This window comes from Tetrao urogallus, assembly GCF_951394365.1.
Source record: "Tetrao urogallus genome assembly, chromosome: 2".
Taxonomy (NCBI): domain Eukaryota; kingdom Metazoa; phylum Chordata; class Aves; order Galliformes; family Phasianidae; genus Tetrao; species Tetrao urogallus.
Window position 1 is genome coordinate 106277185 of NC_136814.1, and position 141553 is coordinate 106418737.

A 141553-nucleotide genomic window follows, 5' to 3' on the forward strand; every position below is an offset into this window, starting at 1 on the left:
CTGTTGTTGCAGGGTTGTCTTCACCCAAGAGGGACATGTTGTTCTGTAAAGGAGGGTCCTGCCACTTTGGAAGGTGTCCCAGCCATCTAATCAAAGTTGGAAGATGCTTTGGGTTCCGTTCCTGCTGCAAATGGTGAGTTTGGCATTCACTGATGTTCATCCATCACATGAGTAGACAAATACATCTTGCCCAAGATGCTGCTGAATGTTGTCTGGATTTATGAAAGAAGCAATATATTATGAGGGCAGCCTGGTGTAAGCTGCTAGCAGAGCTTTACAGTTGTCTTTCTGCTGAGATGTGCACCATGATGTGTCCAGACACAAAGGGTAAAGTATGGCCATAGTCGCCAGCTATGCACAGTCCCAGCTCTTTGACCCCTTACAGCTCCTCTGCCAAAGCAAAATATCAGGGTTTCACCTTTTCAGAACTGGGCTGTTATGGTGCATGGGGAACGATAGCGTTGCACTGTGGGATGAACACAGATCCGAGTGCAGTCGAGCGTGGGCAAGAAGTGAAGCTTCTTCAAAAGAAAATCTAATATTGTTGGGATTGAATGCACTCAGCCCAAGACCAGGGGATACCAATTCAGTTCCCTGCTTTTCCTAAAGCAATAGCAGAGCACTCCTCCCAGTCAGATGGGACTGCACAAGGCCGTCCCAGTCCGGCTTGCACGTGACATGAGATATTTTGGAATGTTTAGAACAAGAAGAAGACATGCATGGATTGACAGTGAGTAGGGAAGGAATGTAAATACAAAAATAATCTGATCGTTTTTTTTCTCTTTGTGCAGGCCATGGGATGCATAAAAACTTCATGAGTCCATTCAAGAGCTTTGGAAATTTCTTCCAGGAACTTGCTTTGAATCCCCTTCATGCTACAGCAGAACCTCAGCATCAAGAAAACCCCTCGCATGTTTAATGCAATATGTTTTGTGTTATGGAGTAAATACAAATATCTTCTGCACTGCCTTTCTTACTCTTGAATAAATTGTCGTTGCATAGCATCTATACTGGTGTCAGTTGTGTATTAGGGTATTAGGAAACATTTCTTCTCCTAAAGAGCAGTGATGCAGTGGCACAGCTGCCCAGGTTGGTGGTGGGGTCACCGTCCTTGGAGGGGTTCAATGTGGAGATGTGGCACTGAGGGACGTGGTCGGTGGGCACGGTGGGGTTGGGCTGGGGTTGACCTGGGTGATCCCAGAGGTCTTTTCCAACCTGAATGATTCTATGATTATTTTCATGGATTGAGGGTAACAGCTCTGTCTGGGTAGAAAATCACAGCATTTGTTTATCCTAAGTCTGTTTGTTTGCACAAACAAGCTTATCCTCAGGTGTCCCATCCAACTTCCAGTCTTCTGTGACATGATTTCTTGTACAGTGATAAAATAATCCTTTTTTTCCCCTCATTATTTCTCACAGGGATCCTGGTGGCAGCTCTGAGGCTGTCCAGTGTTAGAGCAGTAATTGGTACAGCTTGGACCTGCTGGAAATAGGGGTGATCAAGGCTAAGGAGCAGCCTGAAGATGGAGCTGCCATCCCATGTGGAGGGGAACCACAGGGAAGTTGGGGCAGGTGTGGTGGCAAGGACTGTCGTGCCAAATTGAGGCAACACGGAATTTAATATAGCCCTTAAATAGGATAAAAGTTGACCTTCACTTAGACCTCCTTCCCTTCTTAAACATCCCTAGAGCTTTCCCATAAGGACTGGTGTCCCAGGAGATGGGATTTCTTTGACTCCAGCAGGGACACTCAGCTGGAAGCCAATGCAGGCATGAGCACCAGGGCTGTGGGAAGGGCTACACACCCAGCTGGGAAGTCAAAGGAGGGGAAGTCAGAGAAAGAGGACCAACAGTGGCTTATTTAATAGGATATTCAATAACAAACTGCTGAGATACTTGCACTAATAGATGTACACACATGCATTTAATTATACAGAGCTGAGGGCTGCATTTGCTGAAAGGTTGAAGTCATTGCCTGATGGTGGAGAATCCCAGCATGCAATCCCAATTAGTCTAGACAGGCAAAGAGGTAAAGACATCCTGCTTTAATTCCTGCTGGACTGCATGTGTCCAGGTCAAGGTACATGGGTCTCATTGGAGATCTCACCTTTAAAAGGAGCTGGAAAGGCAAACTGGTGGAACTATTCCTTTCCAAGAACTACGCAGGTCTCCTTGTGGGATAAGGTCCCTCCATCAGGGCTGGGAAAAGGGTGGGTGCTGTGGAACTGGCTGTTTACAAGGGTGGTTAGTGACAGGACAAGGGGGAATGGTTTTAAACTGAGACAGAGGAGATTTAGGTTAGATCTTAGGAGGAAGTTTTTCCCCCAGAGGGTGGTGAGGCACTGGAACAGGTTGCCCAAGGAGGCTGTGGATGCCCCATCCCTGCAGGCATTCAAGGCCAGGCTGGATGTGGCTCTGGGCAGCCTGGGCTGCTGGTTGGTGACCTGCACACAGCAGGGGGTTGGAACTGATGATCATTGTGGTCCTTTTCAACCCAGGCCATTCTGTTATTATGTGACTGTCAGCTGATGAGGGAGGTGGAAGACTCATCACACTGTGTGGTGGTACCTCCAGGATGGATCAGACGGGCAGCACTGGCCTTGCTGCACCAGTGCTGATGCGGAAGAGCATCCCTGGGCACCCACTGGCATAAGGACAACACTCACACTTCCCAACAGCTGCAATGCCAAACTGCACGCCTTTATTCAGAAGGGAAAAGCAGCACCTGGGCAAATAACTGCAGGCCCACGCTGGGATGTCTTCAGCTTCCAGTGCCACGGTCACACCATGAGAGACAGCAGAGGTGGGAAGGGGAGAGGTCAGTGGGGGATGTTGCCAGAAGTGAGAAGCGAGAGCGATGTCCTGCTTGGGAAGTTCGGCTCTTCAGCCCAATATACTGCGGAAAGAAAATATGCTGTGAAATCATCTCTTCCTATTCTCCTTCTTTTTCTGTCTCTCAGTGTGTATCCCTTCTCCTGGGTAACAAGGACACATTGACACTAATCACAGTGCAGGTAATAACCATCCTCCATAGCAGACAGCTTGGTTTCCAAGGTTTTGGAGACATCAGGGAACGGGTTCTGAGCCTCACACTATCCAGGGGAGAGCCTTCACTCTGCACCAACCTGCAGAAGCATTTATGAAACCAGCAGGCCAGGCAGCCCTGCTTATCTGAGGGCAACGGGGAGGCCCATGTCTGATCTGGGGTTCCCCCAGCGCCATTAATGGACAGGTCCTAAACTTCTCCTTTCCTCCCCAACACCCTGCCCTGGATCACACATAGCTCGGAGCCAGTAGCTAGGCTCAAGTACAACAACAGCTATTTCTGCCATCACAGTAGCAGGTACAATTTCATCCCTAATCCCAAAGCTTACCTTTTGCAGCAAGGATGAAATCTTGAACATTTCCCATTGAAGAGTGAGAGGGTAGGGCACTTCAGAAATGCGCAGAAGCCATTCCGACGTAAACATTCCTTTCTTCCTAGAGCCCGGGAGGATCCTGTGCAGAGCAAGAGAAAATGAGTGAGAGATACCAGTACAAACTGTGTGTGCTTCTAGAATCTCTGGCCCATGGATCTCAGTCTAACATGTGCACAAAGCACCAAACCCAAAAGCCCAGCCGCTCATCCAAACCACAGAATGGTTGGGTTGGGAGGGACCTCAAGGATCATGAAGCTCCAACCCCCCACCACAGGCAGGGCCACCAACCTCCACATTTCACAGCAGCCCAGGCTGCCCAGGGCCCCATCCAACCTGGCCTTGAACACCTCCAGGGATGGACGGGGCATCACAGCCTCTCTGGGCAGCTGTTCCAGCACATCACCTCTCTCATAGGAAAGAACTTTCCCTAACATCCAACCTAAATCTTCCCTCCCTCCTGAACCAACTGATCAGAGACCTCCTAATGGTTACCCAGCCCTGACAAGTCACTTCCTGGGATATGGAGAACCCCACATCTCACCTGCAGCACCCTGGGCCAGGAGGAGGATGAAGGGGAGGAGCAGGTACACGATCCGCATGGTTTACGCCTGTCCCAGGTTTTCACAGGGCTACAAAGGGGAGAAACAAAAGCAACACAAGATACACTTTCTAGCACAGACAACATGTCAGAAGTACCACTGGTGTATTTGCTTTCTCTCTTCTGTCTCTACTTAAACAAACGTCAGAGCAGTTTACACATCAGGAGGTGCTTGTGACAAAGCAATTCCAACAATTACATGAGGGTCAATCCAGGCTCTGAAAGTCAAGGAAATGCTTGTACCTGGAGATGCCACACTACATGTATTGTTAGTTGGTGCAGTGCATCAATGCAAAGCTGGCCACCCAAACCACTCCACCCAAGCACTTCTGTTTCCCCAGGCTCACCAAAGGCATCCTGGCACATCATCCACTCATGGTCTCTCCCAGCAATAACAGAACTCCCCAGCTCTGCTCTCACTGCCACAGCCCCATGCAGCCCTGCCCCAGGATGAGCAAAAGGACGGGGAGGTCTTGGTGGCCAGAAGCAGCAACACAATTCTACCTTGTATTAACTGAAGCCTGAAAGGATGGAAAATCTATTCTGCTGCCTGAAAGGAGGGAACAATCCTTGTTCCCCCAGAACAGGAGATCTTAGGTTGGAACAGGTTACCCAAGGAGGCTGTGGATGCCCCATCCCTGCAGGCATTCAAGGCCAGGCTGGATGTGGCTCTGGGCAGCCTGGTCTGCTGGCTGGTGACCCTGCACATAGCAGGAGATTGAAACTAGATGATCATTGTGGTCCTTTTCAACCCAGGCCAATCTATCATTCTGTGATTCTATGATTAGGTGTCTCCTCAAGCACTGAGGTATCTTTCAGTCTCTCCTACAAATAGGAAACACTATCTCTGGTTTCCACATGTTCTGGGCTCCAACACTCCTATTAATGTTTTCCCCTCCTTCTCAGCCTCCTCTAGCTCTTGTTTCTATTCACAGACACATCCAATAGTTAGCAATGCGAATGGCTGCAGGATGATGGGTTTGCACAGGAAGACTGAATGGGCAGCTTTCCTGGAACAAAGCACCAAGTTACTCACCCAAAGATGGTTTCTCAGAGTACAGCAAAGCAATAAGAACCCCACCAACAACAGTGTGCATCCAGGTGGGTGAGGATCAGGGAACACTGTATTGCCCCACTTCCCATAGTTTTATACTGTGTGGGACATGGGCTTATTCTGGCAGCCACCTCTCCCCTTGGCCAATCAGAAAGTGACCCATGTGCATAGGGATGGAGCAGCTGCTCCTCATTGCTGCTGGCTGTGGTGGGAGAGGCTGAGGTGCTCGCTGATGCTGTTGCAACAGTCACAGTTACCCTCACGCAACGCATCTTGGCTCACAGCAGGCACACGAGCTGTGGTAACATGCTGGAAATTTAGGGGGATGTGCAATGTGTTTGGTTGGTGCAGACAGCAAACAGCAGCTTGGTCCCAAAATAGAGAGGATCTTTGTTTGCCTCCTCCTATCTGATTAAGCAGTCAGTTTAGATGTGATGTGCAATAACATGCAGGATATTGAAAACCCTCTCAACTTGAGACATTGCAAGAACCTGGGACAAGATAGTCACGTGGCTGCCATGCCAAAGGTGAGAAGCACTACAGTTTCAGTCTGGTCAAACAGAGATAGTAACACCAGGATATGTGTTAAGGTCAGAAAATCATCCAACCCAACCCATCTGCATCCTCTCCCAGTCCGTTCAAGTCACAGTGGTAAAGACAACAGTAAAAGCACATAGAGGGAGAGTGTCAGATCCTCTACAGGCACTTGGTCTGGAGCCTTTTCCAATGCAACAAGAAATAATGAGAAAGGGAAGCAGCTGGATATGCTTAATATTGGAAGGAACCTCTGGAGGCTAGCTCGTCTCAAATTGCTCAAGCAGAGACACCCAGAGCAGGTGCTCAGCACCACATCCAGGTGACCTTTGGGGCTCCCCAGTGTGCAGCCCCCACTGCTCTCTGTGCCAGGGCTCGGGCACCCACTCAGCAGAGCAGTGCTGCTGATGGCAGCTCCAGGGCTCCAGGCTGTGCCCTGTGCCCCCAGGCTCCATGGAGCAGAGCTCCATCCCCTTGCATCTCCTGCAAGCCTTTATGACTGCAGAACTGGACCTGGCACTGCAGGTACTGAGCCAAGGGGAAAGGCCACTTCCCTTGATGTGCAGGCAACACCTTCTCAAATGTGGTCCAGGATACCATTGATCTTAACAGCAGAGGTATATTTCTAGGGATGGAAACTAAACCTGGTCAATCACACTAACTTCTGAGAGAAGGTGAGAATGTGAGATTTTGGTTCCAGTAGTGCTGGGAGACTTTCACCTGGGAGGCAATTGCCATGAACAGACATTCCAGTCACACGAATCAGTGGGCTAATGAGTTGCAGGTGGCACTTCTGGAGAGGGTGGTGAACCTCGCAGCTGATAAGATGTGAACCTGGGAGGTAGGGACTTCAGAGCTGTGTAAGTTTATGGAGGATGTGTAGGGGAAGGGGAAACGGGAGAAATGAATGGGAACAACCAGCCCCTGTCACCTGGCTGATGCACTCTTTCATGTGGCTATTTCTGCTTTCAGCCTTCTTGCTTAGAGTGGCTAGGTCAGGCAAATACCAAGAGAAGGAGTTTTCACCACATCAGTGGAGATAACCATTATTTTGTTCCTATTTTTCAGAGTGCATACACACATGGGCAAGCAAACATGCAATCTGATCCTCCTGTTGGAGCACTGTCCTGGTCCACTTGGGCACAAGAATCACCTCCATGGCACACATGAGGACTTCTTTCCCACTGAGTAGAAGAAGGGTATCTCCTTGGCATCCATGGACTTGTAGACTGAGCACTCATACAAAAGAACTGCTACCCACTCCAAAAAGAGACTAATATGGAGTTATACCACCCAGCAGAGCCACCTGCATGCAGCCAGTGCCTGTGGCTGCCAGGGATGAGGGACACCCGTGCCTGAGAGGACCAGCACAGGGTTCCTGTTTGCCATCCCCAGTGAGGAGCATCATTCTGAACCTTCACCTGCAGCAAACCTTAAGGCCACACAGGGACTGCAAGCTCTGGCTTCCCCATGGTGCTAATGGGGAAGAGCTTCTGGCACAGGGACGCACACACACTCCTCATCAGCTGCAATGCCAAACTGCACGCCTTTATTCAGCAGGGAAAAGCAGCCATTGGGCAAACAATAGCAGGTCCAGGGTGGGATGTCTTCAGCTTCCACTGCCACAGTCACATCATGGAAGACTGCAGAGGTGGGAAGGGGAGAGGTCCACAGGGGATGTTTCCAGGGTGATGTCCTCACAAAATTCAGGGCATCAACCCCATATGCTGTACAGAGAAAACAGACAAGCATGTCACCTGCTTGCAATTCACTTCTCCCCGCTCTCTCACCTCCTCTCCAAGGAGGAACAAGCCTCGGGACCTGAGAGAATCATAGAATCACAGGTTGAAAAGGACCACAACGCTCATCCAGTTCCAACCCCCTGCTGTGTGCAGGTCACCAACCAGCAGCCCAGGCTGCCCAGAGCCACATCCAGTCTGGCCTTGAATGCCTGCAGGGATGGGGCATCCACAGCCTCCTTGGGCAACCTGTTCCAGTGCCTCACCACCCTCTGGGGGAAAAACTTCCTCCTCAGATCCAACCTAAACCTCCCCTGTCAATGCTCAAAGGGTAACTCCAGCCCTTACTGTTCACAGCTTATTGGAACTCATGCTCCAATTAGTGGTTGCTAGCCCTGAGTCCAGGTCTTTGCAGAAGAACAAGAACACGACAACAAGATGTTGTCAAGAACACGACAACAGCTCTGACCATCTCCAATCCTGGGAGATCCCCCTGCAAATGTTAAGGGGCCTCTAAGGAGAATGGAGGGCTGCTGGTTCCTTCAGCCTCACACAGGGCTCTTCCAAAGCCACAAGGGCTTTTCCCTTCCTGGGCTTCTTGTGGAGCATTTATCATAGAAACATTTGGGTTGGAAAAGACCTCTAAGATCATCTAGTCCAACCATATGCCAGATATTGCCTGCTAGACATTGGTGAGAGAGAGATGTATGACAGCAATTTCAATAGGCAAAGGAGGGATCCCTTTCCTCAGCCAGGAATCCAGGTCTTACCTTCCACAGCAGGGAATAAACGTCGCACATTTTGCAATAGCTATGTGTGGGAAGCTGCAGCTCCCAACACGACAGAATCCTCCTCTTATTCTGCACTGGATGGGAGTTCCTGGTAGATGGAAAGTCACACAGGGAGAAGATGTTGTGAAGGTGGGTGGAAGTGACCGATATTTGTGTCTTTCAAAGCAAGGTGTCTCACCTAGAAGGATTCTTCCACACCAGTGGGGGAACCTAAGAGAGCAGATGGGAAAGACCAGCCAGAGTTCCAAGGAGAGGTGTGCAGGCTCCCCACCTGTTTGTCCAACTCACCTTCTTGTCCACCTCTTCCTGTACCAGCAGAGCCTTCAAGTGGGACACTCCTCATATACCTGTCATTACTGCACCCAGAGTTCAAGGGACCTCTGATGGAAACCCAACCCTCAAAGAGGTCATGGCTTAGGGCAAGGACTCTTTGGGACACTCAGCTGTGACCCGCTAGTCAAAATGGGACAGCTTTGCACCCACTGAGTCAAAAGCCACCAAGGGCTCTATCCCATCCCTGCACAGGTCCCACTGAAGGATGAGGGAATGGCCTTAAGTTATCCCAGGAGAGGCTCAGGTCAGATATTAGGAAGAATTTCTTCTCTGAAAGAATGGTAATGCATTACAGCAGGCTGCCCAAGGAAGTGGTGGTCACCATCCTTGGAGGTGTTTTATGATAGGACAGATGTAGTACCTAGGGACGTGGCTTAGTGGGTGATATTGGTAGTAGGGAGATGGTTAGACTATATGATCTTTGAGGTTTTTTCCAACCTTAATACCCTATAATGTTATAATAACCTTAACCTATAATGTTATGCTGCTGTCCAAACCCCAGCCTTGCCAATGGGAGCTCATTCAGACTGCAGCTGGACACAGGATTGCAACCTGCAGCCAAAACTCCTCCTGACAGACACCAGGCCAGGCTTCTATTTATGGGCAGTTTCTGCACCTCTTGGAAAGGTCACTCACAGAATTATTTCACTGCCTCCCAATCTCTGCAATGTTCCAACAAAGGCAATTTCTTCCCAGAACAAGGGAAGACTCTACTGATACGGGCTCACACCTCACCCCATCTTCCCCTCTCACCTGCAGCACTCTGGAGGAACAAGAGGAAGAAGGGGAACAGCAGGTACAGGATCTTCATGCCTGGAGCAGGTCTTCACGAGGCCGCAGAGTGGATGAGCAAAGGCAACAAGGACATGGCAGAACAGAGACAGCTTAGAAGCCTGGGCATAGTGACATGCTTTTGTGCACTACCATGCAGATATTGGGAACATTTCAAGTGGTCTCCATCCCTTTGAAAACCGCTACTCAAGGTGATGTTTGCCCATTACCAGTATCAAAGGTCTTTGATAGACTTTCCCCTAAGAACTGACTGCAGACCTCAAGTCCACCTCTTGCCATTTCAATCAAAGCAACTTCCAGTCAAACTTAGAAATACATAGATAAAAAACTGCCACTGAAAGTTGTGGAGCTGATAAAGCTTTATTCCCCCCATCCTTCATGCGTCCAACGCTTTTCTACTGGAAAAAAAATATACACTCCAATTTCTCCAATCCAGGAGTCACAGAAAGTACTAAATTTCTATGACCTCACAACTGGCTGTCCCCACAGTTGATCACAATTAAGGGATGAAATAAAACAGAATTTCAAGCACAGAAGAGGATATCTGAACATCAGGAGATGCTCACGCCAACACTCAGTGCAAAGCTCATCATCAAACTAGAGACAAGGAAGGATCCAGGCTTTGAGGGTCAGGGAAATGCTTGCACCTGGAGCTGCCACACTGTATGAAGGTTTAATTAGCACCGCCTTCCACCACAGGCAGTTCAAAGCTGGCTGCTGAAACCATCCTGCCCAATCATTCTAGCTTGCCCAGGCTTCAGGAAGGGCCTTCCAGCTCAGCTTGGGACATTACTTTTATTAGGAAAATACATTTATTATATTTATTAGGGAAAACATATTTACTTAAGAGTTAGTCAAGTACATAAACAGGTTTCTCAGAGAGGTGGTTGATGCCTCACGCCCATCAGTGTTCAAGAGGCATTTGGATAATACACTCAGCAATGTGCTTTAGCTTTTTGTTAGCCCCAAAGTGGTCAGGCAGTTCAGCTAGATGGTCTTTGAAGGTCCCATCCAACTGAAATATTCTATTCCATTCCACTCTACTTTACCATACCCTACCCTACTTTACTCTATTCTCTACCCTCAACTCAAGGTTTTTACCAAATTAGCCAGCAACAAGAGAACTCCCCAGCTCCACTTTCACTGACAGTGTCCTAGCAAGAGCAAGAGGTCAGGGAAGATATTAAAATCTGCCTTTCAGAGGAGTCAAGGATGATGGGACTCAAGCAGAGAGGCAACCCTGCAAGTACCTACCTGATAAACGCCTTGGTGTATGAACACGAAGACACCTAACAGGAATCCCTTGTGTACAGCAAACCCCACAGTCAGGGAGCACAGCTTTGCCCTAAATAGAGCATTTTTATACCATTGCTGGGGGGAGGGACTTGTGCTTATCCCTGCTGATACCTCTTGACCAATCAGAAAGTCACCCTTCTGCATGAGGGTGCTGGCGTTGCTCCTTATCCCTCTCAGCTGCTGAGGTGCCTGTTGGGGTTGTTGCAAGCTTCACTGTTATCCTCATGCAAGAGCGCAGCTTGTGACACCCAGCTGCTCCGAAATCACACAGGCTGCAATGGTTTGCCATGAACTGCCCGGGATGAGCAGAGAGTGGCTGGTGTAGATGCACTGGGTGTTTTATCCTGAAGAGATGAGGGGATACATAGGAGACCAGGGGTCTCGTGCCATGTATACCAGACAGACCCACAGCAGGGTTCTTCCTGGAGCAAAAATCTGTAAAAGGAGAACTGGGCGTCCCATGTTGGTTTCTGTGGCTGTAGGGACTCCTTGATTATTCCTTCTCATGCAGATTTGGTACCAGGCTCAGCATAATCAAGGGTCTCCCCAGCTTGCTGATGATAATGGGGAGAGGGCTCCCAGCACATGCTGCAGGAAGGTCATGGTGTCAGGGTTGATCCCTGTTCCAAGGAGCTGCTTTAAGCTGGGTCTCGTGCTCAATCTCCACCCAAACTTCAGCCTGGCCTTGCTGATCTGGACTTGGATCTCCAACACCCAGCAGGCATCCCGATTTTGCCTTGGATCATTGCCATGGAGATGCCCAATGCTCCAGGCTGGAAATGTCCCCAGCCCCACCCTGGTCTGCTCTGCTCCCCTCCCTGGAGCACTGCAAGGATTCCTGTCCTGCCAGCTTCCACTGGAAAAGTTCTGTGTCTTGTGTAATAGCTCCACAGGGACTCCTGATTCAGCTTAGGATCAGGTGAACAACTTCAGGCACAGACTGAACTCAGAGACTTGACAGCAACCCCCCACCCCTGACACAGGGTATGGTGTTGCCCTTTCTGCCAGGGGAAGCTGGAGTCAAGGTCCTTGCAGATCCCCCTGCCTCATGGGGCTAGTGCTGGGGCCTGGGGACAACTTGAAGGGAGGGAAGGTGAGGGTGGTGTGTGTACGTGTGTCTGTGGGTCTACATATGTCTAGAATTCACCATCTTCTCATTGGCTTGGGCAAGGAAGGAGATGATGTTCTCCACTGATCTCGAGCAGGAAGAGAAGACCCCAATAGTGTCATCCACCAGATTCAACCTCCCACCTTTACTAAGGTCCACTGTGAAACAGTCACAAGGAAGAGGGGCAGATCCCTATCTGTCCATTTTTCTCACTTTTGCTTTCTTGGGCTACAGACTCCCTGGAGGTGACCAGTTCTAACAAAGTGGTGTTGAATCCCAAGGGAAGGAATGAAACAGAGAAAAGAGACACACCCCCACACACCATTCCTTAGGACAGACAAATGTCTCCATAGTGTTAATGCAAGCTGCCACCTTGTATTGGGGACAGAGGGGATCTCACAGGGCTGAGGTCTGGTTGTCCAGGGTCACCACTGCTCCCAGTGGTGACTGTTGCCTCTGGTGCACTGCAAAGTTACGTGGTGACTTCGATGCTCTGCATGGAGATCAACGTGAGGGGACATCAGAGGCCATCAGGAATACCATCGGCTGTGGGAGGGAAGGTGTAGCAGTGCTCATCTCAACTCTATGAGGCCAGAACCCTCAGTTAAAATGCCCACCCCCCTTTGGGTCTGTTTCTGAACTGAGGTCCTGGGGCTGGTGGAAGCCTGAGAAGAGGCTCCACGCTCTCTACAGGTGGTGGCTGGTCTGCCAGCAGTAGTGCTAGAGGACACCAGACTGCTGCAGCCCCAGCAGCATCTCCCAGTTTGATTAATACAGCAGCAGACACCCAGGGATGCCCCCATGCCATTGGGCTGTGCATTATTCCCTTTCTCCAAGGAGCTCACCTCCAACCCCAACAGGAAGCAGCCATCCCACACCAGGCAGCACTGAGCCTACCTCCGACAGCAGAAAACTTGCTCGGAGCAGAGGCCAATGCGGCCGATCCCTGGAGGACAAGACCTGTGGGAGCAGAAGCCCCCACGGCGCTCGCAGTCCTGGGGTGATCCTTGAGCAAGGGACAGCCCTGCAGAGAGCAGAAAGAGAACACCTCAGCACAGTTCTGCCCAGATGTGAGCACAGCCTTCTGCCCCTGTACAGCCAACATTGGTGCACCTTGACTGTCTCACCGCTGAACACAAGTGCAAAGCTCTCCCCACATCCCTGGGCTGCCTATTTTTCCCTTTTTCTACCAGCCAAGGCAAATTTTCCCATGGAAATTCACTGGGTACCACAGTAACCCAAGGAGGCTGTGGATGCCCCATCCCTGCAGGCGTTCAAGGCCAGGCTGGATGTGGCTCTGGACAGCCTGGTCTGCTGGTTGGTGACTCTGCACACAGCAGGGGGGTTTGAAACTAAATGATCATTGTGGTCCTTTTCAACCCAGGCCATTCTGTGATTCTATGATCTATCATCATCAAAATCTCTGTTATCCCCTACAGAATATCAGCAAAGGGAGAAATCACCACTTTCCCACAATGTATGTATATCTCACCTGGTTCTCCCTGGAGCACCAGGAGGAGGACAGCAAAGAGGAGAGGCAGGATCTGCATGGCTGGGAGATGCAGGGGGGTCACAGCTGTGTGGAGAAGAAGAAGCAGGGCAGGTTCCTTTCTTGCTGGCAGCAGCACTTCGATCCCAGCTCTCGTCCTCCTGCCACGCAGTCAGTATTCCTGACACCACCGGTTGATCCCAAAGCACCTTTTCCTGTTTGTTCCCCCGTCAGAGATGACACAGAGCCGCTTTCCCATGAGGCCTTCAGCCCCGGGTCTTGTGTCATCCTGCCTTGCAAAAGAGAAACACAGCTCTGTGGTTTGCTGGACGCTTCTTGGGACACACTTCATCCCCATCCGTTAGCCTTGGCACGCAACCCGCTCTCCCAACACAAAGGAGCTCTGTGTTCCCCCCCTCCATCGAAGCGTGCTCTCTATGCTTCACTTGAGAGCTGCTGGGAGACGCAGCACAGGATGACATCTCCATTCAGCCCCGTGAATGACAAGCTTTCATCACCATTTTGCATAAGAATTCGCTGTATGTCAGCCGTTGCTGGTTTGCAAAATGCTGATAGTATCCTTTTTTAACCAAGATCCAGGCTCATCAAATCCGTGTGTATAATGGATGTTTATGCATATATGTAAGGACGTGCTCAGTCATAATGTACGTTCACTGGGTAGCTGCAGAAATAAACCTTACAGCCCAGCGGGGAGGAGGGGGGAAGATCCCAGCCTCTGTTGCAATGTAAGCCAGCTCTACAAGCTGTTCTCCAGCTATAAATGTGGCTATTTGTACTGGAGAGAGAAAAGTCTGATGCTACAGCATTCACCATATTGCTGCCTACAGACGTTGGGATGGCTCCAGAGCTGTACCTGAAATACCCAGGGCTGAATCTTCTCTGCAAAGCCCTCGGTCTTTGTGCAAAACATCTTGTGCCATTCCAGTTTGTGAAAGAAGCACTCGTCGTGCCGTGGGTTGTGCAAAACATCTTAGGACATAAACTGCAAATTGCTGCTTTGGTTCCACTTGACAGCTTCCTGAGGACTCTATCCGGGGGAATCCCTGCGAGGTGGCCGTTGGCCCAGTTTCCTGCCCTTTACACACTGTGGTTTCCATGCTGGCACTCTGAGTCATTTGCAGAAATATCCCTTTGCAGAGAAGCCCAGTGCTCTGTGACAAATATCAGGCTCTGGGCTTCAGGTCAGCCCTTTGCTTGTAGACCTCTGAGTTGTTTCCCTTAAAAGTCAATCATCATTGCTCCCACCTTTGCCAAGCATACATGAGCAATGAGCTTCACACAGGTGATGGGAGGGATGGGGTGAGTTCCCACTGAACCACAAAGACACGTGTTCCCCTTACCACCAAATATGTGCCCTCAGAGCAGACAGCACAGCCTGACCATGTCCTTTATTAACCCCTTGTGTCATAGGAAAGGCTAGTTTCATCCAGAGAGATGTATCAAAAAGGACTTTGATCTCAGTTATGCCCCTGGGGCATGCCATGCCATGCCATGCCATGCCATGCCATGCCATTCTATTCTATTCTATTCTATTCTATTCTATTCTATTCTATTCTATTCTATTCTATTCTATTCTATTCTATTCTATTCTATTCTATTCTATTCTATTCTATTCTATTCTATTCTATTCTATTCTATTCTATTCTATTCCACTCCACTCCACTCCACTCCACTCCACTCCACTCCACTCCACCCTACTCGTCTAATCTACTCTTCTCTACTCTATTGGAACAGGCTGCCCAAGGAGGTGGAGGAGTCACTGTCCCTGGAGGTGTTCAGGAGCCCTGAAGGATGTCAGTGGGCATGGTGGGAGTGGGCTGGGGTTGGGGATTTCAGTGGTCCTTTTCAATGTTACAGATTCTGCCATTCTGTGATTCTACTCTATTCTACTCTATTCAGGATGCTCCTGACCATGGAAGATCAACTGTGGAGAAAGAGGAGGTGACAGAGCAGCCTGCAGCTTTGGAGTTTTCCACTAGGTTCAGGTTGGGGTAGGAGAAACCTTTTTGCAAGAGGAGAGAATGAAATAACAGAGGCATTGGCCTTTCATTCGCTTTGTCTAATTGCCATGTTGTGAGCCTAATTACAACTGCCTGAGTGGCTACTGCAGCTGATGTGAATGTTGTGGATTTACTGCAAATTTATATTGCCCCAAATAATCAAGAGCAAAACCAGGCTTTGTATCTTAAAATGAGGTTGCCTGCCCCTTTTGTTCTTCTTACATCCCATAGTGACTGCTTTTCCAGATCTGAAATCTCTGGACCTCATATGTTCAGAACAGATGTTTTACAAAGAGATACACTGGAAAATACTTTCATACTCCCTATGGGAGTGATGACTGGGTCAGGACAATGGCTCCTAACAGGTCTGGGTGAAGAACATGCTGGTACCCACTCAACCAGCAGCACGAAAGGGCATTTTGGCAAGCTAAACCTACCTGAATCATACTAAACATACCTGAATCTGATTTCAGAATTCTTATCTTGTTCAAGCTTCTGAGGATTAATGCTATTTCTAATGAAATTAGTAACAAAAACACACATGGCTGCCACACAATCTCCCCAGAAATCACTTTTATTAAAAGAATGGCTGATGTTTGTTAAAAGAATGACCGGTGCAATGGTTCCCTGAATCCAACAACGCTAGAAGAGATCATTCCCAGACTTCTGGAGATCCTGTGCAATTACTCACACTATAACCTATGCAGAGGAAACAACAGTACCGAGTTTTCACACGTAAGTTGAAGGGGAAAATCCCACCATATAGAACTTGAATCTTGGAAGTCAGTTTAGCTACAGTCAAGTCTTAATCTTACCATCTACAGCAAGAATACCCAGAATGGCACGGCCCCAGGTAAGCATTCCCATCAGGGCATTTCCCAGGGAAGCAGAAGGTCCCACGATATCCACATCGGAGATCGTGTCTTGGAGGACGGGGAAAGCCTGAACAATTAAAAAAAAGAAAAGGGAGACTATTCATGGGATCACAGAATAATTCAGGTTGGAAAAGACCTCCAAGATCACCCGCTCCAACCCCAGCCCATCCCCACCATTCCCACTCTGTCCCTCAGTGCCACATCCCCTGGTTCTTCAGCACATCTATGGATGGTGACCCCACCATCTCCCTGGGCAGCTGTGCCACTGCATCATCACTCTTTCTGAGAATTTTTTTTCCTAATATCCAACCTGGACCACTCCTGGTGCAACTTGAGGCAGCGCAGAAGCTATCAGTGTGATCTTCACCCTCCCCAACCCAAGTGCAAAGTCCTGAAGCAAAGCACATTTGGAGAGCGTGGGACCCCATTTCTTTTTTTCTGTGTGACTTAAGAATGTTTTATTAGGGATCACCTGTTGTAGTTGTTGTAGGGTGAGCTAGTGACAGCAAAATTTCTTTAAGCACAAAATTTGATCCACCTCCCAAAGGGGACAGAAAACCTTTATGAGACACCAATATCATACGGCTTGTATACAGCCTCACATTTTCATTTATTCCTTACCCACAGCTTGGTGAACTGCCACGAAGAGGAGCACAGTGAAAAAGCAAAGGATTTTCATGGCAGAACGCAGGCTGGGAAATCCTGTCACTGCAAAGAAATGACATTGAGATGTTAATAAGTGGTGTCCCACAAACACGGTGGGCTGAGGAGTGAAGGACAGAAATTATCATTGAGAATCAGATAGAATACTCTTTATAATCATGTGCTTTGCCTTAAAGGTTCCCTGGATGACATGTAGAAGCTTCTGTGCAGAACAATACAATTTTATATCCACCTTTTAATTACTGTGTTAATTAAGTACGTTTATCCTAAGTTGCTTGATACATTGCAGTACACTGCAATAAATTCAATTTGCCTTGTGGAAGTTAATTCAGACACCAAAACACGACAGTTGTTATTATATTCATGCAAGGCAGAACTAAGCACCTTTCCAAACCACTCCAAAGCAAGAGGAGAGAAGGAATCATTAAGATTGGAAAGACTATGAAGGTCATCTAGTCCAACCATCAACCCATGCCCAACCCATCAACCTGTGACCACTTTTTTGTTCACTTCCAGAACTATTTCCTCTTACATCTCCTTCTGCAGCCAACAAAAATTCTTCTTTCTAATCAATATTTGCCTAAACTAATGCTTGATGGACTGAGCTGCTGAGTGGTTAAGGTTATGACAGAGTAAAGCAGCTATCCATGGAAGGTCTGAAATCTCCAGCCATTTTCAGAAGGACAGAGCTGTAGAAGAGAGGCTGAATAATGAGAAGATTTGGGTCATTACCACGAACGAGGAGGCTCTGGGTCGGAGTAGTCCTGCAGGTCAGCGTCAGCCACCCAAATGCATTAAGATGGAGGAGCAGAGCGTGGCTCTATGTGGTTTCTGGAGGCTGGGAAGGATGTTTGCTCTTCTTCTTCTTCTTCTTCTTCCAATCAGGAGATGTCTGCAGTTCTGGGGACAGTTGAGGCGACGTTCAACAGATCTCCTCTGTCAGCATCCTCCTGTAAGGTATTGCTTCCAAAATATTGCAGCATCACCTCAAGAAATGCACTGAGCTGCCTGCAAAATGACCTTGGGACCTCTGTTTGTGCAACATTAGACCACAGCGACTTGCTCAAGGTTTCTGTCACGGCAACTGCTCGGTTCAGGTGGGCTTTGTGGTTAGCGGGAGCGGTGCTAGTTGTTATTGCTCAATTTAATTGCTTGTTTAACACAGAAGAATGTGCTGCATCTCTGCTAGGGAGCTAACTTGCACCAGGTTTATCTCCAGGCCAAAAGGCAGAGTCTGGCCACGTCCGTGCTATTCACCTCAGCCTCCACCGTGGTGTGGCTTTGCCTCGAGTACCTGTTGGAGATGGTCTGAAAAGAGGTAATTAGGATGTTGTTGGTATTTAAGGAGAAACTCCTGTCAGGATTTGTTTGGTCAATGAAATAACTGCCCAGCTCATTGGTCATATTCATGACTGAGTTTTGGGTGGGATGCTGGGCAGCTTGGTGTGGTGGGGGGCAGCCCTGCTCGTGGCAGGAGGCTGGGAACTGGATGGTCTTTAAGGTCCCGTCCAACATGAGCCGTTCTGTGACTGCTTTCATCAAAACACAAAGCACGTTGCTGCAGAAGGCAAAATTAACTCTTAGAGCTGGAAATCATAGAATCACCAAGGTTGGAAGAGACCTCCAAGATCATCCAGTCCAACCGTCCACCTCCCACCAGTATTTCCCCACAACTTTGCAAAGAGGAAGTACTGTCTCCATCGATTTTCATTGTTTTTCTTTACAAAGGTAAGAAATAGGTCACTGTAAAATGAAATACAGTAATCCAGTCCCTGCCTCCATGCACGGGTTAAGATTTCCCATTGTGCCCCTCAGGTAGAACTGCCAATTACGATCGTGTTGTCTGTGAATGTGACAGCAGCTTTCTGAGCCACAGCTTCACCACCCGTGCCAGCGGTTTTATTATCATAGAATGGAGTGAGTTGGAAGGGACAATTGAAGGCCATCTAGTTCCAACTCCCTGCAGTGAACAGGGACACCCACAGCTCCATGGGTGCCCAGAGCCTGGCCTCAAGCATTGCATTGCCAGGGACAGAAGCACCTGCCCCTGAACATCCTCCTACACCTTCCCCATCGCAACCCCCCTCACACTTTCCATGTGCTTAGAGAAATTCCTGCTTTTTCTCCAGGGATGAGTTACAAGAGGATCTTCACCCTCCTTTTCAGGCCTCTTTCACTCCTATTTGAAGCAGACCTGCCACGTTCTATGGGAGTTACTGTTTTCTGTCAGCCCTTTGCTTACTGCTGAGCACTTCCCTATGTGAGCCCCAACTCGGCTGCCTTTCATGCCCTGCGGGGATTTTTCTTAGACCTCTTTGTTTTCTTTTGGAGTCAAAGCAAATATTTTACCGAGTTCTCCAGCACAGCCTTCTTTTAGCAGCTTCCAGGCTGCCTGCAGGCTTCTTGCTCCTCTTGGCTGCTTCTTTTGATGCTTTTTTGCACTCATTTTTGCTTCTTTTTGAGACTGGATATTCACACATTAAATATATATGATCTCATTGTGCAGTCAAAGTTAATTGTACTGTTGTTATTGCTACAGAGAGGCTCTCTGACAAACAGCTTCTGTCTCTGTTTTTTAGCACCTTTGCACCACTCACTCCCAAATCCAGAAGAAACTTTCCCTGGAGGTGCCAGGATGTTTTTTTCCCTGAATCAGCCTTTTGTATCAAAAATACAATCTCTACACCCTCCCACTATCCTGGCCCACCCCTCACAACTGCTCCGAGCATCATGCAGCAGGGGTGACCCATCCTTTGGGTCCATCAAGGAGGGACTGTTGCTCCAGCCTCCCACTCAGGTGCTAGCAAATGTTTGGGTGTGTAGCAACACACTGGAGTGGCTTGGCAGCTGAGGGCCAGCTGGGTCCATGTGACATCCCATCTGTAGGCTCTCTTTTCCTCTGCCACCTCCTGCCCTATGTGGAGGACAGTGCTAATGGGGACACGTGGTCGTGCAGTTGGCTGTGACGCTCGCTATCGTTCTCATGATACCTCCATGCCCCGCATCTTGCCAAGCCTTAGCTTAAAGTTTTCAAATGATGAAGGTGTTTCCAGTTCAGCACAGCCCAAATCTTACAGGATCCATCTTTCCAATTGAGGGAATCCACCTGAGTTTAGTGAAAAAAGAGATTGCTCCATACCTGCCCCATTGTAGCCACAACGTAGAGACATTTCTGGGTTGTGGTGGCCAGCAGCAGTTGTACCACACAGAGGGATCTGCTGTCCCCACCTGTTGGTCATATTTAAGAAAGATATTGCACGCTCTTTTCTTAAGAGTACCTGCACTTACTCTGGAAAGGGATAAACAGAATCAAACATCAGAGCAGAAGACTCAAGATCTTTCTTCTCCTCCTGGCTGGAGACCAGGAGGCAATGACCTTTCTGACATCTCCCCAGTTCATCCCCCACGTTCTTCATCTGTTCATGACAAGCTGAGATTCTTGCACTGCCTTTAATGCCCTTGATTTCCTAATTGCAATTGTTATACAACCACTGTGGAGTCTCATTCACAGCTATTCCAGCAAACCAGCCGTGTGACAGTCACCGCACCTTTTTGGCATCCCACCAAATTCCTGCTTTTTTGGCTATAATTATTTCTTCTTCCTGAACAAAAGGAGTTAACCTTAATCCTGGGTGGAAGAGCGTGGCATAATGAGAATAGCAGGAGCTTTGTGTTTGTTTAGCTGCCTCCTACAGGCCATGCAAGGCCCAGTTCACAAGCACGAAGGACTTTCCAATCCCTAGATGGAAGGAGTGATTGAGGTTCAAATAGCACCTTTGGGCTCGGAGAACCTGATTATTACTAATGACTGTTTCTTTGGTCATGGCAATGTGCTGTACAATAACACCAAGTGCAGTGCATGTTTATTCCAGATCGAATAAATCTGAAATGCAGAGTTGACCAAACCCTGTCCTGATGCAGGCCTGTATAAGGCATGACCTAGAAAACCTTTCCCAAGTTCTGTAGGTGCTCATGAGCTGGATGTGGCTGGATGACACAGAATCATGGGATCACAGAATGGTTTGGGTTGGAAGAGACCTCAAAAGCTATCTAATTCCAGCCTCCATGCTGTGGGCAGGGTTAAGAGTGCATCCCAATACTTCAACCCAACATCACATACCAGTAGTGATCCCAACCCCACATCATTCCATCAGAAGAGAGGTGGCCAGCAGGGACAGAGAAGTTGTGGATGCCCTGTCCATCTCTGGAGGTGTTCAAGGCCAGGTTGGATGGGGCTCTGGGCAGCCTGGGCTGCTGTGAAATGTGGAGGTGCATGTGGCCCTGCCTGTAGTGGGGGGTTGGAGCTTCGTGATCCTTGATGCCCCTTCCAACCCAAGCCATTCTATGGTTCTGTGATTCTATGATCACTCCTAACAGCTCCACAGCCACCATGGGCAGGGCTGTAAAGAACATATGGCCATCGACCTCAGAAATCAGAGGGATCAAAACACACATCACCAATTAATGGTTTAAAAAGCTTAGCATTATTACCCATGCTTTATTAGATATTTACACAAATAATTTGCAAAGTAGGCTCTTTGAAAACATGTTACAGAAGAGAAAAAGGGCACAAACTGCTTCTACTTTGTAAGTTCACAAACCACTTCTACTTTGTAAGTTCAGAGCCTGCAGGAGAGCAGAAGACTTCAGTGTCCAGCTGGGTCACAAAAGAGGGCAGGTGGGAGTTGGCCATGATGAAAGCCTTCAGATGAGACACTTAAAAGGAGATGTGAGGAAATTTAGGGTCTAAAGAAAAGAAGAGAGATCCTACAGTGAAGAAAGGAAGGTGAGGGTGATATCTCGCATTCACACATCTGTTCAGAAAATACTGCATTTACAGACTAACAGATTAACAGACATGAGCCTCCTAAATATGATGTGGCCTTTGGGGCTTTGTGGGCGGCTGTCACAGGAAAGTTGAGTGTGAGAGAGAGGTCTGCATCGCATGGGACACATGGCACTGCCCTTGACACAAGTAGGAAATTCCCACCAAGAAACATCTTTGGAAAAGAGGGGAGTTGTCCCATTTCAGGCTCACAGCTCACCCTGCCTTGGTGGCGGTGGAGGGGCAGCATCCAGGGGATGAGGAGCACAGCGAGTCCCCAGATATGGATCCACGGATAAAGAGTGAGGCTTCCTGCCAAAGTGCCTTTCCCAGCTCCAGGATAGCAACACAACAAACAACAGCATGGCCACGTAGGGAAGGATGATGTTACACTACTGCTGTCACTGCTAGTGACACTACCAAGGCTACCAGCTCGACACAGACCATGGAATGTCACCAAAAGGGTCTGCAGCACTTTGCCAGTCCATTGTAGCAGGTACCAGTGGATCTCTTGAAGAAAGGACACAGCAAGAATGAACACTTGCCCTTCATCTTCCGACACGTGACCGTGTCCGACTCTGCAATGGAGGAAAAGAACCTGTGAGACTCTTCCATTGGACTTCCAAGCGTGAAGAAATCTGGTCCCCATGCTAGCAGCTCAGCCTGCAGGTAGCACAGGTCGGTTCAGCAAGAGGAATGTGAACCCACTGTTGAGTTTTGCTGCAGTGTCTGAAAGAATCCATGCAGGCTGTGAGGTTCTCCCCCCTAGCCCTGAAAGTGCCAACTGCAGTTTGCCTATTCAGCACTCGTCTACCAGACCCAGCACCAAGCATCACATCGATGCGTCACGAGTTCATTCCTCACTTACAGAACATAAAAAACTTCCCAAACATAAAAAAATGACCTTTGATTATATTTACACTTACCTGGAGCAGCCTGGGGTACTGCCAGCAGAACAAGAAGCAGGAGGAATATGCCCGTGGCTTTGGCTGACATTGCCATGTCACACTGAAGCTGCTGAGACCAAGAGGAAGGAATGAACCTCTCTTTATAAAGCTTTGTTGAATGTGATCACCAGGGATGTAGCAATCTTACAAATAACAGGTTTGAAGGATGTGTGTGGTAACCTCTAATTACAATTCCTGTGTGGATGCATAGCACAACATGCTCCACCCCAATAAGCCTGCAAAAATGGGGCAGACATCCCATGCCACTCCATCCCACGTTACGCCACCCCATGCCAGCCCATGCCATGCTATGTGCAGAGGTGATTTCACCACTGTCTGTACTTAGTTTCATTGGAGATGTGAGTGGCTTTTTAGCATAACAAAAGGAAATAAAGGCTGTAGGCCATACACCACTTTTTTTTTTTTCATTCAGGGGATGCTTAAATGCAAGTCCTGCAGGATGCAAAGTCCTTCCATGGTTGGAAAAATCAATGCCAGAGACAGAAACCCTGGTTGCACTCCTTCTAAAATCAGAGAGTAGCTTGGCTCACCAGCCAGCAGAACATCCCTGAGCACACAGGTTTAGGTCACTGTTCATATGCAAGTATCAAGAGGGAAGCGTGGGGCATGGAGAGACAGACATTACACACTGGGTATCTATAGAGAACTCTGGAAACAGAGTTGGTGACAGACTGCTGCTTAAACCAGCAGAGTCCAGGCTTAGTTCCAAGGGTTGCCAAGGAACTTGCTGAAGTTTAAAAAAAAAAAACAGCAGAAAAATGAGTGAAAGCCCCCAAACATGCTCATATGGGATGGGATGGGATGGGATGGGATGGGATGGGATGGGATGGGATGGGATGGGATGGGATGGGATGGGATGGGATGGGATGGGGTGGGGTGGGATGGGATGGGATGGGGTGGGATCGGGTGGGATGGGATGGGATGGGGTGGGATGGGGTGGGATGGAATGGGGTGGGATGGAATGGGGTGGGATGGGGTGGAATGGGATGGGATGGGGTGGAATGGGATGGGATGGGGTGGGATGGGGTGGGATGGAATGGGATGGGGTGGGATGGAATGGAATGGGATGGGATGGGATGGGGTGGGATGGGGTGGGATGGGGTGGGATGGGGTGGGATGGAATGGGATGGAATGGAATGGGATGGGGTGGGATGGAATGGGATGGGGTGGGATGGAATGGAATGGGGTGGGATGGGGTGGGATGGGATGGGATGGGATGGGATGGGACGGCAAGGGATAAGATGGGATGTCCTGACATGGGATGACATGACATGGGATGAGATGGAATGGATGGGATAGGATAGCATGGCATGGCATGGCATGGCACAGAACGGGATGCCATGGGATGTCATGGGATGGGATAACTCCTGACGGCCCAGTGGATCCGCGGAGCTTCGGGAGCATCCTGCATGATTTTCCAAAACCACTCACAAATGTGTGGCCGCTATTTGGACTTCAGGAGGTGCTGAATGAATTCTTCACCTCGGTCTTCACTGGTGGCCAGGATTCTAGTCTTTTTCACGTCCCTGAGCCCTGCATCCCCAAACCTCTATGTGGGGACCAAGGAGGTAAATCCCTCCCCACTGTAAGGGCAGAGCAAGTCCGACAGTGCCTCCTTAGACTGAATGAATATAAGTCTATGGGGCCGGATGGCGTGCATCCCAGGGTCCTGAAGGAGCTGGCTGAGGTGGTTGCCGAGCCGCTCTCCATCATATTTGAGAAGTCGTGGCTGTCAGGTGAGGTCCCGGACGACTGGAGGAAGGGTCACGTCACTCCCATATACAAGAAGGGGAGCAGGGAGGACCCGGGGAACTACAGGCCGGTGAGTCTCACCTCCGTGCCTGGGAAAATCATGGAACAGATCCTCCTGGACAACATGCTCGATCACATAAAGAATGAGCATGTGATCCGAGACAGCCAGCACGGCTTCACCAAAGGAAGGTCATGCCTAACTAATCTTGTGGCCTTCTATGATGGAGTGACGGCATTGGTGGACGAAGGGAAGGCGACCGATGTCATTTTCCTGGACCTGAGCAAGGCCTTTGACATGGTCCCCCACCACATCCTCATCTCCAAATTGGAGGGAAGTGGATTTGATGGGTGGACGACCCGATGGATAAGCAATTGGTTGAAAGGCCGCAGACAGAGGGTGATGGTCAATGGCTCTATGTCCAGGTGGAGGCCGGTAACAAGTGGTGTCCCCCAAGGGTCTGTCTTGGGACCGGTGCTCTTTAACATCTTTATCAATGACATCGATGAGGGAATTGAGTGCACCCTCAGCAAGTTTGCTGACGACACCAAGCTGAGTGGTGCGGTTGATACGGTGGAAGGAAGGGATGCCATTCAGAGGGACCTCGACAGGCTGGAAAGCTGGGCTCGGGTGAACCTAATGAGGTTCAACACGGCAAAGTGCAAGGTTTTGCATTTGGGCCGGAAGAACCCCAGGCACCCGTACAAGCTGGGAGGAGTGGTCCTTGAGAGCAGCTCGGCAGAGAAGGACCTGGGGGTCCTGATGGACGAGAGACTCAACATGAGCCAGCAGTGCGCTCTGGCAGCTCGAAAGGCAAATGGGATCCTGGGCTCCATCAGGAGAGGGGTGGTCAGCAGGGACAGGGAAGTGATTGTCCCTCTCTACTCGGCTCTTGTGAGGCCCCATCTGGAGTACTGTGTCCAGGTGTGGAGCCCTCAGTACAAGAAAGACATGGAGATTTTGGAAAGGGTCCAGAGGAGGGCGACTAAGATGATCAGGGGGCTAGAGCACCTCCCCTATGAGGACAGGCTGAGGGACTTGGGCTTGTTCAGCCTGGAGAAGAGAAGGCTGCGGGGCGACCTCATTGCAGCCTATCAATACCTGAAGGGAACCTACACCCAGGAGGGGAGTAAACTCTTCATAAGGGCTGACAATAGCAGGACTAGGGGAAATGGATCCAAGTTGAAGGAGGGAAGATTTAGGTTGGATGTTAGGGGGAAGTTCTTTACGAGGAGAGTGGTTAGGCCCTGGAACGGGCTGCCCAGGGAGGTTGTGGATGCCCCGTCCCTGGACGTGTTCAAGGCCAGGTTGGACGGGGTCCTGGGCAACCTGATCTAAATGTGTATGTTTGGTGGCCCTGCTAGGCAGGGGGGTTGGAACTACATGATCCTTGAGGTCCCTTCCAACCCGGGTGATTCTGTGATTCTGTGATTCTGTGATCTCTTCCGACGGAGGGGAGGAAAAATAACGCGACTAATCTGCGGCAGCACCGCACTCCGTGCCCCGGCTGCCACCTAGTGCTCAGTGCCGCGGGGACAACAGGGGACATCGGGATGCGCCAACCATCCCCACGGTCCACGCGGGGCCCCAAAAAGCCTGCGAAAAGCAAGCAGCGTGACGTAACGACCCCGCGGCGGGGCGGGGGGAGGCACATGTGGGGAGGCGCTCCCGTGTTTCCTCCTCCTCTTCCTCCTCCTCTTCCTCCTCCTCCTCCTGCTGCGCGCAGGATGCGCGGGTTTTGCCCGGCGCTCTGCTTGGCGCTGCTGGCGGCGGAACGCGGAGCGCGTGAGTGAGCGCGCAGCGTGCGCGGGAATTGCGCGGGGAGAAAGGAGAGAGCGCTGTGCCTCCGTGCTCGCATCACCCCTAGCCTGGACCCCTCCGCTTGCCCCTCCTTTACTCCCTAAACGAGGCGTTTCTGGATCCGCGCAGCCTCTAGCTATGTTCTCCTTTATAAAACGAAAAAGAGAAAACTCTGAAAATGTTGAATTTTTTTCTTAAATTTGAAGCTGGGCACGCTTTATCTGAACCCGCCTTTAGCTGTGTCCCTGGGTAGTGACGGCTGTGCTGCTGCTGACAAGCCCTGAGGAGCTGGCAGCCCAAGATAAGAGTGGGACACGGGCTGTGAACTTTTGGGGAAGTAGTGGGTTGTATCTTTTAGGTGTGTGTGGCATCCCCAACACTGCCTCCCTCTTATTTTCCAGGGCTCTGCACCATCATCCATTACCTTTCCCATGGGCATCTGGGCTGGTTTTGTGGGACCATCACCTGCCTGGTACCTGGCTACGTGGCACAACTCCTCAGCATCCTCTGGTTGAAGGCAGATGGACACCCTCCAGGCTGCAGTGTCCTGGTCCTCCACATCCTACAGTTTGGCCTCTGGAAGCGGTGAGAGATTTACCCCACAGTCCATCCAGCCTCCCTAACCCTGCCCAAAATGGTGTGGACATCCCATCCCATGTCATCCCAAACCATGCCATTCCATGTAATCCCATCCTATGTCATCCCAACAAATGCATTGCCACCCGGTCCCATTCCGTGTCATGACATCCCATCCCATGCTATCCCAACCCATGCCTTGCCATCTTGTTCAATCCCATGCCATGCAATCTCATCCCATTCTGTCCCTTCCCATCCTATGCCATTCTATCCCATGCCATCTCGTGCCATCCCATCCTATCCCATCTCATGCCATGCCATGCCATTCCATCTCATTCCATGCCATCTCATCTCATCCTATGCCACCCCATCTCATCCCAACTTCCCACTTCATCCCATCTCATCATGCCATGCCATGCCATGCCATGCCATGCCATGCCATGCCATGCCATGCCATGCCATGCCATGCCATCCTGTCCCATCTCAAACCATCATTCCATGCCATCCCATCTGATGCCATCCCATGCCATGCCATTCCATCTCATTCCATGCCATCTCATGCCATCTCATATCATCCTATGCCATCCCATCCCATCTCAACATCCCATCCATCTCATCATCTCATCCCATCCCATGCCATCTCATCTCACCCGATGCCATCCCATTCCATCCCAACCCATCCTGCTGATTGTTGCAGGTACTGGGATATTTTGTGGATGGAGGTGAAGACAAACAGCAGTGCAGGTACTGGGGAGATGCTGATGTGGCATGCAGACGTGTGTTTGCTGCGGCTCCTGGAAGCCCTGCTGCAGAGTCTGCCTCACCTCCTGCTGCAGGTCTATGTTGTCGTGGTCAGTGAGCCATCCAGCCTCATCCCTGGTGAGTCTTTGGGCTATGCATGGATTTTCACAGCTGGCACACTCATGCCTTGGTTGAGTTTGAACCCAACATATATTCCCTAGGTTCATCTCACAATGTGCTGTCGTACTGAGCAGTTAGGGTTTGGAGCTGCTTCATGGAAAAAGGGAATTTTCAGCTCAGTTTTCCAGAGGGAGAGGTTGGGGTGTAAACAAGGTCATCTTCACTGGTTGGTGTTAGGCTCTGGTAGGACTGGAGATGGAGTTGAGGATTTGGGTGGGGAGATTTGGATAGGGAGAAGTTAGGATAGCATGGTCAGGTTGTGGTTGGACTTGATGATCTTTAAGGTCTTTACCAACCTGAACAATTGTATGATTCTGTATCAATGCAAGTGTGCAAAGGAGACTCAATCTGGCAGGAATGAGTTGAAACCCTCCATCTGGCAGGACCCTCTGTCTACTGTGCTACAGATAGCTCTTGAGAGCACAGCTAGGATCCTACAAGGCAATCAGGCATCCTCCGAGCACTCAGAACTTTCCCTGTCCCCACACAGCTGTCAGTGCTGGGCTGTCCCTGCTGTCCCTCTCCTGGGCTTTGGTCTCCTACAGCCGCTCCTGCTGCCTGCTGAGACCTGGCCACGTGTGGCTGCCGGCCGCAGCCCTGCTCTGCCTGCTGCTCTGGAGGATGGGGATGCTGACAAGCAGGGTCCTGGCCCTGGTGCTCTTCACCAAGCTCTATTCCTGCTGGGTTCTGGCTGTGGCAGGTAAGAGCAGCACTCGTTGTCCTTACACCCCGTCCCATTGCCAGCTGTGGGGATGCTCCCACTGACCCCAAGTCATTTGTATCTTTTTGGTGCCATCCCCTCGCAGGCACCCACTGGGTGCTGATGTCCTTCTGGCTGGTGGCCCTGCAGAGTGACATTGTGGCCCAGCCCTGCCACTGGAGGCTGTTCAACGTCCTGCTGGGAGCCGTGTACATCTTCTGCTACATCAACGTCCAGCCTGGTCCCTCCAAGCACCGCATGGCTGTGTTCTACGTGGTGAGTACCCAGCATGTGGCTCTGGGCAGCCTGATCTGCTGGTTGGGGACCCTGCACATAGCAGGGGGTTGAAACCAGATGATCATTGGTGGTCCTTTTCAACCCAGGCCCTCCTATGATTCTATGAATATCTATATTGCAAGATACAACATCCATCATCAGGGGCTGGAAACCAGGTGGTTTGCATCATCAGAAGCATATTGGAGGATGTAACGATGGCTCTCTGCCCTGTAGGTAATGCTGATGGAGAACACGCTCCTGCTGCTGCTGGCCACTGAGTTCCTGCAGGCAGAGATGGGGCACAGCCTACATGTGAGCTGGGCTGCCATGGCGGGAGCTGCCCTCGGTGAGAGCTGCTGCAGTCTGCTGGGTTGCATGTGTGGAGAACAGCAAATTCCTATCGTGTTTGCTTTATTTCTTCAGGAGCTTATTGGTTATCCAATGCTGAGTTTCACGGGCTTAAGTAAGACAGTGTTGTAGTATCAGAGCGGTGAGGTTGGGAATGGCCTCCCAGCAGCACAGGTGGGAAAGAAGTGTCTGGTGAGATCCTTAAAAGCGATGATGGTGGGGTTTTGGGATTTGAGAAGGACCCATCCCACCTCGCACACAACTCACAGGCTTCTGAACTGGATGTGGAGGCGTCCTTGGAGCTGATGTCCAGTGGGAGTGGGAGGTTGCTATGAAACTGGTCATGCAGGAGGAACCGAGGGTGTCTTGAAGTGAGATGTGGATGTGGCTGGAGGGCCAGCACACTGCAAAGTATTGCTGCCCAGCAGTATCTTGCCAAGGAGAAACCTGCTCTCTCCTGCACACGCTGAATGCAGCCACGATTCATCCCTTGATGCCTTCCTGCTCTTTTTGCAGGTGTTGCAGCCATGGTGGTTTATTACAGCCTGCTCCATCCCAAATCCTCCAAGATCAGGCAGGGCATCCTGCAGAACTCCAGCTGTGCTGCTGGCAATGAGCAGGCTGCTGGGAACAGCTCCTGCGTGGGGCAGAGCTGGGGAATTTCAGGAGATGGAGAATCGTTGCCTGCAGAAAGGACCACAGTAACTCCCAAAACTGGGAACAGCTCATCGCTCTTCCAGCTCGAAGGGCCTTCGGAGGATGGATGGACAAATCACCACCACTGGCTGCTGGTGAAGCTGGCCTTGAAGACGGGAGACATGTCGAAGATCAACGCAGCTTTCGGGGATGCTGGTGTGGGAGAGCTTTACCCTGATGGGTGGGAGATGGGAACACCCCAACCTGGGGCTGAGCCTTCCCTCCCCACAATGGAAATCGCTCCTCAGGGCTTTGGATTGGGTCTAGTAGAGGAGAAGACGATGGTGGTGAGGAACGGAGGAGGCAGCAAACATGAAATCGGTGCTGGAAGGGACAGAGGAGGGCTGGAGGCTGCTGGCCACCCTGCCATCCCTTCACCTCACAGCTCCTCTGCATCCCTATCTGAGGGCTCTTCGGTGTATTTCAGTGTCAACACAGGTGGCATCACCTCTCCTGGTGCAGTGATGGTGACAGCATCCTCCACAGCCCTGCCGGAAGGGGACAGCAAAGCCTGCTCTTCCCCAGGATGCCTAGCAGGAGGAGGGGGAAGAGGAGAAGATTTATCCCTTGAGACAGCGAGCATCAGCCCCATCCTGGGCTCTTGTACCCACAGGCACCTGCAGAGTGACTGCGGGGTGGCAGGTCCCCCCAAGGAGCTGTGTGTGGGGACAGAGGGAGCCCTTCTGGATTGGCATCACCTGCAAGACACCCATCCCTGTGAAACACGGGGGGTTGTTGGTCTGAGGAGCAAGCTGAAGCCACCACGCTTCACCTCCACCCCCAAAGCTGACTCCAAATGTTCCCAGCGAGGACTGAGGGATGTGGGAGAGGGGAAGGATGTGTCTGGGATGATGGAGTGACCCTGTGCTGTCACCGTGGGACAGAACTGGGGTGGCTGCTTTGCTCAATGAGATGCAATAGGGAAGTTCATGCTGGCCTCAAAAGCTGTCCCTGTGTGCCCATGTGGTCCTTTGTCACCAGGAGGTCTCCTCCCCTCCTGGTACTGCTTCTTCTCTTTCCTCTGGAGAGCATTAGTGGATGGAAGGTCTGAAAAGCCTGGGTTTAGGTATTTATTATGTTTATTTAACCCTATGGGCAGTTGGAGCATCCTGCCCTTCTTGCATAGGTGGTGATGTTGGGAAAGGTGGCCTTGAACATCATAGAATCACAGGATCATTTGAGCTGGAAAGGACCCTTAAAGGTCATCTAGTCTACCTCCAAGTGCCCAGGGAAGCTGCTGCCCAAAGCAGGAGCTGCTCATGACAAACAGGTGCCTAAACCAGAAACATGATGGGTTTTATTTCCATATGTTTACTTTGGGGTAGAGCAAGCCCTGCATTAAGGCTCAGCAGTGCTTGATCAATTCTTCTCCCTCCACAGAGAGCTTGACCAATTGCTGGGACCGCACCGGAGCCCAATTGCTCTACGCATGGCAGGTGACAACGTCAGGACATTGAATTACAGCCATGAGCCAGGTCTGCTGGCTTCCCCATGGCTGTGGGGATTGAGAACTGGTGGGCACTGCCTGCTAGGGAAAGCCTCCAAAAGGATGGGCATAGAACCACAGAATGGTTTGGGTTAGAAGAAACCTTTAAGATCGTCCAGTTCCAACCCCCTGCTGTAGGCAGGGACACCTCCCTCTAGACCAGGTTGCTCACAGCCCCATCCAGCCTAGCCTTGAATGTCTCCAAGGTGGAAACATCCAGAACCTCACTGGGCAACCTGTTCCAGCGTCTCACCAATCTCCCAGTAAAGAATTTCTCCCTGATATCCATTCTAAATCTGCCCTCTTTCAGTGTAAAGCCCTTTCCCCTCGTCCTGTCGTGGTGTGAGGAGTGGTTAAACAAAGCTGCCAAGCAGAGCTCGCTGCTCAGAAGGGCCCCAGCCAGACGTGTTCCATCAGGCTGAGCTGTGCTCTGGAAACCCGGTTGGGCTGTTTGGGACTGCAGCTGCCTTCCAACGTGACAACAGCTTCATACCTCCACCCTGGCCCTAGCACAGCTGTATTTTGCTTTGCTCTGCAGGGAGGAAGCAGTTGCAGCAGCTTTTCCTGAGCCCCGCTCGCTGCGCGCATCGCACGGAAGGCAGCCGAGCTGTCAGAGCACTCCTGAAGTTTTGATGCAGTTTGTTTTTCTTATCTTTGACAACATAGAATTGCTGCTTTAAGAAAACAAACCGGGCTTTGCCGTGTCTGTGCGTTGTGCAGGGGTGCTCAGTGCCTGCTCATCAGCACGCAGCCCCTGGGGGTCGCAGTTGGAGATGTGGGACCTGGCTCCCCTGCTGCCTAACTCCACATTATAGAATCACAGAATGGCCTGGGTTGAAAAGGAGCACAATGCTCATCCAGTTCCAACCCCCTGCTGTGTGCAGGTCACCAACCAGCAGCCCAGGCTGCCCAGAGCCACATCCAGCCTGGCCTTGAATGCCTGCAGGGATGGGGCATCCACAGCCTCCTTGGGCAACCTCTGCAGCTGCAGCTGTTCCTCTCCATCTCCTCTGGGGAGGAAGCACGAGGCCGTTCCATTAACCTGGTGCACATCCACAGCTTTCTCAAGAAAACAGAAGAAATCGACCTGAGGTTTCTCCCCACAGCTCCCCGCTCCTCAGCCACAAGAGGGAGGTGGTGCTCAATGCTGCCGGCGTGCATTTCTATTTCCAGAGGCCGTGCGCCCATCCCACACCCAGACCGTGGGACGGGGTTGGGACTTGGGGGACTGCTAACAGCTGCAGCAGCCCCAGAGGGAACGGGTGAGGGCGAAATGGGAGGCTTTGGGATGCTGGAGGCTTTGGGATGCTGGAGGCTGATGCTGTGCACAGTGAGTGCCTGGATGGATAGCAATAGGACAAGGGGGAATGGTTTTAAAGTGAGACAGGGGAGGTTTAGGTTGGATATGAGGAGGAAGTTTTTCCCCCAGAGGGTGGTGAGGCACTGGCACAGGTTGCCCAAGGAGGCTGTGGATGCCCCATCCCTGCAGGCATTCAAGGCCAGGCTGGATGTGGCTCTGGGCAGCCTGGGCTGCTGGTTGGTGACCTGCACACAGCAGGGGGTTGGAGCTGGATGAGCACTGTGCTCCTTTGCAACCCAGGCCATTCTGATTGATTCCATCCCACCACACTCAACCTAAGGTTCTCCTCCCACCTGACCTGAAATAAAGGATTTCTGCTCATTTGCTTCTGATGAGCCCTTTTTGTTTGCATTCTTGTCAAGAAAACCCCCTGCAGCACTGCAGAGAGGCAGAAGGGACCTCAGCTGTGCGAACCTATGGCAGGAACCGGGAGTGGAAGCCCAGGGCCGGGCTGGACAATGAAGGGAGTGACTGGAGCTGCCCAGAACGGGCTGTGCTGCTCACCACTGATCTGGAAGAAAGAGCAGGAACGAAAACTCCGTCCCTCCTGGCGCTAACAATGCCCAGGCAGACATGCAGCTGCAATGCTGGCACCATCCCCCACAGGTTTGCTGGTTTGGATGTACCCCATCCCTGGAGGCATTCAAGGCCAGGCTGGATGTGGCTCTGGGCAGCCTGGGCTGCTGGTTGGTGACCTGCACACAGCAGGGGGTTGACACTAGATGAGCATTGTGGGCCTTTGCAACCCAGGCCATTCTGTGATTCTGGGATTCAATGTGGGTCTGTGCTGCTCGTGGCCGTGTTTGCGCTGGGAGAACATCGAGTGAGCGGGAAAGCGATGCCCTCCGGCGATGCCCTCCGGCGATGCCCTCCGGCGATGCCCTTCTCCTAGCCCGGCATTATAGTCCAGGAGCTGTTGGCTGCTTGTTTTTTGTCGTTTTCTTTCCCGAGCTGCGACTTCATGCCTCAGTTCCTCCTTTTCGCCGTGCAGCCCCGCGCTCCCCCCCGCACCCAGCCGCGGAGTCGGGGCGGCTCGGCGGCCACGCGTGGGGCCGGGAACCGCGGAGGTGGGGCCGGGGAGGACCGGGGAGGACCGGGGAGGACCGGGGAGGGGCGGCGCCTGCGCGGGGCGGCCGCGGAGCTCCGCGAAGTTGTGCGGGGCCCGGGGAAGTTTGCGGCGGGGCGGGTGGCTCCCGAGTCGCTCCCGGTCCCGCAGCGCTGCCGGGCGCGGCCATGGCTTTCCGGCGACGGGCCAAGAGCCACCCGCTCTTCAGCCAGGAGTTCCTCATCCACAACCACGCCGACATCGGTTTCTGCCTGGTGCTCAGCGTGCTCATCGCTCTCATGTTCGAGGTGAGGACCACCACCCTTCCCCCCCTCCCCCCCCAACTCTCCCCTCTATCCCCCCTTTCCCATCCCCACGCGTGTCCGATCCGTTCGTGCCCTGCCCCATTGGCTCCGCCCATCGAGGACAGCCCCGCCACCACCCGCCTGCCCGCGACCCCCCGTCCTTCCCACCCCGATGTGATCCCCTCGGTGCTGGTCCCGTCTGTGCACCCCAATGTGGACGGGGTGTCCCAATGGCCCCCTAGAGCAGCTCTGGGGGGGCTGTGGGGCACAACCCCTCCATCCTGGGGCACCAGAGCCCCTCCATCCTTTGGGATGGGGTTCCTCCATTCTTGGGGCCCCCAAAGCCCTTCCATCCTTTGGGATGGGGTTCCTCCATTCTTGGGGCCCCCAAAGCCCTTCCATCCTTTGGGATGGGGTTCCTCCATTCTTGGGGCCCCCAAAGCCCTTCCATCCTTTGGGATGGGGTTCCTCCATTCTTGGGGCCCCCAAAGCCCTTCCATCCTTTGGGATGGGGTTCCTCCATTCTTGGGGCCCCCAAAGCCCTTCCATCCTTTGGGATGGGGTTCCTCCATTCTTGGGGCACCGAAGCCCTTCCATCCTTTGGAATGGGGTCCTTCCATTCTTGGGGCACCGAAGCCCTTCCATCCTTTGGGATGGGGTCCTTCCATTCTTGGGGCACCGAAGCCCTTCCATCCTTTGGGATGGGCTCCTTCCATTCTTGGGGCACCGAAGCCCTTCCATCCTTTGGGATGGGCTCTTTCCATTCCTGGGGTGCCCTCCATTCTTGGGGTACCAATGCCTTTTGTCCTTGGGGTGCCAATCTCTTCCACCCTTGGGGTGCCAGGTGCCATCCCATTCAGTCACCATCACTCTCAACACTGGGGTCCCCCTTTGCTGAAATCCCCTTAAGGACCCCAACTCATGTGCTGGCTTTAGGGGTGAGCCATCTCTTTGCCAACCCCAACCCTTCTGGTTGCAAAAGAGCCTCAAGCTGGGGGAGTGCTTGCAAACCTTGGTTCTCCTGCACGTGCCCCCAGATCTGCCACCGCTGCTGGGGATGGGATGGGGACGCATCGCTCACCCACCCCACATGGAGGGGAATACATTGGGAAGGAAAGGAAAAACCACCCCCTGGTTCACATTTTCCCTCACTGGAAGTGTATTTTTGGGGCTTCTTCTCAACACCATTCCCCTTTCCAGATGTTTTCTCCATGGGATGAGCAGCGGAGGTCCCACTATGACAAATCTTCCCCCCTCCCTGACTCTTCCATGGGGAAACCCAATTGTAGTTGAGCAGTGCTGGGAGCGCTCTCCCTGCTCCGGCGCCGTCCCTCTCAGCTGCAGTTCTTTTTTTTTTTTTTTTCTTTCTTTCTTTTTTAATTGGAATTTATTTCTTTATTTATACATTTCCTCTTTCGGGGGAGGAGACGGGAGGAGGGACGGAGGCCTCAAGGAGCGCCTTCTCCCTCTCCAGTTCTCCCCGACGTGGAGGCACATCGGGTGACTGCCGGCCTCTCTTCTCTGCAGCCTAACAGGACCCCCCTCTCCTCACCCCCCCCACATACACACCATCCCCGCCCAAACCCTCCCCTTCTGCCCAGTGCCACGTTTCAAAGCAAATCCAGCCGGGAAAGGGGTGGCCGGGGGGCCTGGCGGAGGAGGAAAGGCTCCTTGTGCAGCAAATCGCAGCCGGAGGAAATCCATTTCCTTCGTACCCTCCCGATGGCAGCACACCCCCCACCCTCCTCTTTTTTTTTTTTTTTTTCTTTTTTTTTGTTTTTTTTTTTTGGCTTTTAATCCCTTCCTTTTCCACACCGATGGAGCGATGCAGCTCACGGAACCCATGGGTTTGCATCCGCGTGGGTTTAAGCCACAGAGTGCAGCTCTCCGTCCCGAAACTGCATGCAAACAATGCGAGTTTCGTTGCCGTGCTTTAAAAGAAAAGCAACCTGGTGAGGTTGCATCTCTGGTGGTTCTCATCTGCAGCTGCATTTTTCGGGCACGGCGCTCGTAGGACGTGGGGTTTCGGTGGCCGCAGTGCTGTGAAGGAGCTGAGCCCCCCATGGGGCTGGGGTGGAGCTGGGGGGTTGAGGAAAGGTCTCTTCTTCTTTTATTTCCATAGCTTTTAATTCATTCTCCTGCTTGTGCTGACTGCTGGCAGGGTCCCCCTGCAGGGTGGCTGTGTCGGGCAGCATCCACCGTAATCCTCCCCATAGCAGAGGGCTTGGGATGCCTCTTTTGATCCTCACTTCTTTATCTTGCTCATCTCCAGCCTTCCCCCTGGGGTCCTGTGCCCATTGCTGCCATCCCACTGTGCTTTTTTTGGTGTCAGCTTGCACATTTCATAGAATCATAGAATCACAGAATGGCCTGGGTTGCAAAGGCCCACAATGCTCATCCAGTTCCAACCCCCTGCTGTGTGCAGGTCACCAACCAGCAGCCCAGGCTGCCCAGAGCCACATCCAGCCTGGCCTTGAATGCCTGCAGGGATGGGGCATCCACAGCCTCCTTGGGCAACCTGTTCCAGTGCCTCACCACCCTCTGGGGGAAAAACTTCCTCCTCATATCCAACCTAAACCTCCCCTGTCTCAGTTTAAACCATTCCCCCTTGTCCTATCGCTCTCCACCCTCATAAACAGCCGTTCCCCCTCCAGTTTATAAGCTCCCTTCAGACATTTCTGCCTTTGGATGCCTTTTCAACGCCTGGTGTCCTCCCCATCCTCCTCCTCCTCCTCCTCGCTGGGTTCCCACCTTCCTCATGCGGAAGCAGCCCAGTGCTGCTCACAATAGGGCTGTTTCCTGCAGGGGAGGGCTCTGTAAATGGGATTTTTAACCTTTTCCCAGGCAGCCCCACTCCAGGCAACACGGGCAATGAAGGTGATGCTCAAAGGCTTCTGAGCATCTCCCACTTCATAGCATGGTTGAGGGTCGCTGATGTGGCACTGAGGGATGTGGGCAGTGGATGGGGGTGGCTTGGGTTGATCTTGGGGAACTTGGTGAGCATAGAATCATAGAATGGCCTGGGTTGCAAAGGCCCACAATGCTCATCCAGTTCCAACCCCCTGCTGTGTGCAGGGTCACCAACCAGCAGACCAGGCTGCCCAGAGCCACATCCAGCTTTGGATGGCTGTTTTCATGGCTGATGGGTCATTTCCAACCATAATGATTCAGTGACATGAAATCCTCCTTGAGCATCCCTTCGGTTCACAACTTCACCCCATCTCAGTGGGTTGATAGCAGAAGCAGCCTGGGAGTTGTTTTGCAGCAGGGACTGGGTACTGGTGGTGATATGGGGACACAATGCTGCCTGCTGCCCTTTGCCTGTTTGGGTGCTGGGTGCATCCTCATAGAGGTAACATGGGTTGTGGGGGCATTCCCCCAAAAGGAGCCATCCCAAATGCAGCCATCCTTGCCTTCCCACCCAGCCCAAAGCCTCCGTGACACAAAACCCTCCCAGATGTTGTGAGTGCAGTGGTGCCCCTTCCTTGGGACACCCAAGGTCAGGCAGGATGGGCTGTGAGCACTGATGGAGCTGTGGGTGTCCCTGTTGAGTGCAGATGGGACAGATGGCCTTTAAAGGTCCCTTCCAACTCAAACCATTCGATGATTCTGTTATTCTGTGACTCCGTGGCTTTCACTGCACAGAGTGCATGCGGTCACTGCCTCCACCAAAGCCCAGTGTGTAAAGTTTAATTTAATTTTTTGTTTTTTTTTCACCAAAACCAGCTGAAGGTTGGAAACACAAAGCAGCTGCTCCCCATCCTCACTTTGCATATCTTATTTTCGCTGTTTGGCAGAAAAATGAAAGCCAAGCAGGGCTTGGCTGAGCCTGCAGCTGCCCACCTTGCTCGTACCCACATTGGGGAGCACAGGATGGGGTCGGGCAGCATTTGTGCAAGTTAAATCTGGGGGAGATCGTGCTGTTTTGAGGGCTTGTTTAATACCTGAGCTGGAAGGGCTTCCCGTTGGTGGGTTGTGAGTGGGGCTTTGTGCAGGATTGACTTTTCCATGCTGCCGTGGTGCCCTGCTGTGGGGTGAGCCATGTGTAGGCAGAGGGGCTGCGCTGCCCTGGGAGGAGGGCTTTTTGGGAACGGCTGCTGTTTACTTTCCGAAGCTCTGGTCCAAAGTTTGGCCTTTGGTTTACATATAGAGCCTGTGTCAATGCCTACCATGGATCAACACGGCTTTCTTTCAGCAAACACTGCGGCTGGTGGAAGGGAGGAAAAAAAAAAAACAACGGAGAAAAGTCTTCTGACAGCATTTTATCTGTAATTAGGGTTGTTTTTCAAGCACTGGAAATATTTTCCCAGCTCGGGCTGCTGCAGCTCCCCCAGCCTCCCCCACCAGCTCTGCAGTGATCAGAGGCTGTGAGAGCTGGGGCTGTTTGGCCCAGAGCTGGGGGGTTTCAGGGGGTCTCACTGCAGCCGTAAATCCTCAAAGGAGATGCAAGGGGATGGGGCTGTGCTCCATGGAGCCCGGGCCAGTGCAGGGACACAGAGCACAGCCTGGAGCCCAGGAGCTGCCATCAGCAGCACTGCTGTGCTGGGCAGAGCGGGAGCCCTGGCACAGGGAGCAGAGAGCAGTGGGGGCTGCTCACCGGGGGTTTCCCAAAGCCACCTGGATGTGGTGGAGCATAAAGCACTTCCTATGTGGTATCTCGTCCCTTGCAGGCAAATCCCACTCCCCTTGTACAATTCCAGTATCAAGATCTTATTTCAGTGTGAGCACAGCGAGTGTCTTCCTGCTGCAGGTCTTGTGCCTCTGAATAATCCTCAGCTCACCAGCTTCTTCTTTCTGTGGTCTATCCACAGGCTGCTTAATGGCAGCTTAGAAGTGTCTGCTTCCTGAGCCAAGGAACCCTCGCTTCTGCCTTCATAGGATCATTAAGGTTGGAAAGACCAGTAATATCACTGAGTCCAACCATCAGGAAGATGTCAAGGGAGGTTTAGGTAGGATGTTAGGAAACGTTTCTTCTTTGAAAGAGCAGTGATGCAGTGGCACAGCTGCCCAGGGAAGTGGTGGAGTCACCATCCATGGAGGTGCTCCAGAGCCGTGGGGCTGTGGCACTGAAGGACGTGGTCAGTGGGCATGGTGGGGTTGGACTGGGTGATCTCGGAGGTCCTTTCCAACCTGAATGATTGAAGGATTGAAGAATGGAGGGATGTCGCTGGTGTCCTGGCTGCCATGTCCCTGCTGGTTCGCACCATCCATTGTGTGCTCCATCTCATGGAGCTGCTGCTCTGGAAGCTGCCACTCTGCCTGTCCAAAGCTGTGTTTGAGCCTTTACAAAGCCTGAGGGCCATCTCCAAAAAGCCACAGATGCAGCTCTGGTGATGCACCCCAGCCTCTCTGGCTGTTTCCAAGACTTCATCCTGGAGATGGTGCTTCTGGTTGTGCTGTACTCCAGGATGAAGTAACCTTGCTTTCGTTGCCAGCAGGGCTTACAGGAGCCAGAAGCATCTCCTTAAGCCAGCCAGGCGATGCACTTTTTCCATAACCACCCCAAATTCTGCCTGATGTCTCCCTCTCCTTGGGCACTGTGTTCCTCACTTCTCTGTTCCTCCATCAGCAGAGCCCAGTAGCATTTTGGCATTGGGGCAGCTGCATCAGCCCCTTGCTCAATGCCCTTAGGAACAGGATGGGAGCGCTTGGCAAAGCCCGTGTGTTTTCTCCCCCAATAACTACGTCCTGCAAGACATGAAGCAATCCTTCCAGCTGGGTTTTTAATAGTTCTCAGCTTTTAGACAGTTGCAGCTATGTCTGTGAAGCTGTCTGTCAGCTGTGGCACTGTTGGTGTTGGTTGTGTGAGAGGCTGGAGGCTTGTGAAGCCCTCAGGCTGGAGGTAAAACCCTGCCTATATGCAGGCTTGGACAAAGACAAGGGCATGGTCAGAGGCTGATGTTGGGTTTTGGGGTGTGCCAGTCTTGGGGAAACTTCTTTGGGGTACAGGGATGGGATGCTCAGCTCTGCCGCAGCACCACAGAGCCTTCTGCCTGGGTGCTGGGGTTCCCTCCCTTCAATTAAAAGCAATAAATGAAGAATGAACAGCATACCCTTCTTGGCAGAGGACCCAGCGTCTCGTGTCTGGAGTTTTATTTTCTTTGATTCATTCTGGGGAGTAGAATGGATGGGTCTGAGGGATGGTTGTAATTAATACAGCACGTAACGCTGCAGAGCTTGGTGGGACCACAGCAGTGGCTGGGTAACACTTGGGCTGGATGGGTGCTGCTGAAGGGATGCTCGTCCTCCAGGAGCAGCTTCCCCACCAGGCTTTGCTGGCTTTTTCAGATTTCTTTCATCCTCCCCCTTCCCAAATACCTGGTCCCATTGGGAAGTCTCCTTCCCGTACTGATGCCTACACCCTTCCCATCTGCCCACCTCACATCCCCTTTCCCAGCACAGTAAAAGTTGGCAGAGGAATGAATTTAGCAATTAAATTTGCTTGATGCCCCCTTTGTGTGTCTTTGACAGGTTACAGCCAAGACTGCCTTCCTCTTCATCTTACCTCAGTATAACGTCAGCGTGCCTACAGCAGGTAAGAGATGCTGCTGCTCCGGGGAAGGAATCACCCCAAATCCTTGCTGCTGGCTGCCATGGCCTCACCTCCCAGTGAAGGGTCTTCAAATGTGAGAAATGTTGGGGAAAAAAGGGTTTGCTTGTGTTTTGGCTGCTCATTCCTACCTCCCAGCCACAGTCAGGGCTGTGAGCGTGGTGTGGAGGCAAAAAGAAGTGGTTTGGGTGAAGGATGGGGCTCAGCATTGGGCATACACTTGGAACACACAAAGCCTGGCCTGGCAGCAGGATGGTGTGGCTTACTGAAAGGCGTTGAGCATTCCTCCAGTCGAAGAGAAGGGTGCAACAAGAATAGGATGAGGCAGACACAGAGAAGATGGAAGGGCAGCCCACTAAGTCATGGCTGAAGGACTCGCTCTGCTCCCAAATTGAATTGTGGTCTGTGTTCCCCTACAGCACAGTCCAGACAACTTCCTCTCTTGTGCCTGAAGTGATTTACTCATCTTCAGCCTTGCAATTTTATCATATACTGTGGTTATAAACCCTGTGAGAGGCATTAGCTCAACCTCTGGTTTTGTACAACGCCCAGCACATGGGGACCAGGTCGTGCACATCTTCACACCAGCTGTCTTCATAAACCCTATTCTAACCTCACTAGGACACTTCCAGTCTTAAAAGCAAATATGGGCTGAAGCTTTATTTGAGGGTAAAGAGGGTTGGTGACAGATCAGATAGTGAGGACTGGGGCAAGGGGAAGCAGCAGCTTGGCAGGGCCTGGCCTTCACATGGCAATGCTTTCTGCAGCTCTCCCCAAATCTACTTCTTGCCCACAAACTGCAAGACTGCAGATAGATACCGAAATGCAGACTGTGGGAGTACTTTGGGTGCTGTTAGGTCTCCCATTGCTCTGGAAGTGCAGGCTTCCCATGAGTATTTCTCATCCTCTAGCCCCGTGCTGCTTTCTTAGATCTCTTTATAGCACAGTACACTTCTGTTCAGGCAGCTGAGTCCTGCTCCTGAGTGTCACCTCCCTTGAGGTGTGTGACAGTTAAGAAGCTGTCCCCACATTGCCAATGACCTAACTCAGGCTGAAGACCTTTTTTACAGGGCTTTCTTCCAGCCATGTGGCCACTGGCATAGTCTTGACCTCTCTCTGCCTCCAAAATGCATGCTCCCATCCAAGCTATGTTGGTTATAGCCACCTCAAGGCTTCAAGTGAGTCATAAGCCTTGGAAATCGTTGGCATTGAGAGGTCTTACCCACAATTTGATCTCTTTGCAGATGGGGAGCTGGTCCAATATCACTACGGTCTGAAGGATCTGGTCACCATCCTCTTCTACATCTTCATTGCCATCATCCTGCACGCAGTGGTGCAGGAATACGCCCTGGACGTGAGTGCAGTTTGGTGTCTTGAGTAGATGGAGTGTCTCAAGTACCATGGATGGGACACAGTCCTGCTGCAATCAAATGTGGCTCTGGTGTGGTCCAGAGACTGGGGTGGCCACGTGTAAGCTGTCATCTTTGGGCAATGCTTAGGACAGGGAGGAAGAAGAGAAAGGAGAGTTGCTGACCTGGTGGCTCACGTTTTCTTTTCCTTTCTCCTTTCCCTCTGCTTCATCCCAGAAAATCAACAGGCGTCTCCATCTCTCCAAAGTCAAACACAGCAAGTTCAATGAGTCAGGGCAACTGGTCGTCTTCCACCTCACCTCTTTGATTTGGTGCTTGTACGTTGTGGTGACGGTAAGGCATAGGGCTAGCTGGACTTTGGGTTTCCTGGGGGGAATTTTGGGTTTCTGATGAAGAAAAACTATGAAAGCAAATAATCCCCCGTCACCCCTTGGGCAGACGGTGTTGGAGAGATCAAAGTGTTTTAGCAATGAGGAGGATTTGATATGCATTGGGGTCTAGCTGTGGTTCCTGGCAGTGCTGGGAATGGATGCTTGGGGAGAGGTCCCCTCCCTGCTGCTCAGGGGGTCCTGCCTGCCCTCTTAGAGGACCACTGTCACCTCCAGATCAGTCCCTTTGGGAACCTTCGGGCTTTGCTCCTGCCCACACTGCACAGAACAAGTCATCCTTGAGTCCCTTGCCCCTCCCCTGGCCTTTCAGGAGTCATGCCAATTAAAAGAAAAGACTTGGGGCAATGAGGGCACAGGTGATGGTGACAACTGGCCTCAGGCAGGATGAATTTTCCATGCAAAAATCTCTTTGCAAAACCCAGTGCAGACCCCTGTGGCAGGAGCTGTGCACATGTGGAACAAGAAGGGAGCTCCTGTAATCTCTGTGAGTGCAGGGGAATGCAGGCGGGTGGAAAATTAAACTGTGTGATGCATATTTAATTGATTTTTGTAGGTGTTTTTTGTTCCTCTTTATCCTCAGAAGTATTCATTTCTGCTGAGTGATGCTTGGGCTGGAAATGCCAGTTGGGAAAAGCCCCCCAGACCCTGCACATGGTTTCTTGCAGCTGCACTACTGATATCTCATCCCAGTGTTTCCAGAGTATCCTCCTTGCATTGCCCAAACCCCAAAACATCCTGTCCCTCAGCTCAGGGCCTTTTGTGCAACCACAAACGCAGCTTTTGTTACCCAAACATGAGGATGTCATGAAACTAGAGACGTGGGAACGTATCTGAGCTTGGAGAGCTCAGTCCTGGCTTGTGCAGGGGACGTTAACCTTGCCTCATTGTAACCACGTGCTGCCTTGTTCCTCTATCTGACGACTTGCCTCTCTTTTTCAGGAAGGATACATATCAAACCCCCAGAGTTTGTGGGAAAACTACCCGCATGTTTATCTTCCGTAAGCACTCACATTTTGTTCTTGGGCTGACTGCTTCCTTCCCCCATACCATTTTCCATGTGGCTGAGAGCGGGTTGCTGGCAGCACAGAGCCCTTTGCATGCAGCAAGATCCTGGTCAGGGGTGGGCATCTCCTCTGGAGCTTTGGGGAGGGTGTTCTTGAAGGGCTTTTTCATGGTTTAGTTATTCATCACCTTGGGTAGGTTGCTTTGCTCTTCGTTTTCCATGGTAGAAACGAAGAAGAGGGGATAATTCTCCCTTCTTGGGGTTTTGCAAGAGTGAGATTTGCTGGGGACGTGGAGATCACAGCACAAACACCTGGATGAAGCCCAGACTCAGCTAAATGTAGTCCCCTAAATCCAATGGCATCGGAGCAGTGAGGGGATTGCTTGGGGCCCCAGGAGCCCACGGCGCCCAAGGCTCGCTCCGCAGCTCATCCCTGCCTTCAGCTTCCAGGTGAAGTTCTTCTACCTGTGTCAGCTGGCCTACTGGCTGCACGCGTTGCCAGAGCTCTACTTCCAAAAAGTTCGCAAGGTGAGAGCTGTCCAAGGGCTCCAGGCTCCTTGGGGCTTTGGGATTTGAGGGGGGGAGAGGACAGGGTGAGGGGATTAACACTGCTCTCTGCCCTGCCAGGAGGACATCCCACGCCAGCTGCAGTGCATTGCGCTCTACCTGGTGCACATCGCCGGCGCGTACCTCCTCAAGTGAGTCGTCTATCTCTGTGTCTTGAGCTGGGGCTTTTGCAGGGTTTTTCATCCCCAAATTCTTTGTCTGGGGCTGAGAATCCAGGGGGATAAAGTAAATAGCGTGAAAGTTGAACTCCTAGCTGCAGGATGGTAAAGAGCTGCTTTTGTGAGGGATAAACTACTGGTTTGTTGTTTTGATGCTTTGGGGTCAGGGATTTCACCATTGCGATCTGGTCATCTGAGCTGTCCAGCTTTGGGCTGGTGCTTTCTGCAGCTTAGGGATGGAACATTCTGGATGTGAAGGACCAAAGCTGACCATCCTGGTGATGCTTTTTTCTTCTTCTCCTTCTTTCTAGTTTAACCCGCTTGGGGCTGATCCTCTTGCTGTTGCAGTATTTAGCCGAATTCTTCTTCCACATGGCCCGGCTGGTCTACTTCACAGATGAGAACAACGAGAAGCTGTAAGTGGGCGAGCTGGCCATGGCATTCCATCTCCAGTGCCCTCTGGTTTTTGCTGTCACCTTGCAGCTCAACACTGGGGGACACTGAGAGTGCAGCACAAAGTGTATCTCCAGAAGAATTTGGGTTGAGGTTAGGGTGGGGAGAGTTGGGAGTAAAGAGGTTACTGAGCTGCACAGTGCTAAGCATTGGAGCATCTCCAGGTCAGGAAGGGGAGATGTGCTAGGGGAGATGTCTACAAAGTGCTTCTGCACCACGGTGCATGCTGGCAGTGTGACCTTCTGCTGAGAATGGGGTGACATTCCGTGACAATGGGGTGCTGCATATGGCCATGGGGCCCAGAGGCTGCTCCTGTCCACATCTCTGCTTGCCTTCCATCAGGTTTAACGTCTGGGCTGTTGTCTTTGTGGTCACCAAGCTCTTCACGCTAACCCTCTACATTTTGGTCATTGGCTTTGGTCTGCCACGCGTGGAGAACCAGGCCCTGGAACCAGAGAAAGGGAATCTCTTCAGCTTTCTCTTCAACCATATCCTCTTCAGGTAGGAATGTCCTGCACCATATCTGTTCCTTCTTTGCATCCTTTCCTGTGAATATCTTGTGAAAATATTTCCCTCGTATTTGTTGAAGGAAGTAACCAGTTACAAAGGATGAACTGAAGCAGACACCTTAGGGAAAGACATGCATGTTCTCCCTTGTGGACCCGTAACTGTGTATTGATGTGGTCAATGAAAAAGGAGCTTTTCCATCTGCTTGTATGTGTTTGGATGCCCGTTAACGGGGGAAGCAGGGGATGGGATGGGCTGCCATTGTTTTGGGCAGTGCTGGTTGAGATGGGCCTTATAGCTTCTACAGCTCCCTGAAAGGAGGCTGTGGCGAGACGGGGGTTGGTCTCTGCTCCCAGCTAACAGTGACGGGACGAGAGGTGACGGCCTCAAGTTGCACCAGGGGAGGTTCAGGCTGGATGTTAGGAAACATCCATCGGTCCAGGGGAACCTGGACCACCGGTGCGGGGTGAAGGCCAGGCCGATGGTGGCCTGGCTCCTCTCTTCTCAGCCTTGCCTCTTCTCCGCCCCTGCCAGAATGAGTGTGCTGCTGTTGGTGTGCCTCTTCCAGGCCTCGGTGATGTGGCGCTTCATCCACTTCCAGCTGCGGCGCTGGCGGGAGTACTGGCACGAGCAGAGCAGCAGGAAGCGGGCCGCAGCCTGCGCCAAGCAGCCAGCCAAGCCGCTCAAGAGAGACTCGGGTGAGCAGGGAGCGCCGGGAAACGGGCTGCCCACATTGCTGTGGGTGCCTGCAGTGCCCAAAGGCAGGCTGGATGGGGCCGTGGGCAGCCTGAGCGGTGGGAGGTGTCCCTGCCTGTGGCCCGTGGATGGGCTTTAAGATCTCTTCCAACTCATTCTATAATGACGTATAGAATGTGTATCCATATATGATGCTGGCCCACACAGGTGAGGTGAGGTTTTTCTGTCTCTGTCCCCAGGTTACCATGAAAATGGAGTGGTGAAAGCAGAGAACGGCACCTCGCCGCGAACCAAGAAGCTGAAATCACCCTAAAGGCCTCGGCTCCTGGGGAGGAGGGCGAGGGGCCAGGACTGAGGGCAGCCCTTCCTCCCACTCCTCACAAGGTTGTCTTGAGCAGCTTGGGAGCAGGCCGTCTGCCCGAGGTGTCTCACTCTCCTCCCTTTCTTTCTTACTTTCTTGAACCATTTGCAATAAAACCAAAAAGGTCCCTTTCCCCTGCTCCTTTCCCCTGCAGGAGCCTTTTCCAAGCCTCCTCTGGTTTTGCCTTCCTCTGTTTCACCGTAAATCAGTGTGCAATTTTATTATTTTTTTTTCTATTTTAGTGTTCGGTTATTTTGCATTTTTGTTACAAATGCGTTGTAGATGGTTCCAAAATATTTTTTTTGCTCCTACAGCATGTTTCTCCCCTCTCTCTGTGTTGATTCCCCCATCCCCTGGTTCAGGGCCGTGGCAGTTTGAAGGCTCCATGTGTCAGCTATGGGAACGGGCTCCAGGGGAGAAGTACGGGGACTCTGAGACCCATGAGGTGCTCATGGCTGATGGTTTCCCCTGCTGGGGCAGTCCAGCCAGCACTCAGCACGTGTTGCATGAGTCCATGCTGCAAACAGGGACTAGCGTCTGAGGGAGGAACCTCTGTAGTGTCTTGTCTCTCTCTGGTTGAGTGGGGTTCCTCCAGCTCCTGGCTTTGAGCTAATTTTAGTGATCTAGGAAGCAGAGAAGGGAGACGAGTTCCCTCTTCCTATAGGACCCACATCCTAGCCTTTATTTGCCCCAGCTTTTCTGGTACAGCTGGATCCCCTTTATTCTCTGGACTGCCCTGTAGTTGTTCTGCATCCCCCACTACTGAGAGCTGGGCTCAGAGCTCTGCAGCTCATCATGCCTTGTTGTGGGGCAGTGACATCCTCAGGTCCAGGTGAATCCTCGAGCCCTGCCCCACTCTGAGCCCTGGCCTGGCTCCTGTCAGCCTCCTGTGCCTCAGACCTGGTGTGCTCATGGCTCGTCACCTCCTCCAGATGAGCAAAGTGGCTGCTGCAAAGGGTTTTGCCTTAATGGGACTGTGCCCCTTGTGCTTAGCCATCCTCATTCCTACCATGCCAGTCCAGCTGTGCCATCTGCAGCCATCAGCTTCTCTTTCCATAGGATACACAGCTTGTATCCACCCAAGGTGCTATCAAATGTAGGGTTTCTTCCAAAAACCCTAGCCCCTTCATCCCTTTCTGAGCTGTGAATGAGATGACAGGAAGGAAGCCAAGGGCTGTGAAGAGTAGCTTGTACATTAGGAAAGGCCTGTGAGGCATAGCTGTTGGCAAATGGAGTTGTCTTAAATCTACCTCAGAGGCCGTCTTTTGCTACAGACCACTCTCTCTCTTGCACCTCCCTGACCTGAGGTGTGGGGGAAGCCCAGGTGCCACTGGCTCGCTCCCCTTTGCTGGTGGGCAGCACCTCCTGACCAGGGTTTTCACAGGTCGGTGGGCTTCCTTGGGGTCTGTGCACCGGTTTGGATTTGGCTGGTGGGTGCTTCTCACCCCATAGCTCTTTTTTGGGGTGCATTCAGTAGCTGGGCTTTGCTGTTGGTGCCTCTTGTGCAGCAAAGTCAGCTGTAGCTCCCGGTGCGTGGGGTCGAGGAGAGCCTGGCCACTCTTTGATGTGCGAGGCAGGATGAGAGCCCACCTTCCTTATGGGTGATGGGATGTGTGGTCTCATGGCATGTCACTTGCTCAGCCCCTCCAGGCATGATTCTAGCTCTGGCTTTTTGCAGTGAGGCTGGCACAGTTGTCATTTGTATCTTTCGTCTTTTGGAGAATGAGAGACAGTTGTTTGTCTGCCACTCTTGGAATGGAGTCGCTTTTTCCTCCCTCTTTTTGTCGATGTCATTTCTCCCTTCCTCCTCTCCTTGCAGAGCCTCAGCTAATGCTGGGCACAGGAGGGAGAAAATGTGTAGGGACGTGAGTACAGTTGCTCAGATTCCGCTTGTTCCTCTGTTCCCGTGACCTCTGAGTCAAACAAAATGTCAGCAGGAGTCTGGAAGAAGGTCCCCCTTTTTGAGGGGAAGTGAGGAAGGAGACTTTGAAGCTGGCGCCTCTCAACAGCTGACAATTGGCTCTGTTGACAGATGACACATACAATCCTCTCAGAAACTGGCTGCTGAATAATTCCTCTTCCTGCCTGCTTCGCTTCAGGCAGCTTCTCCACTTGCACAATCCTGTGTCTTCATAGAGTAGCTAATTATCGTTGTATCCCAAGTGCCTTATGTTGTCGTGTAGCGTCTCGTGTGCTTGATCTGTGTAGTATAGCAGCAGCTGAACACCCTTTCTCCTTATGACATATGTGCAACATATGCTACATTTATGTATCTTTTTTGCTTAGGTTTTGTTTTTTTTCTGTCTTTTGATAGAGCTACCAGTAAAAGGGACAGTTTGCTTTGGAAATATTTCCATGTTTTCTTTCTGCTTGTTGTTTGTTATTTTTTCTTAAGCCCAGAGATGATGTTCTTTTTTGCCCTCCTCTGTCTTTAATCCTCTGAAATCTTCATCCTTCTTCTGTTACGCCAAAGCATGGCATGACTTCTGTTTGGTTATGTAGTGCTGAGCCTTTGCTATAAGGCAATGCGAAGTCTCATCCTCGAGGTTTCCAATCTGCCCCCCGTTGGAGGGGCTGCCCCGAGCTGCTTCTGTCTCTGGCTTTTAGTGCAAACACCATCTCTGCAGTAACTGCTTTTATGTCCATGGCATTTCTCAGCAGACCAAGCCTTCTTTTCAGCCCAAAGAACTTTCACTGCAAACGGTTACTGGTCAGTCTTCCCTTGACTGCTTTGTGTGCAAAGATGCTGAGAGCCCTCTGTCATTGACTAGATGCTCTTCTTGCATCCCATCCTGTCAAGCTCCCTGTCATCTGCAAAAAAAAAAAAGCCACAACCACACCAACAAACCCAACCTGAAGCAAGAGCTGTTGTCTGCCACAGTGCAGGAACTGATAGACTATGCAAGTTCTGACTTTGTGTAATCATTGCTTGCTCTGCGCCCTTCCTGTGGGCTTGAAGCTGATTCTGCCATCTGTGTCTATTACCAATGTAAGGTCAGGGACTGAGTAGTCTGTGATTTTTAGTGTGCAGTGTGGTGTTCTCCTGTCCTAGTCTAGAAACCTTTGAAATACTGGCAGCAGTTCTCTCTTTTTGTTGCAGAGAGTTCAGGGATGGGCTTGGGAAGAGAAGAGGATTGAAGAAGAACAGATGTAGCATTTCACATATAATTTTTGAGTGACTCTTACTTTGTGGGGCATTACAGTTATGTTTTGTTGTTTTGTTTTTTTGTTTAGGATTTTTCTTACTCATGTTTGGGTTAGTGGTAAAGACAAGTTCTGGTTCCTCTGTAGGACCCCTTACCCTTATCTTGTTGTTTTAAGATGTATTTCTGATACGCTTCCCTGTCGGAGGGGAGGACTACCCTAGGATCCTCCTCTGACCCCCAAGTTATTCCCAAGGCCTGTAGGTACCACAGCATTACTGCAGTGCATGGGGATTTGCAGCAACAGCTGCTTCTTACCTTGGATGAAGTTTTGGTAGATGGAGCCTGACATGCACCAACAGTAGGTGGAGATTTGGGGGTCTGATTTACAGCCTTCCTGGAAGCTTTGTGAGCATGCAGTAGATGGTTTGTTTGGCAGGCTTTGTACTCAAACTGTGAAGTTTGTTACGTAGCCTCGGGGCTGTGGGTGGGAGTTTTGCTGGCAGAGAGGAAAGATGGCCATTACGAAAGCCAGGCGGAGGCACGTAGCTTTCCTTCAGGTATGTTGAATTCCATGGACCAGAACTTCAGCAAAAGGAACTCGAGGAAAATTTGTTGTTCTTCCATATTCCAAAGTTTCGAATTTTGGAGAGGGGCGGTGGGGAAGCGACAGTCTGCAATATTTTATCCATCTCTCATTTGTTTCATTCTTCCTGTCACGTAAATATATATATATTTTTTTTTTGTACGGTTTATGTTCGTTGTCGTTTATTGTTCAATGACTTTTGTGATGAACTCAACAGAAGTATTTTCTGAAATAAATAAATAAAAGGCATAGATTCTTCCATTACTGCTGCTTGCTGACGCTTTACCATGCTGCTAAGTTAAGAGAGCAGGCTGGGATGGGCCGTGCTCCTCTCCCTCCTGCCACGCCAGATGTGTCCATAACTTTGGTCCTCATATTCCCCATAGCTAGGGCTCATATTCTTGAATTTCCCATGTCTACAGCATGGGCAGCTGCTTCTGAGTTAGTTATCAGTGGCTGCCTCGCTTGCTGGGAGTGGAGGATATGGGCATTTGTAGGATATGATTCATTTGATGTGGTTTAGGTGCATAGTTTCTGGTGAGCTCAATTGTATGCTTTCTGCAGCTGGCCCTGGGCATGCTGCATGGGTTGGTTAAGTATTAGGTTACAGCTTTCATAGCACATGCAGAAAACAAATTTTCACTTTCTTTTCTACAGCCTGTAACTGCTGTAACTTCAACTGCAAGTTCTTGGGCCTCTGGAAAAGCTGTGTAGGGTGGCTGTTAGAAGTTAAGTCTTTTGCAGCTGCTGCTGCTCGGAAGGCACCTCATACAACACCAAGCCATGCTTTGAAATCTGAGATGGACCTGAGATTGCTTTAACAATTCTCAGTCAGAGAGAAGAGCAGCACAAAATGGGCCCAGAAGGGAAGAGCAGGGACCTTTCCTGAAACAGGGGAGGCAGTGGAAGTGGGAACCCACAGCACAAAAAGCTGAGTTAAAGAGGCATTTTGTTCTCTGTGTGCATGATAGCTGCCCTCCGTCTGCGCTCAGTGGCGATTCCTGGCAGGTGTCAGCTGGGCTGAGAAGGTTCCTGCCATGTTTCCTTTCAGGGAGAGCTGAGCAGCCTGAGCAGAAGTGTCATAGCCCTATTGCTATGCCAACGGTTAGTTTTTCCTTTTCATTGGACCTGTCCTGTAAGATGACAGTTGCATGAGCTGGGGTTAGATGTAATCTCAGTTCTAAAACCGTTCTCCCAACCCTTTGTTAAAAAATGCAGAGCTGCTGTCAGCACATCTGTGTGCAGACCCTGCAATTTCCATGAGATACGTGAGAGCAAAACTACTACTCCATTTCAAGTAAAGCCACAGTCACAATTGGCTTTGTGGTAGTGGGTTTTTTTCTTACTTTAATCCTTAGCTATTCTAGTCATTGAGGTACATTTATTTAAAGCCTACTCTTTAACACTTTCACAGCAGCCATGCATAACTTTATAGTCACACTAGCAAGCATGCATTTATTATGGTTTCTGACAGAGCTCTTAGGTCTTCTTGCAATGTAAATAAACATTTAAACTGGCAGTCTTCACTGCAGGCCCCTTTCAACTCTGTATGAAATCTAGATGCTTGTCACTCCATTAGCTCTAGCAAGCCTTGCTGTACAGCATTAAAAAGTTGAGAGATCAAGTAGAAGAACCTGGCTGTGGTTCTCCAGAACGTTTCTTTTTTCTTGTGGGTTTCATTCCAATATTCAGCAGTTAGGAGGTTGAATTTGGTGGCAGCAAAAACGGCAGGAGTAGGTTGGGAAGGTTATCCAAGTGAGGGTGAAATTAGGAAGGAAGGAAGGGAGAGAGGAAAAGAAGCAAAGGTAAAAGGCACAGCGTCCTTTCTGAAGTGTGAGGTCTCACAGTCAGCTCAGCTAAAGATATCACTGCTTGTCTTGTGCTTTGGCTTCCAGGCGAGGGTCACGAGGGGAAGGCCCTGAGGAAGTCCCGGTAGTTTATCTTGTCATCTCCACAGCAGCACAGGTCAATCAGCTGGGGGGAAAAAAGAAGCAATGCCAGAAAGAGTTGGAGGAACCTGCAAATGTTTTTGTAAGGAAAAGTGCCCAAGGTACTCTATGTGACAGAGCAGAAGAGCGGACTGGCTCTGTAGTCCTGGATCACAGGTAACCTTGAGTGCCTACAGGTGACACTGATGCAAGGACAAGAGTTAAAGTGTTAGGGTTAGGGTTTGCCCTCTAAGCGTCACCACAGTGACACCAGAGCCACAAAAAACGGAGCTGTGGCCAAAGACTGGCAAAGGCCACAGCACATCAGAAACCTCACCGAAATCCCTGCCAGAAGCAGGATGGAGGCCTGCATCTGAACAGGCACCGTTTGGTGGTGTCTCTTCGGTACGTGCACATGGCAGCAAGTGGAGACACAGATAATTGAGCTCAGTGACAGCCCTGCTAATGAACCAGTTCTGGTATCCATGCCTGACCCTGCATTGTGTTACAGAGCTATAGCCTTTGTATGCTTAAGGGGAAGAAAGAAGGCTTTTGTTTCCTTAATTGCATAACTAATCTCCTTCTGACACCCAGGGAAATGGAAAAGGTCTAATATCAGAGTTCCTTGAAAGGATTCTTCTTCCCCTCGTCGCCTGGAGACACATTTACTAGGTTTGCTCTTGTGTGACTGACAGCTGTGCTCCTCTCCAGGCCACACAAGTTAACCATCTGCCATGTGCTTCATTTACAGTGCTGCCATGCTGCTATGGGCTCTGGGCACGTTCTTATTAAGATTTCAAGAGAGATGCTTTTAGTGCCAAGGTCTAGATGGAGATTCAAACTCAGTTATTACAGACTTTTTGCTTCGACTCCCATTCTTGGCATGAGTGAAGAAAGAGCAGTCACCAGCTAGTTCCTCAAGGCCAAGGGATCTCCAGTGGACTCTGGAACAGCAAGGATGGGTGCTGGCCAAAGGCCTCAGTGCACTCAGTGCACATTCAGGGACACCAGCTGCGTGTGATGCACCTTTCCATGTCTGTGATGCTCACAGTTGGCTGTGGTAGAACATGTTTTTCTATCAGGGGCAATACTCTCTCTGGTTCCTGGGTTTCTTTCAGGCGTGAGCCTGCCTTTACTGGCCCCTAATCTATTGTATATCACTTTGTGCTAAGAAAGCATCCTTGGCAGTCATGTTGCTGGAAGCATTCTCCCTCCCCTCTGCAGGCATTTTTTGTTGCCGTTTCTCTCACGTTTTCTCTTAGGCAGACTGATCTCCATGGGCTTTCACTCACCGTGCCCAGCAAGGCTCTGCTTCAGTTGGGTTAACTTAATGGCCACAGGGGGCCTGAAATATGGCAGCACAGAAAGCTAAGTTGCCTTGTGAGCTACAGGCTCACTGAGCTTCAGCAAACGGGCACAAATGCAGAAAGATGGATCGTAGGCTGACTTCCCACAGCACGATCAGGCTGCCAAATAAACGTGGAAAGAGTTTGTAATGGTTATGATTATTTTTTTCTTTGTCAAACATTTAGTTCTTAAGTCTTCAATTCAGCTGCTGTTAAATTCACAGTGTGTCTAAGCTTTCATAAGGGTGATCCCCTTAGCATCTCAGTGTCATCTCTACTCATGCCCAGGTGTGCCTAAGTCACAACACTCAGTAGCTCCACAGGAACCTATGCTTCATCTCCATCACGATTTGCAACCTCCTCTTCTGCTCATCTCTAAGGCTTGACCAAGCCTTTCATAGCATGCTGGGGACAACCTGCATTATGTAAAGGACAGGAATTGTTACTTCCTCCTTTAAGAGAAAGGTTCGGTCCAACAGCTCAGAAGCCTTTCTGAACTGGGATTCTTTCACCCTTTTCTTGGAGCTGTTCCCCTCTGTAGGACAGAACGGCTGTTAATTCAGCCTGGATTGGGTTGGTTTGTAAAAGACATCTTTCAGAACACGACAGGGGGTGAAACTCAATATGCACAGCACCCCTTCCTTCTGACCTTGTTAACCAGAACGGCGCTGGTTGGCACTTTCAGGCTGTCACAAACAGATAAAAATTTTGCTTTGTTGAGGAAACCAGACTCATCCTTGTCACAACAAAGTAATGCCTCCCGAATGTTACTGTAGTTCAAGTAGTTATGGAGCTTCAGCTCTTCCTGAACCCGTGCAATTAGTTCATCCAGTTCCTGCTTGTTGGTCCCTGGAGCAGGGACATCACTGTGGAAGGAAAGAGAAAATAGAAAGTAAAAGTTACTTCTTACAGCCCTACTGTGATGTTTTCGTGCTGGCTGCCCCCCATGGCTGACCAGGCTGTATTTCTGAATACACAGCAGGCTTCTGGGGTGTTTGTTTTTTATGGCAAGCTCATCTCAGATTGAACTTGCAGGTGAAGCTAAATCCTGATACTGGACATTAGGGAAACTGCTTTCTGTCTGCATGACATTTGCTTTGTGCACCAAATACTTTGGAACAAAGAGGGTTTGCTTGTGTGTTTTATATGGTCCCAGGTACTGCATGCAGCTCAAGTTTCAACCAGAGCCTCTGAACTTCCACAAACTGACTCAAAAGGGTGTCCTGAGGTTACAGGACTGTTACTATGTGGACTACAGTGGCTCCAGACAGACAGCTAAAAAAGGAGATGATGTACAGGCTGTGACAGGCTGAGAGCCAGAGCAAAAGTGAAAACGAATCCACCAATGCTCCTCTGAGCCTGCAACCAGATGAAGTGACTGTTAGCAGCTCCTATCACAGTTTACTGCTCCCTTTTGGAAAAAGATGACTGCATTCATTCACCTGAAGGTGTCTCTGCTGCTGAGCCAGAGCTGTCCCACAGGGTTTTTGGGTCAGTGACAGCCGTGACATGATACTGTACACTCTTGACCACCCGCTGTATCTGTTCAGACACATCCTTGGAGCTGCATAATCAGCTGAGCAGCCACTAGACAGCAAACTGGAGCCCGTGGAAGCTGCTGGAAGTCCCCTAAGTTGTCAGCCCCGAGTCTCACTTAGCTCCATGTGCCATCCTTTGAAGCCTACCTTTTGGCAGTCTCCTCCACCACCTGCCGTGGGTGAAAATGATCCCTCATGGACTGCAGTGTTGTCGCAGGAAAACTTTCTGCATTGCTTTCCATATAATTGAGCACGTATTCATCAGCATCAGTGATAACAAACCTGTGGCCAAACACTGTGGGAGAGGTATTAAAGCAAGGATGTATCTATTTTCCTAATTATGTCCACGGTCCACACACTGACAATAACAGAGTTACATCAATTCACACCAGCAGGTGATGTGGAAACTGAACAGCAGTGAGATCCAGAAGGTACAGATCTTTCTAATGATGGAAGGTATATATGCTGTCTGTGCAATAAGTGACAGATCAGGCAGCAAAAGCCAATGCTCAGAGAGTATTACCAAGCCAGACCGGATCTTACCTTCAATGGTAGAACCAATGGTGAGGTCAGAGGGCCCGTAGTACACAGCATTCTCTGTAGTAGAGCCTGGTTTGGCAACTCTGGTCTTTCCTAAGTATTTGCCTCCAATGATGCCAGAGTTACGGACTGGTGGCTCGTAGATGCTGATCATATCATTGGAGAGGAAGTAAGAGAGGATGAAGCGACGCTTGGCGTCCACAGGGTTTGGTGATTCCTGGAGGAAATGCAGTGGCTTTGGAAAAGAACATCTGAACCATGCCCAGAGTTTATAACTTTTTTTTTTTTCTAGCTGAGTAAATCTAAACAGCTGATTAGGCAAAAATTGCATATACACTGTCACAGGGTAACAGCATTAAATACCTGAATTTCAAAGCTTACTTGCTCTAGTCAGGCTAACAGAAGCAGAGTTTGGGCTGCAGTGACTAAGAGCATTCAGTATTTCCAGACTGAGTAATTCAAGAGAAAGGAATATCCTATATGGAATGATTCATCATGCAGAGGAAGGCTGGCTGTAAAGTTTAGTATTAAAGTTATATATTTCATTTTAATGATTGCCCGAGAGGGACTGGTGCTGCTTTCAGCTCTTACTCACAGGAAGACACTCCCCTGACACACCATTGGTTTTACTTACTTAGTTTAAAATAAAGTTGATCTGAACTCATCAGCTGTGACCTTTAGGAACTCCTGCACAATAGGGAAAAGAAATCAGCCCTTATTCACCCTGAGTGTTTGGAGAGGGCAGGCACCAGGCAGCACAGGAAATGCCATCGCTGTTGCTAGACGTGCCAGAGGTTCCTTGCATAAACCAGCTGCAAAGCTGGTACAAGGGCCAAAGCCTGAACACTGTTGCTGTGGGTGGAAAGCACCGTCCCCGTGGACTCCCCTGCTTCTACACTGACGCTTGGCTGCTCTGCCAGCACAGCTCCTTGCTGGCTGCTGCAGCTGGGATTAGCCTGGGGAAGGACAGGTGCTGGGATCCAGCAGCAGAGAGACAGCAAGCTCACGCTTGTGGCAGCAGCTGGAGGCAGGCAGAGGCACAGAGCCCAGCTGCAGTGCTGTTTCAATTAGGGCCATCTGTCACGTGCTGATGTCAGTGGGAGTTTTTCCATAAATGGCTGTGGTTTTGTAGCACATCTATTTTACACTGCCTGGCCTTGCTGTGTTTTTTTTCCCCTCCTACCTTTGCGTGCCACTAATTATCACAGCAAGCACACAGTAACCCAATGGGATCTCCTAAGGGTCATGTGCTCCTTATTTCTTGAGCCACCAGCAAAGAACAAAATTTGCTACCAGCCTTGTCTGAGCAGCATGTTCCTGCCGTTCTTCTAACTCTACAACACGAGCTGACACGTGCACAATATCAAGGAAAGGACTTACCAGGGCTACCTGGTATCGCAGCACTTTGTGGTCATTCTCCAGCATTTTAATTACATCTTTCCGGGGAGGCTTTGGAAACAGAGAAAAGCAGTTCTGAAGGGAGTCTTCGAGGAAGCCGTAACCATTATAGGGAGGAATCACCTGCAGTCAGAGGGGATACCAAGGAGAAAGAGCTGAAACAAAGAACACAAAAATGTTTGCAAGACAGCTTATAAGAAAGCATCTGTTTGAAAAGACTTCTTCTGTTGCCAGGTGCCAACAGCTGTGACACTCTGCCCAGCAGAAATGCTCTAGGCCAGCCACGTGTTGGATCCATATCCCTCATTTATAGAAATATTCCATAAGAGCTAAGAAAATCTCAACATCAGAAAGCCAGGTAGTTTTTCTGAATAAAGAGACTAGGGGTAAACTAATAACTAACCCTTCCTGTGTACAGGAACTCAATCACCTGTGTGGTTACACTATTAACCTAAGCCCCATCGTGTCTGTGGACTGGGCCAGCTAATACTCCATTCCATTCCTTCGGAGGTAACATGGGCAGTGACCATCTCCAACAGGCATTTGGGACTCAGCAATTCTTTTTTGAAGAAGTGAGATAGAGTTTAGTGGTATGACTGCAGCCAGACCATTCCAGTTTGCTTGGCAGCCAGAAAACGAACCCTGACATACAACTTTCTAGTATAGGCATAGTCAGAGTGCCAGTTCTGTCCTTTACATTACTAACAATTGACATTTTGACTTTCATCTTAATTTGACCGTCCATCCTTGGCTTGCCTTCTGTGAGTACTGCATCCCACTGTAGAGTCCTCAGTACAGGAGAGACGTGGACCTGTTGGAGAGCATCCAGAGAGGAGCCCCAAAAATGGAACAGCTCTCCTATGAGCACAGGCTGAGAGAGCTGGGGCTGTGCAGCCTGGAGAAGGGAAGGCTGCAGGGAGACCTGAGAGCAGCCTGTCAGTATGTAAAGGAGGGGTGTAAGAAAGAAGGGGACAGACTCTTCAGCAGGGTCTGCTGTGATGGGAAAAGGGGGACTTTTCAAACTAAAAGTGGGGAAATTTAGACTGGATATAAGGAAAAGGTTTCTTATGATAAAGCTGGTGAAGCACTGGCACAGGTTGCCCAGAGACTGTGGGTGCCCCATCCTTGCAGACAGCCAAGGTCAGGCTGGATGGGCTCTGAGCACTGATGGAGCTGTGGGTGTCTCTATTCAGTGTAGGGAGTGGGACAGATGGCCTGTAGGGTCCCTTCCAACTCAAATGGATTCTGTGATTCTATGATTCCTCAAGTTGCTCTTTAATTTAACCCTTAGCTTTCTTTGACTTACTCTTCCACTTGCTCTTTTCTTTAAGAAGAAAATACACTACCAGAGCACACATGGACTGCAGATTTCCCTCTCTCCCTTTCAAAACTGCTTACAGTACCTGTGGTACTTCCTCAGGTGGTTTCTCCTTTATCTCCACTGGCTGGAAGTCTGTGATGCCAAATTTGTCACGATAGAAGTTACGTGTGAACTCATCACAATCATAGATGAAGAACGTGCGTCCAAGGAGGGTGGTAGGTTTGCCAACAGCAAAATCTTTAGCCGTGTACCACTCAAGTACCTCCTGATCAGAGATTTCCAGCACGCAGCTTGGGAAGGTCTCTAAGGACAAGGGAGCAAAAGGGAAAAAAAAAACCCAAAGCAATCAGGTAAATGTTAATATTTCTCAGTGAAAAGGTATGCAAAAGAAAGCAGTATAAAAATCTCCAGAGGGCTGTTGGTAGTGCTCTGCTTCCCAGCATACAGACTGTAACGATCACTGAAAGAATACTCCTCTGGCCACAAACTGATGACGCCTGCAGCTCTTGAACTGATGCACCTCTAACACAGTTTCCACATCTACCTCCACCCCCCAAGGTGCTTTAGCACAGACAGACGTGCTGGCTGCTCCAAACTTACTTTTCTTGTCCACAAAGGTTTTGGGCAAGCGCTGGCGTTTTATGAGTACTGGGAATGGGTCTCTGCCATCATTGGGCTTGTGGACTTCCCGAACCTCCACTGTGTCATCTGCCAGGTAGTAATGGATGATGTAAGGCCGATTCTCACCAAACATGCTTTTGGTGTCATCCCACATGGCGTAGAAGCGAAGGACCTGAGGCGGATAAAAAACAGGCAGCAAAAAACAAACATGGATTAGAATTACTAAGTGCTTTGTCCAAACGATTTTGGCTAAAAAAGGACGGGTGATTGGAAGTAACTCAGCAGTCTTCTCTGCCAAGTGCAGAAGAACCAAGCCCTTGTACTGTGAGCACTGGGATTTTTATAATGAAACTTAATAAAGTGAGGCAGAATTTAATTTTGAAGGTTTCATGGCAAATATTGAGGTTTCATGGCCAATTCTCTACCGAAGGCAGAGGGATATGTCTGTAGTTATTCTGAGGATACTGCATTCACTCTAGACCCCATCTCACTTCTATAGAAAATGTCTTGTTTTAATCCAGGCTGGATGTGGCTCTGGGCAGCCTGCTCTGCTGATTGGTGACCCTGCACACAGCAGGGGGTTGGAACTGGATGAGCATTGTGCTCCTTTTCAACCCAAGCCATTCTATCATTCTATGATTCTATTCTATAATGGCACAGAAATCGAACAGCTCACACTACAATGCTTCCAAGTCCATCACCTACTGGGATTGCTGCAGATAGTGGAACAGCTCAAGAGTTCCTCAAGGTGCAGCTCCTAAACAGGCCATCCAACAGCTTCCACGGAGTTGGCCCAGACTTGAGTCCTTAAGGCTAAACTATCAGTAATACAGTGGGCATAGTCTAGCTTACATCCAAACAGTAAAACTGTTTGCCTTTCTCAAAACAAGGCAATCATATCCAAAACAGCAACTGGATATGATTCTGACTATGCTAATGCCCAGCTGATGTCCAGTAACTGTTTGAATGATAGTCAGGGTTGCAAAGGCCCACAATGCTCATGCAGTTCCAACCCCCTGCTGTGTGCAGGTCACCAACCAGCAGCCCAGGCTGCCCAGAGCCACATGCCTTGAATGCCTGCAGGGATGGGGCATCCACAGCCTCCTTGGGCAACCTGTGCCAGTGCCTCACCACCCTCTGGGGGAAAAACTTCCTCCTAATACCCAACCTAAACCTCTCCTATCTTAGCTTAAAACCATTCCCCCTTGTTCTATCACTATCAACCCATGTAAACAGTCATTAACATTGAGCCCTGCTGTATTTACTACTATAGGGTGGTCTATAGGGTTTCTTACACCGTTGTTAGATGATAAAAAGAAGAAGGACAAGCAGGAAGAAGAGTGCTAGTCAACTGTGTGCACAGGGAGAATGCAGTCAGAGCAACTGGCATTTGTATTTATCTGAAGCAGTTCACTCTAGCACCTAGCTTCAATGTTTTGGGGGAATGTAGCATACCCATTTCTGATAGAACAACATTTGGCCTGGTCTGCTAACTTCTGAAGGCAGGTATCCTATGTCATCACAACAGAGAGCAAGAAAGAAACAGAGAATCGTTACAATGGGCTCTGCAGCCCAAGGAGAAACTGCTTACAAGGCACAAACTTGAGCAAAAAGATGAAATATTTTGTTTCTCACAAATGCGAAAAAAGGAGCAAATCTGGAGTCTGTCCAGTGGACTGAGATCTTTCAGAATGAACAAAGCTGCAGGCACTCACAAGATGCAGGTTTCTGTGACACATACAGATGCTGCCAGATCACTCACCTGCTTGTCGTAAGTCAGAAACTGTTTGAGTTGGTCAAAATCTGATGGTGTGATGTACATCCGCACGGGCATCCGACGCAGTTCTGTGTAGGGATCAAAAACCATTTTCTCTGGAGGGTTCAGTTCAATTCCTTGGCTCTCCAGGAATACCTAGGAAAGTCATCCGATGTATGAATTGCTGACTTGAGTTCTGAAGATAAAAGATGGGTTGAAGCTATCTGAAGATCAGAGATTACAGGTTGCCTGAGATGAGTGTTGCCAGAACACTGCAAATTCATTCTGCATAGCTCACCAGGCTGCAGGGGTTTCAGTTCATTGCCATAGCAAACACAACAGGGGACAACTAAGATGTTTCTTGCTTTGTCTGCCCTTATTATGCAGGGCAGTCCTGCCCCCAACATCCTCAGTCCAATTCTACTTGAGCACAATTTTCCTTGCCTTTGGGGCATTAAATGGAGAATAACAATCAGTTTGGTCTCTTCTCTGTGAATTAAAAAGATTACGTTAGTGTATAACCATGGATGTAAGCAGTCTGAATTTGTAAGAGATTCAGTGTTCTCCATTCTGTCAGACACTGGAAGTTTGTGTGACCCACAGCAGGCCCTCCAAGGCCCCCTGGCCAGAAGGATATGTGTCCAGAGTAGCAGCTTTAGTTCATCTGCCAGGAGAAGCACATTTCCCACAGAAAGAGGACAATCTGTTTGTTTAGAAAGGGATTTTTGGCTTACCTTAGATGCATAAACAAACTCTAGGGTATTACTTGTGCATTCACCTCAGTCACTGAAAACAACCACAGAAGTCAATGGACTTCTTCCTTGTTTGGCTTTGGGATGTGGCCTGTGAAAATACCCAGCCTGGGAAGCACCTGTGCAAACACCTCCATTGGGCATGTGAGATCACCCTGAAGATTCACAGGGCAGGTTTACACTTTCAAGCTCTGATCTAGAGCATGCCAGTTGATGATAAATAGACTGGTGGCCTTGAAACGTAGACCCACATAGCTTGTGCCATGTTTTCCATCAAACAGCCAACATTAGCAGGAGAACCAGATCTTCATCTGATGTCAACTGACTTGAACGGCCATCTAGTTCCAGCAGAGCAGATCCCACATGCACTCAGCAAAGATGTATGTACTAACAGATTACATGACTGGGAACATTCCTGGGCACTGAAGCCAACTGGCAAGGATCAACCCGCATCTAAACTCACTCAGCCTCCAGAACAAGTTGGCTGCATGGAACTCATCTATTGGGAATGGTCCCCAGAGTGCTCAAACTCTTGAACTGATCCTGGGAATTGCTTGAAAGAATAGGGATTGGCCAGGGCCCAGGTTGCACTGGGGACAGTCTAAAAGAATACCAGTATATTGGTATATGTTACTATCAGTCACTGTGTTGTTGTCATTGAATGTAACCGGTATAGAAATAGCTAGGAATAAAAAACAGGCAATGAATAAACAGTCTTAGGTCAGCTTATATTATGATTCTAAATCCACTGACTATGGTTTGTTGCAGATGAGTGCCGAGTTACTGACAGCATTCCCATCCCCTATTCTTATCAGAGGAGTATTAAGCTGGAAAATAATTAAGATTGGTAATTTCCCTCTCGTCTACGCACAATGGTTCATCAGGACTCTAAGCATCTGAACTGTTGTACAGATAGAAGTTAATTAAACCAATTCTCCTAACCCAGAAACAACCTTAGAATTTGTAGTGTAGGGTGCAGTCTTCAGGACAGAGAATGGTGCAGAAGTATGAAACTGCTCTCAGAGCAAATACTGTACCTTGAAATACCTGCTGTTATGAGGAAAGAAGTCTCCACAAAATGTAAAATGAAAGATCACGAGCATTCTCAGGGTGAGAGCTGCAGATAGAGAATACCAGACTGGATTCTAACGGATCTTGCCTCGTGTAACACCTGGGATTCTTCAGTGTCACTTTCTCCATGACAGGAACTCACCTGTGTGAATGGATCGCAGTCAACGACGCGGTATGTTCTGCCATACATGGTGATGCTGATGCCTCGATTCAGATCCTTCCAGTGGTAATGATCCCTGCCGTCGTTCTTGGGCACGCGATGACGTCTGATCAGTTTGCCTTGAGGAATACCAGAGTTCTTCACGACAGGCTCCATGACAGATATGGTGTCATCTTCCAAATGGTAATAGATACCGACTTGGCGGATACGGAAATGCTCTTCTGTAGAGAGAGGAACGTCTTCCTGGAAATAGGCATCAAACTTCAAAACCTGCCAGGGGGACGAGGTCCCAAAGGGAGAGAGAAAGAAACAAACTGAACACCACGGTTAGCCTGTTAAGCCAAAGAATGTACTTCCAATTTGGCAGTGAAAAATTACTGGATTGTAATCTATAAAATCATCAAAGCCAGCTGTTAGCCCAATCTGTGACTGATGATGGAGGCTTCACGAGGGCCTTCATCAACATTTGCCTTCTCTAAGTTTGGCTGCACAAGACACTTGTCATAAATACAGCACTTTCTTTTCTCCATGATCATCTGCTATTTTACCTACCAACTAGTGCTTGCTTACTGTCAGCATCTAGTTTACAGACATATCTGACTTTCTTTCAAGGGTCTGCAAAACGATCTGGTGATTTTAGTTAACAGTTTGATGACATTTGTGGTTTTTTGGACCTGTATTATTCATTTGAACTCACATCTATCCAGCATAGGCAGGAAGAGGCAATCTGTTCTGGAGGAACGAGGAAAGAAATCAGGACACAGAGGAAACACACACTGCATACCCTGCCAAAAGCCAGTCACTCTCAGTCCCGTGAATGAAAGAAGGACAAGGAATATTGCCTTCAAGAGCATTCATTGCTTGTAAGAGGACGTAGGTGGGTAACCAAGCCTTGCATACCCAGCCTACATCAGCCCACTGACCTATGTAATCAAGCAGTTACTACTACAGTTTGAATGAAGGGACAGGGAAGTATCTGACATTAAAACAGCAACGTTTACATTACTTTGAAAGAATGGCCCCTGAAGCAGTAACTAACACAGGACGTCTGTCCCCCACCCTGTCTCCCATGGGTTGTCTTTCCAGAGCTGCCTGGCAGCGTGCAACCCCTGCATGTGCTCAGGGCTGCTGAGCCTTTCACACTCTGCAGGGACTTTTCTGGCTGCAGCTGCAGTTCAGAGCAACCAGCACGTTAAAAGCGAGGGTCAGCTCAGGATTGCAGACACAGAGCCACCTCCTAGTCTGACAGGATCACCAAGATTTAATGCAGGAAGCAAAGCTGGAGCAGCAGGCTCTAACACGCTGTGGTGACAAGCATGAGCATATATAGATAGACCAAAGCTAGACAGTCTAGCAGGAACTCCAATGCAGAGAGACTTCACAGTTTAAGCTCAGTTACAACCTCAGTACACTTTTGGAAATGCAGGAGGGCAGGCTGTGTTTTACAGGGCAATGGTTATAAACTGAAGCTTTTCAGAATTAATCAAATTTCTTTTCAAACTCCTGCTGGAAATGCTCCGGCGTAACTCGCAGGGAATGTCTTACATCGTTTATGTATTATAATCCTCCTCCTGAGCAAAGAAAGCCTCTTTCACACTGGGGTTCAGCTGTCTCTGACTAAGGGCTATGGCATCTGAAAACTGCTGTACGCTGTCCCATGAACCCTGGAGCTGACTGTTTATGTCTCCGAACTCAGCCAGCCGATATTCCTGGAATAAACTTCTTTATACCTTTTTGTCCAAAGCCACGTGTGCTGGAAGGAAGCCTGAAGGAGGAGCCTTCTTGGCTCGCCCGTAGGTCAGCGTGGGTCCCGTGTTGGATAATTCATCTAATTCAGCTTGAGAAGGCTGATTCACATACAGTCGCTCCCCGCCGATCCCCACTGTTGGCAGCCGAGAAAAGGCAAACCCATTTTTGTAGCCCAGCGTCTGCGAGCGATGAAAGGATGTTTTCTGTGGAAGAAAATCCAGCTGTTAAAATCCTACAGGCACTTAGTAGATATTGCTACTGAAAGCACAGAAGAACAGTGACAGTTTGATATCCAGAATGCCTCCACAGTGATTTATTATAACCTAATGCAGCAGTTACTTAATGCTTACATCAAGAAGGCTGAATAAACACTAAATGACTGGAGGAACAAAGCATCAGAGTCAACTCAAATCCTTGTGCTGGCACAGGCTTATCACAAGCCTCAGTGTCCAGAATGGGGCAACTGCACTTGATCTGCCCTAGTATTTAGCTCACAAACCTTTTGTTCCCTATTCTGTGCTCCAGCAGTGCAAAGCTCCAAGGGACCTCACTCTGTTATGCCCCATGATGCTGCCTTGACTACTGCAGGAGTGTAGCTGTGCACCTTCTGTGCTTTCTGTTGCTGTTTTGTTAAACCTCTCCTGGGGATTTTGCAGGATTTCCCTTGCTGCGTTCAGTCAAGGTGTGTCATGCCTCCAGACCTGGAATTAGGAAACACACTGCAGGGTATCAGTTCTCCCCACAACTTATGTCAAGGTTTGCACAACCACAGAGTAAGGTGCTGCAACAGATCCATGAGAAACCCATTCTGACAAACAGAATTCTGTCTCTGTGAGCGCCGTACAACACTGACGATAGGATTCTCCTGTTATTTTTAGCTTTGTTGGTTTATTCTTGGTTTTGACCTTCTTAGAGCCCTTTCCTGTCTTTGCTATCTGCTTCATGTCAGCTATCAAGCCGTTCTTCAAGTGCAATAATTATCCACGTGCCACAGGAAGGTCCCCGCTTTGCTCATGGGCACAGAAGAAACATCAGAGCTGTGAACAGAACGTCGGCTCTGTCTGCCCAGTTGTGTTCTTCCCTGCTGAAGAGGAGGATTGGACTTGGCTGGCAGGAGGCTACTCAGCTTGCAGTACAGCCCACATCTGCTGCTGAAAGCATTTGGAACAACGTGAGGCTGGCTGGTCCCACTGGGCTTTCGGCACTTAGAACAAGGAGAGCAGGAGAAACTGTGAGTCCACGAGCATGAGCCATCCTTGGAAGCATTGCCTCCTTCCTGGAAGCATTCCAGACCAGGCTGGATGGGGCTGTGAGCAACCTGGTCTAGAGGGAGATGTCCCTGCTTGTAGTAGGGGGATTGGAAACGGATGATCTTAAGGGTCCCTTCCAACCCAAACCATTCTATGATTCTACGATAAAGTCTCTGCTTTTACTTCGAGTTTTGCCAAATCAAACAGAATTGCAGGCATTTCTAGCCCTGAAGGAAAAAGCTTCAGCTCCTTTGCCAGACTGCGACTCGCAATCAGTGCAACCTCAGGCATGTGAACCACTTCTCCTCCTCCCCCTCCCTCGCCCCCCATGGTTAAGCCTCTAATCTTATTTATACCTTCAAGGCCCCACTTGAATTTCTTGTAATTGCCTGTTTTCTCGCTGAGCTGGTCCTACACATGTCGCAGTGCAGTCAGAAAAACACGGTCAGGTGAAAACAAGAGAGTTTACTAGAGACACATTAACAGAATGTTTCATAAACAGCAGCCCTGCCACAGGATTGCCATTCCTTCCTGTTCAATAAATACCAAAGGAAAGCTGTGGGAATAACATTAAAGGAAAACCAAGAAGTTTGTCCTTAGATTGGCAATATCAGTGCTTGTCAGAAGCACACAGGCTTTTAAGGGCATGAACACGAGGCTACATCTCACAATATCAGGTGAGTAATGCAAAACTGAAAGGGAAAACCCAGAATGTAAACTCCTGATCTCAGTTGCTGCCAGCCCATATTGGATAAATACTACTGAATTAAGTTTTTCTTGCCATGTCTGTAGAGTTTCATACAAACACCTGGGCTCCATCAGCAGAGGGGTGGCCAGCAGGGACAGGGAGGTGATTGTCCCCCTCTGCTCTGCTCTTGTGAGGCCCCATCTGCTGTGCTGCATTCAGGGCTGGAGCCCCCTGTACAAGAAAGACAGGGAGCTGTTGGAGAGGGTGCAGAGGAGCCACAAAGATGATCAGGGGACTGGAGCAGCTCCCCTACAAAGACAGGCTGAGGGAGCTGGGCTCATTCAGCCTGGAGAAAAGAAGGCTGCGGGGTGACCTCATGGCAGCCTTCAGTACCTAAAGGGAGCCTACAAACAGGAGGGGAACCAACTCTTTGAAAGGGTTGATAACAGCAGGACAAGGGGAAATGGTTTGAAGTTGAGGGAGGGGAGATTTAGGTTGGATGTCAGGGGGAAGTTCTTTGCTATGAGAGTGGTGAGGTGCTGGAACAGCTGCCCAGAGAGGCTGTGATGCCCTGTCCATCCCTGGAGGTGTTCAAGGCCAGGTTGGATGGGGCCCTGGGCAGCCTGGGCTGCTATGAAATGTGGAGGTTGGTGGCCTTGCATGTGGTGGGGTTGGAGCCTCATGATCCTTGAGGTCCCTTCCAACCCAACCACTCTGTGATTCTGTGATTCTGTGATTCTGTGATTCTGTGATTCTGTGAAACTGCTTCTCCTCCCAGGGTCTCAGTTCCTTAGAGTGCATCTAAACCAGTAACTAACTACGTTATCTTATCTGAATGCAGAGGTTTTTTACAGCACGTCTCCAAATTCACATGAAAAACAAGAATTATGCTGACCATTTTATAGGCTGGAACACAGAGGCAAAGTGAGGTGATAGCACTCACTGAGCAACAGTGCACAGACATTTCTGGGGTCCAGGTGTCCTTAAACATCACCAATAGGGCAATGCTTCCAGTTACTCTAAAATAACAATCTGCTCTGCTAAATCCTGTGGGTGTTTCTTCTGCACACAGTGCCACTGATGTCAGTAGAAGCATTCACATGACTAAAGCAGGTGGGGTTTTGCTGATAGAAGAAATAATATTTCGCTAGGGGCAGAGATTTGCATTGTAAATTTCCAAGTCGTTACTGAGAATAATGCTGAGATAACCTTTATAACTGCACGATTGAGAGTATTTGGTATGAGTGAATGACTCCATTTACTGTTGAAAATTCAGTCGTCACTGACTTAGAAAACAGTGTGACTGTGCTGGAAGGCACCAGCAAGACTGGTACAGTGGAAGTTAAGAGGCTCTGTGAGTGATACGGATAGAACAACTTTTGACTGACCTGCAGCAGGGCTCAGCATCCCTTCAGAAGGTTTACCCTTTCAGATCCCAAAGCGAGGACTGGGTTAGTGTCATGGTCTTTCCTTTGGGGAGAAGGATCTACCAGAGGTATCAGGAAGACATGGAAGGGTTAGTTTTCAACATTAAGATCAAAGACGTGGAGCAATGCCCCAATGTTTTGGTTTGTTTGTTTTGCAGTGGAGAATGCCCCACGATCACATGCAAGTGCATGATGTTCCTTATCCTGCAATGCCAGAGCATACTGGGGCCTTTCCAGGTACTGGGAGGAAATGGAGGAGCCCACTCTTAAAACTATTAAGTTCCACAAAGATATCAAGCATGCCCTGGTGTATCCATTTCCTACTGAAGGTGGTGAACATTGCTTCTGAGAGAAGCTGTCAGGAAAATTCAAGGGCATTGGTTTCTCAGACTGCCATTATAATAGCACTGAGTTGAAGATGAGTTACAGTGTCAAGACCTGAGATATTCACTTCCCATGGAGAAGGAAGTGCAGAGTTGTCAGCTGCTCCAAAACAGTACTGGAAGGAACTTGGGGAGTATCACTTTTCATCTGTGGTACTGCTTTTGCAAGAGGATATTGGGAAGATTTGGGGTTATCAAATCCTCAACTTGTGGACCTGTGGGAGTGGGGAAAAAATACCTTCCTTGTTTAGATATCTATTCAGATGCAGAGGATGAGGCTACTTCTTCCAAGGAATATTAGTACAGCTGAGAAGTCTCACTTCCTTGAGAATCCTGGAGGCTGCAATGGTATCAGTTCAGTGGAGGGATACCAGTTCTCTGAACAGACTGTCAGTTCTCAGGTTCCAAAGCATCAGTTCCATATGCCTATCAAGGATTAAATTCTCCAGGGGATAGAAGGAAGGCATTTATGGAAGCATCAGGTGACTGTATGGGTCCTGGTTCAGGGCAGTATCAGAATGAGAAGTAGGCTCATAGAATCACAGAATGGCCTGGGTTGAAAAGGACCACAGTGATCATCTAATTTCAACCCCCTGCTGTGTGCAGGGTCACCAACCAGCAGACCAGGCTGCCCAGAGCCACGAAGGAAACAGAACACATCCCTTTGAGAAAACTGAGGTGGTTCAGAGAAACAGTGGTCTGCCTGTTTATAAAGTCAGTTTTGGAGTAATGCTTCCCTTGGGGTATCATATGAATTGGCAGGGCAACTAAAGAATGGATTCAGGGGTACTAGATCTCCCAGGGTTAAGTTTGCAGATAGTGGTTCTGTTTTGGGAAACCTTACTCTCCAAAGCTATCAGGGCAGTTTAAGGAGATATCAGATTCAAGATGCAATGGTATGTTGGGGATGAATTTAAAAGCACCAAGGAGGCTGGGCTCAGCCATATCTGCTTGTCTGGGAACAGACTTGAAATTGCATTGGGAAAGCTCAGGGAGCTCCTGTGGATGAGGTCAGGGGAATCAGGTAGGTTCAGAGAGTTCAGTTCCCCAAGGAGCGAGCTCAGCAGGCAGCTGTTGGCTTTGGGAAAAGCCAGCTTCCCTGGGAAAAGAGTTCAGTGGGTATCAGATCCCTTGGGTGAGTTTACAGGGATCTCAAGTCCTTTGAGAGTCACTAGTGGATATCCTGAGGGGTGTCAGGTGAGCTGGGGCGTAAGGTATTCACAGGATACCAGTTCCCCCGGGGATTTTAGGTTAATTGAGGAGGTACCCAACCTCTCATGGGGATTAGTAGGTGGGGATTAGTCAGGCAGGCTGACTAGGCTAGGCCTTTGAGGAGATATAAGGTGAATTTGGAGATGACAGGTCTCCTGGGGAGTTAGAGAAGGGTCTGAAGGAGTACCAGGTTCCCTGGGAATGTGCTCAGGGACACCAGGCTTCCAAGGGAACCAGACAGGCACGGCTCACTGAAAGGACCCTGGAGCAGCTGGGCTGTGCAGAGGCCTCATAGGGCTCCTTCAGCAGGGCTGCAAGACCAGGCAGGGACTGGGGGTACCCCGGATGGAAGGGGCCTGAGGCACCGATGCCGAGGGTTCCCGGGAGCTGGGCTGCCCAGGCGCTGCGCTCACCATGGGGTCCCTGAAGGAGCAGCCCGGTAGGAAGGGCAGGCCCGACCTCGGCTCCGAGCTCATGGCGGCTGCACTCGCTCCCAGCGACGCCGTCTCCATGACAACCGCTGGGTGCGCCCCAGTGCGCATGCTCACTAAGCAGAATGCGCATGCGCACTGAGCCGCCCCGGCGCTTCGCGCCTGCGCACTGAGCCGCCCCGGCGCTTCGCGCCTGCGCACTGAGCGAAAGGGAGAGGGGTTGCCGTAGCAACGGGAGGGCGGGAGCGGCCTTGGCCCGGCCGCGCGCCCTGTGGGGCTGGGCCCCGGGTGCCGCCGGCCGCGTTGTGTGCAAAAACGGCCGCCTTGGGGCCGGGGAAGGTGCTCCTGATCGTATTTCTCTCCTTTGAGACGTCCTTCAGCCTGCTGCAGGCTGCAGCCGTGTTCCCTGCGCAGTTGGGTCTGTGTGCGTGGGACTGAAACAGCGCCTGTCTAAAGAACCGGCGGCAGCAGCCTGACCTCCTGGTGGGAGAAAAGGAAAGGCAGATCTGTACCTCGGCGCTCAAAATACTCAATAGGAAAAGAGCTTGTGCTCATTTACCGTCTGCTATGTATATATACATACATGTTAGCTGTGAGAGATAGGGGGTTGTGACACTGACACGGATTCCAACGTGAGTTTTCACGTTTAGGAAGCAGGAAGGGAAAGTTCCTGTGGAAAAGTTGCTCTGAAGTGTAACAGAGTTACATCAATCACCATGGAGAAAAGAGGGTTTTGCGTTTCTTCCCCTTGGTGCCTTTGAGGCAGAGCAGGCTGTGATTCACAGGCAGGCAGCAGGATCTGAGAGTTTGTAAGCAGAAGTCAAGCAGAGAGAAACACAGAGACAAAAAGCAGCAGGGAGAGATAAAGGCGTCTGATGAGCTCAAAAAAGGGAAATAACTTGAAGGCCAAGCAGGGCTGAAAGGCAGCACGCAGACAGTGAGGAACCTGGATGTGGGCGATGGGGCATAAGCAATGTCTGATTGCTCCTGCTGTGGTATCCAGACGTCATTCACCAGGTATCTTGGGCACAACAAGGGCCAGTGCCTTCCTCAGGGAAGGAAACTTGCCTCCTTGGGCCGTGTGTTATTCTGTAAGGTAGTGACAGCAGCTTTTTTACAAGGCTGCGTGGCAAAGTGCCTCTTATGCACAGCTTGCAGTGGGGCAGGAGAGCTGCAATCCCACAGTTTGCAGGGGCGAACTAAAGCAAAGAGAGGCCATGAGATTTATGCAGGGTCACAGAGTAGAAGCTTCGGCTCCAGACATGAGCAGGGACTGGATCAGAACACTTCAGATCCTCTGAGTGTTTGAAGGCAGATGGGGATGAAGAAAGTCGTGGCAGAAAGGGGCATCTTTGACACCAACTTCTGTACATTCAGATCAGTCTTGGCATGGTTAAGACAAGCCTCGTCAGCCACTTGCATCTCTACAACTCTGCTCAAGAAAAGCAAAAGGATCAGTGCTTCCTGTATCAAGATTTCCTAGCTCTTATCTGCTTAAAGCCCATGTGTTTTGGAGGAAAGGCTGTGCTGCTACATCTATTCACACCCCTGTAATGTATGGCAATAAACAGCCCAACCTGTGAATCCCCATGCTACAGCAATGGCCGATGTTTCAGTATGCCCCATCTGTGCTCTGAGGGATCCAAGGACTACTTACAAAGGGTTTGTTAAAAAACACTTTGAAGTATGGGCTTGCTGGCAGTAGGCTGAAATGTGATACTCACAAGCCTGGTAAAATCAGGGATTCATAAATCAGAATGCTGTCCCGCACTGCTCTGTTGTCATTTGTACATTGCACACTTGGATTTTTCCTTTCTTCCACACGCCATCTATCCCTCTGGCTCCAATTTGATAAAGGCATGTGAGGGCGCTGCTAAAAAATGAGCTTAGCGCTCTTCACTTCATAGCTAGAGGAACTGCTTTTGATGGAGAGCGGATCTTACCTCCAACCTGAACAAAGCAAACAACGTCAGAATAAATAAGCTGTCAGTGGGGACAGCTGCAGAGTTTAAGACCCAGCAGGTGGCTTAATCCCTTATATTTCAGGTATGTTCAGTCCTCATTTTCACGCTGGATGAACATACTTCTCTCTCTGGATTCAGCAGGAGCAGCAGGCAACGTGGGGAAGCATTCTTCCCCTGACCTACTTGCAGAGCCGAGCATCAACAGCTGCTTAACAAAAGAAAGAAGGAAATATCTCATTTGGAGCTGCTCGCTGAGGCTCTGCCTCATATTCCCAGAGATCTGCAAGGATAAAACCAGGCAAAGATTGCCTTGGGGTAAAAGAACTCTCTCTTCTGACGTAACTGAGAATATCTGCAGCAATATCAGGTGCTCGAGATCATACCTTCTCTCTCATTCCCCCCTCTGTGTGAAGGAGACAGACCAAAATGCTTTGTTCCTCTGACTTGGAAGCTCTTGTATTTTTTGCATTTGACTTCATCTGCTTGGGATAAGCCCGTTCCCTCTGTTGCTAATAACAGTCTCTAGCTTTCCAGGCACTGAGGAGTTGTATGCGTTAAATCAAATAGGAAAGGCCACGTAGGAAGTGCATTCCCTGGAGCAGTATTGCCAAGCAGCATACCACAAGCCTCTATTTTTGTTTCTTGTTAACAAGGTTAACAGCCTTGTTGTTCTGTTTTGCTATTTTGTCCCATTCTTCTTCAGCTTTTACTTCATGGAAACATAAAACCTTGGCTTCACTTGTCTGGCAAAATCCCTGTCACTTACGCAGAGGGCGAGACGTTTGCAAAGCACATCCCTGGCTCGGAAATGCATCTCTCTGCAGGGCTGGCTGCACGCCCGCTTGAGTGGGAGCATTTTTTCCCTAAGCCTGTCTGCAGAGTTCCAGCAGGGCCTGCAGGCTGTGCTTTCGTGGCACTCGGGCCTCTTGCAGCCACGAAGGTGAAGGCATCTCGCCCTCTGCTGGGTGGAAGCACAGCAGTACAGAGGCCTTGCTCTGTGTGCGACGATATGAAATAACGACCGAAATGACTTGGCACTGTGCTAACAGAAGGAAAAAGAGCTGACTTCCTAAGCGACTGAAATTCACGCCGATGGATATCCTAGAGGTGGGGCATGTATTGCAATTGTGTGTGGCCATGCTTTCTTCCTAATGATTCATAACCTTCTGTACTTGTGCATTTGGGAACTTCACACCACACCGATCATTTTACTTTCACAGTTTTGTTTTGTTTTGTTTTTCACTGGAGGTTTTTAAATAATGATCAGTACAGTACAAAGCTTAAAACATTACCAATGTTTTCAACAATACAAAGTCAGCAGATGGAAGGTGGGAAGGGGATGGTTAATATCTAACCCCCAGACCCTTCTCTACTTCCCAGGGGAAAAAAAAAAAAAAATACAAACTCTTTTTGTCCTTCTGTTTAGTAACAAACAGTGCTTAAAAATAATCTTGTCAGTAAAAAATGCAAATTGCAAGGCACATGAGGAACCCGTCCTTGCCCTGCTACACAAATCACTAGGCAAAAAATCCAAGTTTAAGGCGAGTTTAAGGTACCTCTCTCCATCCTCCCCCTTCTGCTCCACCACAGACCAGCAGATAACAAAGAGGCTGCCCCTGGTTCCTTCGGTATAAATCCCTGCAGGTAACAGCATAAGGCACATTGGGACGACTGCTCAGCTGACCTGCGCAGATCCAACTTGTGAGATCTGCTCCAGTACCATCGTAGGGCCAGAGATTCTTGAGGGTGAGGGCCTCAGGATCCAAAAAGTGCTTAACTCCCTGCCACCAGGACACCCAGCCCAGCCGTGCCTCCTCAAAGGAGCACCAGGATGGACGAAGCCGTGCTCCAAGCAGCGAGCCCAAAGGAGAAGACCCTGGCAGGCTCTCAGTTTAGCACAGCTGCATTTTTACTGTCTCAGCAGCTCTGGTCTCCTCTAGATCAACAGCACAGTTCTCAGGAGGGCACTGGCAGCCACTTCCCAGGCCCTTTTCTTGAGGTGGAACAGAGTGCTCAGCATGTTGAGTTTGCTCAGGTAGGCAGCCGGGTGCGTAAGGCACAAGTCCTGGGATGAAGGAACAAACCTCTTTGTTGGAGGAAGACGAGGAGGATGGAGACAGAGACAGGGGAAGCTCCAGTGTAGACAAGTCCCTTTGGACACCAGGGGTGCACCCTCACAGCAGCAGCAATTTGGGTGGCAGTTGCCTGCAAAATTGACCCATCATAGTAATGAGGAAGTCAGCTCCAGGTCTGAGTGCAGGGCCACGCGGGCACATGAGTGGCTTCACTTGAGGGGTACCATGGGGATATGCAGAAACACCACTACTGTCACACCACAGTTGATTCAGAAGGAGAAGTTCCACTTCTGCTGTAGCACGGAGATGACATTTGACCAGAAATACCTCAGGAAATTCATGAAGGACCTCCTCCTACCCTGCTGTGAACTGGACAGCATTACTGCAATCATCCTTCTTTAGCCAGGGGCTGGACATCACATATTTTCACAGCCTTAGAGAAGCAAACGCCCGGGTGACCCCTGTCTTTTGATACCAGTATTACTAAGTGATAACAGCACAGTGCTGTTAGCAGCAATGCCCACTCCCTCCGTTTTAGTTCAGAACAAAACCGTGGACCGGCCTGTAACTGGCTTCTTCTCTGTTATCTGCCACAAAGGCAAAGCAAATCTGGCTGTGAGAAGCAGCCTACCTGCTCCTACTGGAAGTCTTCTCCCAAACTGAGAGGAGACCCACGTGTGCAGGCAGCCCTGCTGGCCAAGTAAGCTGGCTGGATGTTAAAACCAGGAGAAAATCACTGACATTTTTTCAGTAGGGTTGCTTTTCTGCTGGTCCATCTCCCAGCCATTTTCTTGCTCCATAGTCAGATAAACCTCTGTGCAAAAGGTGCAGTGTGAGGAGGGGTAAGTCAATAAGCAGCGTAGGAAATGAAGTCATTACCAATTTCTGAGTGCTCCTAAGCTGGGCTAGATGTCAACAAGGAAGCCCACAGTGAGGGGAAAGGGTGGACTAGATGACTTCTCCAAATTTCTCCTGTGATTTCTTCTCTTGTGATCAAAAATTGCTCTCCCCATCCTTTAATTTATCAATTAGGCCAGAGTTTCAGGTTTGTGCACAAAACCTTTCTTTTTGTTGCAGCCAGGTACCTACTGATAGGTGAGTTTTCAGAGATGTTGTTGTCTGGCCCCCATGCTCCTCCAGCAGCACGGCATTACTTCCTTCAAGCTAATCTTGACCCAGCTAGGACGCTCTGTAGATAAAAAAGCCGAAGGCAAAACCTTTCTGGGTATTAAATCAGGCATGCATGCACATGCACAAACACATCTCAATAATTAAAAACCAGATCAAGTGCAGAAATCAGTGCTTGCCTTGACAAATCATCTCCCCAACCCTAAAGTCTTCCTGCTCGACACCAGCAACCACCGTTCATTTGCCTGCCCTTGGATTCAGATCTGTGGCTGGAACTGATCCCGCATCTTTCTTGCTTTCAGTGAAGATTTATGTATCGTGGTATAGATGTCATGGCATTTGAGGCTTCAGCTCTTCTGTAAGAATACAGCTGGAAGGACTCAGAGTTGACTGTGAAAAGCGAGCAGTACGCTGACCAGAAGGTATGTAGTCTGGAATCTATCTGTATGGGCTCAGAGCATCCAGTCCTGTAAGTGCTGCTAACTTCAGTGCCACAGTATGGCTCCATATCTCAAATATCCCTCCAGCAATTACAGAAGAGATTCATTTAGCTGAGGACACCGTAAAACAACCCTTCCTGCTCTTTGGACAGCAGTGACCCGCAGACACCAGTGTTCCTGACCACTATATTTGCTACTCCACACAAGAACCTCCAAATTCCAAGGACAAACCCATTCCAAGGTTACAAAACACCTTAATTCTGTCAACCTGCTCCTGCCTTTTGCCATTCTACCTTCATCTAATGCCGATAAAAACATGCCTGATTCAAAGCCCCGTAAGTCGGAGAAGAGCAACCTTGCAGATTCACGGCCATCTTTCCCACAAGGTCCACCAAGGGTTGCTTGGCATCCTGAAAAGGACCATTAAAAAGGGAACAAAGGCTCCACATCCACTTCACTTTCATCCTCTTTTGGCCATGACCATTCCTAGGAGGCCCAGGGCCCAGCGGCTTTCCCATACCAGACAGATCACACCCAAGTTAGTTCTGTGCTGCATGGTCAGAACTGGAGGCCAGTCAGACTCCCATGGCAGATGATATGGGATCAGGCTTTGCAGGAATGTATGAACATGTCACGCAGGCAGAAAAAGAGGCACTTCTCTCTACAAATACATTTCCCCTCCCACTGCCAGCATCTTGAATGCTGATCGCTGGTTGCAGGGGAGCTCAACCTCTATTACTGCTACTGAGAAAAGCTAAGAAAATCAGCTCCAACCTGTTCCAGGGCCAAGTCCTCAAGGGCAAGTAAGCACTTAAAATGGAAGGCAGGAGCCTCTGAAGAGCTGGGACAGCCTGCTTGGGCTTTGCTAAGCAGTTTCACCACAGATGGTGCAACTGTGCAGAAAGAAAAGATACAGATGACCCAACATCCCCAACCAGGGGGTGGCTGGGCCACAGCAGCGCCTGGCAGACGTGGGGGCCGGGTTCAGTTCCAGTTGATTCGAGAGGACTCTAGGTCAAGTCTTGGTCTGCAAGCATGCTTTGCTGATGTCACCTCAGCAACCTGCTGCTGAGATACTTCAAGGGGTCATAGATAAAATCTGATTTAGCTGAGCTGGAGCTGGGAAAGGATTAGTCCAGCCACTGTAACACACGCCCTTGCGAATGAACCCTAGAAATGAAATCTTACAACTGCTTTTGATGTTAGCAAGTCTCTCCTCAGCCAGCAGAAATGGCAAACCCCAAAGATGTCAACATGTCCACTCGGAGGCCTCATGGTGGGTTCTCCCTGTGCTGTGTGCCCTAGAAAACCCTTCTGCAGTTGCACAGCCCTCTGGCTACCATCCTTCACGTTCGGCGAGGTATCTCCCACAGGTTCACTAGAGAGAACAAAGAACCTCTGCCTATTCCAGTATCCTTGGTTAAGTGACTTTTGTGGCTTAAAACACCCCATGTCCCCCTGCATGGCAGAAGGCAGCTCCTGCTGTGAAAATGCACCCAGCATGAAGCGTCCAGCCCTCCACCCCAGTCCAAGGTCCAGGTTAGTCACAGTGTGTTAGGCAAATAAGCCAGTTATGCCTCTAAGATGCTATGCCCCTTTTCTTATTATTTTTTCCTTTTTGGGTGGTGGCCCATCACCTTCACGATTCTCAGGAGTCCTTTTTAGCCAGGATGGCCTTGATCCTGCATCGCAGGATGTAAGCTGTGATGGCACTGCAGGCCACCAAGCCGAAAAAAGAGACGCAGGAGAGATAGATGGAGAAAGGCCCATGTCTTTTGAGGAAGATCTCCTGCCTGTTCTTGTAATCCAAACAAATGGCCTCCAGCTGCGATAGGGTGCAGATAGCCAGGAAGGCGTGGAAGATCTGGTGGGCATGGCCAACGATATCACAGGAGCCAGGGAAGTACTTCTCAGGAACCGGGCAGGAGAAGAAATAAGCACTGATAAGGAAAAACAGTATTTGGTACGTGTGGTACCAAGCAGCATCTTCCTGACAGCCCCCCAGGTGACACACGACCACCCGGTGAGCGACAGGACTGATATCCAAGATGAAGGCCAGCCCGGCTGGGATCACCTGGCACATTTTCCTCATGATGGGGTAAGGCCGTCGGTACCGATATTTGGCGTAGCAGCATCCAGCACACGACAGCCAGCCACAGAAAGCAGCTGCCGGGAGGAAGAAAAGCCAGAATTTGTCGTACCACGCCTGGTCGGAGCTGTAGTAGAAGTGGGCCAGGGCACTGCCGTACTGGTAGGTGCTGACCCCGACGTAGTCCACGAAGTAGAAAGTGTAGTGGTACAGCTCTGACTTGGACTGCAGCAGGTGGGCCAGGAGGCTGCAGGTCAGGTAGGTGACAGAGGAGAGGACAAAGATGAGCAGAGGCAGAGACCAAGCATCCAGGTGTAGCTGCTCGCCTTCCACAAACGCTTTGAACCTCAGCAGCACGGCCAGCGCCGCCAGGAGATGAGTCCAGACGTTGACCACCTCGTTGTGCTTCTGGAAGAGGCTGAGGAAGTAATACCTCCAGTCCTGCCCAGTGGGACGGTACCCGGCGTGGATGTACGGCTCACGGAAGAGCTGTGGCACCTCTCCCTGTGGGACGGTGCACGGCATCTTGGGGAAGCCATCCTCCAGCAGGCGGGGAAGGCGGCTGAGCTGCGGCCCGCTGAGGGACAGCGTGCTGAGGCGCTCCAGGATGGCCGTCATCATGGGGGGACGTCGTCCTCGTGCCCTGCAGGAAGGAGAGAGGGAGGAAATGTTAATGGGAAGGCATTGGGAGAAGAGCGTGGCAGTGCCGCTGGGTGAGACACGGCACGGTGCAAATACCAGGGAGAATTTATCCGCAGAAAGAAACAAGGGGGATCACAGGAACGGGCTGCCCGGGGAGGTGGGGGGTCACCATCCCTGGGGGTGTTCAGGAACCGTGGGGATGTGAGGAACACGGCCTGTGAGCGTGGTGGGGTGAGCTGCAGTTGGACTCGGGGATTGCAGATCGCTTTTCCAAACGTCACGATTCTGTGGTGATACCAAGATGCAGGCCCTGCCTGGAGAGGCAAAGCAAAGGGCTTTTCTGGACTAGGCAGACCTGAATTCAGCACACAGGAGGATGTCTCTGTGGTTCGGCCTAGATTAGATAGAAACAGAAACATGACATCCTGCCCTTAGTCCCCACCTCCTTGGCAGTCTCATGTTTAGGGCTAGCTGCCAATAAGGGGGTACAAGAAGCAGTTAAGGGAGATTTAACAGTTCAGGAGAGATTTAGACTGCATTTAAGGAGGTTTTTTTTTACAATAAGAGTAGTGAAGCACTGGAACGCAGTGCTGGGTGCCCCATCCCTGCAGGCACCCAAGGTCAGGCTGGACAGGGCTCTGAGCACCCGATGGAGCTGTAGGCGTCCCTGTTCATTGCAGGGAGTGGGACCATATGGCCTTTAAATGCCCCTTCCAACTCAAATGATTCTCAAGCACCTGTGGAGGGGGTTTTTCACCCTTTCAGCCAGAACGAACCACTCAGGGACAAAACAAGGACATAGCGATTCATCTAAGGGTAACTTGCTTTTCTTTAAGTGGATTTGCAACCAAATCCTGGAGGCTACAAATAAGGCTGGCTTTCCTGCCACATAATTTGCAGATGGGGTGCATGCCCAGGGCTGCAGCAATCAGTTGGGCAGAGGGGAGAGAATTCCACAGCCCTCATTCCCCCCTATGGAAGAGGCAGCAGGATGGGAGATGACAGTGAAATGAGAGGAGCTGGGCTAGATAACCTCACAGTGCTGACTTCACCCCTAATAACCTGTTTCCCTTCCACCCAAGAAGCTTCTCTTCCCTGCTGGCATTTACAGTACATTACAAAAAAAGGAAGAGAAAAGAACTCATCACACACGACTGTGCTTAGACTGAATCTGATGCTGATGAAGCAGGCTTTTACTCGTGTCCAGCCAACACTGCATATTTGCAGGACAGGGGCTGGACTCCTAAGCTCATTTACACCCAAGTGCATAGAGACGACCAGAAAGTAAGTAAATGTTAATGAGTATTTTGCATGAGTGTGGGAAATGCTTTATTTTTCTTTTGTAGCATCTGCTGTGAGAGGCAGAGGGCTGCTCTGAGCAGATACACACCAGGAGGCCCTCAGCAAGCTGGGGACACCATATGATGTTAAAAACCAAGAGGAAGTGAAAGCAGAGATGGGAGCTGACGAACAGTTCCAGGGTGAGATAGCACAAAGAGCCAAGGCTGAGCAGACTCTGCACTGGCTTGCAAGTCCCACTTCCCCTCACAACTCAAAGCTTCTGATAACAGACGAAACATTTTCACTTTACTTCCTTGTTCTAGCAGATAGGAGCTGTCACAGCTGACATAGTGCATTTTCCAGCCAGTTCTTTCTCCTTGTGCTTTCCAGGCTTTCTTCATTAGCATCTCTCAGGCCTGTTTGTTTTTTTTCCTTCTTTGCCACATAGAAAGTGGCTGCTGCGTCTGCTGGAGCCACCCTACAAGAGTTGGAAGGAAAGGTGGTTCCTAAAATGGAGTAATGTAGTGTCACAGCTGTGCAGAGCTGAAGGCAGAGCCCTCACTGAGGGTCTGACATTGGCAGATTCCCTTTATTCCTGTCCTAAGGGGGCAGACCCATGATGGAACATGTGCTTCATTCAGCAGCTTGTGTATTCCTAGGGGATACGTGCCAACATTTGGGAAGGCAGATTTAAACTCTGAGGGGATGGCGTGAAAAATGGACAACACTCCCCAGTTCCAATGAAGGCACATTCATTTGATACAGTCTGTTCCGACTCCTTATTGCTGATGGAGAAAGAAAAAACTCATTCATTCAACTTAATCTAGACCTCAGCTTCAGGATAAAGCAGAGCCCAGGCAAGGAGAGCAGCTCTGGCTATGCAGATTGCAATACTCCCCCTCTGTTGCCCTGTTGTTGGTGGTGGAGTCACCGAGCCTGGGGGTGCTCAAGGAAAGGCTGGATGTTGTGTTGAGGGACATGGTTTAGTGGGAACTATTGGGAATAGGTGAACGGTTGGACTGGATGATCTTGAAGGTCTTTTCCAACCTTGGTGATTGATTCTATGATTCTATATGAATGCTGTTCTAGCTTCAAGTACAACAGCACAAGACTATATGGGCAGCTGTGGGGAAAGCTATCTCCATCCTAGGCAAAGCCAACACACAGGTTAATGGTTGGACTGGACCATCTTGAAAGTCTTTTCCAACCTCCGTGGTTCTGTGATCCTGTATCTCCCGTGGATGAGCTGGACAGGACTTGAGGCTGAGCACAGTGTGGTGGGAAGGGCAGGAAGGTTTTATGCACGTTCTACCGAGATGATGTTTGACTTTCTGGTCTAGGTGCAAAGAGGCTACGTGAAGCCTGTGTGTATTCACATCCCCAGGCAGGCTCTGCAGAACTCCCCATGAACTGGTGGTGTCCCTCCAGCACAGGCAGTTTTGAGCTACGGAAAGCAGCTTCTCAGGGTTTCGAGCACGATCCCATGACCCAGCCACGATGATCCATTTTGCAGCAGCATGCCTGCTTCAAGGACAGGCTCTCTGGGGTCAGCGTGCATCATGTAGAGCCCCAACCCATTGCCAGTACACCACCAGGCTGCCCTGGTACTGCAGCAGTACTGATTGCCTCTATGTGCCTAGGCATCTGCTGCCTCCACATGATGCGGAAGCATGCGAGTATGGACTCTGAAACGCTTTGGGCATCCTAAACTCATCTACCTGTCTGTCCACCTGCTCCCATGCATTTTCTGCCTCTCACACCATTTGCTCTGATGGGACCCAAGCAAGAGGGCTTATCATAGAACTGTCCAAATTGGAAGAGACCTTTCAGGAAGGGACCTCTAGGCACACTCCCTGCACTGAGCAGGGACACCCACAGCTCCAGCAGTGCTCACAGCCCATCCAGCCTGACCGTGGCTGTCTGCAGGGATGGGGCGCCAGCGCCTCTCTGTGCAACCTGTGCTCCTGCTTTACAACTCTTACGGCAAAGAAACTTTTTCCAATTTAAATTTCCCCTCTTTTAGTCTGAACCATTTCCCATTGTCCTATCACCTAACTTCCAGCATTTGCTCTGATATAACCCAAGCATGGTGGCTTGAACTCCGTCACCCAGCATCCCTTTAACTAAGCATGGTCCAAGGATCTGGGTTTCCTGCAGGGGGTTCAGTGCTGCATCTTCACCTCAACTCAGCACAATGCTGCAAAACCCTCCAGGAAGGTGCATAAGCACCAAAACCGGTGCTCATGATGACAAGGTGCAGGGAGAAAGGGCTCCCAGAGCTCCCCAAAAGATGGAGGAGACAAATACTTGTGCTGACACCGGGACATCAGAAACTGAAAGACCTGGACAAAGCCTGGATTGCACAAGCAAAGAGCAGGGTGCAAGGATGCAGATGGGTGCAAGGGGCACACTGCGATTTCCACTGCCCCTGGCATGCCTGCTTTGCATGCTGATGAGCATATGAAAGGGACAGCAGCATCTGTACCAGGCACAGGCTGGCTCTGGCTTGCACACTAGGGTTTTGCCATGGTCTCATCTTGGATACAGCAAGCATCGCCCTTCAGCAGTGCTAGGGGAAGGCTGGGAACTGAGAGCAGAGATTCTTCCTGGCTAGGAAACGCCAGGTTTTACAGTGCAGAAGGAGGGGCAGACATTTTTTCAAGCTAACAGTCCGAAATCACAAGAAACACATGCGGTGCTCAGACAAACAGTGAGTAAATCAGGAATCCGGCAGGCTTATTTTAAACCAAACTTGTGACACCGAGAAGCGAGAACAAGTTGGCAATTTCCAGCCATCATGTGATGGACAAAGCAACGAGCAATTAAAGAAAAGGGAGCGAGAAGGGGAATAACAACAAGAAAATAAGAGAGAGGAACCCCAAGGTCGGCACTGGCTGTTTTGCCTTCACAGAGCCCCTATTCTTTCCCTCCCGCGGGGGTGTCGGAGCAGCTGAAAGCCACATTCATCAGCAGGGCGCCTCACTGCCATCCCCTCCTCACCCCCATCTCCGGGGGATTTCACTTATTTTGGCTGCTCCCAATTAAAAGCAACCAAGTATCGTTTGTTCAGGGACGGAGCTGCCAGGAGGGGGTGAGCGGTGCCCAGGGGGGATCATTGCAGCCACAATACGAAGCACGGCCCAGAGGAGGAACGATCCCGTTCCAATTTTGCTCTCCCTTTCTTCCAAAGTAATTGGAAACTCGAGCTTTTTCCCAGCTCTTTTGCTTTTCGTCACAGTCTAATGGAAGGGTTTGAATGAGAAGATTTCCTGCAGGGTACGGCTCATTTTCCCACCAGCCCGGCCTCGGTGTTAACTCTGTAAGTCAGCCTGTAGCAGCTCCATGTATTGGCTTGCAGGATGCTGCGTGGGCATCAGGCATTGACACACACACACATCTGCTTCCAGACGGGCAGCAATGCCTGGGAAACAAAGCAGAGGGGTCCAGAGAGCCCTGGGGAAGTCTTTAACAGATGCACTGCATTTATAAAGAAAAGCAGTTGTGTACGGCGTGGAAGTAACAACAAATTCCTGCGTTCCACTCATCTGAGAGCTGTGCAAAAGTCCATCGGCTGCACCACAGGTTGCTGTTTTGGAAACACAGATGAGAAATGGAGATCCTAGAATGGCTCATAGCAGCAATTCTGCATCCTCTCAGCACTGTCAGAAAAGTGGAGATCCTCCAAGTGCTCAGATGTTCTGCGAATTGGGTTTCCACCTCCCAGTATTAAAGAAGAATACAAATCATAGAATCATGGAACCATAGAAAATCCTCATCTGCCTGAACAGAGCTAGGTATTGTGCTCCTGATGTGCTGCTGTAACACACCAGGCCATGCTGGGACTGCAGAACAGAACATTACACTGAATATTTTATTTTCCTTGACACGTTTGTGTGCCCGCTTACATCCACATCAGCCCAAGAGCTGTGTTATGAGTACTCAGCCAACAGGGACTCTGGGTGGGTCGGGATGCTTCGGAAAGAAACCGGTGATATAGAATCATAGAAGAATGGAATCATCAATATAGATCAATATAGATAGACATAGAATCATCAATGGAAGATACCTTCAAGATAATCAAGTTGTAGAATCACAGGATGGTTTGGGTTGGCAAGGACATAAAGCCCAGCCGGCTCCTGCCGTGGGCAGGGACACCTCCCACAGCCCAGGCTGCCCACAGCCCCATCCATGGCCTTGGGCACGGCAGGGATGAGCACCCACAGCTCTCTGGGCAGCAGTGCCACTGCCTTGCCTTCCTCATTGTGAAGCATTACTTCCTTACATCCAATCTGTTTCCTTCCTCTTTTAGTTTAAGGCCATTACCTCTGGTCCTATCACTACACTTTCTGACAGAGTCCTTTCCACCTTCCCTTTAGGCCCCCTGAGGCATTTGAAGGCCACAATGAGAACTCCTCAAAGACTTCTCCAGACTGAATACACCCAGGTCTCAGCCTGTCCCCATAGGAAAGGTGCTCCACCCTCTGAGCATCTTCACGTCCTCCTCTGAATGCGCTCCAACAGCTCCATGTCCTTGTGCTGGGGCCCAGAGCTGTACGCAGTGCTTCAGCTTGGATCTCACAAGGCCCCACCACCAAGTCCAACCATCAACCTTACCTACTGAACCCCATCACTAAACCATGTCTCTTAGTGATGTTACGGTGCAGTCACCGTCCCTGGAGGTGCTCCAACTGTGGACACGTGGGTATGGCCAGCAGGCATGGTGGGGACGGGCTGACAGTTGACTTAGGGCTCTTAGAGATCCTCAACCTTCATGATTCTGTCATTCACTGGAGACCTTGAAAGGGGAAGCTGGAAAGTAATCTGAATTCTGCTAAGAAGCAAAGTAACCTAATGAAAATTTCACAGCGCATAGCCCAAATTCTACCTTTCTGTATATACTCACGGCACAGAGCTGAAGCAGGGTTTGTCCAAGTTTGTGTTCAATGGAACATTAATGCCTGATGATGACAGGACAGCATCCATTGAGGACGGTAGGAGATGGCAGGGTTCCCTTGCTGCTGGTGGTGGCATCTCCCCTGCAATTTCTGGTCAGAAAGCAGCTGGGCTGGCTGCCAGTTGAGCTGTGCAGAGCCATGAGTGCCCCTCAATGTGAGCTCAGCACTGCCTGCACCTTGGGCTGGATCCAGGAGATGAGAGCAGCAGGGACAGCAGCGCGAGCACTGAGCTCAGTAGGGATGGAGCAACAAGCTCTGCAGCAAAGTTTTGGGGACACAGCACCCTGCAAGGTCCTGAGGTATGCTGGGCACCCAACGTTAGGAAACCAAAGACTTGCATGTGGGATTTATTATTGAACCCAGATATCACGTGCAAGGGTTGGAAGGGGCCTCTGGAGATCATCTAGCCCAAACCCCCACCAAAGCACTTCCCTACAGCAGATTACACAGGAAAGCATCCAGGTTGGTTCTCTATGTCCAGAGAAGGAGACTCCACCACCTCTCTGTGCAGCCTGTGCCAGTGCTCCATCACCCACAAAGGAAAGCTGTTTTTCTACGTGTTTGTATGGAGCTCCCTATTGTCCCAGTTTGTGCCCACTGCCCTTTGTTCTGTCACTGGGCACTGCTGAAAAGAGCCTGGCCCCACGCACTTGACTCCCACACTTGAGATATTGATAAGCATTGATAAGATCCCTCCTCCAGACTGAACAGCCCCAGGGCTCTCAACTTTTCCTCATACAGGAGATGCTCCAACCCCCTCCACTGGACTCTCTCCAGCAGTTCCCTGTCTGTCTTGAGCTGAGGAGCCCAGAACTGGACACAGCGCTCCAGATGTGGCCTCCCCAGAGCAGAGCAGAGCAGAGGGGACGATCACCTCCCTTGCCCTGCTGGCCGTGCTGTGTGCAATGCAACTCAGCAAAACACTGGCCTTCCTGGCCACCAGGGCACACTGCAGGCTCACGGCCAACCAAGACACTGAGATTCTTCGCAGAGCTCCTTTCCTGGAGATCAGCCCTAACCTGTACTGATGTCTGCAAGTCAACTCGCCCTTGCTGAACCCCACCAGGTTCCTCTCTGTCAACTCTCAGCCTGCCCACATCTCTCTGAATGGCAGCACGGCCTCCTGCTGTGTCAGCCGCTCCTCCGAGCTCTGTATCATCAGCAACATTGCTGAGGTTGCATTCTATCCCTCCATCCAGGTCATTGATGAAGATGTCGAATGAGACCAGACCCACAGGTTTTTCTTCTGACCTCACCACACCTTTGTTCTTTGCCCTTTCTACATTTGCTCACCAGTTTCTCCCCCCCACCCACACACACGCAAAGCTTTCAGGTAGGTGTGAGACACCAGGGAGCAGCCTGCACCCACCAGGTGGAGCACCCTGACCTACAGAAACAAGAGCAAAGCACAATCCCCATCAGTCACCTGTGCCTGCCACCTTGTTTGCACACTCCCAGCAGAGTTTTGTTGCAGCCACCCGCATTCAATTTGGGAAACTCCACCTTGCTTTGGAGCGAACAGGGTTTAGGCATGCAGGCAGCTGTACCCTGCCAGCGAGCTGTCATTCAGTCATGCAGTGATGGAGTGGGGTGGCTGACCTGACCCGCTTCGCACGCCAGCACTGGATTGAGCTGAATGGTGCCACAGAAATGCCCATTTTTTCTCCCCACAGGCTGAAAAGGGAATTTGGATTTGTTTCAACCGCATTTTGCTTTCACAACCTCCATCTCCTCCTGCCACGTCTGTGCAGCATCCTTCCCTCCCATCGCTGTGCACACAGCATCCCTGGGGCCTCTTTGCCCCAAAAGCATTGCTAGAAGATGTCTCAGAGCCTCCAGGCTGAGGCTGCTCAGCTTTACTACAAAAAAGCCATCACCCACAAAGTGCCTGATGCTCAAAAACATTTTGAAGGCTGCAGATTTTCGAGCTTGGCTCATCAGGAAAAAATGCCCATCCATCACGTGCGGCACCGCCGCTGCTGTGAGCAGGGAGAGGGGGAGGGAGGCAGCAAGCAGAGCCTGCAGCTGTGTGCCAGCCCTGTGAGCTGCCCTCCTCCCTTCACTCCAAGTCCTTATCCCCGTCCTCCGAGGTGAGCAGAGCTGCCCTTCAGCTGCACACAAAGCCCCCAGCAATGGCAAGTGAGGATGGCTGATTTCCCCCTGCAAACGTGGGATGCTAGAGATTTGCTAGGGAAAAATTAAAGCATAAACGCCTGGGGGACATAAGGTACAGCCACCAGCTTGCAGATCTCATATGCAGCCCCATAAATCACGGCTCCTAGCAGCCTTCCAGGGCAACGCGCTCTTTCCGTGCTCTGGGTTTGCTGCACTGAGGGACACAAGCATCTCCTTGGCTCCAGGCACAGCTTCGATGTAAATACATGCAAGCAGCAACGCCTGCAGAACGGCGATTCCCTCTGGCCAGGGCCGTTAAACAACACCTTTGCGGGAGGAAATGTGCAAAGGCGTGCGGTTGGGCTCAGCAGGGCCGTGCTTCTAGGAATTGTTTGTGATACCTGCACCCCTCCGAGCTGAGCTGAGAGCTGGAGCGGGGCGCTTGGCAGCTCGCCGTCCCCTCCCTGCCCCAGCAGCGAGCACAAACAGCCCCACAGCCCGCATTCCTCTCCCGCAGGGCATCCAAATGTCCTTTCTCATGACCTTTCCATGACTGCAGCATCGCGGCGGCGCCCACGTCCCCATCCTCAGCCTTTCGGGTCGCTGGCCATGCAGTGATCTCCCAGCTAAGTGCCCCTCCAGCATAGAGGGGTACCTCATAGAATGGTTTGAGTTGGAAGGGACCCTTCAAGGCCATCTGTCCCACTCCGTGCACTGAGCAGGGACACCCACAGCTCCACCAGTGCTCACAGCCCATCCAGCCTGACCTTGGCTGTCTGCAGGGACGGGGCACCACCGCCTCTCTGTGCAACCTGTGTCAGCACTTCGGTGAACTCGTTTCCCAGCCCCGGTCATCCCACAGCACCCAACAACCGAGCCACATCTCCATCCCACGGTGCAGAATAAAGGCACCTGCAATCTCCCCGCAGAAGCGAGATGCTCACCTAAGGAAAACCCAACAGCAACCCTCAGCAGACAGCCCGGGGAAGCCAAACCCCTAAAACCATCACCGCGGAACCTGAAGCGGTTCTCCTCCCTCTCCTTTCGCCCCACGTTCGCCACGAAGCCCGCTGTCCCCGCACTCACCGCACCGTACCGCACCGCACCGCCGTGTCCCGCGGCCGCCGCCTCCGGGCACCGCGCGCATGCGCACAGCCCCGCCCCGAGCTGTCCCCGCCGGCCGGGAAGTGCGGCGGAACGCGACGCAGGGAGAGACGCGAGTTGTGTGTGTCTGTGCTCCTGTGGGTGCCGCTTCGAGGGTATCGCTTTGTTTGCTTGCCCCGTGACGTGTCAGCTGTGCTCCCAGCTGCACTGAGCTGAAAGCTTGGGGTACTTTACACCCTGAAATGAATCACCCGCTTCCCTCCCTCGTGGACAAACCCCAGGTGTGGTTCTGTTTGCTCTGGAGATTGCTCCCAGCAGGTTCCGACTCAGCTGGGCCAGGTTGAATTCACCCTGTCCGGTCCCCATCCTCAAACAGGTGTCTGCAAGGGGGTAAAATGGATGGGAACCTCTGATTGTGGGGGTGGGAGATGCTGTTCACCAAAATGGTTTGAGTTGGAGGGAACCCTTCAAAGCCATCTGTTCCACCAAGCAGGGACACCCACAGCTCCATCAGTGCTCATCCAGCCCAACCTTGGCTGTCTGCAGGGATGGGGCACCGCCGCCTCTCTGTGCAACCTTTGCCAGTTCATCACCACCCTTATTGCAAACAACTTCTTCCTTATACCCAGTCTCAATCTTGCCCTTTTCGTTTGAAACCGTTCCCCCTTTTCCCATCACAGCAGACCCTGCTGAAGAGTCTGTCCCCTTCTTTCTTACACCCCTCCTTTACATACTGACAGGCTGCTCTCAGGTCTCCCTGCAGCCTTCCCTTCTCCAGGCTGCACAGCCCCAGCTCTCTCAGCCTGTGCTCATAGGAGAGCTGTTCCATTTTTGGGGCCCCTCTCTGGATGCTCTCCAACAGGTCCACGTCTCTCCTGTACTGAGGACTCCCCATCTGGATGTTCGGTCACCAACGAGCCCGAGGGAAGCACTGAACACAGTGGATTTTACCACCTTCTGCAGTTTCTATCACCACGGACCACAGTGCACAACTTTGGACTCAGGGCTTTTCTGCCTCGTGGAGGCAAGCATACACCGTCATATGCATACACAGTCAGATGAGAATTACTAATGTGCTTTCCTCACATTGCCACACATGCAACTTCCCAGGCCAGGCAACCACTTCTCTAAGCAATGACTGAGTGTACAAACAGGAGGGGGAACGGCTGTTTACAAGGGTGGATAGCAATAGGACAAGGGGGAATGGTTTTAAACTGAGACAGGGGAGGTTGAGGTTGGATATGAGGAGGAAGTTTTTCCCCCAGAGGGTGGTGAGGCACTGGCACAGGTTGCCCAAGGAGGCTGTGGATGCCCCATCCCTGCAGGCATTCAAGGCCAGGCTGGATGTGGCTCTGGGCAGCCTGGGCTGCTGGTTGGTGACCTGCACACAGCAGGGGGTTGGAACTGGATGAGCATTGAGCTCCTTTGCAACCCAAGCCATGCTGGGATTCTATGCTTGGGTCTTGTGGCTGAGGGCTGGGGTTACTCTCAATAAGTGGGATCCCATCCCTGGTGGGTGCAGAACAACAGTGCTTGGTGTGCAGATGGGTGATTTCCAGGCTTGTAGCAGGGAAGAAAATGAGGAATAAAAGGAGGCAGCTGTCACTGCCTTTAGTAACAACCAGAACTCATGATAACAGATGAGCAGACAGAAATAGCAACATGAAAGCTCCGGGGATCTATATTTGGGCTATTCTGACCTCCCTGGAAATGCAGTATTTATTATTCTTTGCTCTACTTTGCTTTTGCACAACAGGAGAAGGGAGCAATTCAGCCGCAGCATCCTGGAGGCACTGGGGGAGCTGAGCATCGAATTCAGGACCCCAGGAAGACTTCATCAGCTGTGTGAACACGGAGCTGCACCCACTTGCACACACCAGGCTTTCTGCTCTGGGAAGCAGAAGGTGGCTACGAAGCATCCCAACATACTGAAGGTCAGAGCCTTAACTTTTTACTTCCTTGCTATGCTCTCCTGGTGAGATACAAGCAGCTCGCAGTGCACTGAAGTAAAGAAATCCCATTAAGATGCACTGATAGTTGTTTTCTGTGGTTTGCTTCCCAGGCATAAACAAAAGAGAAAAGGAAAAAAAAAAAAGCCAGCTTAAAGATTTACAGAGCGCGTGGAAATAATAAATACTTGTAGAAAATGAGATCAGAACTACCTGAGATGATGCAGATTTGAGTGGGTGACATTCCCTAGGGGGAATGGTTTTAAAGTGAGACAGGAGAGGTTGAGGTTGGATCTGAGGTGGAAGTTTTTCCCCCAGAGGGTGGTGAGGCACTGGCACAGGTTGCCCAAGGAGGCTGTGGATGCCCCATCCCTGCAGGCATTCAAGGCCAGGCTGGATGTGGCTCTGGGCAGCCTGGGCTGCTGGTTGGTGACATGCACACAGCAGGGGGTTGGAACTGGATGAGCACTGTGGGCCTTTGCAACCCAGGCCATTCTGTGATTCTGTGATTCCTCCACCTATGGCATGTGAATAGGGTTAGGACAAGGGTTCCTCCAGTGCTGGATTGTGTCTCCCATATTTGGCCCCACTGTGATGAGACTCAGAATGATCCTCCACTTGCAAGCACCAAACCCATGATTGGAGTTCAGCTCCGACTGCTGCTTCACTGCACTGAATTCGGGGTTCCCTGCCTGCAGGTTTGGAGCTGTGGTTTGGAGCCTCCCCCCTCCAGGGACAGCAGCTTGAAAATTGACTTCTGGCTTGAGAATCGGTTTTGAAAGAAAACAAGGGAAAAACACCGAGTCTTAGAGGGACCATAGGGTTCCCATACAGGGATCTCGGAATCCCTGAGCACATGAGATGTCACAAAACTGCCTGCCTGGATATTATTTCTACACCCACCCGTGATTTTTCTGGGCTTTCATTCATTTCCCTGTGAGCTCTGCAGCCTTTGCTCATGCACTGAGGTGCCTGATTCCGGTTTATTGTTATCCATTGTAAATCTGGAGTTTCTGGATCTACGACAGGGAGAGCTGCCTCTGCTGCAGCCTCCATCCCTTGGCCTTCCCTGCCCGTTTTAATGAATTATTCACACGGCGGTGGCTGGGCTGAGGCAGTTGCTATAGGGCAGACTCATGAATAACAACAGGCGGATATTTTTAGCCCTAACTCTTATTACCGTGCTGCCCTTTGTTCGCAGTTAGCTCTGTGTTTTCAGCAGGAGGAACCCTGCATCACTGCCGAGGGCTGGGACTCCCTTTGGACTGACACATTACCACTTCCTTCCCAGTTTATGGGATGGCCATCTGCGTTCTCCTCGCTAAGATCTGGTGAGTGAGGCTGGGGGCTTTTTGTCACTCCTCTCCGCTGTCCCCACTCTGTCACCTGCAATGAAATTCATAACATCATAGAATGGCCTGAATAGTTTGCAAAGGCCCACAGTGCTCATCCAGTTCCAACCCCCTGCTGCATGCAGGGTCGCCAACCAGCAGAGCAGGCTGCCCAGAGCCACATCCAGCCTGGAAACAACATGAAAGAATCTAGCAGAAGCAGTATGCGCCTCTAGGAGGATTGGTCCTAAAGCAGCCACATCAGTTAATAACGGGATTTCCGATCACTTTAGGGGGATCTGGTGCAGATACATGGAAGGAGAAGGGGAAAAGGGGCAGCGATTGCTTCCTGCAGCTCAGAGCTGCTCCCTCTGCCGAGCCTTTGGCATGGCTGAATATTTACAAATGGTTTTAGCTCGGATGCCATCAGGTGACGCAGCCCCGCTCGGGTGCCTGCTGGGACTCACAGTTTGTTCAGCTTTCTCGTTATTGTTCTACTTCTAGCCATCGTTTGGATAGTTATTAAGGGTCATAGATATCCTTAATGCCCAGGTTGCCCAAGGAGGCTGTGGATGCCCCATCCCTGCAGGCATTCAAGGCCAGGCTGGATGTGGCTCTGGGCAGCCTGGGCTGCTGGTTGGTGACGTGCACACAGCAGGGGGTTGGAACTGGATGAGCACTGTGCTCCTTTTCAACCCAGGCCGTGCTGTGATTCTATGATCCACTTTGCTACCGCAGCTACAAGGGAAAACAGTCACCCGGTCGTTGTGCTTTGGGGCAGCAACAACCTAGAACCTGGGTCTATCCCCACATCCAACGGTGAGATGAAATTAAAACTGAATGCACTAATGAACGTTCCCAATCCCGCCTCTGACGCCCACAGCTGACAGGAGCTCTGATTCCACATCCCCGCCCCCAGCCCTTACGGGGAGCGCTGCCCTTCGCGCCACCCCTCCGCCTCCTCCGCTCCGATTGGCTGCCGCCGCTGCTCGTCAACTCCTGCGACTTCCCCTTTGCTTCCCATTGGCCGACTCCAGGCGGCGCCGCCCAATGAGGAGCGGAACTCCACCCCCGCGGTGGCGGGAAAACGCTCGGTTTTGGCGCCAAAGGAGGTGTGTGGAGATCGTTGCGATCGGGGCCGGCGTTTGGGGTCGCCGCCGGGGGTCTCTTAGGATCCATTCGGGATCCCGGTACCCGCCTGTTTGCTACCGCCTCCCGGCACCATGGCAGCCCCGGCGGGCGGGTTGGACGACGCGGAGCTGCGAGAAGCTCAGCGGGATTACCTGGATTTCCTGGACGATGAGGTGAGGAGCGGGGCGTTCTGCGGGCTGCGTCCTGCTCTTGTTAACACCCAGTGCCGGGCATGGCTTCACCACCGAACCCCCAGCCGGAGCCCGTGGCTCTGGGATTGCTTTTTCCCCAGGGAGGAAATGGCTGTGTGAAACTGAGGGTTGTGTTGTCACTGTGCAGGAAGATCAAGGGGTTTATCACGGCAAAGTACGCGACATGATCAGCGACAACCAGAACCGCCTGCTGGTCAACATCAACGACCTGCGGAGGAGGAACGAGAAGAGAGCCAGCCGGTGAGTGGAACCGGGGGGGGGGGTGGCAGGGCAGCTGGGGGCCGCTGTGCCATCGAGCCCTTCTGTGCTTGCAATTGGCAAAACCTGGGTGTTGGAGTCCTTAGAGGGAGCTGCGGTTGTTTGCATGCTGTGAGGCGGCTCAGCTTTTAGGGTTCTGGGGTCTTTTTGCACGATGAGAAGTGACAGCCTCAACAGGGAGGTTTTTTGGGTTGGATTTTGGGAAGAGTTGCTTCTCGTAAAGAATGGTGATGCAGTGGCACAGCAGCCCAGGCAGGGTGGTGGGATCCATCCATGGAGGTGTTCCAGAACCATGGAGATGTGGCACTGAGGGACACAGTGGGCATGGTGGGGTCGGCTGGGGTTGGACTGGGTGCTTGCAGCGTTGTATCACAGAATGGTTGGGTTGGAAGGGACCTCAAGGGTCATGAAGCTCTAACCTCCCACCACACGCAGGGCCACCAACCTCCACATTTCATAGCAGCCCAGGCTGCCTGGGGCCCCATCCAACCTGGCCTTGAACACCTCCAGGGATGGACAGGGCATCACAGCCTCTCTGGGAAGCTGTTCCAGCACCTCACCACGCATAGCAAAGAACTTCCCCCTGACATCCAACTTAAATCACCCCTCCCTCAACTTCAAACCATTTCCCCTTGTCCCACTGCTATCTACCCTTTCGAAGACTTTATTTCCACCCTTAATTTCCCGTTGGTTTTCAGATATAATTGTGCTTGTTCACCATCTGGCTCTTGGTTTCTTTGAGCTGTGGGATTCTTTTTCAATAATACTCCCAATACTCTTTCAGAGTACATGGAAGCATTTGGAAGAGCTTTCTTAGAGCTGCCTGTGGGGATGGCAGAAGGGGTTGCCAGCAAGGTGCAGCTCTCAACCATCACCTCCCTCTGTTGCAGGCTTTTGAACAATGCCTTTGAGGAGCTCATTGCCTTTCAACGTGCTCTGAAGGACTTTGTTGCCTCTGTTGATGCCACCTATGCCAAGCAGTATGAGGACTTCTACATTGGGCTGGAGGGCAGCTTTGGTTCCAAGCACGTCTCGCCACGGACGCTGACTGCCTGCTTCCTGAGCTGCATCGTTTGTGTGGAGGGCATCGTGACAAAGTGTGAGCCTGGGGGCAGGTTGGGGTGCTGGGCAGGGTGAGGAGCAGGGGGTCGGGGTGTTCTGTACAGCAGGAGTCCTCCAGGACCAATGGCAGGACAACTGGAATGAGGGTAACAGGGGACTTGGCAAAAGATTGGAATTTTGGGAACTCTGCAGACCTTATATCACAGAATCATGGAATGGCCTGGGTTGCAATGGTCCACAATGCTCATCCGGTTCCAAACCCCCTGCTGTGTACAGGGTCACCAACCAGCAGCCCAGGCTGCCCAGAGCCACATCCAGTCTGGCCTTGAATGCCTGCAGGGATGGGGCATCCACAGCCTCCTTGGGCAACTTGTTCCAGTGCCTCACCACCCTCTGGGTGAAAAACTTCCTCCTCATATCCAACCTCAACCTCCCCTGTCTCACTTTAAAACCATTCCCCTTGTCCCATCACCATCCACCCTCACAAACAGCTGTTCCCCCTCCTGTTTATACGCTCCCTTCCAATCCTGGAAGGCCAGAATGAGGTCTCCCCGGTGCCTTCTCTTGCCACTCTGGTTGCCAGCACTTGTGTCCTGCACAAGTAGTGGATATCTCTTTGGTGTTTCATGGTGACAAATAGGCAGGCCTTTTCTGCCCCTAACTCTTCTTTCTTCCAAACCCAGGCTCTCTGATTCGTCCTAAGGTTGTCCGGAGTGTCCATTATTGCCCAGCCACCAAGAAGACTATTGAGCGCCGATACACAGATTTGACATCCCTGGATGCTTTCCCTTCCAGCTCTGTCTACCCTACAAAGGTGAGGTGAAGCAGCCTCATATAGGGAACATCTGCAGGTTCCTCTGAGGAGAACGTGCTGGCTCACAGATCAGCCTGATCAGCTGGTGGTTGGCATGCTTGTATGTGGCAAGGGAATTGAAACTAGGTTGTTTTTAGGGTTTCTTCCAACCCAAACCATTCTAGCATCCCGTGGGTGCTGCCCTGGAGGGTGCATGGACCCTTGTGTGCAGGGATTGCCCCGTGCTTGGGAATGGAGGAAGGCTGAACCTGAGCTGTGTCTGTGCTGCACATGCATTCTTCTGCACGGCCTGCCTGCGGTTTTTGGAGAGCTCTAATGTAGCAGTGCTGGGTGCTGACAGCACCCGTGGGGAGCTGTATTGCTGATGAACCCCAGGATCTGGAAGTCCTGGTAAAGCAATCCTTTGCAGCACTCTTGTGTGTGCCGTGTGATGCTTTCTTCCCATTGCTGCTAATTTCTCTATCGCTTTGCCTTCCTCCTTCAGGATGAGGAGAATAACCCCCTGGAGACAGAGTTTGGCCTCTCAGTCTACAAGGACCATCAGACCATCTCCATCCAGGAGATGCCTGAGAAGGCACCAGCAGGGCAGCTGCCACGCTCAGTGGATGTCATTCTGGATGATGACCTGGTGGACAAAGTGAAGCCTGGAGATCGCATCCAGGTGGTCGGGACGTATCGCTGCCTGCCAGGAAAGAAAGGAGGTTACACGTCAGGGACATTCAGGTGAGCCTTCTGTTGGCTTGAAGGACAGCATCAGCCCTGCCACTCCTTTTTAGCAGGGTCCCATTCTGGAAGATGAGATATAGGGCAGGCTGGATGGGGCTGTGAACAACCTGGTCTGGAGGGAGTGTCTGCCTATAGCAGGAGGTTGGGACTGGATGATCTTAAAGGTCGCTTCCAACCCAAAACGTCCCACGATTCTATGAATTCCTGCTGTTACGGTGACCCTGAAGGTTCTGTAGGCTTCACAGACATGATCATGGCTGTGTCACTTTTCCAGGACTATCCTCATTGCCTGCCATATCAAGCAGATGAGCAAAGATGCTCGGCCTCTCTACTCTGCTACTGATGTGGCCAAGATCAAGAGGTTCAGCAGGAGTCGCTCTAAGGTATTTACGTAGGTCTTATTTCTAAGCTCACCTTCCATGATTTTCCACTTGCTTCCTCTGCATTTTCTACATAGTTTTTGTCAATTTCTGTGATGTGTGTGTATATACCTATATATTTATTACACATATGTAGCTGTAGCAGAGTTTCTTGATGGCTCTGCTGTTGTGCACAGCTGTTGAAATGGAGCTCAGGCTGGGCTGTGTGTGCCCCAACTGCTCGCTGGTTGTCAGAAAAGCTCTGCTGCAAAATTCTACTTTTCCTCCTCAAACCTAAGAACAGAATTAGATGACAGCCTGGATTTCTGAAAAGAAATAAAGCAAAATGCTGGGGGAGGGGGATGGGGGTCTGCCCCACTCTGGTCCTGTGTTCAGACCTTTGTTCTTGTGGGCTTTGTTGCTCCCAGTGCTTGTGAGGTGGTCTAGGACATCAGAGCCGCGTTGAATATTCCAACTATCTTTTCCCATCTAAATAATCTTTATTAGTGTAGTTCTGTGATAGGAGTAAGTTCCTTTTTTGGTGCTGAAATGGGCTTGTGAAGAATTGCTCCTTGTTCTTCGGGCCACTCACAGGCTGTGCTTTGCTTCTTCTGCCTTAGGATATCTTTGACCAGCTGGCCAGATCCCTGGCACCCAGCATCCACGGGCACGAGTTCATCAAGAAGGCCCTTCTGTGCATGCTGCTTGGAGGGGTGGAGAAGGTCCTGGAGAACGGGAGCCGCATCCGAGGAGACATCAACATCTTGCTGATAGGTGGGATTTTGTCATCTCCAAGGACAGAGGCAGCTGAGGCTGGGCTGTGGGAGTGAGATGAGGCTGTTCAAATGGAATTTCCACGTTGCCTCTTCTCCTGTCATCATACAAAACCCCGGCTCCGTCTTCTTGCCATCAGGTCGATGGAGAACACGATCCATTCCCCTTTTCTGAAAGCTGAACAAACCCAATTCTTAGTCACTTGTATTCATTTCCCTGCTGACGCTGTTTGCTAAATCTTCTCTCTTTCAGGAGACCCTTCTGTGGCCAAATCCCAGCTGCTGCGCTATGTGCTGAGCACTGCTCCCCGTGCCATTGGCACTACTGGCAGGGGCTCCTCTGGTGTTGGCTTGACTGCTGCTGTCACCACCGACCAAGAAACCGGTAAGGGATGTGCTGGTTCCCAGTGGGAGTTGATGGAGGGACGGTAGTTAATCCCTGGGGTGGACTCTGCAAGGTTCAGGACTGTTTGTCATAGAATCATAGAGTGCCCTGGGTTGAAAAGGATCATCCAGTTCCAACCCCCTGCTGTGTGCGGGGTCGCTAACCAGCAGCCCAGGCTGCCCAGAGCCACATCCAGCCTGGCCTTGAATGCCTGCAGGGATGGGGCATCCACAGCCTGCTTGGGCAACCTGTTCCAGTGCCTCACCACCCTCTGGGGGAAAAACTTCCTCCCAAAGTGGGCATCCCTGAGACTGAGGGCGATGATCCTCCTCCCAGGGATGCTGCTGCAGTGGAAGGAGCCAGCAGGAGATACTCGGAGCCGTTGAACATCACTGACCTTCTTTTCTTCACCCTCTCCTCTCAGGTGAACGGCGTCTGGAAGCGGGGGCCATGGTGTTGGCTGACAGGGGTGTGGTGTGCATCGATGAGTTTGACAAGATGTCTGACATCGACCGCACGGCCATCCACGAGGTGATGGAGCAGGGCCGTGTCACCATCGCCAAGGCCGGCATCCACGCTCGCCTCAACTCCCGCTGCAGCGTCCTGGCAGCTGCCAACCCCGTCTATGGCCGGGTGAGTGCTAGGGTTTGCTGCTCCCTTCTATGTGGAGGCCTGCTAGGAGCTGTCCTTGGAAATGATAAAATCCAAAGGATCTCCTAGATTTGATTCTTAGTGGAACTGAGGTGCGGGAAGAACTTGGTTTGCTTGGCTACTGCTGCTGCTGCTTGTGGATATGGTGAAGGCTGTGTGTGTCCTGTCCAACGTGGCCTTGAACACTCCCAGGGATGGGGCATAAAATAGCATTTATTCCTTCAGCAGGCTGTGCTTAGCACGGTGTCTTTGGTGTTCAGCTGTTTGTGCATTTCCTTGAAGGCCTAGCTTGAGAGGTTCCACCTTCCCTAGCAACCAGCAGTGACCCATGAGAATCTCTTGTAATCCCTTTCTTCAACCTCTTGTAGTACGACCAATACAAGACACCCATGGAGAACATTGGCCTGCAGGACTCCTTGCTCTCCCGTTTTGACCTGCTCTTCATCATGCTGGACCAGATGGACTCTGAGCAGGACAGGGAGATCTCGGATCACGTCCTGCGAATGCATCGCTACCGCAACCCCAATGAGCAGGATGGGGATGGTGAGCTCCTCTGGCTGTCTAGAAAGCTCAGGAATTACAGGTTTTCTTTGGCTGTAGTTGCTTTCCTTTCCCTTGGAGCAAGAAGGGTAAAGCCCCTGGCCTGGACCTCAGGGCAAGGGGGGGTTGAAACTAGATGATTGTTATGGTTCTTTTCAACCCAGGCCGTTCTATGATTTCCTTGTCCTCAGTGGGACCTTGAACGCTGCTGAACTGTAAAGCATAGAGCATCCATCTCTCCTCTGTAGCTGGTGCCCATCTGTCCTGGGCAGCTGTGGTTGGGGTGATGGGGAAGTAGATAGGGGTGGGCTCCTTGCACTGTGACACAACTCCAGACTTCCCAGGTTGTCACTTGTTAGCGGCTCTTTGGGTTCAGTTGTCCATGGCTTTGCTGAGTGCTGCCAGTAGGTGGCTGTGAGAAGCTAAAATCCTGTTCTTGGCAACCTTCCCCTCTCCAGCCATGCCCCTGGGCAGCGCCGTGGAGATCCTGGCTACGGATGACCCTGATTTTGCACAGGAGGAGGAACAGGAGCTCCAAGTGTATGAGAAACACGATGAGCTCCTGCATGGGCCCAACCGCCGCAGGTGAGTCTCCTGTCCCTTGTGCCATGTAACTCTCTGGGGGTTTCCACGGTGATGAGCTGATGCTAAAATGCTCTGGATTCGGCTGGAGCATCAGGGTGCTGGCTCATTGCTGGCGACAGTGATGCTGTAGATTGTCCACAGCGAGGTGTGTAAGTGGGATGCAAAGGGAGCCTGCTTTGGGTACACTGTTCTCAAATGCCAGGCAGGTGGGAGAATATCTGGAGCACAATTCTGGATGCCCCTAAGAGTAGCACTCTCCCTGAGTGCAGCCTGCACGTGCCCTCTGCTTGTCCCCTGTGCTCCCCTCAAGGACATGGGCATGTGTGCATCCCCTGCAGGGAGAAGATCGTCAGCATGGAGTTCATGAGGAAGTACATCCACGTGGCAAAAATGATCAAGCCTGTCTTGACCCAGGAATCGGCAGATTACATAGCAGAGGAATACTCACGCCTGCGCAGCCAGAACCAGATGAACTCGGACATTGCCAGGGTGAGCTCCATCTTCTCTCTAATCACACCAGGAGGAAAACTGAGGCGTACGCTCCTCTTTAACATTACAGGTGCTTTCCTCCCTCAATCAGAGTGGTTGAGGTTGGAAAGGAGCTGTGGATGTGAGCTCTTGGTGTTGCAGCAAAGTGGGGTGAACCAGATGCTGATGTGATGCTACAGTGGGGGTCCAGCACGGTCTCATGGGCTGCAGTGTCTCACCACCATCTTTCTCCTTTGCAGACCTCCCCAGTCACAGCCCGTACCCTGGAGACATTGATCCGCCTCTCCACGGCCCATGCTAAGGCCAGGATGAACAAGACTATTGATCTGCAGGATGCAGAGGCAGCTTTGGAGCTGGTGCAGTTTGCCTACTTCAAAAAGGTGGGGGAAAGGAGGTGGGGTCCCAAAGGTTCCATTGAAAAGATCAGGCACTGTTGAGGCACTAAAGTATCACTGGGAAGCTTTGGCAGTGCAGAATAAGAGGTGTTGCAGGAGGTTGCTGAGCCCCTCAGCTCACAGCAGGTGTGTGTGGATGAAGCTGGGGGGGGATGGGTTGTGTGCAGTGGACAGGTTTGCTTTGGGAGCCAACAGGAGTGGTGCTCTGGGAGGGGGCAAAGAGGTGGGGCACCTGCCTGTCTTGAAATCAGGCCAAGTCCTGCTTGCTGGTCTTCATAGAATCATAGAATGGGCTGGGTTGAAAAGGACTTCAAAGGTCATCTAATTTCAAACCCCTGCTATGTGCAGGGTCATCAACCACCAGACCAGGCTGCCCAGAGCCACATCCAGCCTGGCCTTGAATGCAATGTCTTGTGCAGGTGCTGGAAAAGGAGAAGAAGCGCAAAAAGCAGGTGGAGGATGACTCAGAGACGGAGAAGGAGGAGGAGGAGACGCAGCCTGAGAAGGAGGGCAGGAAGCAAAGGTAGTCATGGCAGGCCTTGGGGAGGTCCTTGTGTTAAATCCAGTGGTTCTCCTGGACAACACTGGTAATGCTGGAGCCTCTAGGCTCCCAAATTTCAGGTTTTGTGGCCAAGTGGTGGTGGATGAGCTCTGGGCTTACCCACAAGCTGCAGCTGCCCTGCCTTCTATTGGCCAGATACTTTCAGGAGCCCTGGGGATGTCTCCTGAGGTCTATTCTTTGGTGGATCAGAGCTGACCTCTTCTTCCCCCACACAGGAGGAAGAAGGCACGCACAGAAGGCGAGGAGGAATCCTACGACCCCTATGACTTCAGTGACACTGAGCAGGAGATGCCAGAGGGTGAGTCAGGGGTTTCACTGGCATCACCTAATAATTCGGCATCACCCATGCCATCCAAACAGGCCACCTGCTTTTGTGTGTGCTCCCTGGCTCTTTGAGGAAGCAGGCTGAAGCAACTTCTGTTCCTCTTCCAGTCCAGGCACATACTCCCAAGACACCTGAAGCCTCGACTACTGGGGAAGCAAAGAAGCCAGAGTTGTCCGACCCACGGTGAGTGGGGGCTGGAAAAGCAGCAGGAGGATGTTTGTCCTTCCCTGCTCCATAGTGACCCATAGAGCTCAATAGTGATCCAGTAAGAACTCCTTACGGACCCCATAGAGCTCCATAGTGACCCTATAACATTTACTTTATGACCCCATAACATTTTATAATGACTATAGAGATCCATGATGGTACGTTCATAGTTGAATTATGACCGCTTAAGCGTTCCATAGTGACCCCATAAAAGTTCCATGGTTACAACAAAATAGCGCCATTATGACCATAAGAACTCGATATTGAGCCCACAAAAGTTCTATTATGACCCCATAGAGCTCCATAGTAATCCCTGAGCTGTTGCATTTTGACCCCATAACAATTCCCTTGTGACCCCATAGAGTTTCTTAGGGACTTTGGAAGAGTTCCATAGGCACCCCATGGAGATCCGTAGTGACTCCATAGAGCTTCCTAGTGAGCCCATAATGGTTCCCTTGTGACTCCATAGAGCTCCGTAGGTTCCACGTAACAGATCTATTGCGACCTCAAAAAGCTCCATAGTGACCCCATGAAAGTTCCACTATGACCCCATGGAGCTCCATGGTGATCCCATAAAAGTTCCCTTGTTATCCCATTACAGTTCCCTTAGGACCATAAGAGCTGCCTAGTGACCCGAAAACAGTTCCATTATGACCCCATGGAGCTCCATAGTACTCCCTGAGCTGTTGCATTGTGACCCCAAAACAGTTCCCTTGTGACCCCATGGAGCTTCTTAGGGACCTGAGGACAGTTCCATAGACACCCCATGGAGCTCCATAGTAATCCCTGAGCTGTTGCATTTTGACCCCATAACTATTCCCTCGTGACCCCATAGAGTTTCTTAGGGACTTCGGAATAGTTCCGTAGACACCCCATGGAGATCCACAGTTACCCTATAAGCTTCCTAGTGAGCCAATAATAGTTCCCTTGTGACCCCACGGAGCTCCTTAGGTTCCACAGAACAGATCTGTTACGACCTCAAAGAGCTCCATAGTGACCCCATGAAAGTTCCACTATGACCCCATGGAGCTCCATGGTGATCCCATAAAAGTTCCCTTGTTACCCCGTTACAGTTCCCTTAGGACCATAAGTGTTCCATAGTGACACAATAGAGCTGCAGAGTGACCCCATAGCAGTTCCATTATGACACATTAGAGCTCCATACTGTTGCCCTAGGGCTCCATAGAGACCCCATAGAGTTCCCTGGTGACACTGGAACAGTTCAGTTATGACCCCATGGAGCCCCAAATCCTGATCCCTGAGCTGTTCTATTGTGACATTATCACAGTTGCGTTGTGACCCCGTGAAGCTTCTTAGGGACCTGAGGACAGTTCCATAGACACCCCATGGAGTTCAATAGTGACCCCATAGAGCTGCCTAGTGACCCGAAAGCAGTTCCATTATGACCCCATGGAGCTCCATAGTAATCCCTGAGCTGTTGCATTTTGACCCCATAATAGTTCCCTTGTGACCCAATGGAGTTTCATAAGGACTTCAGAACAGTTTCATAGACACCCCATGGAGATCCATAGTTACCCCATAAGCTGCCTGGTGACCCCATAATAGTTCCCTTGTGACCCCATGGAGCTCCTTAGGTTCCACATAACAGGTCTGTTACGACCTCAAAGAGCTCCATAGTGACCCCATGAAAGTTCCACTATGACCCCATGGAGCTCCATGGTGATCCCATAAAAGTTCCCTTGTTACCCCGTTACAGTTCCCTTAGGACCATAAGAGTTCCGTAGTGACCCCATAGAGCTGCCTGGTGACCCCATAATAGTTCCCTTGCAAGCCCCTGGAGCTTCTTAGGGTCCCGAGAACAGTTCCATTATGACCCCATGGAGTTCCATAGTGACCCTATAGAGCTGCCTAGTGACCCTATCACAGTTCCCTTGTGACCCCACGGAGCTTCTTAGGGCCCTCAGAACAGTTCCATTATGACCCCATGGAGTTCCGTAGTGACCCCATAGTGCTGCCTGGTGACCCCATAATAGTTCCCTTGTGACCCCATGGAGCTTCTTAGGGTCCCGAGAACAGTTCCATTATGACCCCATGGAGTTCCATAGAGACCCCCTAGAGCTGTCTAGTAACCCGAAAACAGTTCCATAGAGCTGCCTGGTGACCCCATAATAGTTCCCTTGTGACCCCCTGGAGCTTCTTAGGGACCCAAGAACTGTTCCATTATGACCCCATGGAGTTCCATAGTGACCCTATAGAGCTTCTTAGTGACCCGAAAACAGTTCCATAGAGCTGCCTGGTGACCTCAGAATAGTTCCCTTGTGACCCCATGGAGCTTCTTAGGGACCTGAGAACAGCTCCATTATGACCCCATGGAGTTCCATAGTGACCCTATAGAGCTGCCTGGTGACCCCATAATAGTTCCCTTGTGACCCCCTGGAGCTTCTTAGGGACCTGAGAACTGTTCCATTATGACCCCATGGAGTTCCATATTGACCCCATAGAGCTGCCTGGTGACATCATAATAGTTCCCTTGTGACCCCAAGGAGCTTCTTAGGGCCCTCAGAACAGTTCCATTATGACCGCATGGAGTTGCGTAGTGACCCCATAGAGCTGCCTGGTGACCCCGTAATAGTTCCATTGTGACCCCCTGGAGCTCCATAGTAATCCCTGAGCTGTTGCATTTTGACCCCGTAACAATTCCCTTGTGACCCCATAGAGTTTCTTAGGGACTTTGGAAGAGTTCCATAGGCACCCCATGGAGATCCAGAGTTACCCCATAAGATGCCTAGTGAGCCCATAATAGTTCCCTTGTGACCCCATGGAGCTCCTTAGGTTCCACAGAACAGATGTATTACGACCTCAAAGAGCTCCATGGTGACCCCATGAAAGTTCCACTATGACCCCATGGAGCTCCATGGTGATCCCATAAAAGTTCCCTTGTTACCCCGTTACAGTTCCCTTAGGACCATAAGAGCTGCAGAGTGACACAACAGAGCTGCAGAGTGACCCCTTTGAGCTCCGTAGGTTCCACATAGTAGATGTATTATGAGCCCACAGAGTACCATAGTGACCCCATAAAGCTCCATAGTGACCCCATTCATGTTCTCTACTTAGCCCAGAACAGCTCCATTCTGACCATAAGAGCTCCATAGTGACGCCATCGAGCTCCATATGGCCCCACACCAGTTCCATCCTCACCCCATTGGAGCCCCAGTATAACACCATAAGAGCTCCATAGTGCCACCATACAGCTGCAGAGTGCCCCCAAGACAGTTGCATCCTGCCCCCACTGAGCTTCTTAGTCACCTCATAGTAATTGTTTGGAGACTCCATGGAGGTGCAGAGTGCCCCTATAACAGGAGCATGATGAGCACATAGCAGCTCCATGGTGACCCCGTCGAGCTCCATGGTGGCCCCAGAACAGTTCCGTTATGAGCCCATGGAGCCCCAAATCCTGATCCCGGAGCTGTTCCATTGTGACCCCATCACAGTTCCCTTGTGATTCTATGGAGCTTCTTAGGGCCCTCAGAACAGTTCCATAGACACCCCATGGAGTTGCGTAGTGACCCCACAGAGCTGCCTGGTGACCCCATAATAGTTCCCTTGTGACCCCTTGGAGCTTCTTAGGGTCCCAAGAACAGTTCCATTATGACCCCATGGAGTTCCGTCGTGACCCCCTAGAGCTGTCTAGTAACCCGAAAACAGTTCCATAGAGCTGCCTGGTGACCCCATAATAGTTCCCTTGTGACCCCATGGAGCTTCTTAGGGACCTGAGAACAGCTCCATTATGACCCCATGGAGTTCCATAGTGACCCTATAGAGCTGCCTGGTGACCCCATAATAGTTCCCTTGTGACCCCCTGGAGCTTCTTAGGGCCCTCAGAACAGTTCCATTATGACCCCATGGAGTTCCATATTGACCCTATAGAGCTGCCTGGTGACATCATAATAGTTCCCTTGTGACCCCAAGGAGCTTCTTAGGGCCCTCAGAACAGTTCCGTTATGACCGCATGGAGTTGCGTAGTGACCCCATAGAGCTGCCTGGTGACCCCGTAATAGTTCCATTGTGACCCCCTGGAGCTCCATAGTAATCCCTGAGCTGTTGCATTTTGACCCCGTAACAATTCCCTTGTGACCCCATAGAGTTTCTTAGGGACTTTGGAAGAGTTCCATAGGCACCCCATGGAGATCCAGAGTTACCCCATAAGCTGCCTAGTGAGCCCATAATAGTTCCCTTGTGACCCCATGGAGCTCCTTAGGTTCCACAGAACAGATGTATTACGACCTCAAAGAGCTCCATGGTGACCCCATGAAAGTTCCACTATGACCCCATGGAGCTCCATGGTGATCCCATAAAAGTTCCCTTGTTACCCCGTTACAGTTCCCTTAGGACCATAAGAGCTGCAGAGTGACACAACAGAGCTGCAGAGTGACCCCTTTGAGCTCCGTAGGTTCCACATAGTAGATGTATTATGAGCCCACAGAGTACCATAGTGACCCCATAAAGCTCCATAGTGACCCCATCAAAGTTCCACTGTTACCCCTTAACAGCTACTTCATGACCATATAGAGCTCCATAGTGACCCCACGGAGCTCCATGGTGACCCCATTCATGTTCTCTTCTTAGCCCAGAACAGCTCCATTCTGACCATAAGAGCTCCATAGTGACGCCATCGAGCTCCATATGGCCCCACACCAGTTCCATCCTCACCCCATTGGAGCCCCAGTATAACACCATAAGAGCTCCATAGTGCCACCATACAGCTGCAGAGTGCCCCCAAGACAGTTGCATCCTGCCCCCACTGAGCTTCTTAGTCACCTCATAGTAATTGTTTGGAGACTCCATGGAGGTGCAGAGTGCCCCTATAACAGGAGCATGATGAGCACATAGCAGCTCCATGGTGACCCCGTCGAGCTCCATGGTGGCCCCAGAACAGTTCCGTTATGAGCCCATGGAGCCCCAAATCCTGATCCCGGAGCTGTTCCATTGTGACCCCATCACAGTTCCCTTGTGATTCTATGGAGCTTCTTAGGGCCCTCAGAACAGTTCCATAGACATCCCATGGAGTTGCGTAGTGACCCCACAGAGCTGCCTGGTGACCCCATAATAGTTCCCTTGTGACCCCTTGGAGCTTCTTAGGGCCCTCAGTACAGTTCCATAGACACCCCATGGAGTTCCATAGTGACCCCCTAGAGCTGCCTGGTGACCCCATAATAGTTCCCTTGTGACCCCCTGGTGCTTCTTAGGGTCCCGAGAACTGTTCCATTATGACCCCATGGAGTTCCGTCGTGACCCCCTAGAGCTGTCTAGTAACCCGAAAACAGTTCCATAGAGCTGCCTGGTGACCCCATAATAGTTCCCTTGTGACCCCATGGAGCTTCTTAGGGACCTGAGAACGGTTCCATTATGACCCCATGGAGTTCCATATTGACCCCCTAGAGCTGCCTGGTGACCCCATAATAGTTCCCTTGTGACCCCATGGAGCTTCTTAGGGACCTGAGAACAGTTCCATTATGACCCCATGGAGTTCCATAGTGACCCCATAGAGCTGCCTGGTGACCCCATAATAGTTCCCATGTGACCCCCTGGAGCTTCTTAGGGCCCTCAGAACAGTTCCATTATGACCCCATGGAGTTCCATATTGACCCTATAGAGCTGCCTGGTGACATCATAATAGTTCCCTTGTGACCCCAAGGAGCTTCTTAGGGCCCTCAGAACAGTTCCATTATGACCGCATGGAGTTGCGTAGTGACCCCATAGAGCTGCCTGGTGACCCCGTAATAGTTCCATTGTGACCCCCTGGAGCTCCATAGTAATCCCTGAGCTGTTGCATTTTGACCCCGTAACAATTCCCTTGTGACCCCATAGAGTTTCTTAGGGACTTTGGAAGAGTTCCATAGGCACCCCATGGAGATCCAGAGTTACCCCATAAGATGCCTAGTGAGCCCACAATAGTTCCCTTGTGACCCCATGGAGCTCCTTAGGTTCCACAGAACAGATCTGTTACGACCTCAAAGAGCTCCATGGTGACCCCATGAAAGTTCCACTATGACCCCATGGAGCTCCATGGTGATCCCATAAAAGTTCCCTTGTTACCCCGTTACAGTTCCCTTAGGACCAAAAGCTGCAGAGTGACACAATAGAGCTGCAGAGTGACCCCATAACAGTTCCCTTGTGACCCCTTGGAGCTTCTTAGGGTCCCGAGAACTGTTCCATTATGACCCCATGGAGTTCCATAGTGACCCCCTAGAGCTGTCTAGTAACCCGAAAGCAGTTCCATAGAGCTGCCTGGCGACCCTATAATAGTTCCCTTGTGACCCCCTGGAGCTTCTTAGGGACCTGAGAACTGTTCCATTATGACCCCATGGAGCTCCATGGTAATCCCTGAGCTGTTGCATTTTGACCCATAACAATTCCCTTGTGACCCCATAGAGTTTCTTAGGGACTTCGGAAGAGTTCCATAGAAACCCCATGGAGATCCACAGTTACCCCATAAGCTGCCTAGTGAGCCCATAATAGTTCCCTTGTGACCCCATGGAGCTCCTTGGGTTCCACATAACAGATCTGTTACGACCTCAAAGAGCTCCATAGTGGAAAGTTCTACTATGACCCCATGGAGCTCCATGGTGATCCCATAGAAGTTCCCTTGTTACCCCGTTACAGTTCCCTTAGGACCATAAGAGTTCCATAGTGACGCCTTAGAGCTGCAGAGTGACACAATAGAGCTGCAGAGTGACCCCATAACAGTTCCCTTGTGACCCCATTGAGCTCCATAGGTTCCACATAGTAGATGTATTGTGAGCCCACAGAGTACCATAGTGACCCCATAAAGCTCCGTAGTGACCCCATCAAAGTTCCACTGTTACCCCTTAACAGCTACTTCATGACCATATAGAGCTCCATGGTGACCCCATTCATGTTCTCTTCTTAGCCCAGAACAGCTCCATTCTGACCATAAGAGCTCCATAGTGACGCCATCGAGCTCCATATGGCCCCATACCAGTTCCATCCTGACCCCATGGAACTTTATCTTGACCCCGTTGGAGCCCCAGTATGACACCATAAGATCTCCATAGTGCCACCATACAGCTGCACAGTGCCCCCAAGACAGTTGCATCCTGACCCCTCTGAGCTTCTTAGTCACCTCATAGTAATTGTTTGGAGACTCCATGGAGGTGCAGAGTGCCCCTATAACAGGAGCATGATGAGCACATAGCAGCTCCATGGTGACCCCGTCGAGCTCCATGGTGGCCCCAGAACAGTTCCGTTATGAGCCCATGGAGCCCCAAATCCTGATCCCGGAGCTGTTCCATTGTGACCCCATCACAGTTCCCTTGTGATTCTATGGAGCTTCTTAGGGCCCTCAGAACAGTTCCATTATGACCCCATGGACTTCCATAGTGACCCCCTAGAGCTGTCTAGTAAACCGAAAACAGTTCCATAGAGCTGCCTGGTGACCCCATAATAGTCCCCTTGTGACCCCATGGAGCTTCTTAGGGCCCTCAGAACAGTTCCATAAACACCCCATGCAGTTCCATAGTGTCCCCATGTAGCTCTGTCGTGACCCCACAGAGGTCCATGGTGACCCCACTAAAGTTTCCTCATGATGGCAAAAGAGCTTCATAGTGACACCATAAAAGTTCCTTTTTAAACCCATTACGGTTTCATTATGACTCCATAGAAGTTCATAGGGACCCCATAACTGTTCCATTATGACCCCATGGAGCTCCATAGTGATCCCATAGAAGTTCCATTGTTTCCCCATAACAGTTCTCTTATGGCCATAAGATTTCCATAGTGACCCCATTCAGCTCCTTAGTGACCCTGTTAAAGTTCCATTGTGACCCCATGGAGGTCCATTGTGACCCCGTTAAAGTTCCATTATGATCCTGTAACTGCTCCATTGTTACTCCTTAATGGCTCCATTGTGACCATAAGAGCCCCATAGTGACCCCGTAGAGCTCTGAAGTGACCCCATAGAGCTCTAAAGTGGCCTGTCAGAGCTCCTTGGTGACCCCAGAACAGTGCCATTATGACCCCATCAGAGCTGCTTAGTAATCCCTGAACTGTTTCATTGTTACCCCTTGGCAGTTCCACTGTGACCCCATAAAGCTCCTCAGGTTCCTTGTAACTGATCTATTATGACCTTTTAAGAGCTCCATAGTGACCCCATAACAGTTCCTTTATGACCCCATAGAGCTCCATATAGGGCTGTATTTTGGGCAGCAGGTGTTCACGTCTGCTGGACTGCAGGTGTTGTGCTTGGCGGTGCTGGAGCTGGTCCTGGGCTGGGATGTGGTTAGTTAGCAAGGGAGGGGAAGCTGCTGGTGTTGGTCTTTGATGGAGATGACTTCTCACGCAGGTTGAAAGCCTTCAAGGCCGCCTTGCTGGAAGTCTTCAAGTCTTCCCACGCTCAGTCTGTGGGCCTGAAGAGCGTGATGGAGTCCATCAACCGTGACAACCCTGAGCCCTTCTCGCTCGCCGAAGTGAAGTTGGCGTTGGCCCACATGCAAGATGACAACCAGATCATGGTGTCTGATGACATCATCTTCCTAATCTGAGCCTCGAGGAGGAAGTGCCCAAATTTTACCTTCACCTCTCCTGAATGCTTCATCTGGCTGTGCTGAACTTCGGGAAGCACTTTACTGGCTGTGAAGCTCTCTCACTTGCCACCTCTGAACTGGAGTATTTGGGAAGAAGTTTGGTTCTGCAAGTAGTCAGAAGGAAGAACTGATGTGCAAGTTACTGATCTGCTTGATGTGTTTTTAGCTGTGACCTGGGTTATGTGCAAGCTCAGGTTGGTTTTACTCAAAGCTAGTTTGTCTTTGTGTGGCAGGGCTCCCTCTGGCAGGCTTTTCCCCTTATAAATCTTTCTTTTCTCCCCATCTGGGGGCTTCCCAGGCTGGGAGGAGACTCTTCCCTCCCAGCTTTTCTTACTGTTTAATTAAAACAAAGACATGGGTTTAAGCGTTCAACAGCAGTGCTAATAAGAAGAAATATGGGGGAGGGGGGAGAAGAAGGGGATAAGGGAAGTTGGAGATGGAATTTTCCTCCAAACTAACATGCTCCCATGGCCAGGGAGGGTTTTCAAGAAAACTGAAATCACAGGTTAACCCGCAGCCAGAGCTGGTGAAGGTTTGGGATGTTAAAATTCCATTATTTTGTGGGTTTTTTATTTTGGTGAATTTGAGGTTAAGCTTTGGAGAAGGCCCTGAGCAGCGCGGACTCTTTCTATTGTCCTTGCCAGGATAGCTGCACCACTCAAGTGCCCTTATTTGTGTCAGTGACACCATCAGTGTTAACTTGCATAATAAAACCTGTCTGTAGATAACATTTGGTCTCATTGCTCCTGTGACTTAGTGCTGACTTGGACCTGAGCTGTTCCTGCTTAGCATATATATGCCCTGTCCATCCCTGGAGGTGTTCAAGACCAGGTTGGATGGGGCCCTGGGCAGCCTGGGCTGCTGTGAAATGGGAGCTTGGTGTCCCTGCCTGTGGCAGGGGGTTGGAGTCTGATGATCCTTGGGTTCCCTTCCAACCCAACCATTCTGTGATTCTATGATCACATCTGAGATGTGGCCACCTGGGTCCAATTAAACCACTGCACCAGAGAACCTTGGCTGTGCTTGGGAGGAGTACTGGCTTTTATGTCTTTTCTTGTCCATTTTCACCCCTCGGAAGCACCCAGCCAGCTTTTCTCTCCTGGAAATTTCCCCAGTGCTCTAAGAAACATTCCTGGTCATTTCTGTTGCTCCTATTTTGCCTTGCTGTAATACCGGGGTTATTTCCATCTCTTCATCTCCCCCCACTTCTCCTTGAGTTTTGGAGGATCTCTGTAGGTCACAGCATTGCATCAGTGAGGTTTTTAGAGAGCAGTCTCCCCTTCTTCAGATGCTCGGGCCTCCATTTCCCTGTCCTTACCGCTGCATTGCTGCTAGCAGTGCATCCCCCATTACAAGTCACCAGAGGGAGCTCCAAGGTAGAGAAATCTGCTTCGTTGGACTCTCCCACAGCCTACAGGGGAAACTCAAGTCAAGGTCTTGGCTCTACCCGACATTCAAAATGGGGGAAGGTATTGAGGTATTGACTGTCTGTTGGAAACAGGCTTGTTCGTTTTATAATAATAACAAGGGAAATCACAAGGAGATTCCATTTCATGGAATTATCATGGAATGGCCTGGGTTGCAAAGGCCCACAATGCTCATCCACTTCCAACCCCTGCTGTGTGCAGGTCACCAACCAGCAGCCCAGGCTGCCCAGAGCCACATCCAGCCTGGCCTTGAATGCCTGCAGGGATGGGGCATCCACAGCCTCCTTGGGCAACCTGTGCCAGTGCCTCACCACCCTCTGGGGGAAAAACTTCCTCCTCATATCCAACCTAAACCTCCCCTGTCTCAGTTCAAAGTTTATTATTTTGGTTTAGTTCATTTGTGGCTTTCATTCTTGCTAATTTACAAGAACTCACCAAAAATGCTTTGGTTGCTCAAGTTGGACTCGGCCCTGAGACCTGATGAGCACTGATTCAGGTAGAGGTGTTGCTGTGCTGGGGCTGAGCAAGAGGTGGCAGATGCACTAAGCTCATTTTCATGACTCTTTCCAGCCCAATTTTCTGCATCACAGAGGAAACAGTGCACAGGGTGCAAAAGTCCCCCGGGTTTCTGTAACCCTCTTGTCTCATCACCTCTACTTTGGCAGTGTGACAACATTCCAAGACAGCACATGCTATCTTTGGGGTCTGACTTAGAGAAGACCTACAAGGCATCGATATGTGTTTGTGGGCAGAGTGACCTACATTATCTGAGAGCCTGAATGTGAGTGAGAGGTTGCAGGGCTTTCCCCAGGGTGGCCCTGATGATGTGCTGATTGGAACTTCTCTCTATGGGAGAGAAACAGGCTACCAGGCAGATTGTGTCAGCAGGACCACGAGCGGCACCTGACCTTAGCATAAGTCTGCAAAACAGGTAGAAGCATCGCTTTCAGCTTCTACTGGGAAATGGGAACTGTAATATTTAGAGGAGCATCGTGCTTCCAACAAGATTCAAGGTTACAGGTAATAATAATGAGGTCTCAGAGCCAGTGAGTCCAACTTGAGAAACCAGCGCACTTGGCCTCACCCACTGCCTGTTGTCTCCTCTTGAGCTTTGGCCCTAACGCTTTTCCTGCTCTCATCCATCTCCACGATGGATGAGAGTGAGGGCAGGAGACTCAGTGCTGGTCCTGATCCATGTTTTGGGGTTAGTGACCCAGTACAGAATGCCTGGATTCCCTAGCATCATGTGTGATGGCAGCAGGGCTGGGCTGTGCCCCAGACACAAACGCAGTGTTGAGTCATAGAATCCTTAGAGTTGGAAGGGACCTCTGAAGGCCATTTAGTCCAACTGCCCTGCAATGAACAGGGACACCACGGCTGGATCAGGTTGCCCAGGGCCTGATCCAGCCTCGCCTTGAAAGTCTCCATGGATGGGGCATCAACCACATCTCTGTGCAACCTGTGCCAGTGCCCTCGCTCTAAAAGACTTTTTCCTTATATCTAAGCAGGTCCTGCACCCAAGTAGTGCTCTGACGTCTTATTTATTGTGCCTTAATGTTGTTTCAAGCCCTCAGCCACCTGGCTTTGGACAGGATTACTGCTGCTAGAAATGTAGTATTCAGTTTGTCTGTTGGCTGAAGGATGGCTGAGCGCCAAGCAGCAGCAGCACCACCGAATCCCTGCCTCTCACTCAACCCACAGCCCTGTCCAAAGTGTGAAGCCAAGATAAATGTGAGACATGAAAGTGAGGTTGGCCATCATTTGTAGAATACAAAGGTTCTGCCGGCCCCTGCAAGGCTGATGACACAGCACTGTGGCTGCTGGCGTGTCGGAGCAGGACGTGCTGATGGCCCCATTCTGAGGTTTTTGTTGCCAGCACCTGTGGCACGCTTGGCCAACCACATTTCCTCTCAAAATTTGCTCTTTCCAGTTCACATCTCTGGGCTGTGGTCGGCAGTTTGGTCATTGAATGTCAGCAAACCCAACCAGGGCAAGCATGGGTGTGTAGCATCAGCTTTGAAAGCAGGAGGTAGGTGACTTAATGGTGTGGCACATAGCAAAGGGGAAAACCTGGGGTTGCCAGAAAGGCAGGAGAATGAGCTGGAGGTTCTTGTTCTCCAGCCACCCTGCAGAACTCAGTTCTGACATATTCAGTGCTGAGATCTGCATGGAGATGATACCATTTCAGCCCCAGTGTCTGCCTTGGGCTACAGAAGGTCTTCTGATGTGCTACAGCTGAGCTGGATCATCTGTCCCCAAATGTTGCCTTTGTTCAAAATGAGAATCATTGGGACTTGCCTCTTTGGCCCATCCGTCTCAATGGCAGCGTTCCCACTTCCAAAGCAGAATGTGTTCACACCATTGAAGACTGAGTTCTGTGCCCAGCGTTTGCTCTTCTAAGTGTAAAGGTTTTTGAGTGCTTCTACTTTCTGCTCTTTTGTTCTACATCTCTCAGGCGCCTCGTGTGTGGAATGAGATTTGGGGTTTTAAGCTGAAATATTCAGAGGAGCTTAAAAGGATGTGGCACCTCTCCTATGAGGAAAGGCTGAGGAAACTGGGCTTGTTTAGCTTGGAGAAGGGAAGGCTCCGGGGAGACCTATGGTGGCCTTACAGTACTTGAAGGGAGCGTATAAACAGGAGGGGAAAATGGCTGCTTGTGAGGGTGGATGTTGATAGGACAAGGGGGAATGGTTTTAAACTGAGACAGGGGCGGTTTAGGTTGGATCTGAGGAGGAAGTTTTCCCCCAGAGGGTGGTGAGGCACTGGCACAGGTTGCCCAAGGAGGCTGTGGATGCCCCATCCCTGCAGGCATTCAAGGCCAGGCTGGATGTGGCTCTGGGCAGCCTGGGCTGCTGGTTGGTGACCTGCACACAGCAGGGGTTGGAACTGGATGAGCATCGTGGGCCTTTGCAACCCAGGCCATTCTGTGATTCTGTGGTCCAAATGCGCTCTGAAAACAGCCAAGTTGCATGGCTGAAGCCCCAGCAATGTCATTAAAATCTTCACCAAATGTGTAATTAATCCTACAGTGCATTTTTTTTTCTTAATCACATATCAAGTGTAGAAAATCTATTGTACATGCAATGAAAAAAACATCTGATTTCCAAGTCTCCATCCCCTATCCCTGCTCTGAGCCCTTGAAACACAGGAACAAATAGGGTTTTTTTTTTTGTTGTTGGTAGTTGCTTGTGAGATAATCTTTTCCTCCTTTGTAGTGATCCATGTTAGATGACCTCTTTTTGATTTCTGTGAACTGCAGCTGAAGGTAACTTTAGTCATAGGAAATTTCTGATCGAGGAAGGAATCCTCTCTGAAGGTGTGAGCTGCTGAAGACAGAAGATATGAGTGGAAAGTGGTGGTGAGGGCTACTAACCCAGCAGTTGGCGTGGTAATGGCACTGCTTCATCACCTGTGGCAATTTCCACTTACCCTCACACCTGCACGATCTGCTCATGGCGATGCCCTTTTCCTTCCACAGCAAAGCTGACATTGAGGGGGAAAAAAAAGGGGGTTCCTTGCTGGGCTGTAGAAATGGATTTTTGGTAACTTTACCACCTTTTGGTCTTCCACGCTCCATGTCTCAGTGATGCATTAATGAATATACGGGTAAGAACAGTCAGAATGGGAATGCGCGTCGTGAAATGGATGTTACCTGAGGTGAACTTAACCTGAAATACAAACAGCTTCTGGGAGATGAGTTGCTGGTTTCTGAACCGCCCGTAGATCAGACCACAGAATGGTTACAACATCTTGAAGTGACATAACGTGTCGGGCAATGAAGATTTCTGCCAGTCACACGAACAGAGGTGGCAGAGCAAGGAGCGGGTCAGCTCCTGCTGGCTTGGCAATGCCACCAGTCTGTCAGCAGCTCCTGATTGACCTCCGTGGTCCAGAGGACTGAAGACAAATCTGAGCGATGCATCCTGTGCTTCCATGCTCTTCTTTCAGCCCGGCTGCAGAAGAGGCTTCTCCTGGGCTGTTCCTGCACAGGCCCTGTGATCAGACTATTTGCACGGACTCCTTTGGCAATAAAAATAGCTTTCGTTCCAAAATCCCACTGTGCATCTGAGAGCTGAGGGTGCTTCTAGGGAAACAGCACATCCACTGGCTTTTCCCCTCCGCTCTGTGATGCTCTGCTGCTTCGTGGGCAGAACAGTCCTTCCTCCTGCTTGTTTTCATGCCTCTGGTCTCTAGTTACAAAATGGGGAGCAACTGGTTTGTGATGAAAAGCTGTTATCCTCTAAGAGCATGGTGGAGCAGTGTCAGGTGGAGGAACTCCAACAGTGCAGTGCCAATGGAGCCCCAAACACAGCTCCTCCATCTGGCACAGGAGGATGGTCAGCCCAGGTCTGGGCGTGAGCTCCAGTAGTGGAGTCAATGGGGGAGGCAAGGCACAGGGCTCACTGTGACACACTGGGAAGAAAGCCTTGGCATCGGGCAAGATTAGCTATGGGATGACTGGGGTAAGAGCAAAGATGGGGAAAGAAAAGGATCAGAATGGATCAGTGAAGAAGAAACACTGAGAGTCTATAGGGGGGCTGTAAGAAAGAAGGGGGGACAGACTTCAGTAGGGTCTGTTGTGACAGGACAGGGGAATGGTTTCAAACTAGAAGAAGGGAGATTTACCATGGATATAAAGAAAAAGTTTTTTACAGTGAAGGTGGTGAGCAGTGACACAGGTTGTGCAGTGAGGCAGTGGATGTCCCTGCAGACAGCCAAGGTCAGGCTGGATGGGCTCTGAGCACTGGTGGAGCTGTGGGTGTCCCTGTTCAGTGCAGGGAGTGGGACAGATGGCCTTGAAGGCTCCCTTCCAGCTCAAACCATCCTATGACATGCATACACGTTTGTGGTGAGAGAACATTAATATTAGAAAGCAAGGAAGGAAGGGGGAAAAAAAGCTGTGTGAACGTTTGTTTGATGGTGTTTTTTTTTTTTAACTCTTTTTCTGCTCGTATCACTTATCTGCCTAAATACACAGCATTGGTTGATTTGGGATTCTGATGACATATCTGCCCTCCCATTTCTTTGGTAGACGGAAGGAAGTGGGCTAGGAAATGAAATATCAGCTCCTAACCTTGGGTCAGGTTAGTGATTTTATGCTGCAGTGGGAAGGCTTGAACTTCACTATAAATAGGAGACCACGGCTGGCTGTGAGAGACACGGACTGAAAGAGGTCTGAGAGAAAGAAAACCCGTGTGCTCCATCACTGCGTGCACTCACCTGAAGCAGAAGAGGCTGCAATGGCTTTTGCCAGCTATGCTGCACTGGTAAGTGTTTGTATTTGGTGTAAGGACTCTGTCCTGAGCGTTTGGAACTGGGTATGGTTCACATCTCCAGCATTTGACCGTCCTGGATTGGAAGGCAAGGGAGTGTCTGCATCTGTAAGAGCAGCGTTGCTATTGCTGGTAGGGGGTTGAGCCATGCAGGCTTTTTTTTTAAGGCAACTCACCATCAAAACAATACCATCAGAAACAGCAGAAAAGAGAAATGGAGGAGGCACTATGAAGTGAATACCTGTGCATTTAAATTCCTGCCTCGGTGGTATTTGCAGCACTGTCAGCTCTTAGGGTACTCCTAAAAGCTTTGCATATCTGTCTTCATCCAGAAGAATGGTAGAAAACTCTCCGATTTCACCAAGAAAAGGGTTATTTCCAGCAGGTGTCTCCTAGGTGGCTGACATTTCCTGGTCTGGAGAAGTATATGTCTTACATAGGCAGGTAAGCTTAGGTTGGTTTAGTTCTTAGCCCACCTTGTAGAGACGTTTGACACTGAAGGAGGAGGATGCTTTGCAGCTTGTGGGAGAGATGCCCTACTTGGTGCAGTGCCAGCTGTGAATCAGAATTTGAATCAGAATTTAGCATCCGTTACGCTGAGCATTGTTCAAATCTTACTCTGTTTTTTCCTGCTGATGCATCTCACCCAAACACAAGCGTGCAGATCTGCTGCCCAGTGCTGATTCGCAGCAACGAAGGAACACAGGATGCTAGTTCCTTGGTCCATCAATGGATGGTCCAGCCACCTTTCCTTGTGCTTTCTCATGGCTGAACAGACACAATGACACCTTTCCCTCTCCCAGCTCAGGTCTCTGCTTTTGGTGCTGGTTTTAGCACTCGCTGTAAGGAGCTCGCCCCATGGGAAGGTCGTTCATCCTCGACCCAGGAAGGTTGGTGGCTCTGAGAGGCTGAGTGAAGACTGCCCGAACCAAAAGGATCCCAACTTCCCAACGATGGTGAAAGTTGACATTCGCATTGGCAGCTCTGATCCTGCCTCCAGGATGGTCCATGACATCAGGAACCGGTCTCTCACTCCTTGGAATTACAGGTAATTCTATAGGTGTTATTTGAACAATAATGGCCATGATGCACAGTTGTCTTTTGGGCTGAAAAAACGTCTCGTTCTCAGCGTATGCCCAGAGTCTTGTGAATATTGAAAGCTCCTCTTGACACACATGTTCATTTTGGTGTTGGGTGAATAAACTGCAGTGCAAAGGGACATCATTGGGTGGTTTCTAATTAACATGTCAGTCGATAGTTCCTTTAGAAAAAGAAGAATGTCAGTACATTGCAGTTTTACGTTTTCCTTACTGAAAGAAATTTCTGAATGCTGAAATTAAAACAAGCAAACATGAATGGTCCATTTGCTATCAGATATTCATTTCAACCAGCCGTTCATCAGCTCCATTCACCTGCTGATGAACAACACGGCAGCGTTAACTTCCCAGGATTGATTCCAATTGTAGCAAAGCATTTAAAGAAATGTTAAGGATTTGGAAGTTCTTTGGCTTTGTGTCACAGTGGGTAAATGGTGTGGTGCTTTAGGTTGGATGTCAGGGGGAAGTTCTGTGCTGTGAGAGTGGTGAGGTGCTGGAACAGCTGCCCAGAGGGGCTGTGATGCCCCGTCCATTCCTGGAGGTGTTCAAGGCCAGGTTGGATGGGGCCCTGGGCAGCCTGGGCTGCTATGAAATGTGGAGGTTGGTGGCCCTGCCTGTGGCAGGGGGTTGGAGCTTCATGATCCTTGAGGTCCCTTCCAACCCAACCATTCTGTGATTCTGGAGGCAAAAAAGAAGAGCCTACCAAGGCACAAGAACATAGCAAACATATCAAACCCTTTTGTGTCCCTATGCCCAGGCTCGATGAGGACCCTGACCGCTTCCCCCGGGTGATAGCTGATGCTGAGTGCCGCCTCTTGGGCTGCTTGAACTCACTGGGGCAAGAGGACCGCAGCCTCAACTCCATCCCCATCACACAGGAGATCCTCGTCCTCCAGAGAGAGCAGCGGGGCTGCCAGCCCACCTACCGCCTGGAGAAGAAGCTGATCACCGTGGGCTGCACGTGTGCTGCTCCGGTCATCCAGTACCAGTCCTAGCAGGGATCAGCAGCGGGTGCAATGCAGGGAGGAAGAACTGTCCCCTATGAACACCTCTGAGGAGAAATCCCAGTCACCCACCTTGCATCCAGCGTGACTTTTCTGAATCTGGGCAAATTAACTCCTGAGATACTGATTCTTGCTGTAGTTCATTTATAGAGTTCAGCATGGGAATCACCGTCTGAAGGTGATTTGATCACCTATTGCTGGAGGGGAGAAAGGGAAACATTCATATTTCTATTTATATCTTCTATTTATGACTGTATTTATGAGTCAAAATATCCAAAAACTGGTCCATGTTTACCTGTATTTATTCAGTAATTTATCAGCATAATAAAACTTGTATTTTATTTAGAAGAATGTTGTGTGGTAAAAATGAAAGCAGGAACAGGGTAGACTGAGTTTGTACTGCAGTGGCATTGCAAGATTTCAGCAAAGCTAATGAGAACTTGCATTCTAATCAGAGGAAGGGATGAGAAAAAGGGTTGAAAGCAGAGAAGTGAGGCTACACAGGCAGTGCTGGAGGAGCTGGAAATGGGAATGATGGGATGGTGGGAAGAACAGTATGTAACGTTGCCTTGAAGAGTGGCAGCTGAAATTTGGGTTGGAGTCTAGCCTGGTTCACACGAGCTCAGAAAATCTGTCCTTCCAAACAATCATCCTTAAGAATTTCCTTCAACTCCACCAGCTAGATGGTTGGCTGAGCAGAAATTCAGGGAAATGTGCAGAGCTGGATTCGTCTCACTGCTTGTTACCCAACCTGGCCTTGAAGCTGTGGGTGAGGAACCCTCCATATCAAGAGAAGAAGCAAGAAACCCCTCTGCAGGGCTCTTTGCTGTTAAGCATTTTTGTTTCTTCCCCTGAGCAGCTCGTGTCATCGTTAGGTCCAACCGTATCCTTTCATGCTTGATTTTCGAGCAGCATACACTCCCTGGGAGCCCACCTAAGCCAGTTAAACAACCCATGGGCAGCACGATGGAGAAACCATCTCATTCAATTACAAGCACTTGTACTCATTTGTGGCAGCAGCTGTTTCATTATGACCACCAAGCCCTTCATGTGGCGGGGAGCAATCCCACAGAGGCGTTCTCTGTATGCACTTGCTCAACTCCAGCACTGCTCTTCCAGTAACCGCTGACCAGGAAATCACAATCTGGCACCCAGCTCTTGCTGGTGACCTATTTCTCTCCCTGTCAATAGGCCTAACCTGTGGGATTGTCCTCGTTTGTTTTGTGGAGAGAAAACGAGCCTGATGCTCTTTCTCTACTCATAATTGTGTTGGCATTGGGTTCATGGCAGCTGAACGGGTGAACTCTCCTGTTTCAACCACTCTACCCTAAGATTTGTTCTAATAGGAGGAATGGTGAAGCAGCTAATTAAGGAAATTCAAAAGCAATTAACTAAGGAATTAAGGAAGTTAATTGTGGACCTCAGCCGTAGGTCACAGAATCACAGAATGGCCAGGTTTGGAGGTTTAGGTCATGAGGGTTGGTTGGTTTAGGTCATGAGGCTTTGGCTCCAGCTGTTACCGACTACAAACCCACACATCTGTCAGTAAGGCACGCACTGTGGGGATTGTTTCTAAATAAATCCAGCAGCAAAGCTTATTTCCTTCTAATGGCATCGTTCTTAGAGAGCCGTTTTGCAGCTGCTGGCTTTTAAGGTGAGGTAGGTTGGCTTTGATTCCCAGCAATCTAAGAACAGGGCAAACGAGATCAACGCTTCCTGTAAGCAGCACAGTCATCTCACCACCAAGAGCAGATGATACGCTTTGAAGCTGAGGACCAGATTTTGCTAACGGCTCTACCTATTTTTCTTGCTGGCAGCAATCCACTCCTTTAGTCAGTGCACCCGTCTCAGTGCTGGGTCAGTCGCCGTCTCTACTCCCAGCACAGCTGTGGATCTGGCTCTGAAATAGAGCTTAGGGCAGCCTTTAGGGACTTGGTTATTGTGCCAGGAGGACAAGGCACAGCTGTAGGCGTAGAAGCAGCTCCACAGTGTCTCCTTATATCCCACTGGGCTAAGCAACCCATGCTAACAGGTTGGTGTCTGAGCTTTTCCTTTCTGCTCTCCTGCTCACCTCTCTCTAACCTCCTTTTGCTGTCCTTTTGCTTGCCCTTGGCTGTGCCCAGCTGGGAGCTCGATCTGGGGAGCAGCTTTCATGAGATGGTGAAGGAAGCATAAACAACCCTGTTTTAGCACAGAGGCACAGCAGCCCAGGCAAAACCTCTTCCCAAATCTGTGCTGCGAGGTATTTTCCTGCTGGTGTGATCCAGGCTTCTCTGGGCCATTAACAACAGGCAGAGGTTCTTGGTCTTGCAGCCCTTTTGAAAACCTCCACGTTTACTTGTTGCTCAAAACCGCTACTTTTAAAAGTCAACAGAAATTAAATACGTGAAAAATACGGATGTAGCAGCTTAAAGGGTTCAGGGGACAAACGGGGAGCTGTGCAAGCTGTGTGCTTAGTGAACCAGAGGAGCAGGAACTTGAAAATCCAGGAACAGTCATGGCTTGCTGGGAACTAGAACTGACAGGCAAAGTTCTGAGGGATGAACACTTTGCTGACCAGTCCTTTGGGTATCTACAGTTTGGTGCCAACACAGTGAATAGAGATGAGGAGATGACTTTCCACACCAGCTGTGAGTCCTGGCCGTGCTGCAAGGTGACCAGAGAGATCCAGAACAGAAACTGCACTCATGTCCCCATCACAGGACGAAATGTGAGACGTGCCTCCATCTCCCCTTCTTGCCCCTTAACCTTCTTCTTCCTCTGACATTTTTCCTCTCTGATGCTATTTTTAAACGTATGCTTTAGAAGACTTTAGGTGAGTGGGCCAAGATGATAGCTTCTACAGCACGGTTCCATTTCTGCTTTTTGCCACTATTTTTTTGCTCCTTTCTTAATTTTCCTAGCAAGAAATCTAGCCTAGTCTTTCTTCTTTTCTTTTTTGTAGCTCTGTAATATTAATAATACCCTCGATACTCTTTGGGGTCATGTACCAAGCAGGTTCTACTCAGCTGTGTCTGGACATAGCTTTCTAGAAGTGAGTTTTGATGGTTTTACTCTCACGTACAAAGAGTTACGTTTCTGCTTTATTTCCATCCTTACTAAGCACAATCTGTTTGTATCAGGGTCAAGATTTCTTGTTCCAGTAAGCCAGCAGAGATGGTTTATCTTCTCTCTCAGTTGCCGCTATTATTTTTTCTCTTTTCCTTTTCTTTCAGACTTCTGAAATCTGCACTATGCTCACTCATCTTGGCCCCCTTCTCATAGTAAGGTTTGCCAGAGTGTTGAATCTTTCATCTTTCACAGGCATCTGGCATCTTTGTGTCTTGATTTGATAACGGGCACCGATGAGCATGGATATCTCATCATTTGCCACACAGATCGCAGAATCACACGAGTCATAGAATAGTCTGGGTTGAAAGGGACCTCAATGATCATCTAGTTCCAACCTCTGCCATGGACAGGGTTGGCACCCACTAAATCAGGCTGTGGAGGGCCTCATCCAGCCTGGTCTTGAACACCTCCAGGGATGGGGCACAGCTCTCTGGGCAGCACTATCAGGGCCTCACTGCCCTTTTAGTGAAAGATTTCCCCCTGACATGCACAGAGAAACTAAGGGACTGATGAGATGACCTTGTGACAAGGTGCCTTTGTTTGGAATTACTCTTCACCATAACAGTGGATTTAGTAATACAGAGAAAGATGTCTTAGGTGATGATGCCAGAAATTTCTGAGGGAACTGAACTCACAATAGGATTGAAAACAGTCTTCCATCCAAATGAATCCAGGTAATGACTCCCAGGGATGGAACACATCCCTTACAAGGACAGGCTGAGAGAGCTGGGGCTGTGCAGCCTGGAGAAAATAAGACTCTGAGGGCACCTGATAGTGGCCTTTCAGTATCTAAAGGGGAGCTACAGGAAAGAAGGGGACAGACTCCTCAGCAGGGCCTGTGATGATAGGATAAGGGAAAATGGTTTCAAGTTCAAAGAAGGCAGATTTAGATTAGATATAAGGAAAACAATTTTTACAGTGAGGGTGGTGAGACACTGAAAAAGGTTGCCCAGAGATGTGGTTGATGCCCCATCCATGGAGACTTTCAAGGCAAAGCTGGATCAGACCCTGGGCAACCTGATCTAGCTGTGGTGTCCCTGTGCATTGCAGGGGAGTTGGACTAAAATGCCTTTAAAGGTCCTTTCCAACTCAAAGGATTCTATGATTGTAGCCATAATATTAACTGCTTCTAATTGAGCAATATTAGTGATAGGTGGACAGCTGGACTAGATGATCTTAGAGGTCTTTTCCAACCTTATGATTCTATTCTGCAGGAGCATGTACAACATCCATGCACATTACAGAATTTGATACAGGTCAAGTTGTATCAAGATGGTTTTGCCTTAAGGAATGGATTTCATTGGGTTGATAAATGGTCCAAGGAATAATGACACTGCTGGAAGAGGGACTGCAGCATCTTTGCAGCAGAAAGTTGTACTCATTTTGGTACTTCATCTGTCTGACCTGGTTCTGACTTTTTCCACATTGTCGCTCTCTCAGAATTGCTAATAAATCTGCATTACTTCTGTGCCAACCCCAGCTAATCTTCTTGCCTCTACCAAGTGATAAAAGGCCTGTGAAAGACAGAACGCTGTCATGTTCCTTGCTGTTTGCTTGTTTGCTTTTTTTTTGCAGTCTGCTCCTGTGCTTGATATTCCTGGTACATCCAGGGGGGTGAACTTCAGGACCTGCAGCAGACTGTAAGGAGGAACTGATGGAGATAAGGTAGGAAACAAGCAAGTTAGGATCTTGCATACTGCTAAAGACCCTCATATGGGCAATGTTATATCAAGTTGAGTGATGGTAATTAAAGCTGTGAACAAAACTTCACTGTTTCTGCTGCACATAATGTGATGACTTTGAAAGGGTAGATGATAGCAGAAGAAGGGGAAATGGTTTAAATTGAGGGAAGGAAGGTTTAAGTTGGATGTCAGGGGGAAGTTCTTTACAGAGAGAGTGGTGAGGTGCTGGAACAGCTGCCCAGAGAGGCTGTGGATGCCCCGTTCATCCCGGGAGGTGTTCAAGGCCAGGTTGGATGGGGCCCTGGGCAGCCTGGGCTGCTATGAAATGTGGAGGTTGGTGGCCCTGTGTGTGGTGGGGGGTTGGAACTTGATGGGTTGGTCCTTTCCAACCCAAGCCATTCTGTGTGACGTATGGTTAATTAATGTTTCACAGGCCCAGTGAGTATCTGCTAGGTAAAACAACAGTATGGAATCTCTGGCTGCGCTGTCAGATTAGTTTGTTACTGCAAAAGCTGGGCTGATAACATCTCCAATTAACACAGCTGGATGTAGAGAAGATGCTTTCACCCGAGAGGACCCTGCCTCCTTTGGGATCTGTTGGATGTGGCTCTGGGCAGCCTGGTCTTGTGGTTGGTGTCCCTGCTCATAGGGCCATTCTATGATTCTATGATTCTATGATCTGCATTCCTGAGCATTTTTTGACGTTCTGCACTTCCTGTTGCTCTTGTTGGTGCCCAGGAAGCTCACATCTCCCCCGTACGGCAGCAAAGCAAAGAGCCATGTCCATGCAAACCAGCCTTCCATTAAAACATGGAACATTTTCACCAAGCTCCTTCAAATGTACGTTCCTGCGGTGCGAGGTTCCCACCTACACAAGAGTCTTCACGGCCGTGTAGAAGTGCTGTGTCAGTGTTCTCTAATTCTGGAGCATTGGGAGGACACGAGTGTGGAGGAAATTACCGCTGCGGTTAGCAGTGTGCATTTTCTCTGAGCAGCATTCGATGACTCCAGTGATCCACCTGCCTCACTCATGCTCCGTTCCCTACCTACGCAGGAACAACCGAAGGTAAACTTCACGGTAGAAAAGTGAACTTTTATACTCCATTTTGGAGGAGTCGGTTTCTTTTCCGCCAGCGAAGCGTTTAGAGTGCTGTGTTGAACATTCCCTTGACAACTCCTTTTCAGTCAGATAATGAAGTGAACTGGGCAGTCACTCGTGGCTTTATTTTTGCTGAAGTGTTGTTCAGTAAATTATTTCCCCCCCAGGTGCCTTTCTTTCTCTATGGGTAAAGCAATGCGAATGATACGAGTGCTAATTGTCCTGTGTTCTTCCTGTTCTACTGCAACAGAGCTATTTTATCAACAGAATTTCAGTTTTTTGTATTGCACAAATCCCTTATATGGTCATAATAAATAATAATAATAATAGATAATAGATAATAATACAATAATACCTGTGCAACCTGGTGTAGGGAACCTGCTTTGGCAGGGGGTTGGACTCGATGATCTCTGGAGGTCCCTTCCAACCCCTACGATTCTGTGATTCTGTGATTCTGTGATAATAGAACGGAGTGATTTCTTGCCATATGAGAAAAAGTTTCTTCAGAAAGAGACGACACCAAAGAGTTGATTTGCTGTTTGATTTTTCTTTATTGCTTGGAGATAAATAAACATAGATAATTACAATAGGTTTACCAGCATAAATAGAATTAAATAAATAGGCTTTTCAAAGTGTCGAGTAAAGTTGTGTAAGGCGTGATTCTGTGATTCTGTGAAGGCGTTCCCGTCGCTCCTCTAACAGAGCACGTGGAAGGGGCTGTATTCTGAATCCAGACTTTCAAAGGGGAAACGGATTTAAAAACAAAACAAGCACAAAACTGAGATTACTGCTAATCATGATGGTTCAGCCCCGCGGATTTTCGTCGCTGTTAGGCAAGGCAGTTCTCCCGCAGCTCCCCGCTCTCGTGCTGCGGGCTCCCCTTAGGCCTGGTGCTGGATCAGTGGGGTGACACACGTGCAGCCCACGGTGATCATTTTCTTCTCCAGGCGGTACGAGTGCTGGCAGCCCCTCGGCTCGCGGCGCAGGACGAGGATCTCCTGTTTGATGGGCACCGAGTTGACGCTGTGGTCCAGCTGCCCGGCCGAGTTCACGCACCTGGAATGGCGGCACTGGGCGTCAGCAACCAAGCGGGGGAAGCGGTTGTGGTCCTCATCGATCCTGTGGATTGACATGGAAGGATAGGGAAGCGTTGGCAGGGGAAATGCTGCTGCACTGCTACAGGTATGTTAGCCTGGAGCTTTATGAGCTCGCCGGTGGATACCCATAACCCCCAGAATATTGCCTGCGAAGGGGCAGAAGACCTTTTGCTATTATTTTGGAGTACAAGTAAAGTATCAGTAAGTACTGCATGCTTTTGACTGCAAGACTTGCGTGCAAAGGGCTTGATTCAAACAGGCATTGACTTTGGAGAACTAGTTAGAAGTGGGCCTGACTAATGGACCCGAAGAGCTTCAGCTCTTCCCCACAGCAAACGCTCTTAGGGCCTGATGCTGGTGTTAAAAAGTAAAGCACCAGACTTTGGTGCATGTCAGACCTCCAAGGTTTTTTAATGATCTCTTAAGTGGCAAATGCATTTGAAGATAAACCTTGCCCCAGTAGGTACATTAATTAAATTACAAGGATAATTTACTTTTTTTCCTTCTATATTGGCCTATACCACACCTTTGCTCTATCCCCCTTTATTCATCAATTAGCTTACAAAAAGGATTATATGGACGGTGGCTATCCTTACGTTGCCAAAATCTCTCAATACTGAAGTACTTAAACTAAAGATACAGTCATAGCCTCTGCACTACTCTTAACCCACTGCATTTCTAGTCCATAGGGACGGACACAGTACCTGTAATCCCATGGAGCCAGTGAGCGTTTGCTGATATCAAGAGTCACTTTGGTATCCTGGTTCACGTTGCTGATGCTTATGTTGACTCTCACAGTTTGAGGGAATTTTCCATCTTTTTGGGTTGGGCATCCAGCATCTCCTTTCTTGAAGAGGCTCTCCAGCTCAAGTCCTGGCCATATCACCTTCCCATGGGCAGAAATGCTGGCTGACAGCACGGCCAGCAACACCAACAGCAATGGTCTGAACTGGAGAGAAATGGTACATTTAGGGCAGGGGAAAGCATAGCTGCTATAGCATCACACGACTAATAATACTTCTGTGAGTCTGGGAAATTCATTCACACTCATCCTAGCTGGTAGTGAAAGCTCATACTGAGGCTGGGGTGACTATGGAAAAATCTGTCCTGTATCACATTCATCTTTGCATGGATTAATTCTTACGGACACAAAGGTACAGTCAGTTGCCATTTGGTGGTATATAAAATCTCGGTCATACTAAATAATAAATCCAAAAATAAATAGTATATTTCAGGTATTAGAAGAGTATAGCAACAGAGAAAATTTACTCTAGGGCTGAGTTTTCAATTTATTCCTTGTCTTAGTTCACGTTGCAGTATATGGTGTGCTAACAGACCCACGCAGTGTGTCCCACGCTGGTGCTATTCAGCAGCCTCCTGTTTCAGTTCTTTTCAATAACTCAAGGTTCAAACAGCTGTTTTAAAAACAGGTGCCCCATTGCTGAGAGTCATCTATTAAATACATCTTTGTCAAATTAGGGGAAAATAAAACACAAAGAAAGTTCTTACCAAAGGAGAACAAGGGATTGGAGACATCTTCCTTTTCTTGCTGCAGCTGATGCTTGTGCTGGGCTCTGTCGAACTGAAGGTGACTGTGTGCATCTGCTGCTGGTCTTTTTATAAGGGCTTTCCTGCCGTCCTAGTTAAAGGGGAGTAGGTGTTTTTTCCCACTCTTACCAGTGGTTTCTTGTCTTAAATTGAAAAGTAGATGTGTATATTCCATTAACGCAGGTGGAAAACAGGATACAGGTCCCTCCCCTTCTTAGATTTGTAAGTGATGTCATTGCTTTATCTGTGTAGTGACAAAACTCCATGCTGATGTTAGAAAACCACTGAAAAATTGACATGCACACCTCAGCGCCTGTATGCAAAGTGTGAGGTTTAGAACTGGGGCTGGAGTCGCTGGTTATCAAATGTAAATAAATGTGCTTCGTGGTCTCTACCTGAGGTGGTGTAGCATCACAGGCACTTGTTGGTCACTCTGATGGCTCCTCATTTGGAATTGGGCAGTGCTGGACAGCCAGTTTTTCAGGTTTTTTTCCAAGTCTGGATCAGCTTATTTTTTATACGTAGAATCATACCATAGAAACATAGAATGGCTTGGGTTGGAAGGGAGCTCAAGGATCGTCAAGCTCCAGCCCTCTGCCTCTGGCAGGGCCACCAACCTCTATATCTAATGCTAGATGTATATACCTCACCTGTTACATTTCAATTTTGACTAGAACGTTTTCAGACAGTGTGTTCCCAAACTTCATCCATCACCCTCCATGTAGGAAACAAAGCCCCAAAGGCTGCTTTTATTTGATTGCCAACTTTTTACTTCACTTCCAGATCTTGCACTATGAGACAGGTCTCCAGGAGGTGTGGTGGATGTAGCTAAACCTTCAGTTCCTAAGTTAGGGAGAAGACAGAGAGATTCAAGAAAAATCCCTGTGAATGCTGTGAGATGAAAAATGGCCACTCTTGTAGGCAGGAGAGGTGGAAGGAACTGCAGGCATCTGCTCTGTGGGGCACCACAGAAGATAGGTGATACCTTACAACACTCAAAAATATTGGGAGCTGAACTGCTTCTCATCATATAGCCCCAAGGCTGTCCGTATGACAGCTCTGAATTTTGGGTGACAGTGATCTGCGACCCCGTGTGGTTCGTCAGCCCACACTGCTGTCTTCCATGCCTGTAAGACCAGCATACTGCAGCTGTGTCATATCCTACCATGGGAGTATTTAAACATACAGTGCTTAAATCCATGCGTTTGAGTGGACAGGCTCTGTCCTGATCAGGATCCCTTTCTCCTGTTGAGGAATTAGCAATTTCAGTAGGATACTGTAAAGGAGCTGCAGGCCTGGAGATTCAGAGATGTTTGAAAGCTGTCTGTCCTTCTCACTTTGAATGCCTTGGAAACTTTCAAAGGGAAATCCTAGTACTCTGGTGCCTGCTTCAGAGAGATTCCCTACCTGAGCTTCATCCCTATGCTGTTATCACAACTGCCTCAGTTTTTGTTTCTTCTGAGGTGGAAGCCTTGACTGCTCATTAAAAGTAGTGGACTTGACCTTCAAAGAGACCTTGCCTGCAGAAAGGTGTCTGCATGAACTCTCCTCATCTGCTTTCAGGGGTTTAAACCAATGGCTCTTCAGCAAATCTTTTGGTTGCTGTATGGGTGGCTGTGGGGCAGGGTGCTCCTGTGGAATCATTGCATGTCCTCTGTTAAGAGCTCAGAGCTTTGCAGTTGCTCCATTCAGCAGCAAAGTAGGGATGTGAACATTTTGGATAAAACTTGTACTGGACCAGGAACCAGAAACTTGAGGGTTTTTTCCAAGCAAGTGTCCCAGCCACTAGCTTACAGTCTTCCTCCTTGTTCTCCCTAGCAAATATGTCATGGCATAGCTAATGCTATGCTCAGGGGCATGATTTAGCAGAAGGTTGTTAGGGCAGTACGGTTAGGTTGTGGTTGGACTTGATGATCTTTCAGGTCTTTTCCAACCTGAGCAATTCTATGATTCTAACCTGGACAACTCAACGCCTCCCAGAGAAGAATGTTCCACCCAGCACGCTGCAAACCCTGGCACGCAGATGTCTCAAACCTCTCAGACTGCAGTTTTCCCAAGTAATGATGCTGATCCTGATGAAGTATGAGATACTAGAAGTCAGCTATCTGTGTTCTGTGATGAGGTTATTCAGAAGCTGATCGGAGGCTTAGTAATGGACGCACACAAGAATGTTGACGCTAAGATTTTTAAAGGAAGTGCTTACATTTTAGAAACGAGGGGAGGAGTGTTGTATCTGTTCTTCTCTGTAGCATTTCCCTCTTAGGAAATGACTTCTGGTCACTTTGCTCTAATAGCAGGTTATAAGCTGCTGGGAGGTGTACCCTAAAGCAATACCTGGTGTAGAAGATGTGCTGGTCTGACCTCTTCTCAGGTCTAGTTTTGGTGATGTCTGCAGATGAAAACATTACATAAAGGTGTTCCTAATACTTAATCCCAAGTCCAAATTTTGCTCACATTGTGCCATCCAAAGGAGGATGTCAACAAAGGCAGAATTTAGCTTGCAGTTTCTGCAATAGCCATGACCTATATCAGCTTGTTTAGAAGATGCTGACACTTGAAAGGTTACATGTACAGTTCAGTTTCCCTCTTAGAGTTAGAGACGTACAGGTTAATGGAAAAGGTTCCCTCAGAAGGGATTTTCTCTAATGCCATTTACTGAAATATCCATTCAAAGTGGGTCACTTAAATTTTCAATTTTAGAACCAAGAATGATTTCAAAAGCCTGTAAGGAGGCGGAAGGTCGGGTTAAACCAGCCTGACCCTAAATCCAGGCTCGTCTACTCTAAATGTGTCAGTGGTTTGGGTTACCTCACCACGTGAAAGGTGAACAGTCAGGCATTCAAATACTGCTCATGTAATGCAACACGGAAAGGGTGAAAAAAAAAACACCAAAACTTTCCATGCTTTGCTTGAGCCATGACCACACTCACCTACAATTTTCGTAGGCAAGATGAGAGGGTCTCAGGAAAAAAATGCGCATCTTGAAATGCTTCCATCAGGTCTGAATTATACAAATGAAACTCCCACATTTCTGACCCTAAGATTTTTACAAGCTTAAATAACTTTCCATTTCTTCCTGATCTGCATGGGAGAGAAAAACTGAACGCGTGGTTTTTTTTTCCCCGTGAGATTAGAACCTCATGGGATATGCTGAATTCTGATGCTCAGCTTTCTTTTAACTACCAGTTTCATTTCTGTGTGCAAAGGGACTATATATATATATACATATATGTTCAAAATATATGTGTGTATTTTTAGTTTGATCAGTTGTCTTTACAGTCATGCATAAAGATATATTTATAACCTACTTGTATATTATTCCAGGTATTTGCCACAGAGGGCGCTGTGTTTATTACAGAGACTTCCTGTTAGTACTAAATTGCACAGGAAACAATTAGTGCTGTGCTCAGCCTCAGTTTCTTGGAGAGAAAAACGTACTGAAAGACTACCTCAAACCTTCTGAAATCAGGGCTAGTCCTTCGCTGAGCTCTGGTGGAAGTTTTCTCATGATGAAGTTGTTACTGAAGCACTTTACCCAGCTGAGATCCCTCAGGCACCCAAATCTGGTTATACTGGTGTTCAACACTTTCTCCACTCAGTGTCAAAGTGTGAGTCAGAGGCAGAGCTCCGATGCCTTAGCGTATTATGCTGTGAATTAAAGCAGAGAAGATAGATCTTTACATTGGCTGGTTTGGCTGAACAGGGATCTCCTAGAGCTTAGGTGGAAAAATAAAGAGCGTGGCTGTTGGAAGCAAGGTCAGGCGAGATGGGAAAGGTACAGGGATGCTGTTTGCCTTTGTAGAGGGGATGTTTGGGACAGTTCTGCAGGGCAGTAAGCAAAGCCCCGAGATGCCGGAGCTCAGGGAGAGTTGGGCGCTGCTCTCAGCCATAGGGTTTGTGTTTGGGGGGTGCTGAGTGGGGTCAGAGGTTGGACTCAGTGATCCCTGTGGGTTCCTTCCAACTCGGGGTATTCTATGATTCTTTGAAATATTTGAAACTTTTGTTTGCTTGTTTGTTTTTCAGTCACAATCAGTTAACTTTGTGCTTCTGTTGCAGAACGAGGAGTTCTTTCTATTTACCCGTAGGCAGATATTTATTTATTTTTTCTTGTTGGAGAGTGCACTTAGAGGTTCATCTTTTGAGTGCCTATTCTCACAGATCCCTATAAGTTAAGGCAACACTTTCACTTAAGTGCAAGCACCGGATGATCTACTGCACAACAAGGAGATGAGTTCTGGGAGATCCATGGTTGCATTGCTTCTTAGGCCTGGAGGTGTCTGAGAGAAATTCTGAACCCAAAGAAGAGAAGCTGTGACCACCCTGATTCAACACTGAAGCTGTATTTCAGTTTAATATAATTTAATTCCTGCTCTGAGTGGACGTTTTGTTCAGGAACATCCAGAAGTCCCTTCCAAAGGGGTTGAATTCCTTTCTCCCTCTCTTTGATCATTATAGGAGCTATCATAAAAGATAAAACAACCTTCTATCTCTGTTTAATGGTCACCTCTTCAGCAGCTGCAGTAGAGATTATCATTTCCTTTGGCATGCCTAGATTCTTCAAACTCAGCTCAACCAATATCACAGTTACTCATCAGCTGTGGCTGCTGTCAGTGGTTGGCACATCTCTTGCCTATCTAATATCTAATATCTAATATCTAATATCTAGGTAATCAAGGAGTTGACTTCGAGGAAGTAGCCTGCTCACTTTGGTTCTGGATTGCTGTTTTGGAGGATGGGAAAGAGAGGGCTTCCAGGTGTGTGAGCTGGACTTGATGAGATGCAGGATTTTTAAGCCTACACTGTAGTAATTAATAGGTGATTAAAGAATAACTGTAATGTGGTTCGGGTAAGTGGAAAAGGCTATGATTGCTCCCTACAGACTCATCCTGATGAACAGCAGCATTGCTTTTACTGTTATTGCCCAGGGATTCACTGCAGAGCTGAGCCAAACGAGCACCCACTGCCCAATGGAAAGGATGGTATCTCTTGGCCAACACAAGGTACGTGCTTGCATGCCATTTAGTGAACAAAGCCAGCAGATGTTGTGGTTTAACCCAGCAAGCAGATAAACAGCACTCAGCCTTTTGCTCACTCACCCCACTGTGGGTTGGGGAGGAGAATGAGGAAGGAAAAAAAAAGGTAGAATTTGTAGGCTGAGATAAGACTATTTAGTAGGACAGAAAAGAAATAACAGTAGTGATAATAAGTTCCCTCAGGAGATGCCAAGATAGGGATGAAAGAAGTAATATGGAACTGAGCAGAAGAAGACAAGGAAGTATGTGATCTACAGCAAAGAGAAGGAAAAAATTGCATTTCTTGACCTAGGAGGCTCAGCTTTGGGAGAAGAAGAAACATTAGGATATGTGCTGAAAGGCAAACTAAGCTGAGAATGAAATTTTGGAGAGCAGATCTAAAAGAGAACACAGTGGAATGCCTTTGAGGATGTTTGTGAATGAGTTTGCAAAAATGGTAGGGACTTACGATCTAAAGTTCAGAGAGGGTGGACTGAAAATGTAAGAACTGTGCTGTGGAGGACCAAGCCTTGAACTGCAAGACCAGCACAGATGTTTAATGGAAGTATCACAGAATCATAGAATCACCAAGGTTGGAAAAGACCTCCAAGATCATCCAGTCCAACCATCCACCTACCACCAGTATTTCCCCATTAAACCATGTCTCTTAGTACTACATCTACACGTTTCTTGAACACCTCCAGGGATGGTGACTCTTCCACCTCCCATGGGCAGCCCATTCCAGTGCATTACCACTCTTTCAGAGAAGAAATTTTTCCTAATATCCCACCTGAGAAACCCATGGAAGGATACAATGACAGTACAGATTTAGAAAGGAAAAAGACTTTGTCAGACACTCTTAGGAGTCCATCTGGAAGCCCTTTCCAATCTTAGCCGACACAAAAAGACATTAAGAGAAGTTTTTAGAAACGCAGTGACTGTGATGAGAGTGAATTGAGGCTGATATTAGATCCCCAGAGGAGGTGAAGATCTCTCTTGAGCACATGCTTTATTGTGTCCCTCAGTTATTTGTTTCTGTGATAATCAGTGATGATAACGACAAATAGATTTGTAATCTCTCTGTCAGCTTTATTTTCATTGTCTCTAAGACATCCTGTGGCAACGTGGTTCACATCCAATTATAAAATATATGTGGAAAAAAAAAAAAAAGAAGCAGCAGCACTTCGACCATAAATTGGCTCACATTCAAGCTGACAGATTGCTTTATACAAGCAATTAACTCATTTTGAAATTCTCAGTTTGCTGTGTTATCTGCTCGCATCCTGTGTCTCGCCCACACCTCGACCCTAACAAACCACAGCAAGCATGGGGAAAAAGGGCTGGGGTCTTTGCTGCTACCCTTCTGAGCTCCTGTGCTGTCGTCATCCTCTTTGTCCTCCTCCTTACGTCCACCTCAGATTTCACATGTTGCATGTGTGGACATTTATTCCCTATTCCCATGGCACACAGGCACTGGTTGTGCCTTTATCACTTCCTCTTGGGCCAGGTTTCCATGAGCTTTGATCATCTTTCGTTCTCTTTTGTGTGGGAAGATCTCCACTTGACCCACACCTCTCTCTCAGTGTGATTCTCTGAGCCACAAAGTTTTCCATGCAGGGCTTTAATGTCCTGATGAAGAGGTACACACCACCTCTTCACAACCAAGACAACTGAGGACCACGACATTGCTGTCAGGTTACCTGGCAGTTTCCATTTCTAGGTAGTCTGCATCTTTCTCTTTGGACAAACTTCCTTTTTCCTTCTTTTTCCTTTTTCCTTCTTGAGATCACTGTAATTCAATCTATCTGAAGAGGAATAGACTGAAATTTATCAGATCGTTGTTTTATTCATCCCAGAATATTCATTTTGTATTTTATTCATTTGTATTTTATTATTTTGTATTTTATTCCATTAATTCCCATTTTATTCATCTCAGAACCCATTGCCAGCTGCAGATACATCAGCTTTTTTGTTTACAGATACAGATACTTCTCTAACTTCTTATGCAGTAGATTAAGACTAGACAGACCATAGTAAACCCCTGCCAAAAAGCAGAAAAACACTTTGCAGACCCATGTGGAGGATGTTAGAGGATCAGTCCTTTGCAGCACGCATTAGAAAAGAAAGAGATGAATACTCCTTGTGTAATTTTCACAGCTTTATTAAATGGCACAAATGGAAGTTTCTTATTTATGGGCATGGACTGTGGTTTTGTGTTTGTGTACCATATCTAATTGCTGTTTGATAGCCCTCAGACCAGTGTGAATGGGGGGTTTGCTTGCCCTTCTCTCCATTTTCTCTTTGTCATGTCTGTGTCTCAGCATTTGCCCAGTTGTTTCCCTGTCTTTACTCCCAATCCAGAAGTCCTCATGCAGGCAACATTGCTTGAAGCAACATTCTGTCTCTTTCCTTATCTTTCCTTCAGCCAACCAGGCTTGATTCCCATCACTTCCCTTTCCTATTATCCCTTTGTTATGTTGGAACAAGTCCTTGACCAGATCCTTCATAGGACCAAACAGCGTCCTTCTACCTGCCTCTATAATGGGGCAAACTCCTCGGGAAGACAGAAGGCCTTATGGAAGAGCGTAGAGAAAGCTCAACATAAATGAGCATCTGTGGTTCTGAAGTCTGTGGCTGGATGGGAACCGAACTGCAGGAGGCAATGTTGTTGGGCAGCAGCCATTTCCCTGCCATCTTGGTTTTCATCTGAGGGATGTGGTCAGTGGGCATGGTGGTGGTGGGCTGCCAGTTGCACTGATGGTCTTAAAGGTTGTTTCCAACCTTCCTGATTCTATGGTTCTGTGATTCCTCTGCAACAGGCACTCGGCGTCACCCTGGGTTGTGCTGCTGAGGTTTGGGATCTGATTTGGTGTCGCAGGGAGCTGCTTTCCAATCAAACCAGGTCTCTTCAGAAAACTGCTTGTATCACCCACACACTCACGTACCTGGTAAAATCCAAACAACTCATTCATCATCTCATTTTAAGAACTTGTGCTCCTTTTGTTTTCTTGCAGAGAAATGACTCCTGCCCATGACATTTAGTGTGCAAGAAAGTGTCCTAATTCAAGAAGTACTGGAGAAGTGACTCTAGGTGGTTTTGATGTGATTTGCAAATATGCAGTAGGACTCTCAATTGTCAGGACCATAGCTGGGTTTTCAGTTGACATTTTTTTTTTTGTAAGGAAAAAAGATTCATCGTTTTTCCAAACATCTGCAAATGCTGACCTCAGTGCAATGCAGTTTCCAGAAATATCCCAGGCAGAATTGTTGGAGAATGACTACCGCTGAAGTTCTCTCTCCCCAATAAGATTGAGTGGTGGGCTACAGGATGGTGGAGACCTGACAGAAGCCCACTGTCCTGTTGTACCCTGAACGATGCCTCCTAACCAAGTGGGGCTTTACAGGGTGACAGGGTCAAAGAGAATAGCTGAATGAACTCCTTGTCCTGAATCTATTTTAGCCTGTATTTTGAGCAGGGTGCAACACTCTTCCTTCCAGAACAGCTCTTCCACTGATGCTGGAGGCTGTAATCCATTCTCCATTGCTGGTTTGCAGGCCTTCATCTCTTAGTTTTCCTGTGTAAAGAGTAGGCAAGGAGCTCACAGGTTGGCTTCAAAGAGGATGTAGAGATGGGAAGGGCCAGTATCAACACTAGGCATACTACAAAGCTTGGGTCTTGGCTTTCTTCAAACACATTTGAGCCCAAAGTAGGTGTGAGCACCTGAATGCACATGACTTGAAGAATGAAAAAAAATGAGTCTGGTCTTTGACATTTTTAATTTTTCTGTGGCCAAACTCTTCCTCACAAAGCAAGGGAGCAGGGAGCTTCAAGCAGCTGGTGTCTTTTATCATATCAGCATGAGAAGTTAGGACGTAAACCATGTGTGTGCAAGGTCAATCAGATAAATTGTTTCATCAGATAATTTCTTAGCAAAAGACGAGTCAAGAAGCTCTGCCAGAATGGAGACTTATTTGTAGCTGTAGCTCAAAAGCCTCCATTCCCATGGACATCATGGGTATTTTAATTCTGCTGAGCCTGGAAGTAACACAGAGTCAGGAAAAGAGAAAGTCTTAGCATAAGAGGTAGCCAGTGAAATGGGATAGGAGCAATGAACTCTTACCTAATAGAGATTGAAGGGGATAAAAAAAGTTCTGAATGTTTAGAGGTGGATTTTCTGACTGCTCTGTCTATTATCTGTGCAGATGATGTGCTGAGCTTTGAGAGGGCTGTATAAATAAATATACAGGAGCTGTGTGCACTCCTGTCTGAAAACTCTGTTGTCCCTTGAAATAGTAACTTAAGGATTTGCTAAAAACTTCTATGCATAGCTGAGTTTGCTCTCCTTTCTGATCTTTTCATTACTGTTAAGACTGAAATACTAAATTAAAATGTGCCTACATTTCCAGCCAAAGAGAAAAGTCCTCTTACTCATTCCCAGCACCTTGCAAAGCCCGGAAGAACCCATGGCACATCCTTTCAGAGAAACAGCCCCTCTGCATGCCCCTTTGTTGCTTCCCTCGGTGCTGAGATGGAACCCAGCTCTCAGAGCAGCAGAAGATGCCAGATGCCACCAGGCTTCTGCAGCGTGCAGAAGCTGATAGCTGATAAGCAGCTGATGTTAGACAAGCGGAAGGAGAGCAGCGGGCAAAGTACTCAAATGTCTCATCATCCCAATCCTTTGAGTCAAAGGATTCAAGCAGGGTGTTACCACGTAAAGATGCACCGTGTAAAGTAGATTGTTTGTCAGATGGAGGAGTGATGGCTGTTCTGTTTTAAAATGTTCTTTCTTTCTTCTCTGAAGGAAGAGAAATGGACATTTTGAACCTGCACTGTGAGGCCTCACACCCTGGTGTGAGAAGATGGTTGAGGCAAGAGCAGATCAATGGTGGCTGGTCAAAAGGTGGATCGTGGTCCCACTCGCCGTGGCAGAACCATGAGCAGACAGGGAAAATGGTGCTGCCTTCTGGAAAGGAAGCACTGGCAAGGTCCCACTGTCAAACCTTTTTTGGCAATGGTACTTGGAAGCTTTTGGGTGACCTGGTGCTACAGGTTGGCTCACGGCAGTGGATTGGAACTGGGTGATCTTTGAGGCTCCATCCAACCCAAGCTATCATTCTATGATTCTGTATGTGTCTGATGTGATGAACTGGATTACAACAGGCTTACAGAAGTCTTAGGTGCTGAAATTTTTGGTGTGAGCATATAGATGTGTGTATATACATCCTTTAGAAACGGCCTTTTGGGTTGAATGTAATGCCTCCTGAAAGTGGTTGGTTGTAAAAATTAATGCCCTGAAAGTGGTTGGTTGTGAAAATTAACACCCGACAGCATTTTGTTTTATTTTACGTCCATAAATATTTTGCCAAATATTTTCAAGGTGGATTTGCAGCGTGTTTTCACTTACCGTGAGCAGGAAATTTGCTTCCTGCAGAATTGCTGAAGGCTGTTTCTAAAGCAATTTGGACTTTTAAGAGTCTGCAGTAAACAGAAGTGGGTCACATTTGTACATTCTGAACAGAAAGGAACCTGTTTATTTCTAAGAATTATTGCTCCTGGTTATCTGGTAATAAAAAAATGCAGTGGAAGAGGGTGTGTTTTCACTTCAGTCAGTGGAAAAAATCACAGTAACGGGGATGAAGCAAAATGAGACGTGCTGACAGTCATATCGTGCCCATGACACACGTGTGAACATGCTGTGGAGCACAGGGAGGGCAGGGTGCTCTGTGTTATGGACAGCAGAGAGTGAGACATCGTCCTGCCATGCGTACAGCATGCTGAAGAAGCTGAGCCGCACTCTGTTCAGTGTTACCTAGGTTGCTCTGAAAGTAATGCCTCCTATTTATTTCCACAGAAACTACCACAGATACGAAGAGCACAACAACAGTTGGGTAGAGCCAATTTTCAGCTGCAGAACACCGTTTTTCAGCATAGTCACTACCATCAGCTGTACATTTTTCACTGGTGATGAATGAGAGCCTGCGTGCAGAGCTCGTAAACGTGTGTACCAGCAGAGGTGAGCCACTGTTGCTGCCTCTCACTGTGCTCACACCCACTGCTTGGTCTCCTTAAACATTCAGCAAGTGTTGATGAACATCAATGGGTACCATTTTTTTCTGCATGGAGGAATTCGGTGTCTTCATATGTGCTTTTACTTCATATGTGCTTCCAGGTCAGAAACCATTGTGTCAAACTGCCTCTCTGCTTCCAGCTGTCACATGGAAACAAAATGTAATGGAATATTGGTGGGGAGGTTTTCAACCTCTACTGCCATCCCACCAACATCTGCCTCTGCCATTGTGGGTCAGCATCAACAAATAGGAGGCATTACTTTCAGAGCAGCCCTTCTATTTCTTGATTTCTGAAAGCCATCTAGGGAAACTGAAACGACTCTCAGATTCCATGCAAAACAGAACAAAATGGTTTTATTTCTTTTTACAAAATAATTTAGCAGGAAATGAAAACAGATTTTTGATCTTTTTGATCCTAGTTGTTTTTTCCTCTTCAGGGGCAAAAAAAAAAAAAAAAAAAAAAAAAAAAAAGGAAGAAGAATAAAGAAACAATAACTGAATTTTTGCTTTGGTTTAAATCTAAAAAAAAAACCACCAAAAAACAACCTCCAAACCACAACTATTTCTAAAATCGTTTGGTTTCAAAGTCCCATCATTCCTCAGGGCTGTCCCTCCATTGGCATGAGTCACTACTGGACAGGGCTGCTCCAGGGTTTTCTTACTCCACTATTGGCCACCCAATGCCACAGCTTGGTGATCTGCTGGCCCAGCAGGCCTTGTGGGCAGGAGGGTAGCTGTGGGTTTCTGCCCCACTCCTGGCTGGTATTTCCCCTATTGGTGCTGGGCTCTCATTCCAGTCATTGCTGGTGCTGTAGGAGTCACTCTGCATCGGTCCCAGGTCTATAGAAGACCTCATGGTCCGTGGTGGAGGGATCAGGGAATAGCTGAGCATCTCCACTGCCTGCATGTTATCAGTCACAGTGGGGCTGGATTCCCAATATGGGAATGGACCCTGACCCATTTTTATTTTGTTTATCCCATGGTTATTTGTCCAGCAGAAATACAGCTTCTATGTAACATGCTGGAACTGTTGCATCTTCTCTTAGGGCCTTTGATGTTTAAAACCATTTCCCCTTGCTAAATCTAAGAGGACAACTTGTAAATTCACTTATGCCTTCCTCCTCCATCTCCCAGAGAAGCTGACAGACTTGTTTTCTGCTCAGTGCCAAACCTTTGAGTCCTGGGCTCTGTGAATTCCCTGCTGTCTGACATGTGAGATGCTGCTTTGCATCCCTGGTGGTGCTGGATTTGCCTCGCTGCGTGTCCAGCTCTGAGCAATGCTGGAAGTTGCTGAATTAGGAGTGACTGATGTAGGGTGGGAAGAAAAGAGCTGGCAGCTGTGCTGCAGAAACACTTAGGAGGGGAACATCTGTCTGGGACTTCCCTTGTGTTACTTTGCTGTTGTTCCTTTACTGCAGTGTGGTTCAGAGGGTGTCTCCCTGCCTAGAGCAGGATTGGAACTGGATGATCTTAAAGGTCCCTTCCAACCCAAACCCATTCTATGATTCCATGTGGGAATGGTGGGGATTCACATTCTCCATGTGAAACCAGCTGAATGCTGCAGAGCCTGCAAGCCTTCTACGTGATATTTTGGGTCTGTGGTAATGCTGAGCAGGTAGGGTCATGTGGACCTTGCAGGGGCAAGCACTCTTGCAGAGAAGCTTAGTAAAGTCAAAACCTGTCCCAAATCTTTTGTGGTGACTCATTTCCTCAGGGGCAGCAGATCCATGCAGGAGGAGAGGCTGTCAGGTTGAGCTGAGATGGACGGAGGCACTCTTTCCTGGTGCGATGTTTTCAACACTGCTATAGCTGGTTGAAGGGGACCAAACCTCCAAGGAAGATGGGCTTGGTTCCGTTTGACCAGCCAGAGCAGAGCATAGCTCCTGAGCACGTAACTTGCTTGGCTTCACTGTGTCTCACCTGCAGGAGGAAATAGAGAGGTTATAGAGGAGCACTGGTGCCAACCACTGCATCGAGGTGGGGAAGGATGGCACAGCACTCAGAGGACAGCAGCTTAGGAGAGTTGGAAGGGACCCCAAGGATCATGAATCTCCAACCCCCTGCCACAGGCAGGGCCACCAACCTCCACATTTCATAGCAGCCCAGGCTGCCCAACCTGGCCCTGAACACCTCCAGGGATGGACGGGGCATCCACAGCCTCTCTGGGCAGCTGTTCCAGCACCTCACCACTCTCATAGCAAAAAATTTTCCACACAGCTGATTTATTCCTGCCGCTTTCTTTCTCCCTGTTTTTCCTCTTTCCCCTTGAAACGAAATAAAGGACAAAGAGAAAACCAGCAGGAGGATGGAGGAAGGCTCCCTCCTTTGTGCATTGAAGGGAAGTCACCTGCCAGTTGTCACTCAGGCATCATTTTTCAGAGCCCCTAGTGCCTCCAGCTGTACCTGGGAGCTGGGGCAAGGAGACAGCTGCAGGAGAGCATGAGCAGCGGGGTGCAGGGCAGCTTCCAAACAGGACAAAAGCAGCATTTTGTCAACACTGCGCACAGGCCCCTTCCCATGGTCATGTAATGTCTTAGGGCCTTGGTACAGTTTTCTTCTCTGAAAAATATCTTAATTTGGAGGTGGTTTCTTCTCTTTGTTTTCAACTCTGCTTCCCCGCTCAGTGCTCACAGTGGGAGGAATATTAATCTGTGTAACCTTAGGATTCTTCTGTCTTCTTCAGGCTTTCCCTTTTCTTCAGGCTTTTGCTTTGCTTCATCAAGGCTATTCAGCAGCAGAGAGAGCATCAGCAACATAAGCTCCATATTTCCTATGGAGGCATCTTGCTGCCAAAAGGACATCTCAAGCAAACAATTAGCTGCAAAACTCACTTCATGCACTCTCTCATCAGCACTGGACTATTGCAAATTTGGAGGAAGACTTAGAGCAGTCTTTGAAAGTCTTTTATTCAATCAGAGGGTGAGCGCAGACATTCGATGGTTGGACTTTTTTTAACCAGAGTTAAAATAGTGGCCTTGACCCCCAGCCAGGCTAGAAGCTTTCCTGAACCTTAGCCCCATATCTGCACAATGAGCCTGAGTTATTTCTTCTCATGTGTCCTTGCAAGTGTGTGCCTGTAACTTAATCCTGGCTAATGTTCTGCAGCAAGTTAGTGCTTCTTGCAGGATCCGGCAAGCTGGGGACAGCTGCAGAGAGTAAATAAGGGGTGGGACTCAGCTCCACATTTAAAACCCAAATTTACACAGACTGCGGACAGATTCAGCTGACAAGCCAGAAGGGCTGCTTTGTTTGCCAACACATACACATCTGGCATCATCTGAGGGGCCACGGGCTGCCTGAGACACCCACATGTGAAGTGGAAGGGTGGCATAGGATATACTTGTATAACAGCTACAAAGCACTGGTATATTCTTGGCATATCTCCAAAGAGATCAGAAGCATCTTTTCAGGCAAAGTCCAGCTCTCCACAGAACACAAAATGAGCGTGCAGCTATATCTGTAGATGCTGAACTTTGTGGCTCTGAAGCTGAGTCCTGCCTTTGCTCACGGGAGACAACCACAGCCTACTCAGGACTACAGGGAAGTTTTGCCTCTTTTGCTTTCTTTGAACTGAGTTGATGAGGAGAACCCTGAAATGTTCTAAAACTCTATTTTGTATGAATTTACAGCTAGGTGTTACTTTCTTCCCCAGTCTTGTTTTCTGAGTAGAGTAGATTAGAATGGAATAGGGTAGAGCAGAGTAGGATAGAGTAGAGTAGAGTAGAGTAGAGTAGGGTAGAGTAGAGTAGAGTAGAGTAGGGTAGAGTGGAGCAGAATAGAGTAGAGTAGGGTAGAATAGAGTAGAGTAGAGTAGAGTAGAGTAGAGTAGAGTAGGGTAGAGTAGAGTAGAGTAGGGTAGGGTAGGGTAGAGTAGAGTAGAGTAGAGCAGAGCATCAAGTCTTGGCCCTGTTTTTTTTTTTTTACTCTTTTGGGTGATCTTGGGCAAGTGGTTCAAAGATGGATAGCTGTACTCACCTCCCAGGAGAACCTCAACCCATCTATTCTGTATTTCCCAGAGCATGAAACACATCATCTTCATGGGACAGGCGAGCAGAGGCCTCTCCATTGCCTCATCTTCCATTTAACAACAATAAGAGTCAGAAGTTAGAGAGGAAAGGAAGACTTGGAAGGATACATAGGAGCCTGACTGAGATCTACTGTAGGCATCACCTCTAATGGTCATTTTCTCCCTGCAGCTTCTGACATGAGGGAGGACACAAACACTGAGGGCTCCACAGAACTTGCCTAACAATAGTTTATTCCTGATTTCTCACCATGCATGGTTGCTCCTATGGCCACATGAGATTAAAGACTCCAGAGTCTTAAGAGATCAGGAGTCCTTCAGGTGCAAAGTGAATTGCCATGTTGGAGATGTGAGCAATGGGCTGATCAGCAAAGCCAGGAAAAAGACAGAGGTCAGTATTCATACCCCCACACTAAAAAAATAGGGTCATTTTCTGCTACTGTGTTTCTCTGCTCAAATAGTCTCCATAACTTAAGAGTTAAACCTGTAGAAAAAAAGGCACGATGAAATAACTGACGATGTTTGACCTTCCTGAATTACATCTAGGAGACCACAAGGCTTAGGTCAGATGCAGAAGCCTTCATTTTGATTCAGACCGAAATTTTGCAAAGTGTCTTGGTGTCTGAGGAACATAAATGTCATTGGTTTCATGGTCTATATTGGTATATTATCTAGTGCTGAAGTACAAGTACAGGAGCTCAGTGGTTTCTGCTGTGTTGAGCACTGCTGATGGCCCAGTTTTCACCTGTGTCAGCTAGCAGCGATCCTAACAGTTCCCGAGCTCAGTTTGGGAATTGGCACATCCAGGAGCCATTCCTAGGAAGGAGATTGAACATCTATTTAAGAAGATGAGTGAATTGAACAGTCAATCATTCCTT

The 141553-nt window shown here is 49.6% G+C and overlaps 9 protein-coding genes across 9 annotated transcripts in view; 5 read left to right on the forward strand and 4 right to left on the reverse strand.

The window, feature by feature from the left end:
- Positions 1 to 137, forward strand: part of LOC306944208 (gallinacin-2) — a gene marked incomplete at both ends in the record, with an annotated part of 414 nt that extends 277 nt beyond the window's left edge. Inside the window, one exon of the mRNA XM_079532679.1 lies at positions 13 to 137. Within this exon, the coding sequence (XP_079388805.1) occupies positions 13 to 137 (125 nt within the window). The remainder of the gene's footprint in view (positions 1 to 12) is intronic.
- A 21852-nt stretch (positions 138 to 21989) lies between these two features.
- On the reverse strand, positions 21990 to 22532 carry DEFB1 (defensin beta 1; the record flags this gene model as incomplete). The annotated part of the gene is made up of 2 exons (XM_079532676.1): positions 21990 to 22114; positions 22463 to 22532. 2 exons carry the CDS (start codon positions 22530 to 22532, stop codon positions 21990 to 21992), a joined length of 195 nt encoding a protein of 64 aa, XP_079388802.1.
- A 3449-nt stretch (positions 22533 to 25981) lies between these two features.
- Positions 25982 to 30431, forward strand: XKR5 (XK related 5; the record flags this gene model as incomplete). The annotated part of the gene is made up of 7 exons (XM_079532664.1): positions 25982 to 26039; positions 26456 to 26639; positions 27328 to 27509; positions 28042 to 28251; positions 28358 to 28527; positions 28762 to 28873; positions 29392 to 30431. 7 exons carry the CDS (start codon positions 25982 to 25984, stop codon positions 30429 to 30431), a joined length of 1956 nt encoding a protein of 651 aa, XP_079388790.1.
- A 3219-nt stretch (positions 30432 to 33650) lies between these two features.
- Positions 33651 to 45773, forward strand: TRAM2 (translocation associated membrane protein 2; the record flags this gene model as incomplete). The annotated part of the gene is made up of 11 exons (XM_079550714.1): positions 33651 to 33770; positions 40239 to 40302; positions 41562 to 41671; positions 41904 to 42020; positions 43016 to 43074; positions 43523 to 43607; positions 43707 to 43777; positions 44116 to 44220; positions 44600 to 44758; positions 45299 to 45462; positions 45700 to 45773. The coding sequence occupies 11 exons, from the start codon at positions 33651 to 33653 to the stop codon at positions 45771 to 45773; spliced, it is 1128 nt and encodes a 375-aa protein (XP_079406840.1).
- A 5679-nt stretch (positions 45774 to 51452) lies between these two features.
- EFHC1 (EF-hand domain containing 1) lies at positions 51453 to 69166 on the reverse strand (the record flags this gene model as incomplete). Its single annotated transcript, XM_079532887.1, has 11 exons — positions 51453 to 51524; positions 53474 to 53690; positions 54510 to 54657; positions 54906 to 55119; positions 56283 to 56423; positions 57704 to 57924; positions 58222 to 58414; positions 60005 to 60154; positions 61964 to 62251; positions 63712 to 63933; positions 69104 to 69166. The coding sequence occupies 11 exons, from the start codon at positions 69164 to 69166 to the stop codon at positions 51453 to 51455; spliced, it is 1929 nt and encodes a 642-aa protein (XP_079389013.1).
- Positions 69167 to 76376: 7210 nt separating this feature from the next.
- Positions 76377 to 81294, reverse strand: PAQR8 (progestin and adipoQ receptor family member 8; the record flags this gene model as incomplete). Its single annotated transcript, XM_079532888.1, has 2 exons — positions 76377 to 77460; positions 81164 to 81294. 2 exons carry the CDS (start codon positions 81292 to 81294, stop codon positions 76377 to 76379), a joined length of 1215 nt encoding a protein of 404 aa, XP_079389014.1.
- A 10123-nt stretch (positions 81295 to 91417) lies between these two features.
- Positions 91418 to 108190, forward strand: MCM3 (minichromosome maintenance complex component 3; the record flags this gene model as incomplete). The annotated part of the gene is made up of 17 exons (XM_079532953.1): positions 91418 to 91498; positions 91665 to 91777; positions 92686 to 92894; positions 93541 to 93671; positions 94156 to 94394; positions 94672 to 94780; positions 95377 to 95530; positions 95783 to 95914; positions 96339 to 96547; positions 96934 to 97108; positions 97564 to 97690; positions 98029 to 98179; positions 98419 to 98559; positions 98994 to 99097; positions 99352 to 99434; positions 99569 to 99644; positions 107992 to 108190. The coding sequence occupies 17 exons, from the start codon at positions 91418 to 91420 to the stop codon at positions 108188 to 108190; spliced, it is 2433 nt and encodes an 810-aa protein (XP_079389079.1).
- A 6709-nt stretch (positions 108191 to 114899) lies between these two features.
- Positions 114900 to 117024, forward strand: LOC306944187 (interleukin-17F-like; the record flags this gene model as incomplete). The annotated part of the gene is made up of 3 exons (XM_079532656.1): positions 114900 to 114926; positions 115736 to 115980; positions 116787 to 117024. The coding sequence occupies 3 exons, from the start codon at positions 114900 to 114902 to the stop codon at positions 117022 to 117024; spliced, it is 510 nt and encodes a 169-aa protein (XP_079388782.1).
- A 6782-nt stretch (positions 117025 to 123806) lies between these two features.
- On the reverse strand, positions 123807 to 125558 carry LOC306944189 (interleukin-17F-like; the record flags this gene model as incomplete). The annotated part of the gene is made up of 3 exons (XM_079532658.1): positions 123807 to 124044; positions 124727 to 124971; positions 125532 to 125558. 3 exons carry the CDS (start codon positions 125556 to 125558, stop codon positions 123807 to 123809), a joined length of 510 nt encoding a protein of 169 aa, XP_079388784.1.
- Between the last annotated feature and the right edge of the window lie 15995 nt (positions 125559 to 141553).